This window comes from Opisthocomus hoazin, chromosome 7 (assembly GCF_030867145.1).
Source record: "Opisthocomus hoazin isolate bOpiHoa1 chromosome 7, bOpiHoa1.hap1, whole genome shotgun sequence".
In the NCBI taxonomy this organism is placed as follows: Eukaryota; Metazoa; Chordata; class Aves; order Opisthocomiformes; family Opisthocomidae; genus Opisthocomus; species Opisthocomus hoazin.
Window position 1 is genome coordinate 47,746,568 of NC_134420.1, and position 127,398 is coordinate 47,873,965.

The following is a 127,398-nucleotide window of genomic DNA, read 5'->3' on the forward strand; positions in this document are numbered from 1 at the left end:
GACTTTACATCTGGGTTCTGTAGCGGCAACAGATGACTTGATTAGGATTGGTGGTGGAGCTCCAGGGCTGGTTGGACTGTCTTGCAGCCCTGAAAACTGATCCTCAGCCAATTTCAGAAAGTTATGTTCTGTGTCCGTGGGCATCTTCTCACTCACTCATTCCCATTGTACAGAGGCATCTTCTCATTCACTGATTTCCGTTGCACATGGACATCTTCTCACTAACTGATTTCCCATGTACATTGGTGAAACAGTCTTAATAGGCAAAGCAGTTCATCAAGTAGGACACAACATCTTCTCAAAGCCATTTCTGATCAAAGCCATTGCCTTTCCAAAAGCAGGATTACCCTGAACCCTTGGGAATCCCCTGATGCTGTGAAAATGTATATGACCACGTTGGTCTTTACTGCACTGATTCCCAGCTGGCTCTGCAGTGCAGGAGGCAGGGGGGTGTTTCTTCACCTGCCTTCCTGATTCTGCCTCTACCCCCAGTGCAGGAGCCATCCCTTCCTGAGACCACTCCCTCGGGGCGTTCAGAAGCATTACCTGTATCTCCTTTCCAATGCACAGTTTGCACCAAACCCAGTACTTCTTGACCAGCCACCACAGTAACTGAAGAAGCAGTCCCTTCTCTGTGCTCCCACTAGGGAACACTGATGTTTGTTGTTTCCTCTTTGCTTTTTGCCGTCAGAGATTTGCACACCTCACTGCCCCAGCCCAGCAGTTCATCAATGCCGTGATAGGTTTGTGAGGCCCATCAAAGCCGTGGGATTAGAGCCTTCACAAGCCACCAGTTTTCTACTGAATGCTCCCCCAACTTTGCCGACAAGTCTGCAGCAGCAATGACCCAGTTTCGCCTCTCTCCACCACTCAACCTTAGACAAGAGTATGGGACTTATTATGCTGGGACTTGTTCTCCTAAGCATGAGGACGTTGCTGTTATCAGCAGTTGACAGACCATCAAGAAAATGCTGCTGTCAAAGTGACAAGCCAGTGGTTAGCATTTCCCCAAAACCATGTTTGTCTGTAAACAGCAGGAGGGGTGCTCCTGCTCACAAAAACGGGCTCTCTGGGGCCTGAGGGGAATTGTCTCCCCATGCCCGATGGGTTCCAGCCCCCCAGCATTGCTGCCAGTGAATGAGCAGTTTCTGAGATGGCTGCTGGGCACTGCTGCAGGCAGGAAGAAGCCCTGGCCGCCTCGCCGAAGACTTTTGGCTGGTGAGGGGTGAAGATAGTCAGTGTGATGTGGCTGTCCACCACATCTGGACCCTTTTTTTTGGAAGAACATGTATTAGACTTGAATAAACTCTAAGCATGGTGGGAGAGGACTCGGCATGGAGCATCAGGCCCATGGGCTCCCTAATCTGGCCATTACGTAGGAGTGTCTGCTAACCAGAGCTCATCTCCTTTTTTTTTTTTTTATTAAAGCAAATTCTTTCCAATTAAACCTTGTTTTTTAAAATTTAGGACCAAAATTCTCAGCATCCCATTTTCCCCGACAATGCAGATGCTCTTACACCATGGCCCCGATTCCTTCAGATGAGGAAGCCCCTGCCGGCAGCAGCCGAGGGGCCATCAGACCCGCGGTGCTGCCAGGCTGACAAATGGGAGGTCACCTGCAGTTATTTTGTGAAGCAACCCACATGCATTATTTAGAGCGAAGCCCAGAGTGACACCTCCCTTGTGTGCTCTTGAGCCGGGCTGGTCTAAAATGCAATTGTTTGAAATGTCACGCCAGGAGGACCTTTACCAGCAAGCGCTGTGTGCAAAAAAGAGATGTTTTGGAAGCATGTGTTTTAGCTCTTTAGCGTTTGGTCTCTTGGGGGAATAGGCTGTCTCCATCATTTAGTACCTGTTTTCCATGAGCCAAGCCTGATCATGGCTGTTTGGTGACTTTTGGTAATGTATACAGGGTTTCTGTTTGAAATGAAGCCTGTGGACAGGATATTTCCCTTAGCATTTAGAGTGCTCTCCCACCAGAGGACTGGCCTGAGGTTTCAAGGTATTGAATCACTCCCTTTCATTCGCAGGTGGTTTTGCTCTAAAAATGTGTCACAAAGTAGTGAAAAAAAAAAAAACAGGGGAAAAAAATGCTGAAGTCCATCTCTTGACTCAGATAGCCATGGCCAGATATTAAAGACAGGTATTAGCACCTCCTTCCTTCCTCCCAGAAAATCCGTCCTCCTTGTGAGGTGCTTTGGTGAAGTGCCCAGAGGTATTAAAGGACAAGGGATTCTGCATGACTCTGGGTCCAAATGAGCCCCCCAGGATGGAATTTGGTCACAGAAAACAAGGAGCTGCCTATTCCCTAAAACTTGATTTTTCTACAGCCTGTCATTTCCATGCAGGCAGTGTCGGCTGCGTTAGGCAGGACACGGCGTAAGCTTGTCTCAGGCATAGGTGGGCAGAGGGTGAGCAGGAGCCTGCCTCTTTAATGGGGAAGGAAACCCAATTAATCCCATTCAGACTCAAAGCCTACCACCAGAGAAACGCTGAGAGGTCAACGGAGAACTGTTCTACATAGCTACATTTTTATTGTACTAATTTCCCTGCTGCTCAGTCAGAGGATTCAAGAGAAAATCCATTTTGCAGCTAGCATTTAAGTAGAAAAAACCTTTTAGAAAATGGTGGGAACCACCTCGGAGAAAGTCTGCATTGCCCAGCTTTGCTTTTCCCAGGAACAAGGCTGCCTTTCCAGGGGGTCTGCTAGTGCTCGCGTGCCTGGTCCCTGAGCACACCAGCTTTTTAATCGAGATTTCCCTGCTGGGGCTGGCTCAGGGTAAGTGCCGAGCATCCCGCCAGAGCTGCTGGTCCAGGGCAGAGTTCCTACCCTCCTGTCTTACGTCAGAGAGGAAAGATGCTGGGTTTCCCCCAAAACCTTCCACACAGCCTCAGAAAGGAAAGACTCCATATTTCACTCAAAGTCAGGAATTCAGAAGATTAGAGAAAAAAACTGTCGATTACTATTTCTATCAATTAAATACAGATCTCCTTTTTCTGCCCTAAATGAACAGGCTGCTCTTTCTTTCCCTGATAATGCCAAAGCTTGCAAATCCCTCCCTGAAAATGGTTTCCCACTTAACTGGTGACTGTATGCTCGTTAACTGCTGAAGTGCGTTGAATTATTTTGCACTTTTTATTGGCATTATTAAAAGGTTGGGGAAAAAAAGAAACCCTTATAGGTGTCATCTCGTGAAGCTGAGGCTTGCCTTCTATGTTGCCAGTGTTGTGGCTGTTCTCAAGGCAACTGCACAGACCCTGCGAAGGCGGCAGAGAGCCCAGTGGCTTGGCAAGGGGAGCAGAGCTAGCAGGGGCTGTTTCCCTCACTCCATCTGAACATCCTTTTTCTGCCACTGGTGTGCGAAGGTGCTCACCATAGGAGCTGCTGTCACAGAATCACAGAATGGTAGGGGTTGGAAGGGACCTCTGTGGTCATCTAGTCCAACCCTCCTGCCGAAGCAGGGTCATCTACAGCAGGCTGCAGAGGACCTTGTCCAGGTGGGTCTTGAATATCTCCAGAGAAGGAGACTCCACAACCTCCCTGGGCAGCCTGTTCCAGTGCTCCGTCACCCTCAGAGGGAAGAAGTTCCTCCTCATGTTCAGACGGAACTTCCTGTGCTTCAGTTTGTGCCCATTGCCCCTTGTCCTGTCGCTGGACACCACTGAAAAGAGCTTGGCCCCATCCTCCTGACACCCACCCTTCAGATATTTATAAGTATATATTAGGTCCCCTCTCAGCCTTCTCTTCTTCAGGCTGAACAAGCCCAGCTCCCTCAGCCTCTCCTCATAGGAGAGATGTTCCAGTCCCCTCACCATCCTTGTAGCCCTCCGCTGGACTCTCTCCAGTAGCTCCTCATCTTTCTTGAACTGGGGAGCCCAGAACTGGACACAGTACTCCAGATGAGGCGTCACTAGGGCAGTGTAGAGGGGAAGGAGAACCTCCCTCGACCTGCTGGCCACACTCCTCCTAATGCATCCCAGAATGCCATTGGCCTTCTTGGCAGCCAGGGCACACTGCTGGCTCATGGTTAACCTGTCGTCCACCAGGACACCCAGGTCCCTCTCCGCAGAGCTGCTCTCCAGCAAGTCCGCCCCAAGCCTGTATTGATGCATGGGATTGTTCCTCCCCAGGTGCAGGACCCTGTACTTGCCCTTGTTGAACCTCTTCAGGTTCCTCTCTGCCCAACTCTCCAGCCTGTCCAGGTCACGCTGAATGGCAGCACAGCCTGCTGGTGTATCCACCACACCTCCCAGTTTGGTGTCATCAGCAAACTTGCTGAGGGTACACTCTAACTCTTCATCCAGGTCGCTGATGAAGAAGTTAAACAAGGCTGGGCCCAGTACTGGCCCCTGAGGGACACCACTAGTTACCAGCCTCCAACTAGACTCAGTGCCACTGATGACAACCCTCTGAGTTCTGCCATTCAGCCAGTTCTCAATCCACCTCACCGACCACTCATCCAGCCCATACTTCCTGAGCTTCCCTAGGAGGATAAGGGATGTCTCTGGTTTCCAGCCTGCTGCAGCCTCCACCACCACCTGCTTGGAAACACAGTTTAGCAGCGAAAGTCGTAGCTGGTTCCTGCTCCCCCCTCCCACAAGAGAAGGGCTTCGGTCCCCATTTGAACCATTTGGGTCCAGCGAGGTGCTGGGAAGGATCCAGGAGACTGCAGGGAGGGCTGGCACCCTCCACCCGTTGCCTGAGGCATGCGGGGCACTGCACAGCTACCATCGGGCCACTGCACGGCTCACCATCCCTGCAGGGTGACCCCATAAGGGCTAGAGGAGCTGGGGCCCAGGGCCCAGGAGTGACTTTGGCAGAGCCACTGGGACAGGGGAGCCCTGGCTGGGGGCATGGGGGGAGTGATGCAGGGGATTTGGTGGAACAGGGGGATGCTGGGGCAACATGGCAGCGAGTGAGCAATGAGGTGCGAGAGGAAGGGAAGCAAAAACTAGCTGGGGCTGCTCTGAGCACCCAAGGAGCACCCAAGGAGCACCCAAGTCCCTAGTGGCTTATGGTGCTGTCCCCGACCCTGTGGGGTCCTCCCACCACTGTGGGAGCCCAAGCTGCTGGTCCCCTCCTGGGCAGCTTGCTCAGCCCGCAGCTTGCTCAGCCACAGGACTCCTGTGTCCCTTCTCCTGCCTTCTGGTCCTGCCTTTCTTCCTTCTCCTCTGCCACCTCCCTTGCCTCTGTGCCCCCACCCCTGTCTGGAGCTTCCAGATGCCCACACATCAGTGCTGCATGTGGCCAGGCCAGCTTTTCTGATCCTCCCTCACACTTACCCACACCATCACTGACTTCCAAGGGGCACGGAAGAAGAGAGGTGGACAGTCGTTTTGCTGGGAATGGAGAAATGCTGGAGCTGGGTGATACAGGTATTGGATGCTGTTGGACCGGGCTCAGTTCTGACCCAGGATGGGAAAGCTGCTTCGTTGCCATTGGGTTTTGCTGTCTCTGTTGCGTTGGGTCCCGTGCTCTCGGCTGAGTGCTAACTAGAGGTGGTTCCCAGGCTCTGGGGCTGAGCACAGGTTCCCCCTTAGATGTCAGTGGGTCTCCTCTGGATATGTCTTCAAGGACAGCTCTGCTGGACTTAAAGACAGACCGATGTTTGATGGAGAACCTGTTACCTCTGCTTTGCGAGTGCGGAGCAGAGCATCCGCAGCCTGCAGTGCCCTCACTCTGGGCCAAAGAGGGGGACAGCTCTGCGGCCACGTGTGGAGGATTCCTGGACACGACCTTGGTGGGCAGCAAGCTGCAAAGATCCTGCTTGCCTGCCTGACCCCCACAGCACCCCACCCCAGTCCTCTTTCTGGGTCATGCCATCCAGGAGACGTCTGCTGGGGCTCCCCTGTTTTTGTCTTGTCCTGTGCGGGGTGCTGAGGAGGGACGTCTGCTGGGGCAGGGCTCCCCTGCCACCAGCACACTGCTGACTGCGTGAGTTCCCGCAGCCGCCCCTGCCAGCCCCCTCACTCACACGTATTGGAAGAAATAATTGGATGGATTGAAGTGCAGCACCGTTTTACTTAACAGATAAGAAATTTCATATCTGCCCTGATTAGGGGCCAAGAGATATGAGCTCACTCCAGAGCCAGCAACGGAGGCAATTTCATTTCAATTCTGCTGACGGGGGAAGAAGCTTGAGGGGCTGAGTACCACTGCGGTTCGCTGCATTGATGTCACTGCAGAGAGGACCTGCCTGCTGCCGGCAGGCGCAGGGGTGTTCTAAGCACCTTGGCCAGGGAGGTGTCCCCAGAGAGCCCTGTGCAGCCCCTAAGCACAGCTGGCTGGCATCTGGCGGTGAGCACAGCGTGGGGGCTCAGGGCACGCGAGATGCTCATCCTCCCGCTCAGCACCTGGAGGGCAGGGGCATCCCGAGCCCTTGCTCCCTGTGCCGGTGGTACCCGGCACATCACCACCTCTGCTCCTTTATCACAAGTGCAATATACCCAGACTGGTAAAGCAAATCAGAGTCAAGCTGAAGCCATCATGGCACATGGGTCTGTTTAAGCTGGCAACAGCTTGACTGTCACCCTGTGTCAGGTGTAGCGCAGATGTGATGTCTTTGGTGCCTCATCTCAGCATGACAAAAGGTCTTCAGCAGAGGTATTATTTCTTAAATCCCTCGGGACCGAGGTCCCCACCGGTCCCCCTGCTTTCTGGCTGTCTTGCCGCCACAGAGCCATGTGAAACAGGCTGTGTCACAGCACAGCCAACTCTTGCAGATGGGTCAGGACACAAACCCATATCATGGCAGGCACACGTGTGTTTGAGCATCTCTGTCCTCAGCGGTGGTTGGAGGTAACCAGTAAGTCCGTGTACCCACTGAGGTAGGCCGGATGTCCCTCACCTCCCAAAGAGGCGGGCTGGCGAGGAGAGAAGTCACCCTGGCAGTCCTGGCAGCTGCCAGGGCAAAGCTCAAAAGGAGAAAATTTGGGCAGCTCTCCAACTCTGCAACCAAAGCTGGAGCCGTTGAGTCTACAGGTGTGAAAAGGAGGCATGAAGAGGAGGACCTTTACCTGTGCTTATACTGAAACCAGTAAAGACATTAATTGCCACCAGCATGATGAGCCAGAGCAGGATGCTATGCTGTGCCAAGGGAAATGGTATCTGAGGTTGAGGCAGCAAAGTCAGGAGGAGATACAAATGACAGCGGGTATAAAGTTGCTCTTTGAACACAGGGTCCTCAGTGTGCAAAAAAACAAGTGACAGAGCAGCACGAGACATGTTGTGCACCAAGGACTGGGTCATTGGTTCACTGACGGCACGAACACTCGGCACACAGACAGTGCTGTCAGCCCTCACAACTTCACTCCTAAGCTCACGGCGTTTGACACCCGTCCTTGGGGCCCAGTGTCTACAGGCATGTTTCTATAAGCTGCAAATAAAAATATTTTTCATACGTTTTCATGTATTTGTCAACATTATCAAAATAAAAATAATTTCCAGCCCGCTGGAGCGTAAGCTGGGACTGTGCATCTGGGGAGCATGGGCAGTGCTGCATCCTGCATGATGGGCCATCCTTGTGAAGGAAAGGGCAGTGGTTTGGCTAAGGTGGCACGTCCTTGGGATCCAGGAGCATTTTCAGCACAGCCAGCAGTCAGCAGAGAAGAGCAGCAGGTTCAAGTGATGCTGTTTTTAGGCAAGTGAAATGCCTAAAAACACCACAAGTCCCTAATGCATCCACGAAATGGGAGAGATTGAGCATCATCCACATACTGAGAGGCTTCTGGGGAGTGGAGTGCCCCCTCACACAACCCTGCACGAGGCACAGGGCAGAGATGAACCGGGGATGGAGGCCGGTGCGGTGACAAACGTCCTCCTGCCATCAGCCAGGACCAGGCGCTGGTGTTCATAGGAGGAAGCTGGGGAGGCTTCCCCTCTCTTACAAAACTGATGCTGAGTTTTCAAATCAATAGCTTCACCTTCTAAAATGTTCCAGAAGAGCCTGTAACGATTTTTAATCTATTCTAAATGTCAGAACAAACAGTGTTTTCTTCCGAAAGGCTTTGCAGGCAGCAGTGCTGGGAGCCAGGCGGGCAGTGAGCGCAGCTGCTCTGCCTCTCCATCCCTTTGTTCTCGGTTACGCAGCTGCCATGGTGGCCACCTCATACCCATCTGTGGTCTTGGGCTGCTCCAAGGAGCCTTGGCCCGGGCAGGAGCCAGCTTTATTTCTTGGGCTATTTTCTATGAAAGCAGGGATAACTACAGAAAGAAGACCTGCGCCTCAGGGTGAAGCTTTATCACTACCTCTTGCTGCTATGTATGGCTTAGTTTGGAGCAGCCAGGGCCTGGGGAACATTTCAGTTCCCCAGAAGGGAAGGATGTTTACCCTGAAGCCTGCTTTGACTTTAGGAAAAAGTCCCTGGCAGCTGTCAGGGCTGAGAGGTCCTCAGGGCATGTGTTGCACTCCCACTGCCTTCCCGCAGCAACTGGTTTGAGAGCGCTGGTGTCAAGCCTGTTGCAGAGAGACGAGGCATTCCCGGGAGCGAGCGGCTTCAGAGGAGACACTTTCAGCAGTCCTTCGGTCCCTCCGAGGATTTGCAGATGGCTCGAGTCACATCTGCTGCTTGCTTTTTTCTCTCTTACCTTTGCAGATGCATTTTCCTCACACTTCCTCCACCAAGCCCCTCCTTCCCTCCTCCGGGCTGCGGGAGCAGAAGTGGTAAAGATGGAAAAAAATCTGAATGCATGGAAATAGGTCAGAGACTCTCAGGTCTCCCAGTGTGCCAGAACAGGCTATTGAGATGGGCAAGCATTAAGCTATTTAAGCAATTAAATGACGCAGAGGGTCCTGCCTGGCACCAGCTTTGGCCACCCTTGCTTCTCAGGGGCGTACCTTGTACTGGTCTGCTTTACTGAGCTTGAAGCAGCCCAGACAGCCCAGTCCTGCCTGGTGTGGGCAAATGTGAAATCCCCCCTGATACATGCCCTTAGCCTCTCTAACCTGCCAGGGGCCTGGGGTGGAAGCGGGGAGTGGGGTGTGGGTGGCCAAAGCTGTCCGGAAGCTGGTACCTGGCACAGAGGTGCTGTGTGAGACTGGAGGTCTCGGCGGACAACCGCACGCTGCGTTGTAAATGGAAATTTCCTCTTGACATCTAATCTCGCTGCTGAAAAGCATGTATGCTTGTCAATAGGCCAGGCAGGGATATGGTATTCTATGCCGGTGCTGGCTCCTCTCTCTCTGATCAGGAAATCCTCCAAACATGCTCTCCAAGAAAGAGAGAGCCTTTCTGGCTTAGCCCAGAAGGCCAACCGCATCCTGGGCTGCATCAAAAGCAGTGTGGTCAGCAGGTCGAGGGAGGTGATTCTGCCCCTCTGCTCTGGTGAGACCCCACCAGGAGGTCTGCGTCCAGCTCTGGAGCCCCCAGCACAGGAAAGACATGGACCTGGTGGAGCGGGTCCAGAGGAGGGCCATAAAAATGATCAGAGGGATGGAACACCTCTCCAACAAGAAAAGGCTGAGAGAGTTGGGATTGTTCAGCCCGGAGAAGAGAAGGCTCCGGGGAGACCTTGTAACTACCTTCCAGTACTTAAAGGAGGCTTATAAGGAAGATGGGGACAAACTTTCTAGCAGGGCCTGTTGTGATAGGACAAGGGGTAATGGTTTTAAATCAAATGAGGGTAGGTTTAGACTAGATATAAGGAAGAAATCTCCTGAAATGAGGGTGGTGAAACACTGGAACAGGTTGCCCAGAGAGGTGGTAGATGCCCCATCCCTGGAAACTTTCAAGGTCAGGCTGGACAGGGCTCTGAGCAACCTGATCTAGCTGAAGGTGTCCCTGCTTGCTGCAGGGGACTTGGGCTAGATGACCTTTAAAGGTCTCTTCCAACCCAAACTATTCTATGATTCTATGACTCTATAAGCATCCCCTTTCAGGAACAGAATTATGCCAGAAACCTCTGTGTTTCTCTTGCCCACACTGCAGGAGCTCTTGAAGGATGGCTCTGGCTTATTTATAGTTCCTTTCCCCACCATCATACGCTAAAAATGATCAGGCTCCCAGTTTTCACCCTTGCAGCAGAGCTGTGGCTTGAGCCAAAGACAGGAGCAGGCACATCAATCCGTGGGTACCTGTGCCATCCTTCCCACCGTGGGCAGAGAGGTGCTGGCAGGAGATGGGTCGGGGTGAAACCCTAAGTGATCCATGCAGAGCTGCTCTGGGCTCAGCCGGGTCCTGCCCAGCCTGCGGTGAGCATCTCTGGGCAGCTCTGCTCCCCAGGCAGCTCTCCGGGCTCTGCCCGACACTGCCGCACTTCGGAGCGTTGGCTTGTGCCCAGGAGTGTATGAAACACGTTTGGCACGTGTCAAGCTTGCCTCAAAGTGCAGTTTTCAGGACGCCAAACTTTTCAGTCACATTTGTTAGCAAGTTTTGTCTGAAAATGTATGGGATAATTTTTTCCTGAAAATGTCAAAACATTTTGTTTAGACGTTTTCTAAATGAAGTAGCTTGGCTTTCTTTCAACACGACAGTTCCACCTCAAAGCTGACCTATCTTTGAAATTTTTTTTTGTAAATGCTAAAGAATATGAAACATTTGGGGTTTGAATTGACACTTTTATTTTCTGAAAGTCCCCCCCAAGTTTTCCATGTGGCTCGAACGGGTAGGTCTCCCCCTTCCTCCTATCTGTGTGAGGAGGGGTGGGGATGGTTAGCGGGTGATGAAATCCACTCTCCCCATGGTGCTGAGGGTACAGGGAGCTCTCCCAGGCCTCTCCTTCTCTTCTTGCTGGGGCACTGCCTTGGATACCTGTACTCCACCACCTGAGCCCTCTCTCCCTCCCTAGGGTCTTACTCCAGTGCCCTGTTCCCCCATCCTGGGAATAAAACTGCTGCTTTCAAAGCTGCCTGTGCCTCTCTGGCCCCTACACCAAAGACAAAGATTAATGTCTGACTTCATTGACTGACAATGCATCAAGGGGGGGAAAATGTAGCAGGCTGTGGTGGAAAGAGATGGAGGCTGCAGGAGGAGAGGACACAAAGTCAGGGGTGGCAACTGTTTGGTAGTGGTTGCCCCCGAGGGTGTCCTGGAAGAGGAGGGCATGAGTGGGGCTGGCTCTGGGGTGCATGCAGTCCCCCAAAACCTGCCCTGCAGAGCCCTTGGGGACTGCACGCTCCCATCACACCCTTGTGCCCTGGACTGGCTGGGGGGGAACTGGGGCAACCCAGCTGCCGCTACCTCCATCAGGAGCATCAGAAGCATCAGGAGGCTCCTCTTCTCCTCCCACCCCACCGCTGGCCCGCGATGGGGAGAAACCTTTGTTTCCCTTCACTGGCTTCCCTATGCGGCTGACACCACCGATTGCTATGGAAACCCAGGGGATGTGGAGCAGGGGGATGCTGCCTGGCTGGGGGGCTCCCGCAGCGGGAGGGGGTCCCACAGGAGAGGTGATGTGGCAAGGCTGGACACCTTTGCTGGGGTGAGCCCCTGCACGGAGGCAGAGGACAAGCGCTGGCTCGTCCTCCCCATCCCACTGACACCCCAGCAGGTTTGAGGTGCTAGTTATTGCCTACAGAAGATCCTGTGCCTTTCCTCTCTCTGTCTCTGCATCAGTCGTGGCAGGGGCTCGCAGCAGAAAAGCACCTCCCTTATCAGCTGGGGACTGTTGCCAGATTTCGGCTCCGCCAGCCTTTCTTCCCGCAGCGATGTACAGAGGTTTTTCTTATATGTGCAGCTCAAAGGCTCTTCTGTTTCAGTTTCTTGTGAGGACTATCAAAGTGCTTGCAGATTTTTTTTTTTTCCTTTTTTTTAATGTTTAGCAGCTTTTAAGAAGGGTCCCAGCACAGGCGAGAGCCTCTCATCAGGCGCGGGTTCTGCCTCCCCCTCCGAGCAGCAGAGAGAGAAAGTCTTTTAATTAGCGAGCCGGCAGACCCCTTCCTTTCTGTCCCCGCCCAAGCCCCAGCAAAAGGCCAGGAGCAACCATCTGGGGCATCAAAATCAGCTTCTGATGACTGCACCTCCCTTGGCTAGGCACACACATGTCCTGGCAGTCCTGTGAAACTTTAAGGAAAACACGTAACAACTTTCTTCTGCAAAGAGATCAAATTGGCTTTATCTGCCCTAGGTATGTTCTTAGCCCTCTTTCCTCTTAGTATCTCTTAGTCGTTAATGCAGGCGGACTCCTGCTGCAGCAAGCGCTCTTATCTCGGTATTATAGGCCATGAAGTGACATGAGCAAAGGCTGTGAGCAAGCCGGCGATGTTAAGACGAGGTTATCTGCGTAAGCAGTGTCTGAAGCAGGGCAACAGCATGGCCTGTACTGGGATCATCAGACAGAAACATACAGGAGAGGCACACGCATAGGGAGTATCCGGCTTTTAAGGACGTCCCGGTTATGCTTCCTCCCTCTCTTCCCCCACTCTCTTTCCCCCTGGGGTAAATTCATACAGAGAAAATCCTTTCCAGTGCTGCTGGCTCTGCCCGTGATGCACACGTGAGGCTGCTTGTGACCGAAATATACAGCTCTGTGGTGACTCTGATAATAAGATGGACCCCTGGAGAACCTGCCATCCTGAGGCACTGGCCGACCTGCACAGACCTGAGCCAGGGAGAGGAGGCTGGTGCTCAGATCAGACCAGAGAGGCTTTAGTAAGGCAGCAGATGACTCACTGTGCTGCCTGAAGCAGGAAGAAAGCGGGAGCAAGCCCAAGGGACAGAGAAGAGCTGCCTGCAGCCCTTGCCGGGGAGCGGGACCATGCCCCTCGCAGCAGCCTGGGAGAGGAGGGAGCCAGAAAGGGAGCTGATTCCTGGCACTCAGTATCCCATTTTTATTCAAAAAGGTGGGTGTCGTTTTGACGCGTCCCCGAATCCTGGCTTTGATGTGACAGCCTGTGCAAGGAGGTACAAAAGAAGGAAGGGAGATCTAGAAAATGCTTCTTGCCTGAGCCAGGGTTTAGGTAGACTCCTATAATTAACGACTGCGGCTCTCCTAAGAAAGATCCCAGCTGCTTTGCTCTGCAGCCTGCACTATCAATTTTTCTCTCATGCAACCAACACGCACCAAAACTCATTCCTGTGAGGAAAGGAATGCGTATGTATAAATCAAATGCCTCTGGAAAACATGAGCAGGAGGGGAGGGGGCAAAGCGAGCACAGACTCCAAAGCAAGTGACACAAATCAGGATCCCTGGGAGGATGTGATCAGGTTCCCCCAGGCCACAAGAAGCTTGTGGGGTTAAATGTAGCGGGACCTTCACAGCTAAGCATTAGGTGAGGAGCTCAGGCAGTAAGTGAGACCTCTCCGTGCCCAGTGTAGTATACACTGTGCAAGGTGAGCCCTCATTTTGTCTTGAGATAAACAAGCCTCTCAATAAGCTGTCCTGCTGAACTACTTTGTGTTTGGACCAGTCCCAGGAGGGCTAGGACCTCCCCTATCCCCCCCAAGCCCCAATCTTTAGGTAAAGCCCTCCCAACCTGACACTTCCAGTGGTCTCATCTGCCCTGTAGAATTATCACATCCAGCACAGATCAAGAGGACATCAAACCGCAATGCCCAGCATATTGTAGAAGAGGGCATCCTCAAGCAGCAAGTCTGTTCCTCAACTCCTTACAACAGGAGCCTCTACTCATTTGGAGGGTCCTAATCACGCAACATGTTGACCGAGGCTCTGTGCACCCCTGCTTTTCAGATCTTCAGCCTTTTCTCCAGGCCAGTGGGGCCCAGTCCTTGAAAGGCAGGTAGTTTCCCAGTCCTTTGGCAGGTCTGGTTTTCACCTCTGAAACTTTGGCACTTTCTGTTTGCTGAGGGTCCTTTCCTGCAGGCTGTCACCATCCAAAGTTTAGCCAGCAGAAAGCAGAGTGGGTCAGCGGCTTCACGGTTCTGGCACCCCCACGGGTGTACCTCAGGGGGACGGCCACCCAGCGGGCATGGCCATGGGCACGTACTCTGCTCAGGCCCTGCACCCCCTCGGACTGGCTGCCCACTCCCTGTTCCTCCATCCCGTTCGTTTTCTCTAAATGACCTACAGGCCATCCCTTCACTGATTCTTGTCTTCTCAGTGGCTCCCAGGTCTCACCAGGTTCTTCTGCCTGTTACAATACCTCCAGTTGCCTTCCACCCTTGAGCTTCTCTGGGCTATTCCCTCTTCTCCCATACCCGCCCGTCTTGTCTTTGCTCTCTCACAGTGCTGGAGCTCCATTTGATTTGCAGACATGATTTTCTCTCATGTAATTCAGCTCTGCCCTGTGAGTTGGCTCTTCACTGATACATTTTTGCTCAGCTCAAAGAGGATTAAGTAACTTCTTTCACCATGGCAGTCCTATTTCTGGCCTGTGACTGTTATCTGCGAACATAGGACAGCAGCAGCAGCAGGGGGAAGCGTTTTATCAAGAGGCCAAGGGATCTGCCATGCAGTCCCACTGCTTCCCTGCTCCCCACTAAGCTCCTGCAGGCGCTGGTAGATAAAGTTCTGCTAACAATAGCATCGCCCCGTTATTTCTGCCTTTGTCACCAAAGGCATCTACTGAATTCTCTTTTTGAAACACTATTAGCTCTTCCCTGAAAAGTTTCTACATTTAACATGAATCTCCCAGGTCTGAAGCTTGCGGCAAGTGTGCGTGGGTAGGCAGGGAGGCGATGGAATGCAGCCTGCCGGACACACCAGCCGGAGCACAGCCACCCTTGCCCAGGCGCAGCGCAGGGTGCCAGCAAGCAGAACTGACCCCGTGTACCCAGGGGAAGTTGAAGGAGGGGCTGTGTCGCTCCCTCTCTCAATCCTGCCCAGCCGCTACGGACAGGAGGGGGAGAGCCTAAAGCCATCCCAGCTGTGCAGCTCTGCCAGCCACGGCAGCAGGGCTATGACCGAGCCCGCAGGCAACCCTCCTGATGGTTCTAGCTCACGGCACAAGCCTGCCAGCCCGCAGTGGTCCTCAGCAGGAGGAGCCCGGGCTGCCCCTGCTCTCAGGCTGCCGGGCAGCAGGTCGGCGGGGCATGCTGCTCCCCACAGCAGCTGAAGGGCAGCCACCGCTTCACACACGGGGTGCGTACAGCAAGCCTTCCTCCGCAGCCTCTGCCATGGCACCAGATGGAGCCAAGCCAGCCTGGTCCAGCACCGGCAGCACATCCTCCAGCAAACTTCTGCCCATGCAAACCATGCAGTTTGTCCCAGTGCTCAGCATATCAGCTCAGGAGGCAGGTCCCCACGTTTCAGAGACTACTCTCAGTGTCTTCCAAGCAATAGCTCCCAACCAAACCCTGGTAATATATCCAGGCAGTAATTCTTCCAGGGTGAAATCCTGCAAGCTCAGCAATGTATGGCGCTCTCTGGTCTTTATTCTCCGCTTGATGAGACAACAGGAACCCAGGTTGACTGTGACAGCTCTGTCATGTGCAATCAGCGCTGTGGTAGACTACAGCAAGGAAAAGAGTTGTGCTTGAGCAGCACCTGCCTCACCTGGCTGGCCTGCTCTGAAGACCACATCTGCCTCCACGCTAACTCCCCAGCAGACCGAGCTGTATCATTCTCCACTTCAGCACTGGTGAAAGACTAGTGGGGCAGATGTGAAAGGAGAGCTCTACCACATCCTCTCCATGGATGACTCTATTGAATCAGGCTAGAACAGTGCAAGACACCAGCTTTTTCCCTCAGCAGCCAAGATTAGACCATGAATAAGAGGAATTAGCTAAAGGTCAAGCCAGCTAAAACAAGAATAATGAACACAGGCTTAAGGAACAGCTGTGTGCAATTGCTCAAAGTACAGCAGATTCTGTCCTTTTTTTGAGTCAGTGGCTGGTGGGGGGTAGAGATGTTAGCAGTGGACAACTGCACTTCTGGCCAGGGGGCTGTAAGACCCATCACACTGCAAACATCTCATTCTGTGCCCTCCATCCCCTGAGTCGCACACAACACAGATAAACGTTGCCTTTGATCCCTAACTCTCTGATGGTTACGACCTCCTGGAGCAGTCCATGCTGCCCCCATTGCAAGCAGGTCCCTCCTTCCCAAGGTTAATGTGATGTGCCCTGCTGCCTCCAGTCCCAGCAGACAAAGGCTTCTCCTCCAAGTCTTAGACCCCATAATTAACACTTGGCCCCTCGGACCAAAAGGAGCTGGGACACGTCAACCTTCGGAACCTGTTGGAAAGTTCGATTAACTTCAACGGCCTTTTCTGGGAGCATTAGCTGAGGAAACAAAGACCTCAGAGAAGTGCTGGAACATTGTCATCAAATTGTTCTGAACGTCTCCATTTTTAGAAGAGTGAAGGAGCTGAAGGCAATACCTCGGAGCCCCAGTGCACGGGATGGCAGCAGTAGCCGTGGGCCTCTCTTGGCCCTAAGCCTGAGCCAGAGGAGGAAAGGGGGTGGTGATGATGGTGGTGGTAGCATCTCTCTTGTCCTTTGTTTTTTTAAGAAAAATTATTTTTTTGAGAGATGAAGTTCCATTTTCACTACCCCACCCCCATGGTCAGAAAATGAGACCCACAGATAGAGCTGAAGATAATGGCAGGTTGCCATGGAAATGTGCATTTAGTCTCACTGTTTCCATGGCAACTGAAAGACATACCATTCTGTTCATCTGAAGGATGCCAAAGGTAAATGAGCACTGATTAAAACAGGGGCACAAACTTGGGCTCTAATCAACCACAAAGACTAGGGCCATAAACTCTTATTGCTCAAGCAGGAAATATTAAGAGCCATGCAAGTGTTGGGAAGGCCAAAGGCAGGAAGCACTGTGCACAAACTGCTCCCCACAGGGCGAGGAATCACAGCCTTAGAGTAATGGCCCATCTCACTGTCATGAACAGCTTCGTTTCTGTCCACGGCTGGATGCTAAACCCACCCCAAGTTCATGATCTACAGAGCTGTTTCCTGAGCAGATATCTGCCAGTTGCAGCCTAACCCTGGAAACCATGCTGAGCAAACATATTCCTCAGAAATAAGCAAGATCCAAACTGCACCATTAATCCTACACCTAGCCCTTAAAAAAAAAGGCAAGAAAGAGATGACCCAAATGGAGGAGTTTGATATAATACAGACGGCTGCAGTTTATTCCCACCAATGCTCTGACTCCTTGAATGGGGGTTCTTTTTCCTGGCTGGCTGACAGTCATAACAAATACACCACTACGCGAGGGTACCCTCTTCTCTGCTGCCAGTCTCTCCGGCAGCTACGGCCCGTTCCAGAGGAGCATGGTGAATGCTGGGAGAGCACTTCAGCCGGGGTGCATGAAAACAGGCAAAAAGAACGAAGCATCAAAATGGTGCATGTCCCATCACACCCTCTGCTGATGAACCTGACTGCTGTGTTTGCTTGTGGAGAGAGCATGCAGTTTGGTCCTCAAGCACGTGCTGTAGCAGCTCACCCTGAAAATACAGCACGCTTGCTCTGAACTCAATACTCATCTGGCCACCCCCAGCTAAGGGTGTGCATAGTGGGGCTTATATCACTCTGGTTTTTACTTCCAGCTGCTAGTCGATGTTCAAAATGCTTGCAAGGCTGAAGACAGTCGTGATATAAAACCATTTGCCTTCACAGTGTGGGGGACAGAAGAGAAGCCTTCTTTCATGCACTTCTGCTTTCCTGCTACCGCCTCCTCCACTGCTCAGTGGTTCCTCCCCCAGGTGCTGGATTCAGGCAAGCCCCAAGAAGGCAGCAAACCACACCACTGTGCGTATGCAGCAGAAGCCCCAGTGGATGCCATCCAGGGGCTACTATCTCCTCACCCCTAGCTGTCTTCCTGGCTCACCCAACAGCTCTGTACAGACACAGAATTTCACAAGGGAGAGGACTGAGCTTAGCAAAATTTTGCAGATGAAAATTTTGGGGTGAGAGGGCCAGTTGTTCCTCTAACATCCACCCTAGGCTGGTCCTCAGCCTTACAGGAGCCACTCACCCCCAAACGCTCTTTGTAGCAAGTTAACACCAGACAGAAGCCCACCAAGATGAGCACAGTACTCCTGTGCATAAACCATGAGAAAAGGAGCATGACAAAAATCTGCCATTTCTCTACCACTGCCTGGCTTGAAGCTTGGAAGAAGGACCCACAGTTAACAGGCAATGGCAGATACCTAATCCAAAGAACAGAGCCAGAGTCACAGGCTGAGGGTGTGCTGGTCGTCTGCTAACAAGTCCCTGCAGAGCTCCAACAAACCCTCACCAAAGTGAGGATTTCTATTCCATCCTTTTCTACCCGCCTGTCAGTGACACTAATGATTGTGCCCTTTTCCCTTAAAGTTTCATCTTAACCTAGGTTTCCATAAATATCTTTCTTGATCATTCATTCCTTGTCAGGTGGGTGAACTGAGAGAATCCTCCTTTTTCACGTGGGAGCAGAGAAAGATTTTTCCACTGCAGTCTCTCATTTGCAATGGAGCAAAGGCAGCACCTCCAGCTCCGCACTCCCGCTTTTTCTCAGTGGTTCAGTGCAAGGGCTCCCATCTATTCCCACACTGTAGGCATCTCACAGGCGTGCCTTGGCAGTCCCTCATAGCCCAGGCAGAACTGCATCCCCTGCACCTTTCTCTTGGCACCGCTGGTCTTGCCCCACAGCTGACTGTGTGATGCCATCTTTGCCCCCTACGGCTATTCAGTGTACAAACCTTGACAAGTCGGGTTTTCGCTTCCATAGGAGCCAGGTTCTCGCCTTTTCTGCCTACACAGCCAAAATTCACGAAGGTCACCTTTACCCTCCCCACTAACATGACGCCCTTCACTGATTTCCTAGACATGGACAGAAGTTTTCGATTTGTGATGTACTGACAGACTTTTTTTAAGAGTCAGGAGGACTCTGTAGGTGGCAGACAGCGCTTTGCACCCATTCCCCACTGGGAGCTGGAAGACTAGCAGCTTTGGCCAGCAGATTACAGCTGCTCCCAGAAAGCAGAACCAGGAGACCAAGAGCAACGTGTTGTACAGCTGGAACCTCTCCAGCTCCTAGCAGTTTCTCTGATGCGGAGACCACACTGCTACAATACCAGACGAACTCAGCTCCAGCCTGCCTCCAAAGCAGGCAGCTGCAAAGAAACTTCCGCTCTTGCCCAGGTCCTGCAGGGACCAGACCCAGGCCCACCCCAGACAGAAGCCAAAATGCTGGTGCATGTCCAGTGCAGCTATTCCCAAGGAGTGAGGGGTCCATCTAGTGTGGTCGGAGCAGTACTGCCAGAACCATGGGCAGAGCAGCCACGTACGCTTCCCCTGCGGCACCCGTGGGGACCCAAAGCCTCATCCCTGGGAGGGAGGAGGCACATGCTCGATTGCCTGATTCACTTCACCAGTGCAGAGTGAGTGAAGGCAGGTGGAACCTGGCTAGGCTGAACAGACACGGCACATTTACATGTGGTAAGAAGAGTAAGCCAAGACGAAGGCTACATGCTTACAGGGCCTGAAGGCAGGTTTTAGGGAAAACAGCCTTGGTGGCTGCTGGTTTGCTACCTCCCCAGGACTACTGCTGCGCTTTTACTTCCCTTAACAGATCCCAAGAGACTTGACCAAGGTCAGACTGTGCGAAATGGATCAAGGATCGATCCGTACTTCCTGGTTCAGAGAGCGATTCCTCCTGACAACTTTCACTGCTCAGTTATCCCAGCTGAAAGAAATTGAGTTTATCTAATGTCTTCTACCTACACAAGCTTTTAGGTCTTACACTTTTCAAAGATAGTTCTGTCCAACATCACATTCAAGACCTGGGAGCATAAGGGTAGGGCCAAAACATCTTGCAGGAGTTTAGACAAGTCTTATAATCACATCCTTTTACTCCCTTTTACAAAAACGGGACAGTGCTACATCCAGCTCCCTCCGATAGCAACATAACAAGGTAGAACTTGTTAACTGCAGGAAACAGAAACGGAAAGGGCTAAACCAAAAGAGCTGCTACTCTGAATCCTGCCCATATTCCCCATGTGACAATTCCAGAGCAGATCACTTACAAACTCCTCTAACAGCTACGGATGAAACTGAAACTAGGTGGCTACCAACTCTGAGTGCCAGAAATCAGTAGGCAAATCAGTGCTGTACGTCTGCTCTGCTCATTAGTTTAGAAAGACATCTGGGAAGCTTCACGACAAAACTGCCTGTGGCACAGAGTCTTAAAAAGCTCAGGGTTTGCCATAAGCCGTTTCCTCGAGATCAAAGTCATGCAGTGCTCCCACGCTCACGTGAAAGACTCGAGTCTTAAACAATTTGGTTATGATCAGATAAAACACAAGAAAGGGAACAAAAATATCTTCCCCATCTCTCCTTTCACCCAGAAGCAGGTGAATCACTTTGATTTAAAAGACATCTAGTGGCAGATAAACTACAGAAAACAACTAATCAAAAGGACGTTATTCTGGAAACTTCTAGATTTCCCATTCCATGGGAGTTTCAGAAGGGAAAGGAGCTACTTCCTTCTTCCATCAGACCAGGCATAAGTTAGACAGATTTAACAGTGAAGCAAGTTATAGAAAAAACTCTCAGACGACTAAGTCAAAAGGACGTGAGGACCCTTCAATAGTGCTCCAGATCCTCCTCTGCCTGTGTCACCTAAGCCTTCCTTCCTGCTGGCAAGGGAAGGCAGCAGAGACACCATGAAACCCGAGAGTTTGTATGACCTAAAATTCCAAGTCAGGTTTAGGAACAGCCTAAAATAGCACTGGGGGATGGAGGGCTGTGTATTTTATTTTTTCATACATACAAGCTTTTTCTTTTTTTAAATAAAAGAAATAAACTATTAATTCTGCCTACCTCAATTTTTCAGCTTCAGTTACTCTGACCAAGTAAAAACTTTCATCCCAGGGACTGACAGCAAAACCACCGCAGGTTGCTGGGACAGAGAGAAGCCCACTGAGCAAGAGAACAGCGAAGTGTCTGGCAAAGCCCATGGTGAGCTGGGGAGTGCAGAGCCAGCAACAGTGGGATGTGTATGGCAGAGAGACTCTGATCCCGTTCAGCTGGAAGACAAGCAATAAGCAACAGCAACCTGAAAGAACACAGATTCCACCCATGTGGAAACGCACAAGCAATACCAATCAACCTCAAAGACTTTTAGTAAGAACTTTCAGTAAACACACACAAGCATATATACAGCCATCTCCTGCAGAGACAAGCAGTTAGGTGGTTCCACACTCGGAACAGGGTAGGCGAGTCAGCACCACCAGGCTGGTGGCTCACAAGGCGCTGAAGATGCTCCCGTGTGCGTGCTCACAGCTACTTCATGTTTCTGGAGGGAAGCGTAGGACACCAGACTTCTCGGTGCCAAATACAGAAATCACTCTAAGTCAGCAAGGAGCAGCAGGGCTGACTTGAGCAACGTGCTTAGCTTGCAGGTTGTTTATCTTGTAAGACTTGTTACTTATCTTGCAAAACTGATATAACAGGTTGTGATCTAGCGCTTAAATTGGCTGGGTGACATCTGGGGCGAGGTGAAGGTCTTGCAGCCTGACGTTGCTTCAGCAAAACTAGAGACCCACGTACATCTGTACTGAATTCCCCACTCCCATGCTGAACCACTGACCCCCACCAAACTTCCATAATTAGCAACACTTGCTAAGAGTCAACCAGCACATGGTAATTGACTTAGTCCCACCTCACCAGGAATATAAACGTGGCATTTAGAATCTTCTATTTTGAGAATGAGAACTCCAACTAACTGGATGGGTCTGGACCTCCCTCCTCCGCAAGCAGTGATGTCTCTTTGGTAAGATTCGTGCCTCTATGTCAGGTCATACCTGAGGAAATTGTTAATATTGCTTAATTAATTAATTACTGGCTAGCCTTAAGACTAGTGCTAAATGCAGCAAATGAATTTATCAATGGCAATTCTGAATTTGTTCTATCTGCTGCCTTAATAAATCACTTCTGTTCAACTTTGCAAACCTGGCTCAGTAAAAGTCCTTGAAAGGGCTCTGACAGGCAAACGTTGACTCTGATAAGTGGCTACACACGCACTTCTTTAGGTGTAAACCGCTGACCAAGTCTGGGACTAAGACTAGATCCAGCCACACCCAGATGCCTCTCTGAGAAGGAGTTCAGAAAGCAAAGGGGTCCTTTCTGAACCTCAGGACTCAATGGGAGGGCCTTCGACCCCCCTGCCCAGCCACACATCAGACTCATATTTCTAATGTGACAGGAAGGCCAACAGGTCTTGGAGATAGGCTCAGCGCAGACACACACACTGCTGCAGTCATGTGTAACAGCCATGTTATAGGGTAAGGGAGATGAGAGGAGCAGCTGGCAATGAGAAGTAGCAAAAATGCTCTGAAGACTGTGCGAAAGTGCCTGAAGACAGTGTCCATCCATGGGAAGTCCGGTCAGAATTTGACAGAGAAGGAAGTCCCACAGGAGCAACCCTTCTCTGCCTGGGGGTTGCTCACCACCTGGAAGGAGCTGCGAATCAGCTCCTGGCTGAAGTCCACCATAGAACCTTTCACGAAGGCCAGGCTGTCCACATCCACCACCACACGGGCACCACCTTGTTCAAACACCCTGCAGAAAAGCACCATGTTTAACCATTAACCATGCTGCAGACTCGACAGAGAAGCACAACCTGAGCACTTTCCTCATCTCACAGGCTTGCTCCCTTCAATTCAACGTACTATCATGTCATGCACGCCCTCCTCGTCACCTTTGCAAACAACAGTCACACCCGACCACCACTACACCCCTTTGTCCTTGCCTGTCATCAGGACCGATAACCGTGTCCAAGGAAAACTTGTACTGGAATCCAGAGCAGCCACCCCCTTCCACCTGCAGCCTAAGAAACTCTGAGCCTTCTGTGATCTCCAGCAGCCTCTGCAAGGAAAAAGAAGAGGAGGATTAAGAGGCCCGCTGAACAAACCGGCGGCCGCTCAGAGGCTTTCCCGGCGTTCTCAGGGCAGGCCCGGCAGTTCAGAATCCCTCCCGGGATACCCGAGCTGCCTCCCGGGGTCCCACCTTCACGCAGCTCTCGCTGAGGAAGACCTGTTCCTCGCTGCGGTCGCTCTCTGTCGGGCCCGGCTGGGAGAAGGACGATGCCCACCGCGGCGGGCGACCAACCGCAGAGGCAGAACCCGCCGGGGGCCCCGGCAGCGCTCGTCCTCGGCACAGCAGAGCGGGACGCCACCTGCCTCGGCGAGAGGGAAGGAGAGGGGGAGCCTCAGCGTGGTCCGCGGCCCGGCCAGCAGGCCCGGCCCCTGCAGCCGCCACCCCCTGCCGCAGAGCGGCGACGCACGGGGATACTCGAGGCCCCCGACAGGCCGAGGGGAGCGAGTGAGCCCGCCGCCGCGGAGCGGTACCTCATCCGGCCGCCCAGCGCCAGCCTCCACCAGAGCCTCAGCGCCCCCGGCGCCGCCATGATGCCCCCGCGACCGCCCGCCCTCCCGGCCGCTCATTGGCTGCCCGCCGCCGCCGCTTCCGTCCAGGGCCGCCATGGCGCCCGCCGAGGCGGAAGCGCTGTGCCGTCGGGGGTTGCTAGGCAACGCGCGGCCAGGTGGGCGGTGTCGCCTGCACCGTGCGGCCTAGCCCGGCGGCCCGGCCCGGTGTCCCTCCGCGGGGACAGGGAAGCCGCTGGCTCGGTGAAGGCAGCAAAGCCGCCGGAGCTTGGCACAAAGGTGCGAAGCCACCGTTCGCCCTTCACAGAATCACAGAATGTTCGGGGCTGGAAGGGACCTCTGTGGTCATCTAGTCCAACCCTCCTGCCGAAGCAGGGTCACCTACAGCAGGCTGCAGAGGACCTTGTCCAGGCGGGTCTTGAATATCTCCAGAGAAGGAGACTCCACCACCTCCCTGGGCAGCCTGTTCCAGTGCTCCGTCACCCTCAGAGGGAAGAAGTTCCTCCTCATGTTCAGACGGAACTTCCTGTGCTTCAGTTTGTGCCCATTGCCCCTTGTCCTGTCGCTGGGCACCACTGAAAAGAGCTTGGCCCCATCCTCCTGACACCCACCCTTCAGATATTTATAGGCATTTATAAGGTCCCCTCTCAGCCTTCTCTTCTTCAGGCTGAACAAGCCCAGCTTCCTCAGCCTTTCCTCGTAGGAGAGATGCTCCAGTCCCCTCATCATCCTCGTAGCCCTCCGCTGGACTCTCTCCAGTAGCTCCTCATCTTTCTTGAACTGGGGAGCCCAGAACTGGACACAGTACTCCAGATGAGGCGTCACCAGGGCAGTGTAGAGGGGAAGGAGAACCTCCCTCGACCTGCTGGCCACACTCCTCTCAACGCACCCCAGGGTACCACAGGCCTTCTTGGCAACCAGGGCACAGTGCTGGCTCATGGTCAACTTGTCGTCCACCAGGGTGGACGCCCTTGGGGGTGTTTGGTTTACAAGCGGCGATGGAAATAAACAGCAGTAAAACAATAAAAAGTAATAAAATAAATAACGCAGTGCTGTCCAGCAGAGTGTGCTTGCCCCGGAGTTAGCTGTGAGGGTTGTTTGCCCCGAGCAGAACCCGGAGACCCCAGGAGCGACGGCGGTGCCATCAGAGGCCAGTTTTCCCTCGCATTGGGCAGGTGTTCGTGGCCCTGATGCCGTGGACGCGAGCTCGACCTCCCCTGTGCCTCCACCATCCCCCTCCGCTCTTCACCCGCTGCAGCAGGGCCCACGGCACCGGGCAGGCCCGGCAGCCTGCCCCGCGGCCGCCCGAAGCACGTTTCCCTCTGTGGTTTCATCTCCCAACCGTCTGCCGTGTGACAGCGGCCTGGCCAGTTGCTCGCGGACACACCGGTGGTTAGAAGAGCCTTTATCTCTTTCTTCCTCATCCAAGTTCGGGGGAGGAATCCTATTTCTCAGCCCCGGCCAGGCTTGTGGAAAGTCACATGGCGGGATGGCGGAGGAAAACCAGTCGTCCCAGCAGGATGGGGTGATTCAGCACCAGGCGACCTCGGGACCCAGTGGTGGTTTGCTTTCTCACCGCCCTGCTCCAAGCACGGCGATGGTTTTGCAACCACGTGCTTTTGCTTGTTTGTCCCACCCTGAGCATGCAAATAAAGACTGGTTTGAGCTGTTTGGTTTTGTTTGCTCTTGGCTTAACTCTAACGATGTTAGGATCAAGTCAGCACAGCATCCCAGGCAGCATCCCAGGGGAGATGGTGTTCATGCAGCTACCTGCAACGGCTGAGGAATCCTCAAATCAGGCATATTGCGACACTTCATATTTTTAAAAAGATATGGGGGTATTTCTCCAGTTATCATCAACATGGTGTCCCAAAAGCAGACAACTTTGGAGGAGCAAATCCAGAACTGCCGGGAGAACAGGAGGGGGGATCGTGCCTGCTCCCCGCATCGCAGCGGCTTTCCTGCTCTCTCCTGCAGGCTGTGTTAGGCTGATCCCGCTGCTTGTCCCCCTGTTGTGGCTGCACTCACCTGCAGGCACCTTTCGGGGAATGGGTGTAGCCCCCACAACCAGGCGCTCTCACTGTGCCTGACAACTGATGTTGCTCGGATCGTCACCGCGGGCTGAAAGGAAGAGGTCAGCTGGCCTCAGCCAGAATTAATTTAATCTAATTAATAATCCACTTGGGTGCTGGGGGCAAATTTCCAGAGTGGCTAGGACAGGGGGCTGTAACTACAGAAAACAGCTACTTCTTTGCACCTCCTTCTTAGCACTGGCTGTTTTCTCCTTCTGCCAGCTGTGTGGTCTGGTGGTGCTTTTTGCCCACCCAGAGTTATGGCCTAGGTTTTTTTCCTTTCTGGGCTGTGATTTTTGTTGGCCACCTTGTTCCCGATAGCTTGATGTAATCTGTTTTTAGGTTTCGTTGCCCTTTGTTTTCCCCTTTCTTATTTTTGTCTGTGGCATCTGGGTTTGGGGAGTTCCCTTAGCTCTCTTGAAACGCGCTCTATCGAAGAGGTTTGTCTGTGAGTTGAATTCTCTAGACGTTTTGCTCTGTTCTCCTCTGTGATTTTGTATGCTTAAATCATCTGTTTTGGTGGAAAACTGAGCTTGTTTCAGTGACTCTGAAAGCGGTGATAATAAAACCTCTGGTGTGGAAGTGAACGTGAGAGCGGCTTGCGATGCATTTCAGTGTGAATTCTGATGATCTATAGCGAAAGGAGCACGTTCTGGCCGAAAGAACAGTGAAATTGATTAGTCTCTCTATGCGGATTTCCCTGAGAACCTGAATTCTGTATTCACTGCTGCTGTAGTGCCTGCAGGTGCATCTGTGTACCGAGCTGCCAGCACCACGCTGTCAGAGGGATTTGGATGCAGTGGGCGTAGCTAACGCATAAAGCGGAACGTTAGGCTTTTTCCTCATATAATTGAGTTGGTTGGATTACAGAAATGAAGAACTCGAGTATCAGTCTTGCTGGAAACAAACCATTAGTTGGCTTTCTCAGCCTTTTCTCCTGGCGCTTCTGCACTGTAGCACAAGCTCCCTGTGATGCTGGTCATCTGGGAGGGGCCCTGTCTGCAACGTAAAGGGGCCAGCCAAAAGCTGAATTGAGTCATTCTGAAGCATTTTGGTGAACTGTTGGGCTCCAAGGTGACCTGGAGGCCCACATCTTGTATCAGATGTCGAAAGGGTCATGTGCCTAAAAGCAAGGTCTGTTTGGCCTACAGTGCTTATGCCGCCCCAGGGAATCTAAGCTTTAGTGCTGTTATTGCAAAACTGGCACGATGATGATGTGTGATACCAGCTAAAAACCTTGGGCAGAAGGTTTCTGCTTCTGTCTGGTGTAAAAGCCTTGGCTGTCGTTTCACAAACTTACACTTATTGGGCTTTTTATTAATTCATTTCTAGGGGAGGGAAGAGACATACGTTAATTCTGATCCTAGATTCACTGATTTTTAGTTCAAAGCCTTTGAAATACATGTAGACTCGTACGCATGAAGTCACTGCCACTGTGCAAACGTGTCTGCAAAGCAAAGATCTCTGGGGAGCTGTTTCACCGGGAGGCATCCCGATGTAACGCATCATGGAATTTGCTCCCGAGTGTGACGCTGCTTATCCTGTGAATGTGTGACAGCAGTTTATGGTGTTGCTCTGACCCAACTGCACTTCTGTTCCCGGCAGTCAGATAGGCAGCTGTGTTTACCATCTGCGAGACCTGAGGGATGGTGTGATGGTGCAGCCCCCCCTTCCCCCCCCACCTGGCAACCCCAGAACCAGCCAACACTGTATTCTTGATTGCACTGCAGGGACAGTTAGCGGGTGTGCAGTGAATCCGGATGACTTGGCACTCTCCTTGTCTTCGTACAAGGGCAGCGAGTTGGGCCCATCGGGTGCTCCCTGACCGCCCCTGGAACTCCTGATGCCTGGAGTCGCACCCGCCTGGTAACGTCAGAACTGTACAGTCTGGGTAGTGCTAGAATTGTACAGTTTCTGGCTAAATATCAGGATTGCATCATGTGGATTGTGACCGGGATGGAAAATTACTGATGCTGAAAGTCAATCATCTCAAGACCCTACAAACGGTGGTACCAAGGAAGGCCCTTTGAACTCTTCTGGTCTGCAGCGGGCTGCGCCCAGTAACTCCCTCTGCATGGGGCCCTTCTCAGAGTAACTCGCAAACTACCTGGGCTGGTCTCCTTGAGACTCAGCCTTCAACCGTTGAGAAATCATTTGATCTGAAGTGAGTATTTCACTGAACTCCAGGGGAATTTTTATGATTGCATGTGTGTTTGTGAATCGATTCAAAACATAATATTCTATTACTGTGATTGTAATAGCAAATTCTTTCTAACCACTCTGTCAATGTTCAGTTAACCAATGATTAATAGCTGCTAAATGCCTGCGATTCTCTCTCGATGTAAACTGTGTACACACCCTGAACTGCTGCTAAACAGATTCCTTAGACATAAACCGTAGTGGTTCAAGGCCAGTTCTGCACCCAGCCGCACCTAGGCTCCTCTCGGAGAAGGAATTTAGCAAGCAAGGATGTCCAGTCCGAACCTTGTGACTCAACAGGAGGGTCTCCCTACCCCCTTACACTTTTCTTCCACTCTGTAGAAATAATTTTCCACCCAAAACCTCCTTTGATTTTGTATTCCATTCGATATGTAACAGAGTGAACCTTGCCAATGAACTTTGTAAGATCACGTTTTCTAAATTTTCAGTAAAATCTTTTCTTGCAAAGCCTTTGAGTGATCATTTAAGTGACCTAACCACTCATTCGCGATAGATGGGGAGAGGGAAAGATTTTCCAAGGGCTGGAGTTCCCATGCGCAAGGAGAAGACTTTACCTGGGTCGGTTACGAAGTGTGCTAGCTCAGCTTAAATATACGGCTTAGTCTCAGCAGGGTCTTTTGGGTTTGGGTTTTTTTTTTTGGCAGGGCTGCTGTAAGCAGCCCGGTCTGCTTGCCTGAGGCCTCTGCAAACCAAATGCTTATTCAGAACCCTAAAAAAAAAGAGACGCCTCTGATGTGATGGCCTCTGTGGAAAGCCTGAGCACAGCGTGAGGGTTTCCCCTCCAAGTCACTGGGCAGCGGGGCTGATGACACCGCACAGGGACAGAGGTCTGCAGGGGGGAAGTGGTGCCGGCTCTGCTGCCTTCCTCCCAAATAGCCGCTCCTGTGCCTTTCCCTCTGCCGTGACCGGTACCAGGCGAAGCTGGTGCCCTGGCTGCCAAGAAGGCCAATGGGATCCCGGGATGCATTAGGAGGAGTGTGGGCAGCAGGTCGAGGGAGGTTCTCCTTCCCCTCTACACTGCCCTAGTGACGCCTCATCTGGAGTACTCTGTCCAGTTCTGGGCTCCCCACCTCAAGAAAGATGAGGAGCTACTGGAGGGAGTCCAGCGGAGGGCTACAAAGATGGTTTGGGGACTGGAACATCTCTCCTATGAGGAAAGGCTGAGGAAGCTGGGCTTGTTCAGCCTGAAGAAGAGAAGGCTGAGAGAGGACCCTATAAATGCTTACAAATATCTCAAGGGTGGGTGTCAGGAGGATGGGGACAAGCTCTTTTCAGTAGTGCCCAGCGACAGGACAAGGGGCAATGGGCACAAACTGAGGCACAGGAAGTTCCGTCTGAACATGAGGAAGAACTTCTTCCCTCTGAGGGTGACGGAGCCCTGGAACAGGCTGCCCAGGGAGGTGGTGGAGTCTCCTTCTCTGGAGATATTCAAGACCCACCTGGACAAGGTCCTCTGCAGCCTGCTGTAGGTGACCCTGCTTCGGCAGGAGGGTTGGACTAGATGACCCACAGAGGTCCCTTCCAACCCCTACCATTCTGTGATTCTGTGAACGCTGCGAACTTCGGCTTGGGCCAAATGCCTGCTGAAGCGTCCTCATCGCCCTCCGGTTTGTCCCAGCCCCCACAGCGCAGACCCGGGAGGCCCTGGCGCTCCCCAAGCCTGCGAAGCGCGAATAACTTGCACGTGCTCCGCGGGAGCAGTGACCTCGTCGGTGTCACCCCGGTACGCGGGTCGCCCGGCCGGCTTTCGCCACGCGGAACACGCGGTTCGGTAGCCCGCGAGCCTGGCCCCAGCCCGGGCTGCGGTGCAGGGTTTTGCTCCCCCCCTCCCAGCAGGGGCGGCGGGAGACGCCCCCGGCCCCGCCGCCCCGTCGGGCGCTGCGCGGCGGGGCGGGGCCGGCCGAGACCCCGCCCCCGGCGCGGCCCCGCGGGCGGAGCCGCCGCGCTCATGTGACGCCGCGGAGGAGCCGCTGCCGCTGTTGTCGTTGCCGCCGCCATGGTTCCGCCGCCGCTCGCCCTGGTCCTGGCGCTGGCCGCCACCGCCCTGGCCGAGCCCCTCCGCTTCCTCGACTGCGGTGAGCGGCTCGGGGCGGCGGGGGGGGGCGGGGGTGTGCGGTCAGCAGGCGGAGGAGGCCCGGTAAGCCCGGCTGTGCCTTGCAGGTTCCATAGACGGCAGCATCCAGGAGGTGAACGTGAGCCCCTGCCCCACGCAGCCCTGCCTGCTGCACAAGGGCACGTCCTACAGCATCAACGTCACCTTCGCCAGCAGTGAGCAGGGGGGCCGGGGGGGTGGTCTCTGTGTTCCGCTGCTGGGGGGGGAAGGGTGGGGGTGGCCGGAGGGGGGTCCCGGTGGGAAGAAGCGGCCGGGGACGAGGAGCGTCCCGTAGCTGTGTTCTTGCAGCCTCCGGGAGGGGGGAGGTGGAAAGGTGTTCCCTGCTCCGGTGCCGCGCTCGCGCTTCTCCCGTTCCGCAGAGATCGAGAGCCAGGGCAGCAAAGCGAGGGTGTACGGCGAGATGCTGCACGTGGACATACCCTTTCCCATTCCCGAGCCTGACGGGTGCAAGTCCGGGATCCAGTGCCCCATTCAGAAGGGCCGTTCCTACAGCTACCTGAACAAACTCCCCGTGAAGAGCGAGTACCCCAGCGTAAGTAAGCGGGGAGCTGGGCTGCTCCTCGGAGCCACTGCCCTTCCTGGGGCAGCCCCACCTGCCTTCGAGGAGGGACACCGTGTCCTGCGGTGGCGGGGAGAGGTCAGAAGACTCCTCAGACCATCTGTTGGCAGTTCTGCTGCGAGCGTGACTCTTGTTACACAAGTTCCTGCTTTGGGACAGACCCCACAGAGGAAGCAGCCTGCCACCAGCTGCTGAAAAGTGGCTTCAGCTGCCCAGTGTCCTCCAGTACTGTGCCTCCCTGCAGAGCCGGCTGCACCCAGCTCCCAGACTGGGGGTGCTGGGCCCCACAGTGTGGTTCAGCTGGGAGGCTGCAGGGCATTTCTACTCTGCTTACTCCTAAAGTGGGGATCTGAGTGCAGCATGTGGAGGCCTGCTGTGTCGTGCAGCAGAACCCTCCACCCGTGTAAGATGATCCAGGTGTCTCCGTATGAGCATGGCCCACCTGCTGCAGTGGAGGCAATGCCCCAGCTCTGTCCTCTGCGCAGAGCTCCCGGGACCTCCTTGCTCCACACAAGTGATAATTCCCCTCCCCGTGTCCTTGCCTTGAGGTTTCCTGAACATTCTCATTTCCCTGTGCTTTCTTTCAGATTAAACTGGTTGTGAAGTGGGAGCTGGTGGATGACCAGGACCAGATGTTGTTCTGCTGGAAGATACCCGTGCAGATCACCAGCTGAGGAGCCCTGCCATTAGCAGGGCTTGGGAAGGGGAGAAACAGAAGATGACACAGGCCAAATTCTTTTATATAATGACCATTTCTTACTGCTTCCTTCAGAGCTGTGCAGCCTCCAAGCAGCCAGTACTGTGTTCCTGTGAGGCCAGCCGTGGGCAGAGGGCTCTTGCCTAGTTTAGAGCCCCTCAGGGTGTTCTCGCAGCAGCTTGAGGGGAGCAGTGTCTGCTGCAGCAGTGACTGAGCATCATCCTCCAGCTGCTCTGTGGAGGCTCTTTAGCTATTTGGAATGGAGCTGTCTGGCCTTGCAAAGGAATTTCTCTGAATGAACCTGGTTAGTGTCTGAGCTGCTACCTGGTAACCCTTCAGTGCCTTTTCTAAAATGCCAGCTGCATCCACCTCCTGCGCTTCTGCTGCTCCATCGTGACCGGGATGCCCCTGGGACCTGCATTTGCCATCCATGCAGCTGAAGGAGAGGAGACTTTCCCTGGGCTGGCGGCCTGCTCTGTCCTGGTCCTCTGCTTGAGCTGGCAGGACTGCAGCTGGGAAAACTTCCTTTTTGTGGATGCAGAGCCAGATGGTGTTGGATATCTCTGCAGGGATGATTCTTTCTCTAACCAATGGTTTGTACTACTACTAACTCGGAGCTGCTGGGAGCTCCTGAACCTCTTTTTATAACTTTCCTTTTAATAAAGGCCAGATAAAATCTGCTTATGTTGTCTTCTGTGGAGAGGAGCAGGAGGAAAAGCAGAGTGACTGGGCGTCTTCTGGTCTTAACTTCTCAGCTGAAGGCAGGGATGGAGGTGGTGCGCTGGCCTGAGTGTGGCTGACATGAGCAGCCACGCATCTCTGCTCCTGGTTGCCAAGCTGTCCACCTGGCAATGTCTAGCTGGTCCTGTGCTGGCCTGAAATTGTGCAAAGGCTTCCTGAGGAGGTGGTGGTGTAGAACATGGTCTTGCTTGCTGCAGCATAGGTAAAGGCCTTTCTGGTGAGGTCTCTGGGGCTGGAAAAGCAGCTCCCACCCCTGCTCAAGGGCTCTTGCCAACTGCAGAAACCTGCAGGCTCTCACGCTTAAACTGCAGCCCCCTCCTGTGAGAACAAGACAGGGTGTGAGCAGCCACAACTGTGCCGTCTGGAGTTGGCTCCTGCAGCTGGCACTGGGCTGGGGAGATAAGCAAGTGTGTAGCCTGGCACAGGTCTCTGCTCTGGCTCAGGAGCAGGAGGTGGCTGAGTGCCAGTGTGAGAGGGGTAGGACTTGTCACAGGAGAATGGGGTGGCCTTGCCAGGCTGGACCCACAGGGAGGGCGTGGCTCTGGTACCCCTTGGCAGAGGCAAGACAAGCACGGTTCTGACTGGCCCCAGTGTCTTGAGCCACAGGGGCCCAAAATAAATGTTTTATTTAACAACATGAGAGAAGTTTCCAGCAGACTCGGTTAAAAAAAAAAAAAAAAAAGACACCAACAACTTTACAGAAAGGAAGCTGGACCTGCCCTCCCCTCCCCGTCCAGCCAGCGCGAGGCACGAAGGCAAAGTGCGGGGCACGAAGGCAAAGTGCGGGATGAAGGGATGCGCCTGGGCTGGCCGCAGGGAGAGCTGGCCCTGGGGTCCCTCCAGCCTCTCCGCCATGCCCCTACGTTAGCCAGCAGCTCTAGAAAGCTGGGGTTGACTCCCCCTCCAAAGCTCTGGGCTGGGGGCTGGATGCGGGGTCGGCACCCGGGGCATGGGTGAGGCTTGTCGCTAGGTCAGTGCAGCAGTGGCAGGGAGATGGACCCCCTTTCTCGGCAGGGAGAGGGGGAAGGCTGGGGCTGCGTGGCAGCGGAAGGCAACCCGTGAGCCTCCATGGCACGGGCCGATGCGACGGGTGCTGGCGGGGCCAGGGTGGGCTCCGCTGTGGCAGGAGCCAGGGCTGGCAGGGCGGAGGGAGTGCAGAGGCTGGGACCTCAGCCCTGGTCTGTGGAGAGAGGTGGCGGGGACATTGTGCTCTTCGGAGGCGAAGGAGCGGAGAGCCTCGGAGCACCCGCAGCCCCTGGGGCCTTTCTCCACGCTCCCAGGTGCCAGAGTTGCGCGTTGGAGGGGAGCACCCTCACCCCCGCTCCCTGTGAACTATGCTGCTGCTGGGCTCTGGGCTGTCTGGGGCACACAGTGGTGGGGCTGGGCCAGGGCCACATAGCCCGGCGAGCAGTGGCAGCGGTAGGAGCCCTCCGTGTTCTCGCAGGTGCCGCCCCGGCACAGGGGCTCAGGGGCACCCACCTCCTCGCACTCGTTGATGTCTGCAAGGAGGAGAAGGACGGGTGTGAGCTGGTGGCACAGCGAGCAATCTCGGACCGCAGGCACCATCTCCTTGTGCCCCTGCCAGTGCCCCTGCCAGTCCCCCAGCCACCCCTCCCCAGCTGCCCCATGCACCCCCTAGCACCTCCAGGATGCCCACCGAGACCCCACCAGCCTCCCACACTCCTTGGCACTTCCGCAGAGCCCCCTCTGTGCCCGACGGTGACACCCCCGGCATTTGGCATCATCCAGCAGAGGAGGTAGCCCTCCCCCCAGCAATGCACGCCAGATAAGGGTCCTCCCAGTGCTCTGCAGCTGGAGACACTACCAGGTTAGCGGCTTCCTGCTAAAAAGTTGTGCTAGCATAAGATCTGGGAGAAAGGCTGCTTCCAGCCTTGGAGAACACCCTTTCCTGATCCAACAAGGCCAAGGAGGCAGATGATGGTGGCCCTGACAGACTGATTATCACCTCCAGGACCAGAACACAGAGGGACCTCACGCTGCACAAACAAGGGCTTGTTTTATTAACCTGCAAACTGTGCCAAAGGGCTCACCCGGCTGGCTCGCCGCTGGGCTAGAGCATGCGCGCAAGCCCTACAGCAGCTGCCCCGCTGCGACAGGTCTGCTCTGCTAAATGCCCTTCCCTGGACACCCTGCCCGAGCTACCCCAACTCGTGGTGAGGCCACCAGCTGGGCAGAGCATCCCTCTGCACCCCAGAGCCCTTGTTTGCACCCACAGGACCTCCAGAACCTAAATCTGCACCCGCCAAGGCAGGTCTGAGCCCTCTGACCACCAACTCCAGCCTCACCCCCTGCAGATCACCAGGGAGTGGGAGTGGGGGGAGAAGCTGATGGGTTCAGTTGGCCACCCAAGGGAGGGCAAAGGCCCCGGCAGTGACCAGTGAACCCTGGGAGGACTGAAGAGCTCTGGACCCCTGGGACCTCGGTTTATGCCCAGCACAGGTGGAGGGGGCTGTCTGGCAAAGAAAGGGAAGCGCAACCCTAGGGAGGGAGGCTGGAAGTAAAACCTCCAGATGCAGTGGGAGGAAGCACAGCAGTCATAGGAGGAAGGAGGAGGAGAGGAGAAACGTGAGAGCTTGAGGAACAAGGCAGTCTTCATAATGCAGCCAAAGCAATGGCTGAATGGGCACTGTGGACTTGGGCTAACCCTCAGGACCAGAACATCTCCATGGATGGGATGGGCTTGCTCAGAAGCCCACAGGGACAGCCCGTCAAGGCAGAGCAGTCCCCCAAGGCGCTCCGCAGCTGGGAAGCTGGGGGAGGCTGCCTTGCTGGGGGCTCCAGGCAAAGGTGCAAGGGGGAAGAGCAGGCAGGCTGGGCTGGCTGTGGACCACCAAACCAGGAAGAAGCGCAAACCAAGACTACGTTAGTCTGGAGGCACCTGCAAGCCAGAAGCAGTAAGCTAGCAGTGTGCTAGCAGCATGCACCAGTGTGCACCAAGCTACCGAGCCTGCCTGCTCAGACAGGGCTGGGGGCCGTCAGCCCGTCCCGCCATCCCCAAGGGGAAGCGCTGCAGCAGCCGCAGGAGTGAAGCCAGGCCTGAAGTCAGCAAGGGAAAAACATGTGGATGACTAAGCACCGCGTAGAACTGAAGGGGAAAAAAAAACAAACGAGACAGGCTCCAGTGTAAAATGAGTGCTAGTTAGTCCAGGACACGAAAGGCAACAAGCAAAGTCTCCATAAATATGTTAGCAGGAAACAATGGGGAATGTCGGTCTAGTCCTTATCGGCAGAAGAAACAAAAGGCAGCCAACGCCGAGCTGGCTGGAACAGCAAATGCGGGCTTTGTTCCAACAATCATAAAAATGCTCGTGGTGACCAGACAGGGCACGGATCATGTTTGAAGTGTTTAAAGGAGGGTGCAGGAGCACAGGGAGGGAAAGGCGATAGTGTGATGGAGAGGTTCGACGATCAGATAGATAAAACAGTTACATCCGTATTGCTAAAGGCCTGCTGCAACTCATCTTCACATACCTAATGTTCCTGCAATCTCTGAAAAATTTGCAGTTCCCTCCAAAATGGAAGATAAAGGTGGTCTCAGAGACCCGAGGAAGGGTAAATCCTCTGACTATCTTCAAAACAGAGAAGGGAGAATCCAGAACTGCAGACTACGCACCCCCATTCCCTTAAACAGACCAGGTTTATGAGTGATGAGGTCAAAACCCTCTAAAGGATATCAGGGTCATTAAATAGCCGGTGCAGATCTGTTAAGGCCTGATTACATTAAGGCAATCTGGTTCCCTTTGCTGCTCCAATAACTGGTCAGTCAGATAAGGGAGAAGCGGTGGATACGCTGTGCCTTGGCCATGTGCAGGATTTCAACACGCTCTCACATGACACACTCAAGCAGACGGAGAAAATGTGGTCTAGGTGAAACCAATTGCACAATGGGCTGCACAGCTGCACTCCAAAGATAATTAGCAATACTTGGCTGTTGTTACAATAAAAGCCACTTAAAGCATAGCCTGCAGGGGTCTGTCCGGATCCCTACTCCATCCAATGTTGTCATTAAGGTGGACGAAGGAAGAATCCTCATGCCTGCACAATGTCTGTGCGTGATGCCAGGCTGCAAACACTTTGCAGGGTTCAGACTCCTTCTGCTCAAGCAGAGAAGCCGTCCAAAACCAACCAGACAAAATTCATTGAAGGCAAGTGCAAAGCAGTGCGGCTAAGGAAAGAGGGAAAGAGAGTGCACAAATGCAGAAGAAGGAGTAACAGGTCAGACAGCTGTTCTGCCCACCAGCATTTGGGGAGGCAGAGGCCGTGATTTCTGTATGAAGAAGCTGCATGACTCTGTTGTGCAATAAGGACACTGGGAGCTGGAGTAAGTGCCGTGCCTGAGGAAAAAGAGGGTCTTCATGTGCTCCGTTGAGAGCCTGGGCCCTCAGCTGGCTTGGGGACCTGCACTGTGAGAAGGATGGAGACACGGCGTAGGGATGTAGAAGATGTGCAGAGAGAAGGTTTAGACACTGTGTCTTGAAAGGCAGGGTGGAAAGTGAGGAACTTCATATGGCAGTGGTGAGTGTAGAGGAAAGCAAGCAGGGACAGAGTAACAGTGGCCGATGACATACCAAAGCATTATGCGAGGAAGGGAGTGACTGGCTGCTCCCGGCGATGCCCTGAAGTGCCCTGATCTAGCTGCCCACAGAAAGCGGCCGGCTGAACCTCCAGGACAACCCTCCCAGCTCTGTGGGATGGGAGCACCAGGGAGAGTGGGGACTCCCCCGGCAGCAGTCCCAGCCAGCAGCGGAGAACGCCAGCTGCCAAGGGACGCCGGGCCAGGCTGCCCACACAGCCCCAGCCCCAGCCGCTGCGCCCGCAGCCCCCGGGCCAGCCCAGCCGCACTCACCCACGCAGGCCATGCGGGTCATGTCCAGCTGGAAGCCGTCGAAGCAGTCGCAGGTGTAGCCTTCCCGGACGCGCACGCAGCGCCCGTTCTCGCAGCCGTTGAGGATCCCGCACTCCTCAGCCTGCAGCCCCTCGAAGCCCTCGTAGAGGCCTGGAAGGTGGCAAGGCGGTGTCAGAGCAGGGTGACCCTCCGTTCAGCCACGAAGTGGACATAGGGCACATGGCAAGATGGTGCTGGTGGGGCCAGGACCGACTCAGAGCAGCCAGGAGCATCCTGGCCAGAGTGGGAGCTGCCAGGCAGTCCCCATGGACACAGGCTGGGTGGAAGGCACCACTCTGTGTCTCCCAGTACTCACCAGTTTGGCTAGGCAGGTAGTGGGGTGGGGATCGCCTTGGGCTGAGGTGGAGAGGGCCGCCACGAAACTCGCTGTTGGGTTCCCTCCGAGGGAAACCAGCATCAGGGTTCCCATACTCAGATTCCAGGTAGTTGTAGTAGGGGCCCATATCTGGGCTGGGAAGGCCATAGTGGGGGTCTTCCAAGCCCGGTCCGTACTCATACCTAGGTCTTTCTCGGAGCTCAGCCCCTCTCTCGCTGTCTTCACTGGCCCCATTACAGAGGAAAGCAAAATCAGCTGCCAGTGAGGAGAGAAAAGGACAGGTCAGTGCAGCCTGGCTCAAGACAGCTAGGTCACTACGGCTGGAGCGGGTGCGTCCACACTGGGCCAGCAGACCCAGGCCTGCGGTCAATGGCCTCCAAAGCTGCCACGCTATAGTTTGCTGACAAGACGTTGTCTTTGAGAAGACCAGCTCCTGTCCGGGGCCAGCAAGTCCTTGAGCCATGAGAACCCCAATTCCCAGTGTGCTCCCATCCTGCGCTGCCACTGCCTCACCTCTCCCAAGCTAAACAGGAGCAGTGGGATGCACAGAGCAACTCTCCCTTCAGACACCTTGCACTCGCTGCAAACCAGTTTCAGGTACGTCCTACCCACTGGTGCACCTCAGCCCCGGAGAGGCAGGGGGTTCACCCGCTCCTTGGGCTGGCTTCGGCAACGCGGACGGCAAGCGGAGCCCTCGCTGCAGCCATACGTGGCTGACGCTGCATGGCACAGCCGGCAGCGGCTCAGCCCATCCCGATTCTGCCAGGGGATGCTTGCCCATGCCACCCCACTCACCAGAGGACCTGTGTGGGCAGAGTGCGCAGTTCTGGCCCCAGGCTTCGCCGAGCCGGCAGCAGCACTCGGTGTACGTGGTCTGCTCGCCGTGCAGCAGGTCTTGGCAGATGTAGTCAGCGACGGTCTGCCAGCAGACGTCCAGGTGGATTTCGTACTCCTCCAAGGCATCTGTGAGTGTCACAAGCAAAGGATGCCATGAAAATCCTCCAGAAGAGTGCCACCCTCCTTGTCCTGAGAGGGATGATGACCCAGGGCTCCAGCTCCTGCCACCCCTGCTCTGGCTGCACACTGTGCTGGCACCGGCACCCCTCAGCTCGGCACCCACCCACTGCTCCCCCCCCTCAGGAGACCCAGCCATGGGGTGGGATGTGCGGGGCGCAGGCATGCTGCGGCAGGGTCTCGGGCTCACCTGCCCTGCCGGAGAGGTTCACACACCGGTTGCCGGTGGCATCCAGCACGAGAGGGAGACTGCAGAAGCAGTGGTAGGAGCCGTCTGTGTTCAGACACTCGCCGTTGATGCAGTACACTTCGTTTTGACACTCATCCTGGTCTGCCCACACACAAGGACAGAGTAACATTTTAGGCTGGCAGACACGGGCAATGCAACCCTTTCCCTCCCCAAACAGGGACCTCAGGGGCTCCTGCCACCTCCTCTCTCGTTCCCCAGGAGGGTCTCAGGAAGCCTGTCACCCAGACCCAGCCCTGCAGCACAGGCAGCAAGGACAACTCTGGGTGCAGCAGCACAGCTGTCCCTCCCTGTGCGGCGGGGTGCCCGCTACTCTTTGAGGTCATCTTACCAACGCACTCAAGCCTGCTGGAGTCATAGTAATAGCCTGTACGGCAGAAGCACTTGTAGCCTGGCACCGTGTTCAAACACTGTCCGTTGCGGCAGAACTCAGAGCCAAATATCTCACACTCGTCCATGTCTGAGAGAGGGATGGAGAGAGGGAGAGAGCGTCTCAGGGAGCAGAGCCATGGAAGCAAGGCGGGCTGGGTGCTGTACCCGCAAAATGCCGGCATGGCACCTTGGCCTGGATCACTGACAGGTCCCTGAGTGAGTTCCCCGCCTCTCCGATCAGCCCCATGCCTGGGAGCAGAGGAGGAAGCACCCACAGGCACAGCAGGAGGAGGGATGATGAGGAACAAGATACAAAGAGGAAATTCATGTGTGTTTCTGGAAGGTTGAGAATACAACCCACTGGAGGTGAAGTGCCAAGGATTGAGCCAGCCAGCCCCTGGGAACTCTGATCAGTAACTGGAAGGGTTGTGTCTTATTGGACCCACCCCTGGTTCAAAATGGTTATGGGACATTTGTACCAAGAAGGCATCACTGCCAACAGTGAGGCAGGACTGAGGGAAGGGACACTTCCAGCTCAGTGATACTGACAATCTGAGATTTCTCTGGATGGGGGAAAGCAGCAGCAGGATGTTAGCATTCCCCACCACAGCCCCAGGGAGATATTGCTGTGGATGCATCTCTATGGAGGGCTTTGCACAGTGCCTTCCCTCCTCCCCGTGGAAGACATGAGAGAAAGTGGTGCTAGTACCTGTGAAAGAGACTTTTCCTGAGAGCAGGTCTTCCCGGGGAACGTAACCCTTCCCAAGAGGGCAGATCTCTTGGTACTCCACTGGCCAGGAGGCAGATGCCGCGGGGAGATGGGAAGAAAAGAAGTAGCTCGTTAGTGCAACCAAGATGGAGCTGGTGAGCAGAGCGCTGGCTTTGCCTGGTGTGGTGGGGCCACAGTCCTACCTGTGCCTGGGATGGGGCAAGGGTAAGTCTCACAGTTGTCACCCCAGGCTGCCCCCACAGTACAGCAGCACTCCTCCTTGGTGATGTTCTTGGCCAGGACACTGTCACACAGGCGAACATCGCTGATGTGGTAGTAGCACTGCTTGCGCTCTGCGCTGTCAGAGAGGTGGTCTGCATGTGTCTCAGGGCCCTCTAGAAGACAGCAGAGCAGGGACAGGATGGGGTCCTCGGCACCCCAACGCAGCATCCCACACCTAGGAGGTCCCAGAGCACACCCATCACTGGCAGCGTAGCCTTCCCACGTCCCCACTTTCAGGCTCCTCAGCTCTCCCCAGGCAAAAGCTTGCCCATGCCTGCGTGGGCTTGTACAGCCCTGGTAGCCCCCCAGCTTTACCTCACCCCAGCCAGGGCTACCATGCTCCTGCTCTAGCTGCCACCCATGCTTCTGTCCTAGCTGCCTACTCACCCATGGCTGCTCGGGGCTGGCACTGCCCTGCCTCTGTGTCGTACTCCTCGTGGTCGCTGGGGCAGAGGCAGAGGAAGGATCCCTCCACGTTCTCGCAGAGCGCAGTCCCGCACACGGCGACCATCAGCTCGCACTCATTCACATCTGCAAAGCAAGCGGCAGAGGTGGCAGCTGGAGCCCTGCCTCTGCACGGGCAGCCTGTGCTGCATGACCTACAGTATGGGGTCACCCTTCAGCAGGGAGATGGAAGCTGCTAGAGATGAGCAGAGAGCTCTGCTCACACCGTGGCTCAACACAAATCTGGCAAGAGCTTCCTGCCCTGCTCTCAATGGATTCAAGGAGCCTGAACTCCAGCTTGCAGTGAGCCATTGGATCACAGGATCATCCAGGTCTGAAGGGACTGCTGGAGGTCTCTAGTTCAACTCCCTGCTCAAAGCAGGGTCACTTATGGGATCCCATCAGTCTGTTCAGGGCTTTGTCTTGTTGGGTCTTTAAAACCTCCAAGGATAGCAACTGCACAGCCATCTTGGGCATCTGTTCCATTGCCTGCCTGTCTTCATGTCTTCATGGTGAAAACACTTTTTATTGTATTACATCCTGCCTGTTCTCTCCAGGCACCCATTATAGTACCTCTCTAGCACCTTCAGTGCCTCCAGCCCCCAAGCACCTCCTTTCCACCTGCACAGAGAAGGGCTTCACATCCACTGGGAGCCGCTCGCTTTTTCACAGAGCCCTACTCCTTTGCAGCCCCAAGGATCTGCTGTGCTAAGTGGAAGGTTTTTGCCTCCATGAGCTGTCCTGTCCATGTCTGGGGTTCTCCATGTGGATGCAGCCCCTGCCCGTGCCCCAGGAGCCATCACACAGCAGGGACGCCAGCCTGGCATCCACCGATGGCTGTCCCTCACTGACTGGCAGAGAGATCGCAGGAGACTCACCAACGCAGTAGTGCCCGGAGGGTGAGCTCTCGTAGCCACGGTCACAGAGGCAGCGGAAGGAGCCGTCTGAGTTCTCACAGAAGCCGTGGCTCCCGCACAGCGTCTCGTTGGCGCACTCATCTATGTCTGCAGCAGAGCGGAGAGCAGGAATTGCCCCAGACCTCACCGCTCGCAGTGGATCCCCCCAGCCCAAGCCCTTCTGTTCTGACCCCAAGACCTGGGGATTGGGACAGGCATTCCCTCGACATGAGGGACTGAGTCTGGCTGCTCCACTCACTCCCCTCACTTCCCCTGGAAGTGTTCAAGGCCAGGTTGGATGGAGCTCTGAGCAACCTAGTCTAGTGGAAGATGTCCCTGCTTATGGGAGGGGGGTTGGAACTAGATGATCTTTAAAGTCCCTTCCAACCCTTACCGTTCTATGATTCTATGATCCATTCTATCATTCTGTGAGTGTGCATGTTAAGTAAAGCATCCTGCAACGTCCAGAGCTGTAGAGAGGCTACGTTGATAGAGCGACAGGAGCAGGGTGGGAATGGGAAATGGATGGGAAGCTCAGGAAGTGGCTGGCAGGGGCTACTGAGGGTAGTGCAGGTCCCTGCAGAGCCGAAAAGGGACACACAGCCTACAGACTCATGTCAGCAGGAGGTACAAGGGTGCAACTGAAGCGCGTGAGGCAAGTGCGGACATAACTAGGTTGATACCCTCCTGCCCCATTCTTCTTGACCTGATCCTTCTCCAAGTGCTATAGTGTCAGGGAGTAATCTCTGCCTTGCCCCAGCCCGGTGGGGTTGGACAGTCACAACTGGGTCCTCCGCCTGCAGAGGGCAGATTCACAGCCCTGCATCCTGCTCCCCTCCTACCACTGCACAGGGAAGATTTCCCTGGAGCAGGCAGAGCAGCCGCGTGTCCACAGCCCACCGCTCCCAAGGCCAGGAGCAGCTCCACATGCAAAGTCTGAGCCCTGGCAGCTGCTGCAGCCTTCCCTGAGCTGGAGGGGAGCCTCAAAAACTGCAGAAACCCCTCTTTCCTAGAGCATGAACTCCAAACCCAGACTCCCCAGCCTAGCACACAGTGGTACCAGCAGCTTTTCCCCCCACCCAGCCCTGCCAGGCAGGTGACTGGCACAGGCAGTAGCCCCCGCAAGCACAGCTTACAGGGAGCTGCAGTCCAGCCTGAAGCCTGGAATGGTTGTAACCTGCCCAGGACTCTCCCTGAGCGGAAAGCAGCACAATGCGGTGTCTGTTCCAGATGCCAGGAAGAGAGAAGTCTAGACACAAGCAGGCAGCTCAGCCAAGAAAACAAATTCTCAGCATTATCTGCTTCTCCACCAGCCACACGCTTCCTCCTCCTCCTCCTTCTCCCCCACAGCCCTGGCAGAGATATCCCACAGCCACCCTGTCATTGCCAGGAGGAGGGACAGGGACACCCAGGGCTGTACTCACCGATGCAGTCACCCAGGGGGGTCCAGTGGAAGCCGGGCTGGCAGCCCATGATACAACGGTAGGACCCCAGGCTATTCTGGCACCGCCACGTGCCACAGATGGCATCCCCGTATTCTTTACACTCATCCACGTCTGCAGGGAGGAGGGCAAGGGGGTGAGGATGCTTAGAAGGGGACCCTGCTTGCTCACTGCAGCACCTGGGTCAAGTTCAGTTGGCCAGAGGCCCTGAGCCATTGATAGTCCTCCGTACAAGTCACCAGCAACTTTGGGTGCTGGGAGCAGAACTGCCCTCCCCCTCTGCACCAGCTGCATCCATCCCCCCAAGTCCCAGGGGGCTGATCTCCCCAGTGATGAGCTCTCACCCACGCAGTCATCAGTCTCCTGGGAGTGTTTGAACCCGTTTTCACACAGACACCTGTAGGAGCCTTCTGTGTTCAGGCACTGGCCTTGCGAGCACCGGGACTTGTCTGTGCATTCATCTACATCTGCAAAATCAGGCCAAAATAGTCAACCTGGATCTCACAGCAGGGGAGGGAGCAGAGGGCAGGACCTGTAGTGTGTCCCTGTCATCCTCCAGCTCACCTTGGCAGCTGACTCCGCCAGCCGTATTGGAGAAGCCAGGAGCACAAATGCAGAAGTAGGATCCGTGACTGTTGAGACACTCACCATTGGGGCTGCAGATCTCGCTGTTCAGGCACTCGTTCACGTCTGCAGAGGGAGAGAGTCAGGGCCACGCACCCAGCCCTGGGGGACATCCTTCACCAAAGCCAGACAGATTCCCTCTCCTCAGTGTCTGACAGGCAGCCCTCATAGGGCTTCTGGCCCCTCGTTTTCTCGCCAGGGAGACAGAGATCTTCCCTGTCCATGGTGATCCTGCATTTGGCTACAGTGTTATTAGAGTGCCATGCATGGTGGAATCACCCTCCTAGGCACTGGCATCCCCCTGCCAAGAAAGCAGGTGGATCCGTAGGGAAGGTGTATGTCCTGGACCCAGAGGGCTACAGGGATGGGGTTCGTACCCTTGCACATGGTGCCGTTGATGAGCTCGAAGCCGGCCTGGCAGTGGCACTCGTAGGAGCCCGGCGTGTTCCTGCATTCTCCCCCCAAGCACCGAACAGCAGGGTCCTCACACTCATCCATATCTGCCAAGCAGAAGAGCACAGCACAGAGTGAGTCTCCAGCTCTTGCTGCTGCTGGAGAAGATCCCCACCACCCAGAGAAGCTATCACCCAGCTGTTGGCGTGCAAGGTACGTTTGAGCTGCCCTCACAGACCATCCTGTCACAGTGAGATGAGGGCAGGGACTCCCTGTTACTGGGGCGTGAGGAGCCAGCCCAGACCCTTCATCCCCCTCCGTCACAGGGACCAGGATAAACTGGATTCCAGCACCAAGTCACTGGTGTCCAGTGGCAGGACCAGAGGCAATAAGCACAAACTGAAACACAGAAGGTCCCATCTGAACATCAGGAAACACTATTTTACTGTGAGAGTTACTGACCACTGGCACAGATTGCCCAAAGAGTCTGCCTCCTTGGAGATATTCAAAAGCCATTCGGACATTGTCTTGGGCAACCAGCTCTAGGTGGCCCTGCTTGAGCAGAGGGGTTGGACAAAATGATCTCCAGAGGTCCCTTCCAGCCTCAGCCATTCTGTGATTCTGTGAGCACAGGAGTACTGCTAACACCAGTGTCCACGTCCAGCAGAGCTCTGCACTGGGTACCACAACCACCAAGAGGGCAGTGCGGAGCCACAGTTGCTGACAAACCCTCTTTTCAGCCAACGGCACAAGAGCAAACATCAGGAAAGTAACCTAGCACCAGCCATGCCTTCTGCAGCTCTGCTCTCCTACCTGCCAGATTTGCCTACAACGTCCTCCTCCTGGCAAAGCTGGCTGGGGGCCTACATCAGCTCTTACCCAGCTGCAGACCTCCCCACAAACCCTCTCCCACCCAAGCCCCCTAGGCCTTAGCCAGAGCCTGCTGGTACTCTGAGGATTTTGCTCACAGCAGAGGAGAGAGGGGTGCCTTCTGTCTAACAGAGGGCTGCCAGATGCCAGCAGGCTGCCCTTGACTGCAGGTCCATGAGGTAGGGTGAAGCACTGGGGGATGCTGCTAATCAGAAGGATGGGCTGGTGTGCAGGCAACAGAAGACATGCTAGTGGAGAAGCTGCTGCTGTACTCTTCCCCCCTGACAGGAGCTAAAGCCCTGAGACTGGCAGCTCCTGAGGGCAGGGCAAGGACCTTCTCTTCCCCTTCCCAGAGCACTGAGCATGCCATAGGCAGAAAGGAGCATGGCTCCCTAGTGCCTCAGGGCAGGATTCCCAGCTGTTCAGTCTCAAAGGGTTGCAAGTAGCAATATTCTTGAATCCTTCTAGAGCTGAACCATAACCTAGTTTATTTATCACAAAACTATCACAAAACCCTTATCATTTTTCAAATATGAAACACAGATCCACAGACAAGGCCACCAGCCAAGGCAGGAAGGAACGTGCCATCCTGCCACCAGGTCAGCGTGACCCAAACAGTGGCGAACCCTGATAAGGTGCCCTTGTGACATGGCTGGGGCAAGGTGGCCGAGAAAGGAATTTTGGGAAAGGAGGAGGGCAGATGGAAGGGATCAAACTATGGTTCTTCCACTGCACCCAAAAATCAGATGGAAAACCAGCTCATTTCACACTGGTTTTCTTAGACACCAAAACAGAGGAGAATAGTGGGAGGAAAGCCTTCCTCTCCTCCCCTACTGGAGGCCCCCATGCAGGGGGGTCTTCTGAGAGTCACATCAAAGGCAAGATCTTCTGTTTGCCAGCTATGTGCAGGCTGCAGAGCTCTGCAGTGCTCCAGAGAGAAATTCACAGCACATGGCCAATCTTTAAACAAATACCTTTGACAGCTCTGCCCTCTCCCTTCCCTTGCCCCAAACAGGGAATTTGCATCAAGCCATCTCAAGCCTAGGATGTCCCCTGGGGGCAGCCATCAGGGAGGCAGTTTCCCTGCCTCTGCTGGGACAAGGCTAGGAAAAAGCGCTCTCACGTCGTGGCAATACGACCAACACAGATGGATGTTGGTGTTAACTCTCTGCCACATGCACCTGGCACAGCAGAGCCCTTGAACTAAGCCTTCCTTTTTAAACATGCCAAAGTTACATTAGGGGTTGGGGAAAAATGATGAAACCTGGGTGGCCACAGTCTCTCACTGGCTGCGGACCCGAGGTTTCTCCCTCTGTTGAGGACCTACATTTGGGGCACATGCTCCCAAGCCCACAGTGCTGAACTGAACCACACTCAACTCCTCTCTGCCCATATTCCAAGCCTCCTGTACTTCTCTGGCCTTTGTCAGCATCCCCTGTGTCATCATTAGTCCAGGAGTCTCATCGAGTCCTTCCCCCGCATCCCTTTCCTGCGTGAGGAAGATCACCTTCCTGCTGCTCTAGGTGACACCCCCTTGTAGCCCCCCATGCTCTCCACTGACCAGAGAGCTAAAGAGCTGCAGCAGGATCCTGAGGCTAAAGAAGTCCCCAGGCCCTGCGAATAACCCAGCTATGGCAATGTCTCTTCCCTCACTCCCTGCAGCACTCGCTTCTCTGCCCCTGGGAAAGAGATACCTTCACACGTGCGGCCATCTCTGGAGACGGCGTAGCCGGCGTCACAAGCCATGCAGGAGTAGGAGCCCTCGGTGTTGAGGCAGAGTCCGGAGGGACAGGCAGCCTGGGCTGTGCACTCATCGATGTCTGCATGAGCACACAAGGGAGGGGGGGATGAGTGGGAAAGATGCCGAGCAACCATGACCAGGGGCAGGTGCTTTGAGAGAACCAGCCAACATGGTGGCCAGGACTTGGACAGAGCCAAGTGAGCCCAGGGAAACCTCTGAACTGGGTGCATGACACTTCAGAGCATCTGGACTCACGGCTCCCTGGTACCTTGGCAGCTCTTCCCATCAGGTGCCACCTCATAGCCCCGGTAGCAGGAACAGCGGAAGGAGCCATCCAGGTTGACACACCATCCGTTAGCACAAGTCCCCTCCACAAGGCACTCGTCCACGTCTGCGTGACACAGCAGAGGGCAACGTGGCATGGGGGGGTGCTCGGGGCCATCCCTACCACCCAAGCCACGAGGGTGCTGTGTCCTGGCCACGCAGGCTGGCTGCCTGCAGGATAAGGGTGCTGCCTGTGCTCCTGCTCCTTATGAGGCCTGCAGGAAGCACTGCTGCGGCAGGCGAGGGTGCTGCCCAGAGACAGCCCGAGCTCCTCACCAATACATCTCCCGTTCCTGGGCTGGTAGCCATCCCCACAGCTGACACACTTGTAGGATCCCAGTGTATTGACACACTTCCCACTGCGGCAAGGGCTGGGATCCACACACTCGTTGACATCTGCCAAGAAACACACTCCTTTCAGGCTCCCAAAGGTGAACAGTGCAGCCTTCTCCAGGATGCCCCCTCCAGCCAGATCCTCAGAGGCCCCTCCGGGGGACAGCTATGCCCAAGAGGAGGTGAGACAAGCCTACCACGGCTTGCGCAACACTTCTTATAGTCCCATTTATCACTCAAGATCCTACACCCACACCTGAGGGCTGACATAATCCAGCAGCAAAACTCACTGCCGCAGGATGCTGCCAAGGCCAGGAATGTTCATGGGCAGAGAAAGGGATCAGAGAACATCTGTGCAGGGCTTTTTCATCAGGGACTTTCATAACTATGATTAGGATGCAGCCTCCAGCTCAGGAAGTCCTTAAGGCACGGGCTTTCTGGAGGCCGTGCAGGGGGAGCAGCATTCTGTGCATGCCCCGTTTCCCGTACTGCCTCCTAAAATAGTCTCCCACTCTCTGTTGGAGATGAGCTACTGAGATAGGGGGATCTTTGATCAGGCACATCGTATGTTCACAAGGTCGAATACTCTGAAGGGGCCAGGTCGTGCCATGTAAGCGGGATGCTGTGGGGACAGGTGGCCTGAGTTTCTGCAGCCTGGTCTCCCTGCAGTCCGCTTGCCGGCACGAGGGTCTGGTGACAGAGTCAAGGTGGCATGAAAATGGACAGACATCTCCTCCCAGAATGGGAAGCTGGCGTGGGCTGGTCGTGGGGGATCTCCCTGGGGAGGTGGGAGAGGATCTTGGGAGCACACCTCTCTCTCTCTCTGCCCAGGAAAGCCTGTCCTCTCCTGCAGAGGAGAGGACACACAACCCTCCATGGGGGGGAGGAGCACAAGGCAGACAAACTTGGGGGGGGTCCTTCCTCCCTTCCAGGAGAAGACACGGAGTGGTGAGGAAAGGTGTTCAGCCCTGCACAGGGTGGGTTGGAGGGGCAGGGGAACAGGGAGCAGCAAGCTTCACCTTCACACTGTCCTCTGGGGCCCATGGCAAAGCCCTCGTTGCACTCGCAGCGGTAGGAGCCAGGGGTGTTGATGCATCGCTGTCCTCGGCACGTCGAGGGCTGCTCACATTCATCTCGATCTGGCAGCGGACAGGGAGACAGTCCTGAAGTCTTCCCCCTCCAGCATGGGGAAGGCTGGGTGCAGGAGAGGAGCTGCCAGGGGGACCCGTGCCAGGCCTCTCCTCCATCACCCATCTGTCTTTGCACCCCCCTTGCCACGAAGCAGTCATCAGGGCTGGCATCACAGGCTCCTGCCCAGGTCACCACAGGCAAGGTCCTGTCCCTGAGCGAGCAGGAGAGGGTGGTCCCCATGGATCAGGCTGCTTGCGGGCAGGCCTGCAGGGAGGGAGGGTGGACAGGCGTGCACATGTGCGTGCACTCTATGCGCACTGTGTGCATGAACCCATGTGTGTGTGCATGTGCATGGGAGAGTGCGAGGGTGGGAGACGGGTGACCCTGGGGAGGGGGCAGCCCTGTGCCAGGCAGACACCACCTACCCTCACAGCTCTGCTTGCCCTCGGAGACAGCCAGGGTGTACCCAGAGTAGCAGAGGCACAAATAGGAGCCCACGCTGTTGATGCAGCGACCTCTTCCAGCACAAGGGTCTTTCAGGCACTCATCTTCATCTGTGCCCAGGCAAGGAAGGAGACAGTCAGCACCCGCAGCTGCCTGCCAGCCCCCTGCCAGCCCCACGGTGCCACAGGCAGGCAGGGGCTCAGCAGAGCTGCCAGAAAACCTTACCCCAGAGCCTGAAGGGCTGAACGGTCTGTCAAGGCCCAGCAGGCAGAAGAGATGCCAACCTACCAATGCAGCGGAGGCGGCTGGGGTCCAACGTGTAGCCAGGGTGGCACAAGCAGCTGTATCCCTCAGAGGTGAGCACGCAAGCACCAGCTCCGCAGGAGAAGGGTGAAGAAGCACAGGTGCTGACACCTGGGAGGAGAGAGCAGGGGGTTGGGGGCAGCACTGAAAGGGTGTCCGGTGTCCAGCATCGGCCTTGTGTCCCCCGCACCATGCCTGGGGAGGCTGCTCTTTCCCTTGCAGCCTGCACCCATATGGCTGCAGGGAGGACGCAGCAGACCCTGCCACCTCCTCTGGCATGAGCCCAGCCAGGATGCCCCAGCCCCCTGCACTGCCCACCTGCGTCCTGGTCCCACAGGAGGGTGGTGAGGAAGCCTGCCAGTCCCATGCCTTGGAGGAGGGCTGGCAGCAGAGCCTGGCACCTGTGAGTGGGCTCCTTTTGGGGTGACAGCAGGGCTCCCCCCCCACCATGGGGTGCAGGCAGGAGTGGGGGGGCAGCGGGGCACCACACACCCCTCGGCACTGAGCCAGCCGGGGGGGGGCCAGCCCAACCCCACACAAAAGGCTATTGAGGAACACGCATTCCTCAGCAAGGTGCCTCCGCCAGGCCTGCTCCCCAAGGTGCTCCAGCCCCCGGCGGAGGGCAGGGGCCGCGCTCCCAGACACTTCAGCAAGCCTGGAACAAGAGGGCCCTTGTTTCCGTCGCAGTAAACAAGCTGCCCCGGGAGCCACATGCCTCCCCCCGCTCCCCCTTCCCGATGAGTCAGCCCACGCCGCGGGGGGAACGGGGCCAAAGCCACTGGAGCGGGCTCGTGATCCCCCTCGCCCAGCAGCCACCGCTGCACTGTCCAAGCGAGACCCAGAGAGCCAAACACTTTGCTCCATGTACGGGACCGGTCTCGTGCCTTGCCACAGCCGGCCGGCTTTCCCTGGCTGGCGGCACCTGGGATCAGGTTGGGACAACACCCCAGGGTGGTAAGGCAGGGACTTGTCTTTGGAAAGCCAAGTGGGGCATGTGAGAAGACAAGGTGGCTGCGGAAGGAAGAGAGCCCCTGGGCAGAGCTTAGGGGACAATTCCCCCACAGTGGCAGGCAGAGAAAGGAGAGCAATCCCTGAGAGCGGTGGACACACACCCGAGCCCTGCGCTGGCATCTGTGTTGGAGAAGCAGCATCCCAGATGGTGGTGGGGCCAGGCTGGGGAGGCCCACGCCAGGACTCCTCTTCCTCTGCTGAGGAAGAAGAAGAGAGGTGAGATCCAGCCCCTGAAATCAAGCAAGACATGTCTGCCCAAGACATGTCTACCCATGCTGGGTGTCCCCGCATCCACAGCCCCGAGAGAGCACACGGGAAGGGGCCACAGGGAGGCTGCAACAACCTCATCATCTTGTTCTTTAACACAGTCTCCTCCACCTCGCTGGAGATCCACCACCTCCTCGCATGCCTACAGCCCCACACCAGCCACTGCAGTGTGGCGGGGGTCCCCCATGCTGCCCCGCAGCCAGCCCAGCCAGGAGCCTGTCCTGCCCAGCATCGGAGGCACAGCTCACAGCCTCCCAGCCCTCCTCCCTCCTCGCTGCCCCACCCTCCTCCTCACGACCGCCCTGCACTCCCACCAGCCAGGCACTCACCTCTGTGCGTGGCGGGCTCTGCGGTGGCATCAGCAGTGCCCTGAGGGACAGAAACACAGGACTGCCTCCATCCACGTTCATGTAGCTGGGACGCAGCATCCCTGAGACATTTTCCCACCCACCTCCTGGATCCTCTTGCTCCTCAAGACACCATCCTGGGAGAAGAAGCTGCCACAGCTGGGTGCAGCTGGTAGGGCCACTCTCTCCTGAGCATCATCCTAAGTAAAACAGCTCCTGGCCATGTCCAGGGGCTGCCCACAGAGCGTCCGTGCCAGCATGCCATGCAGGTGAGACCCAGGGTACTGCTACTGGGCAGGCATCTCCACATGGTGCCCGGGAAGGGCATCTGGGTGTGGTAAAAACTGCCACTGTCACTGACGGCTCTGGAGGGCTGAGGACAGCCACTCCTTCGACCTGCCTCAACAGTGCTGCCTACTAGAAGGGTGCTTGGTGCTAGATGCTCTTTCTCAGCATCCCCTCCTGACAAACTCATGGCTGCCAGAGGAGATGCTGGAGCGCAGCCTGGGTCTCTGCTCCAAGGACCTATCTGCAATGGATGAAGAAAACAGGCAGCTGAGCAACAAAAGTCCCACACTAGCCCTGCTTCAAATCTGGAAGCTTTGGTTCAATTTTCTGCCCTGTCCTGAGATTTCTCATGCGTCCTTGGGCAAGTCACTTCATGTCTATGAAGCAGTGATGATGGCAGTGCTGTCCCCTCTCTCAGAGGTGCAACAAGTACTTTCTGAAGACTGGGCTGCTATAGCAAGGAGGGGCACAGAGATCATCAGGACAGATATGGCCCAACTTCTAGTGACAGCAGAGATCAAGAGACACACATTTTTCAAGTGAGACTCATAATAAGGAAACTCAGCCCCATGAGAGTCTGGCAGAGAATCAGTCCCCAGGCTGCTCCCGTCAGACAGGGTGAATTCACCCAGCCAGTGTGGGAGACCCCTGCCCCGACTGCTCCAGTGGCATTTCCACTGTGCCCACGCCAACACAGGGAGACCTGTCTGTGAGCTGGGCTTAAACATGACAGCGGGCTGTGCAAGAGGAGTGCTCCACAAGCTGTCTGCAGCAGTTCCCCTTCCCCTGGCACCCTCCCAGCCCCGCAGCCAGGCCAGGCTGACAGCAGCCTGGGCTCCTACCCCAGCTCCAGCGAATGCCAGCTGGAGTCAACACTGACCACGCACTAGTGCAGCAGAGCTCCCAGCTCCTGTTGCTTTGAGCTAATGGCCTCTTAGCAAGGGCTGAGCAGGCACATGGCACAGTGCCTACAGCCACGGCAACTCAGCCAGGGTGGTAGGCTTTGTAGTTCCTACTCTGTTTCCTCCAGCAGCAGCTGATTGCTCTCTTTATTGCTCTCTCTGATATTTCACAACTCCCTGTCACCTATTAGTATGACATCCCCCTTCCTGCCCATCAAGCTACCATGGATGCACCCAGATGCAGCAAGACGAACCTTACTCACCTGTGCAGCAGGAGAAACTTCACCTGCAAAGTGAAAGAGTGTATGGTGAGTAGAGACAAGGCAGGAAGGCATCCTCCTCAAACCCTGGCTGCCCTAACTTCACCCCACCTCTAAGACACTGCCTCTCAGTCCCTCATGCTCCTCCACAACAGCTTGTTCCCAAAGCCAACACACCTGGACTCCTCTCCTGGCACTGCACAGACCCCAGGAGCTTCCGCCTCACCAGGTGCTGGCATGAACAGTTGGTCATGCTTCCCTCCAGCTGGGCTGGACAAAAGCCCAACGACTGCAGTGCCAGGGCTGCCACACAGACCTGAGGTCCCCATGGAGGCAACCTGGCTAGCCAGCACCAACTGCAAAAATGCGGTTGCAGGAGCCTGAAACACTCAGCCTCCTCTCCTAAGGCTTGCAGACATGGTGTCTCATGCCTCAGAGACATCAATAGGGCTGAAGAACACCTTGGATATTCATACAGATGTAGAAAGCCCTTATCTGATAGAAGTCCATCCATGGGGGCATGGCAAGACCTGGGAATGTGCCCACCCTTGCTAGGGGCCCAGATGGAGCAGCTTGAAGCAGTACACCCCACGCTACCCTCTCCTGCTGAGGTGCCAGGGTGGGGGAATGCCTCCAGTACACCTCCACGGAGGCTGTCCTGCAGTTGCTGTCTCCTTGCTGCCCAGTTCAGTGTCCAGTTGCTGCTCTCCCCTTGCTCTTCCAAGCTGAGGGGCAGCTCTTCTGCCTCTGCCTTCCTCATTGACAGGCGGATATCAGAGCTGGAGTAGGTGTAGCCATGTCCTGCTGGGCAAATCTCCTTGAATGCTTCTGCGAGGGAAAATCAAATCAAAGCTTCAGAGGGCAAAGGTTGGAAGCAAGAGGCTGGTGCAGGGATCACCTGGCTTATCACACCCAGGCATGATGGTGGGACAAGTGGAATAAAGGAGTGAAGATGGACAGGCATGTACAATTTCTTCCCATCCTACAATTTTCTGCAGATTTGTAAGAGTTAAATCCTTACAGAAACACATCTGGGCTACAGTGGGTGGATGCTTTGAGCAGAAGGAATCTGCTCACAGGGCAGGGTGGGTTTCTAACAGGACTGGCTGGCACCCCTAGACACCAAAAACTAAATTCCCCCCCTTGGTCAGTACTGCCAGGAAGGGTTCATACCACAGGAAGGTACAAGCTGAGCAAGGGAACAGAGAAAAGCAAACCCCAGGTACCTGGGCACTGAGCACTTTGCGTATCACTCAGGATGCTCTGCACAAACCACACCAAGATTTTTCCCAGCCCTGAGGATTTAGGTGCTTTCCCCTCCATCCTGCCCCACGCAGAGATATACCAAACTCATCCTCACCTGGCTCTCACCCCAGCAGAAGATGTATGAGAGACAAAAGGGCTGTCAAGCAAAGCCAGGCACAGACACGGCTGTGCTTTCCCTCTGATACAGAGTGGTTTCCCATCAGGGATTTTTCTGTCTTCCCAGTACTATCTAGGCCTGCTTCCTGGGCTGTTGTACCCATCTCGCAGGCCAGCATTTGCACTGCTCAGCTCTGCGTCCTGCAGCCGACTGCGTGACAGCAAGTTCAGGCAAGCCCAAACCCCAGTCTAACCAGAGCAGGCAAAGCTGAAGCGGGCACGTCTCACCTGAGCCAGGCATGGGGCACTCCTCACAGTTCTTCCCCCAGCCCTTGCCGACGCGGCTGCAGCAGCAGATCTGCTGGGTGATGCGGTGGGAGAGGGGGAAGGAGCACACACCTCCAGCTGCCGAGCGGTAACACAGCCCCTGTTCCATTGACACCGCTTTGTCCGCTGAAACACAATGGCAGGGTCAGTGCCAGAGGTCAAGCTCTATGCTCTGCAGAGAGAGACGCTCCGTCTCTCCCCCTCACGCCTTTCTCTGCCCATGTCTGCCAGTCTGTCCTGAGGGCTGCCCCATCCTCTCCTCAGAACAGTCCCTGGCCTTCACCCATCAGACCATCCTCCCAGCAGCACCAGCCCCAGGCAAATCCAGCTCTTGTGGGAGCTCTCAACCCAGGAAGCTGTGTCCTCTGCTGCTGCACCACAGGCACGTCCCCGCCAGGCTCCGCAGAGGCCATGAGACGTCAATGGGGAAGAACAATGCATGAAGGGGGCCCGAGGCATGGGGATCCCTCCTGCACACAAGTGCAGGACAGCATAACTCAACCGGACTTGCAAGAGACGCAAAGCATGCTGCAGCCTCCACTCAGCCGTAGGGCCCTGCTCAGACCTCTTCCCAAACTGAGGGGTTCCCCGGAGCACTCACAGATGCAGTGGCTACGGGAGGGGTCCAGCATGGTACCAGGCTTGCAGGTGCAGCGGAAGCTGCCACGAGCGTTCACACACTCGGCATCTTTGCACAGGCCCTGCATCAAGCACTCGTTGATATCTGTGGACAGGAGACAGCCTGGTGAGATGTGAGGAAGCTGAGGGTGAACTGAAGCCCCTACCCAGCGCCTCCCACTGAGGCGCCATGGACCAAGGGTGTCTCAGCCGGGCTGGTGTCCGAGGCAGCCTCTGCACGACGGAACAGCAGTAATAACAATGAGTCAGTAAACGATAAGATTACAATGCCTGTTTCTCCATCTGTACAGTAATTTTATGTCCTCCGCGGCGACAGCAGTCCCACATCTGTGGTGCAGAGCTCGCTCGCTGCAGCTGCAGGGATGGCTTGTGAATGACTGCGAAGCTTCATGGTCCTTGTGGAAAACACATGTGGCCCCTACGGTGAGCCACCCCGGTGGGGTCACTCTTGCGGCCACCACGGCTGTCGTTTGCAAGCCTACACTGGTGAGTCTTGTCCTTTCACCCGATCCCCAGTCCTGGTCGTATGGAGCCATCATCCATGGAGAATCCTTGCTGAGAAACTCAGTGCCAGCAGGCAGGGAGGGCAGTGACGGATCCCATCCAGAGGCAGAGAGATGGTGGCCCAGGCTGTGGCTCACCACTGTAGTGTCTTCTTCCAGCAAGAGGTCGAGTAAGTGGGAAGTCATCAAGCTCAAGCCCTGCCTCAAGCTCTGCCTCTGCCCCTGACTCAGCATGCATCAGGCACAGTCTTCGGGAAGGGAGCTGGGCTTCTCGCAGGGAAACACCATCAGGCTCACCCATTTGACCTGTAATAAAGCCTTTCCTACAGCACCATGTAGGAATGTAAAAGCTAAGCCAGAGAAGACAGGGATTGGCAAAATGTGCATAAAGGGGAGCTGAAGGCAGTGAGCCCTTCTCATGGATTGATGTAGCTTTTTATCTTTACTAGAGAGCCTGGCCCAGAAAAGTCAGTGTGCTGAAGAAATGTGCTCTGTCAGGAGGCACAAGCAGTGCAGGAAGAGCTGGCTGGGAGCACAGAGTGGCAGGAGTGGGATGAACCTCAGCACCACCCCGGGACAAATCACAGGAACATATACTACAAACCAAGAGGTGGGAGCAGGCAGTGAGAGGGGCTTGGACACATCCACTGCTCATAGGACAGCCACAAGTTGCCAAGACCAAGAAATGCCAATGTGATGCTAGGCAGCGTCATGCCAGACACTTTCCAAACACACAGGGCAGTCTCAATGCCAGTGTACCAGCTTCTGGTGAGACCTCAGGTGCCCTGCGAGCACCCAGCAGAGTTCTAGAGACTATCTCAAGGTGGAAGGGGTGCAGAGGCGGGCTGCTGGGAGACTCGGGAGAATGGAGACTCTGGAAGAGCCTGACTGAGAGCAGCTAGGCTCAGGAATGGCTTCCCCAGCACTACCTCATTCCCAGGAGCCGAAGCATCATTGCTTGGAGGAAGTGGGGGTGTCACACAGCCAGCTATGACAGCTGGAGTTCAGACTTAATGACCTGAGAGGTCCAGTGCTGTGCTCTTAAAACTCCCCCATTCACCCCACCGGCTGCCCCATACATGTCTGAGACACATAGGGACCATCAAGACCACGCCATGATGTTCAGTCAGTTGGAAGTACCAACGCTACAGGGATGCGCAGCAGGCCAGGGAGGAGCAGGATTTGGCTGTATAATGTAATGGTTTCCTGCTCCATACCAAGCACAGGACAGAGCTCATGAGAACAACCAGCGGCCAGACTCCAAATGTGCCAGGAACCCCACTCAGAGAAGAGGCTTGGGCTCTCCAGAGGAGCCTCAGGGTTCATCGCTGTCACTCCCCGGCACGGTTGGAGCACCATGTCGTTTCGACACACCAACTGGATGAAGTGTTTGGCTTCCATATAAGCAAAGGGATTGAAGGGATTAGAGTAATGAGAGCACAAAACAAACAAGCACCAAGGACTGGGCTTTAAGAGCTTAATTTAAAACAGGGCCACGTCCCGGCCTCAGTCCAATCCCCTCTGTTCCACTGGCAGCAGATGACCTACCTGCAGTGAAAATCCCCACAGGAAACAGAATTAGGCAGGCACGTTTGGGGCCATGAGCTCCTACCCCCTGCAGCATGCCGCGGACAGGGCTAGCCCACAAGAAGCAGCCTCAGGGACCAAAAACCAAGATCTGTATGCTGTCTTAGCTGCTTCTTCCCACCCCACAAAAGCCTGACGGCAATCCTCAGAAACAGCCACGCTGGGTCAGGCAGCCTGCAGTGGAAAGGTGCAGGCTGATTTACCCTGGTGCTTGGTGAGCAGAAATGACCTGAGTCATCAACAGGCACCAAGTATATACAGACACCAAGGATATATGCACACCAAGGTGCCGGTGTGTGTCCCGTCCAGTGACCGCTGTGCACGCACACCTCCCTACCACCGAGCCTCCAAGACAGTCTTTGCCTCATGTCTAGCAAACACACTATCCCTTCCAGTGCCATCCTTCTTGCTGGTCCCACTTGGGTGGTCCCACTTGGCTTCCTTCCCACAGGAAGGGAAGGGAAGGGAAGGGAAGGGAAGGGAAGGGAAGGGAAGGGAAGGGAAGGGAAGGGAAGGGAAGGGAAGGGAAGGGAAGGAAAGGAAAGGAAAGGAAAGGAAAGGAAAGGAAAGGAAAGGAAAGGAAAGGAAAGGAAAGGAAAGGAAAGGAAAGGAAAGGAAAGGAAAGGAAAGGAAAGGAAAGGAAAGGAAAGGAAAGGAAAGGAAAGGAAAGGAAAGGAAAGGAAAGGAAAGGAAAGGAAAGGAAAGGAAAGGAAAGGAAAGGAAAGGAAAGGAAAGGAAAGGAAAGGAAAGGAAAGGAAAGGAAAGGAAAGGAAAGGAAAGGAAAGGAAAGGAATCCCTCTGCTCCTCTGAGCCTCCCTCTGCTCCAGAGGGGACACATCCAGAGCAGGCATTGCAGGTCTCTGCTCACTGACACGAGTCCCTCCAGCTGCCCTGCTCCACCGACTCCTATTCGATGTCTCTGGGTAGCTCCTCATACCCGTAGCACTGTCTGTGGCTGCATAAGGAATGAGATCTGAGCACGGAGGAGAATAGAAGCCATTGCGTTGTTGAAAGTTCTCCCCCAGGACAACGTGGGGAGGTTGATTCATTAATTAAGGATGGTGGAAAGTCCCAGCTAAAAGAGATGAGTCATTAGATTGTCAGCCCCGGGTTTGCAAGGCCAGGGCCCAGGCTCCCTGCTGCTTCTTCGAGATGACACCTCTCAGCTTATCATGAATCACGAGAAGGAACCATAAAATTCCACTTCAGTCAGAGCATGTAAACCGCAAGCACTGTGGGTCCAAGAGATGACAAATAAACACGAATCAGAAAGAAAAGCGGAGAGATGCCGCCTTCCTCCTATGGAGCTGAAGGACAGAGTGAGAAATGGACAGACCCCAGCAGCGTTGCGCAGGGAGGACAGCCGGGCAGCATGGCCAAATGACACACTCGGACCAGAAGAAATCATTTTTATGGCACTCTCTCACTTGTAAATGAACAACTGAACAGGCCGACAACCTTCCCAAATGTTTTCAGGCAACAGCATTTCTACTGCTTCAGACTATGGGAGAAGTGCTTTTACACTCACACTTAGCAGAGCAGCAACATAGGTCCTTACTGAGTCAGTAGGACCTAACAGGTGAGTTTTCTCGTGCTGGCCCAACTATGCGCTGACTATGTTTATCAGCTGAGTCATGTTACCAGTGTTACCTGGTTTTCTTTGATTTTTGATGAAAGCAGAGAGATTTTTGTAAGTTGCATTCTTCGCCGATCTATATCAGGGAGTTAGATAATAGCATTTTACTTGTGTAGATAATTACAACTTTGACATTGGATGTGGGAAGGAGAGAGAGATATGAAAGCAGCATCCTTACCTTGGCAGTGGCTCCGGTTCAGCCTCTTGTATCCCTGGGGACACTCCACCTGCCCATTCTCAATCACAGGGTGTGCTGGGAAGAAAGCAAACAGTGTGGGACATCGGCAGCCACCAGCGTCCTATCTTCTCTCTGCCCTCCTTGCGGGAGGGAGAGGGGTCCCTAGCTCTGCCTTGGACAAGCCTCTGATGACTCCCAGGGCAGAGGGAAAGGTGGGAGCAGCTACATTTCCCAAACAGTGTCTTCTGCTGTTTGGAAGGTGCCAAAATAGTGACTCTGTGCTTCATATCTATCACCGTGTCAGCTCGGCTCGTCCCAGGCCAGTTTGGATAGCCAGGCAGCACATGACAAGAGGGATCGGAGTGAAAGGAATGACAGAGGTCCTTGACAAGATGCTAAAATAATAGCCCAGGGCCCATTTATTACATTTTCCTCCTTTTTTATTGCATGTGATTTCCTGCCCCAATCACTCTCATCAAAGAAAATTTCAAATTGCTGCTTAAAATAGTTTTGTGGGTTTCAAAACGGCCTATAATGTGCACAATTACATCTCTCCAAATTTTTTAAAGGCAAATAAAATGTGGCTCATAAATTCCAAGGAGGTCAAATTTAGGCACCATATTTTGGACCAAGGGAAAGGGAATCCAGGGGGTGACAGGCTGGGCAGTGAGTAAGCACAGGGTGGGGTAGGAAGAAGGGTGCTTTGCCTAAGGACGGGATTTTCCTAGGGTGGGGTTTCTTTTTAACTTTCTGGACCGTATGCTTGGAAACAAGAAGTGCGTGTAACAGCTCAATGACTGTCCAGCCGTATTCCCACCACTCAAATTCCTCCTGCCTGGTAACAGTAGCTCACACGCTGCTGTCATACACGGAAAGGCCTCCATGGCAATAGCCATTTCAAGGAGCTGGCAGATTCCTAACGCATTGCAGCTTTCGAGAACCAGGGAGAAACTGCGCCCAGCCTTGCGGCAGGAGATGGTCAGAAAGAACCTGCAAAGGTTAAGAACACAAACATTGTGCTGGGGGCAGAGAACAGGCATGTCCGTAACTCTGTCCTGGACACTTTGATCCTATAATGCAGTTTAAAGCCATTCCAGGACACTTTGAACTGCAAAGGTAGGGACAGCCTCATAGGGTAAAGGCACTTGTGAAACAAAAGACAGGAGGACAACAAGCTGTTCACCAGCCTGTATCAGGAAGGAGAATAACAAGCCTGATTTCCCCAGGTATATTAAATGAAGCTACAGGGTTTTCCAGATGCAGAGAGATCCTCAGCGGCTGGATGAATGACTAAGAAGAAAAATCTGTTCTCCCTCTTCAACAGGTCAGTCATGAATTGTAAGCCAGAGGTGCTTACAAATATCTGGATGTTAGGGGCGAGAGAGTTGCTGGTGATACTGGGACTCACTGGGTACATTTCCAACCTTCTGAGAATGGATAAACAGCCTCTGGCTCACGGGCTCCAGGCTTAGGGCCCCAGTGGGATTCCAGGTCCTCCCACACCACAGCCTGTGGGCTTGGGGCTGCCGACAGGCATTAACTGTGCTTGAAAGCATCTGTCAGCCTCAGCACGATGTGATAACAGATGCTCAAACGAAGCAGCATCGTTATGTGCGAGCCCTCCGATGGGGAGCCAAGCGTGCCAGAGATCAAACAGCGATGACGTGTGTCAGAGCCCCACTCCCTCTCCAAAAAGCCTTTGCGGAGAAACAGATTCGGCAGCATCCCTCCGCCAGATGCTGCTGAGGAGAGGGCAAGGCAGAAAATACCAGTGATGGGGGAGTGAGCGTGCAGGTCTCATGCCACCTCAGTGCTTGTACAACTCCGGTCTGCAGAAACCTGTGGCTCATTACTGCAGCAAATCACTCATGAGGCTGCGGACAAATGTCTTGATTTTGCAAAGAAACCCGCTTTCCCTGGAAAGAATAACTGTAATGTAATGTGAGCAGATCTCTCTGTACCAAGGGGAACCAAGACAGTTTCTGAAGTACTGGATGGAGGCTGCTCTCTTTCTGCCAGGACCTGGCCGCAAAGGAAGACAGCGTGTGGCTGCAAGAGGATGTAAGCTATTAACTCGCAGCTTTGTACTTAGTTACTTGAGCAGAGGACCGTTTCCTTCCATGACCTCTGATGTTGCCGAACTACAGCAGAGATGGCCAAAAACCCCTGAAAAAACAGCTTAGGACACCTGAGTTTCCTGCAAAGGAGATCAGCATCCACCCCTCTCCCATACAGCTGGTAGGAGTGGGAGGGCATTCCTCTGGAACCTAGCAAAGGGCAGTGCCTGGGAAAAAGCCGATCTGATAAACGGAGAGGGCAGAAATCTGTCAGCACACATAGCCAGAGTGGTCCAGGCCTCCTGTGTCTGTCTGTCTGTCTACACTCTCTCCAGGCAGGGGTGCTCCCGGAGCCTGAGGCTGGGGACAGAGCAGCTGAGCTGCATCTGTCAGGCAGAGGGATTTCAGGCTTGCTGAGGGTGTGATTTTGGGGCCTCACCTCCCTGGCACTGCAACCGCGCAAGCGCTGCACTGAAGCGATGGGCCTGCAAACCAAGACTCCCCCTCGGCTCTCCTCATCGCTCCCTCCAGCTCTGCTTCATCTCACTGCCCGGTGCTGCTTTCTGCAAGCTCTGAAGGCACCGGGCATCCCCGGTGAGGCTGGGCTCTCACACGGGAGCATGCATGCTACAAGCTCACAGATCCAGAAAGGAGGAGGTGAGCACAAAGCAGCCACAGCCCAGGACTCCCACCAGCACCTTTGTCCCCAGCTAGAACAATACTCGAGCACAGAACGAGAAAGGAAATGAATGCACAGAAGTCAAGCAGAGGGGTTTTGTAGCCTAGCGGGATGATCTTTAAGTTGTCCATCACTTCCCAGGAGAAGTGGCTTTACCCAAGGGGCCTGGCTCTCCAAATGCTGTCTGAAGATGGGATGAAGAAGCTCAGGCTGATGGTGAAGTGGAAAGAAACCACTTCTAGTGGTGGTAGCCACAAGGGCCTGAGTGAGGCAAGGTTTGTAGGGTGAGATAATACATTGCCTTAGGCCAGCCAACATCACTCTGTTAAAAAGGGAAGAGGCTAGCCTGTGGTCAGATGAGAAGTGAGGAAATGCTTGGCTGCTGAAAGCTAGCCCATTTCTTTCAACTCTTTTCATTTATCACACAACAAGCATTATCTCTCTGAGAAACCTTGCCTTCCTGCCATTTTCAGGACTCAGACATTTCTGGAGACCCTAGAGCAGCTCCACAGAAGAACCCCAGCCCCAGCTGGACCCTGGGCATCTCCCCATGCCCACAGTGGGCACAGAGTGTGCAGTCGTGAGGGTTGCTGTGGTGCCTCTTTTTACACTGGGTTTTCCAGCATGTAGGAGATGAAAGGAGCCAGAGTGCACGGTCTTGTGGCATCTGGAGTGGTGAGGGTGGCGGACTCAGTCAAATGTCAGTTTGGTTTAGCGTGAAGCAGAGAAGACCTCACTCCACTGCAGAGAGGACCTCAGCTGCTGAACTCGCTGGCAGAAGAGCTGAGCAGCTCTGACCCCACAGCAGCCTCCAGAGAGAAAATGCATTGGAGATGCCAGACCAAGAAGTAGGCAGGGCTATGGCTGTGGGGATAAGCTGAGTTCCCAGGCAGAATGGACAAGAGGGAAAGGACATGAATCCTTCAGTCCAGATCTGTCATGATGATTCTCCTCTCCTCCAGGTGGTCTGTGGTAGGCAGGCTCCTGCAAGACTTTCTCCAGTGCCCCAACAAAGGCCGCAATAGCACAGGTGAGGAGGGCATGCACCAGTGCTGATTTCCATATGAAACTAAGCCCTCTGCTCTACTCACAGTCAATAAAGATCTCCAAGGTGAAAAACATGCTTGAACGAAAAAAAGACTCTGGTGATTACTGCTGGCTTTTGGGATTGTTTCAACAGGGAGAACCTCATTCTGCTCCCACAGTGGCTTCCAGCTGGCACAAGGTACCTCCGTACCTAAAAAAACCTGCTTTTGCAACACTGTGCTGCTGTGTGCTGAGACCACGATGCTGCACATGAATGATGGGCAAAACAAGCACTCTGCAGAACAAGGCAGTCCTGAAAACGCTGCGCTTCCCCAGGTTCATCATCGCTCTCTCTGGTACTGCCACAACTTTGCAAAGGTTTCAGCTTCTTGCCCCATCTGCAGTCCTTCTTTACTGTCCCAGACAGAATCCCTGTGGCACACGGTGTAGTGGTGGCAGAACCAGCCCCCTCCGTAGTCTCCTTCCCATATTTGCACGTTTTTTTTCTTGTATCTTCCCCAATCTGATCGCAACAAGAGCAGACCAGGTGGTTGATTTTCAAGGGGCTTCCTGTGGCTGTTTCAATGCCTGCAGGCACAGCGCAGGGGAGCGGGTGGCTTGCAGAGCCGCTCAGTGTTTCTGATGATGACGGCTCCATGGGTGAGCTGCCACCCCTCTCGCGGTGGGAGGTCTGTTTGGCGAGTGCTGCGGACGCCAAGCCAGACATTATGAGTTCCAACTTTCCAGTGAAATTCAGACTTTTCTCTAGGACAAAAAACTTGAAAAAACACAGGGAGTGGGAATAAAAACAAAACAATAGCCTTCAAAGACTTGTTTCTGAATGCAGTTAAAACCCATCAGCAGGAGGAGAGAAAGCAGCCCAGGGAGATCTGCAGCGAGGACAGCCGGTAGGTGCGCAGCCCAGCCCATGCTCAGGCTGACTGCAGCCTGAAATAAGGGACCGGGGGCACTGAAAAACCAGGACCTGAAAGACACAGGTTTACTACTGCAGCCAGGAAGTTCCCCAAGCCCCTGCAGAAAGGTGAGACTTGTAGCTCCTGCGCAGCAGGGGAGAGGGTGTCTACCACTGGTGTGGGCTTCTCCTGGAATGCTGCTGGTCACAGAGCTGTGTGGTCTCAGGGACAGGGAGGAGGTAGCAGAGGAGGGCTGTGACCCTCCCCTCCCCAGGCAGATTGGCTCACTTCACCTTCATAAAAAACTCTCTGCTACCAGTTTCCTTTATCCTGAGGAAGGCCAAGGCTTCAGGGAACCAAGTGTCCAAATCCACACCCTCCCTGGAGTCTGTGTCAACCTGTAGCTTGGGTCTTGTTAGTTTTAGTTTCCACAGACCATCTCTTGACCTTGTTCTAGCATGTTCTTCTCCACAGACCACTGTATATCCCAAAACAGTATATGGTCTGGCAGCTAAACAGGAGTAGCTCTGCCCAGCAGTGTGCCTGCTACTAGCCCCCGCATCCTGAGCTTGCCATGGGACAGGACATTGCTTCAGTGCAGCTTCCTCACCAGCACTGCTAAAATACCCTTCTGGTTCTTGGGCTTCCTCCCAGCCACATCCAAGTGTCTCTACATAGCTTCTGATTCCCTTTTTCCTCTATCGGTCTTCTCCGCGTTTTACCTTCCAGCTCCCATATACTCCTGCTTCTCTGTTCTAGCCTTTCAGTGTGTGGTCCAGCACCTTCTCCAAGTACTAAAGACCCAGGATGGTCACTGGATGTTTCCATCTGATTTATCCTATCTCACAGCGCAGCACATTTCACCCAGCCATCTCCAGACGGAGCTGAAGGACTGCAGCTGCACAACAGCATGCAGGCGTCCTCCCACTCTCCAGGGCCTGGCTCTGGCTCATCTCTTTCTTTCGTGGGTTGGGTGACAGCCTTTGCCCCAACAGCTCATGGAGTAAGGTCTCAGCTCCTTCCTTTCTCCCAGGGCCATCTCTGACATCTGCTGAGGATCCCAACTTCAGTTCACACTTACATAAGCAACAGCAAACTTCCAGCGACTTCTGCTACAGACTGCTCGAATACCCGTCTCTGTGCCCACTTCTCTGAATGGGCCTAACAATATACACCCTCTCAGCAGCAAACCAGACAGCCAAAAGCTTGAGTAGAGCCTAAGGAAACCTCTGAGATTAATGTAACACCCGCTACAGAGAGTCCTGGCCAGGTCAGCCCCACCCCTACCTTAATTCTAAACTCAGCTTTTAACACAGTCTCCTTAGGATGCAGACAAAGCATTGAAGTGCCTTGGCTTTTCTGATGCTGGGCAAAACACAAAAAATAGCGGGGATTAGTCATGGCAGGTTCGGACAGATGCCTGCCTCTGATTCTTCTTCTTCTCTGATGTTTTTCTGCACACAAACACGTACCAAACATGAAAGCTGCAGTCGACAGAGACATCCGGACATATCCAGACTCTACTAACAATCAGTGTCTCGGGCAGACAGTCAATCCAAACAAGTTCTCCATTTGTCTAGCGCTTGCCTGGCTGCACTTCTGTACATTTGTAAGTGTTTACACTGAACTAGCTTCTGCCATTTCTGTCTCTAGTTGCTGGAATTAAATTCCCAGTGCTGTCAAGTCTGCTCTGATGCACACCTCCCCGGGACATACAAGCGCAAGGAGAAGTTCTGTCTGAAGGCCACAGTGCCAAGAAGAAAGCTGGAAACATCCACTGGACATGTTATCTCTGTGCACGAGACACCAGGTCACTGAACTACAGCCCAGTGACTTTGAGCAAGCACAACATAGGCCAGCAAGACCAGAGACAGAAGAAATGTGAGTGTGGGATGCGGTCTACAGGCAGGAACGATGCAGAATGATGCCTTCAAACTGGAGAGGCATGGACCTGGGAGCCCTGGCAGAGGAGGCATGGGGCAATGAGAGGTCACAATGCTCAAGGGCTTCGCTAGAGCAGTAACATCATGGACAAAGCACTGTTTCCCTGGCTCCACTCTGGGGCAAGATCTCTTGTCTGCGAAGCCAGCACGCCAGAGAAAAGCATGCCAGCCATCTGGGCTTCTCACTCTACAACAGCCGGGCTCTCTTAGGCTGCCTCTACAGAGTGTCTGCCTTAAAGCTTCCTTCACTTGCACTGTGTGGTCTCCTGCATGTGGGGCTGGTTACGGGGCAGTCAATCAGAGGTAGCCAAAGGAGGAAGACACTTGCACGCGATTAAAGAGGATGAAAACGGCCCCTTCAACTAGCCTGAAGTCCTGCCAAAATCAACAAGAGCCGTTTGGTCTCCAAGGGCGAACTTTTATCGCCCAAAGCCAGAGGGACTGAGAATGGGATTTTCTTGGGGCACAGGAAGACGGAAGACCCACAGGGATACATTTTTCATATCCCCATGGAATTAATCTGAAAAAAAGCCAGACAAGCATCTGCCCACTCAATGAAGACCAGCAGTAACAAACTCCCTTGAGTGTCAGCTGCTGCTGGGACACAGGGCATGAGCTAAGCCATGGAAGTGAGACCCACTGGCAGCTAGGAGACATTTCTTAAGTGCATTTGCTCTACTGGCTGCCTGACTGCAAGGAGTACACGGGGGTATTTCATGCCTGTTCTCAATTCTTGGAAGCCTGTGATAGAGACACATTTTAAAGTCTGAAGATCTAAGTCCAGCAGAGCAAATCGCTGCTGCAGCTCTGGCTGCTGAGCGATTACCTGCACCCTGGCATGGTGAAAGAGAAAGGAGGTGCAGAGATTTTGCAGCCACCTGCAGCCTAACTGCAGTGGCCCCCCTGCTTCCTAATGGGGGGATCACAGAGAGACAGGGTGAGAAACAGAGATAGTGCTGTGAGACAGGGAGGAGGAAGCCGTGACTGGGGATGCAAAGGCCAGGGACAAAGAGAAGCGGTCTGAGGCCTGTGTGGGGCATTTCCTTGTTTGTGCTGAACCTGGAGACCCCGTGGTCACCCCCATACCACGTGTGCCCAAGGCTCCCTTGGGGCCGGCACACGGATGAGGGCAGGCAAGTAGCAGCATGGCCCGGGGCCACAGTAGAGCCATGCAGAGCAGGAAGATGACAGCAGTCAGGGCTCCCCAGATCTGCGCTGGGTTCCAGGATGCTGACAACCTCGTCTGTGATTGCAAGGAATTTGGCTCCAGCTGGCCCTAGCCCTGGCTGAGGAGGAACTGAATCGAGGGAGGACAACAGGACGCAAACAGCTCTTGGGAGCATGCATGCGAGCAAGCGGGAGAGCCTCTGGGCAGAGCTAGAAGGCACCTACACCACACTTGCTTGCACAAAACCTGCCACCTCCACTTTCCTTGGGGGTCAAAGTCTCCTGGACCATGGGGTCTGTTTAGTCCTTTAAATGCAAAGAAGGCATGTGATGATCCAGCAGCCAGGCAGTGATGAACAGGGGCAGGCAGGCAGGCAGGGGAGAGGCGAGCAGCTCCCTGCCCACACTGCGTTGGACATGTCCACCTTGCCCTACATCAGACCTGGCCAGCACCAGCTGCCGGAGCCACTGTGCCCGCGGGGCTGCCTCCCCCCAGCCAGCAGTCCTTCAGCACAGCCTCTCCACCACAGCACGGGATGGGGCCACAGAGCGAGGGGCCATGCCCATCACCGAGCACCCCAAGCGAAGCGACTGAGGAATCCCCGTCTCCCGCTGCATCAGTCCGTCCGGCTCCCCAGCGCAGCAGAAACAGAGCTGGACGCCCGTGCCCCTGGAACGGACCCCGGCTGCGCTCCTGCCAATTGTTTGATGTAGTGTTATTTCCAGAGCCCCTGCCAAGCTCGTGTCGGGCCCAGAGCAAGCCCGTAACTCTATAGGGCCGAGTCTGCAGCCTCCTCCACCGATCGAGCATCGCACCTCCTCAACCCACGTCTGCTCTCTTCCCGGTTCTCCCTTGGAGCAGCGCTAGCATGGCGGGAACCACCGCCCACACTGGGGCAGTGCAGGGAGAAAGCGCTGCGCCTGGGGCCGGTGCCCAAACCAGAGCGCTCCTCGGGGCAGCAGCGGAGCAGGCTGGCCCTGTGTGCCACCCTGGACATGCTGCCCGTCCCCAAGGACGCTGGGCGAAGGAGAGCCACACGGCAGGGGACCCGCGGCTCTGCTGCACGCCCCCTCGGCCGCGCAAGGCAGCCTGGCCATCTTGGCTTGCTGAGGGTGCAGCCGCCCCTCGCGCCATCCCTGGCAGTGGCAGCACTCACCTGGCCGAGGCGGGCAGGCCAGGCACCGGTCTGTGCCCCAGAAGAGCCCCACGCTGCCGCAGCAGTCCTCCAGCCTGGTCAGCCCTGGCAGGGGGTTGGTGCACTGCGGAGAGAGGACCAGAGGATCAGGCTTTGGCGGGACGGGGACGGGACGCACGCCTGTCCACCACGGCTGGCTGGGGACAATAGCCTGGGGTCAGAGGCTGGCACAGCCCTCCCGGCACAGCTCTCCGCTGGGACACGGCAGGACCAGCGACGCTGTTTCAGACAGCAAACAGTTGTGCAGACAGAAAAACACACGACTGCCTCGACTGCACCCCTCGGAGGGGAAGGGGACATCAAACAGAGCAGACGAACCAGAGATGATATCACCCGGCAAAGCCCTGAGATCAGCCCCACGCCGGGCCGATCAGCCAGCAAAACGGGTGCACCGCTCCCGCCCGGCGGGGAGCCTGCAGTCAGGCACTTTCCTCTGCAAAACGAGTGTCCCTCGCGCCCCGCTTGCCCCCCCAGCAAGGCCCTCTGGATTACAAGGCTTCCCCATCCGAGCGGAGCCGCTGTGGCCCGCAGGCCAGCGATGGCCCCAGTCCAGGCACGCGTGGCCGCCTGCCCAGCGCTCGCATACCGATCCGATCTGCTCGGCTGCGGCGGAGCGGGGAGAGGCGAGCGCTCCCCGACGCGCTCCTCACCCTCTCCCAGGCACGGCATCGCCCCGGCTGGGTGAGGTGCGAGCACAGCCAGGGTACGCCCCACCGCCCCCCACGCCCTCCCCGAGCACTCCCGCAGCCTCTCCAGGCATCCGCGAGCATCTCTGTGCATTGTCATCCGCTCCCAGAGCTGCCATCTCCCCACGGAGGAGCAGGGCTTTTCCAGCCCCAGGGTCTGATCTCATTTATTCCTGCACTAGGGAATGGCTGAGAACGTATCCCACTAGAAATGGCTTGGATGGGAGCAACTGAAGGATGGGATGGGAATGGGGAGCAGCCCCCCAGAAAGGGCTGGGGAGCAGTGGGGAGGGGGCCAAGGCCCAGGCTGCCCAGCCAGGGGGTCTTGCTGAGCACGAGCTGCTCCAGGGGAGCTCACAGGTGTTCCTGTGGGTGCCAAAAACCTCCGATGCTTTTCCAGTGACGAAAGAGAAACATATGGGGAAAGACAAAATAAGAAATTACGATGACCGCGGGACAGGGGTGAGAAAGCCCCTCACGTGCCTTCGTTTCCCAAGCCCCGATCAAGCTGCCCAGGAAGGCGTCGTTCCATGGAAATCAGACTTTCATTTATCGCCTGAGAGGGAAAGGAATTTTCCTATGTTTTATACGTTTCCTACAATAATCGCAGAGTGTGGCTGTAAATGTTGCTATAAATAGGGCACCCTTTTTTAACGAGACTGTGTGTGAAAGCCATCAAGTCTGGGCTGTGCTGCCCCAGGGCACAGCCCGGTCAGGGCAAGGCAGCAAGCTCTCCCTGTTGGGCCAAAACAAGGGATTTTCTTCCCAAGTACTAACACGTTGCTGCCCGTGCCCACAGCACCTGGGTGATGCCCACGCTGATGCTAAAGAGCTTCACGCTATGAAAGGCCACCCTCCGTGCCCCGTAAGCCAATGCACCCGTACCCCAGAACAAGAAACGTATCTCCACACCCACGCTCCAACACTTGATGGGTGACCCCTTACCTGCCCATGAAGAGCCTCCCGAAAGCACCTCCCCAGCAGCCCCGGGGCTCTCCGCTGCTGCTGGCCGCTCTCGGTGCCAATGCTGTTGCCGTTCCCGTGGGCATAGGTGTACCAAGGCATGGCGGCCAGCTGAGGCACCAGGACTGCCTCCACACTGTTCTCCTCCGACACCTCTGCGTCACCCCGCACCCTGGCCACCTGGTGAATCTGCACGGTCGCCTCTGGAGGGTGGTTGATGTGGACATTCACCAGCGAAGGGTTTAGGGAAGCTGGAAGATGAGTTTATAGCACAGTTGTGACAAACTGGCAACAATCTGGCACCCGAAGAGCATCTTGTCATCAACAAAGTCACAAGGGAGAAGCAGACTGACTCCACCAGGTAATCTAGAAGAAGACTGCACCTAAGAGAAAATACTTCTCTGGCCCAAAGCCAGGACAAACCTACCAAAAACTTTCCCCACAAGCTGAGCCCTTCAGAAATTAGGGGAAACACTTTTCTAACAGTCTGTCCTGAAAAGGCAACTATAAGGAGGTAGTAACCTCCCCGGGCTTGTTAAAGAACATCTGAGGAGCACTCAAGTAGGAGGAAAACGGAAGGTCTGAGGCCACTGGCCACGCTCACCCAGCTGATTGGACAAGGGCAGGGTGTAGGTGGAGTGCTTCATGGAGCCGCTGGCCAGGGTCTTTGGGGCTCTCCCTCCTTGCTTCTTTTCCACAGAGGGAGCTGGCAGGTGGCAAAACTTCCCTGTGGAGTTGGAGGGGCACCAGCATTCGTCCCGGCCCACGCAGCGCCCTCCGTTCAGGCAGGGGATCTGGCAGAAGTCTGGAAGGCAAAGAGAGGTCTGCTCAGCAGCGAAACTGAGACGCTGCCTCTAGCCAAGGGGCGGCGGGGGAGGCCAGGCAGCTGGATCTGGGCCAGCACTAGCCCCACGGTGCTCAAGGAGCAGGCCCAGCACTGGGCTGGGGTCAGCACTTGCAGCCTCGAGGCAGCCTGGGGTCCCTGCTCTGCACCACCATATTCCCCAAGCTCTGCGCGGGACTGGAGTCACGGGCTGAAGACGATGAGCCCTCCATTGGGCTCTGAGGCTGCAGCCAGCCTGGGGAACCCATGCCCCGTGGGGCAGCCCCCCAGGCATTGCTGGCACAGCAGGACCCCTCGGAGTGGGGCAGGAGCTTCAGCAGCTGCATGCAGCCGAGTCAGCACAATTCCTTCTCTTCTGCATCGCCCCCTCCCCACTTGGCAGGGTTTTTACTCCCAGCCTAGAAGGGAACTCGGTGGGGATGGGAGAGGCAGAAGGAGAGAACGGGCAGCGAGCCACATCCTCAGAGCCTGTCTCCTGGCCAGCCCTGGCCCTGCCAGCAGCTCAAGTGGGAGAAGTGTGGAGTGGGACAAAAGAACCTGGAGCAGTTCATCTGCACAGGCTCGGAAAAAGCATCCGCAGATGAAACTGAAGTCACGTCTTTCCTGGCCTCATCAGATGCTTGGAGCAACACCGAGCGTCTCTCAGTGTGAGCGACTCAGACAAGGCATGGGATTCCCTGATAGATCCTCCTGACTCATTTCAGTGTGAGATGAGATGCTGCTGCTGCACATGGCTGGATGGCTTGTCAGGTTCATACCAGGGGATGAGCTCCCACCCTGCTCTGAGTTCATTTGCTCAAGCCCAGCAACCAGTTTTGGGGGGAGGAGACACATCTTTGGACTGGGTTATAGGTAGAAATTCCTGTCAATCTCATATCAGTCGGTGTCCACAACAGCCAGACTGCACTCTCTCAGTGTTAAAAGAATTTGAGAGTTACAGAGGCTTTCAGAGGACGAGTCCTGCCAGGTCCTGTGGGCTGCTCCCACCAACTGGCTCCAAGAGGATGTGCCCAACCCACATCTGGGTAACCCAGTGACCTGATGAGCAATCCCAGCAACTCCGCAAGGCGAGCAGAGGTTTCATCAACCCTGTTTATAAGAACAGCTTGAAACCTGCAGCCAGCTCTCCTGGCTGCCACGTGAGTGAAAGGAGAGAACAGGAGGAAATTAGGTGATGAAAGTCAGCCCCAAGACTGGATGCCAACGAAAGCAGTGAGCTGGCTCTGAGAAGGAGGGGGCGGTGAAGCTTGGCTGCGGGCCTGACTCAAACACGTGCGTCCCCTCTACCTGGGGTGGGATGGAAACACTAGTTGCTTGCCCAGTAAAGAGAGCAATGAGGCAAAGTCTATCTTCCTCCCCCAGAGACAGAGATGGAGTAAGCCCCAAAGACCCCAGGAGACATCTTCCAAGGCACTGAGAGAGGCCATCTCCTCCTGCCCCTACAGCAGCCCACGCCCTCAGTCTGCAGAGGCAGGAAAGGTAGAAGGAGGAGAGTGGGGCAGCAGGCGAGAAGGTGGGCTGGGGGCCTTAGGGTGCTCACAGATGCGGAAGCCAGACTTGGGATCATGGTCGTGCCCCCCTTGGCTATATAGAGTGGTGGTGTCTCCTTTCTCGCAGCTGTTGTAGCAGCGCCCGCTCCGGCACGTCTGTTTGCAGATGGTGGGCGTGAAGACGATTTTTATCTTCCTAATCTTCTCTGTCAGGTTGGCCCCTGTGAAAAAAAAGGACAGTGCTAAGTGGAAACAGCACCTCCAGGCCAGGGGGCTGGTAATTCCCAGCTCAAGCTCCAAAGCATTCCCAGAGCAAGGCAGGCTCTGTATCCCTCCCCAGGGCAGTGTCTCTCCCTGCCCCTTGCTCACTCCAGCTTGTCCTCTGCTCCAGCATCAGTAAGGGTTTGTCAGCACATGAAAAATGGCAAGCAGTATGCTCTGCCTGCCCAGCTGGACTGGCATAACTCCCTGTGAAGGGACACACATGCACTAACTCCAGTATAAAGGGTGTTTCTCTGCTTTAGACAATATTCTTTCTCCAGCCACATCATTACGCAGGAGACTGGCTGCCCTTAAACCACTGGAAGGATTCCCACATGAACAGCCACACTGGTATCCATCAAAGAGAGCATCAGGGCTTGAGGAAACCAATGTCTCCCTACAAGCGTCCCCTGACCTCCTGCAGTTACCTGTGGTCCCCTCCTGATCCCTCACCATTCTGAGATTAGATACAGCGGGAAATCGCACTCAGAGCTCTTGGGGGCTAGTGGAAAATGGACAACAGGCAGAACTGTTGTGTAACCCTGAACCAGCTGGCTCAACACCAGAGCCCTCCAGCCCTGCCCACCAAGCAAGCTGTTTCCGTGGGTGGCCTCCTTGCTGTGCTCAACCTCCATTCTCCCCATTTCAATCTCCACTTTCAGATTACAGCTCTGGTCAGATTCACGGCCCTCCTCGTAAGAGCTGAGATGCCACATGGTGCTTCCTTGGGGAATCACGGCTTCAGGGGGAGCTAAGCTGCTGAAGACAACTTGCATCTGTCCTATCTGGGGAGGCGCTGAGGCTCAGCAACTGCACGTCCCAGCAGCCTGGCCTGATCCCTGCTCATGTCATAAGGCACCAAGGGGGCAGCCAAAGGGAAGAACTAGATGCTGGTTGCACAATCTGACCTCGAGGGCTGCTCAGACCAAGGAGGAAGCTGGGAGACACCGTTCCTGCAGAAAGAGGCAATTTCTCTTCGGGGCAGCATGCTGGGGTGATATTCAACATCACTGGGAGGCATCTGTCACATCCCCCTGGCTTCTCTCCCCTGCTGTCAGCATTTTTCTCCCCTGATCTGTCCTCCTTCGGTAGGGTCTTCTTCCTCGCCAAGCCCAGCAATGCCCATGCTAACCTTCCCTTTCCATCCCACCCAGCGGCACAGTCCTGGGAAGTCCAGGGTTTCTTGGGGATCATCAGTCACAGCATTGCCCTTCCCCATGACACCCCAACAAGAAAGCCCAAAAGAGTGACAGCCCTGGAGGCCTTACCCCTTGCAGACAAGGTGTGCTCCTGGGAAACTGCGTGTGGCCCAGAGCTACTCTGGTCATGTCCATTCCCATTGGGCAGTGCATTAGAGGTGAGTTGGCCATTGTCCGCTGGGTAGCGCCGGACAGTCCGTGATGGCCCTGTGTGCTGGGAGGAGACAGGAGAGCCAATTCTGCTCTGAGTCCTGTGGAAGAGAAAAAATGAACCGATACTCCTCACAAGTAACTGTGCTGACCCACCGTACCTGTCCACCAGGACACCCTGCAGCAACCTTCACTGCCAAGCTGCCTGAGCCATCACCTGGACACAGAGCTCTGCCTACCTGAGCAGGCTCCCACTCCTCACCTGCTTTCAGTCATCATGATGGCACCATTTCACCCTAGCGACCACGCTGCATGCCCTGAGCCTGGCAGCTATGGTACTCACCAGGATACCCTCCCCATACTGTCACATCAGGCTGCCCCACCACAGGGATGCCCCAGCTCCCTTGAAGAACCCCTGCCTGCTCATCACGCTCAAGGGCTGCTGTTTGCCCTGCTAATCCCTTCTCCAGTAAACACAAGCAACTCCAAATACACTTGTTCTTACAGTGAAAGCTTTCTCAGGACCTGCCTTCCCAGCCCCAAATGAGCACCGAAAAACCAGTGAGGCGGTTAGAAGAGAAGTCAGGCCAAGCAAATAAACAAAACTTGGCCCATGAGAGTCACAAACTAGAGAGAATGACCAAGAACTCAAGCCTGTAAGTGCAGTTACAACTTTCTGCAGTAACTCCATTTATGGCTTTTATTGTTTTCTGGGGACTAAGCACAGAGAAGCCATCCAGCTCACAAGGTCACACTTCTTACACTCTTTTATAAACCCATGTAGACTGCTAGGCAGAGTTTTTTGCATCTTGCCAGCAAAAAAGCACTTCTTGCTCTACTGCACTTGCTCCCATTCCTTTTTACTGACTGGCAGCACCAAGCCTCCAAGAGGGTGCCCTGTGCTTACCGGCAAATGTCTCCCTCACTCTCACCTGCACCACCTGCACAGAAAAAGGCTTTAGTACACCAGCGGCTAAAAAAGGTTGACTGCCCATATGTCCCTTGAGTTTCTTTGAAAGTCCCAGCCTTGGATTCCTCTGCAACTGAACTTCAGCATCAACAGGTCTTCTGCATGCCCTATCCAACACCTCCATCTCTGACCAAACAGCTGGGGCAAAGAGCCTACCTCTGTCCCACCGAAGTGCCCAGAAAGGCTCGTCCCATTTTATGTTTTTTTCCATCTTGCTTGTCACATTCAGCACAGGGGAGGTGTTACAGTGTCTATGGGCAACACAGATTTCTAAACCCAACAGGACTGGATGATCCAATAAGAGCTGGCTGACAGCGTCTCTGGCTCACTGACATTGCTGGCTTGGACAGCTTGGAACAACGGTAAGGTCTGGGGAGATGGAAAGGGAGCTAATGCTGTGCAGGTATTCAAACAGGTCAAGCGCAATATACAAAGTGACTGTCAGCCAGCGAGCCCGAAATCAGCCCTGAAAAACAGAATGGAAAAGATGATGCACAGGTCAATTAACTGGGAACTAAAGAAAAGGAATATAGAAGTGAGGTCAAGCCAATGGGGTCTATGGAGAACCACTCTTGTCAAAGGAGTGCGTTTTCATAATTCGACAGAATTACATACATGCATACCGACAGGCTGAGAGCCCATGCTATTCTGATAAAAAAATAAACAGGGCAGTACGATGTCAATCAGGCACATGTGAAATCAATAACAAACTGGCTGTGTGACAGAACACAAGAAGCAGTTGTCACTGGGGAGGGAATTAGATGGGTTCCAGAGTGATCAGTATGAGGCCTGGCACGATTCAAGGATTTCATCTGGAAATAAATATTTTTATTTCGAAATAAACATATGATCGACACTGATAATGTGTGCTGCTGACACAAAAAATTGCAATGTGGTGTATCGTGATGAGAACAGAGCAATCACACAGAGCAGTTTGGATCACGGTGGAGGGCAAATCCATCCAAGCAATATGGGATTTTAATAGAGCCAAATGCAGAATTACACTTCTAGGAAGAAGGAATGCAGGCAGCAGCTGCAGATGGAAGGAGATGATCCTGGAAAACAGCAATTCTGAAAAGATTTCAGGGGTAATGACAAGCAATTAAATATGAACTGTCAGTTCAATGCCCCGACATCAGGGCAGTGAAACACAGCAGGAACAGAGAGGTATTTTTGCCTCCCTACACATCATCATCACAGCAGGGTGTCTATATGCTAAAATATCACATCTAGCTCTGATGTGAAGTATGTCACATCTTCTAAGGGATGTTGAAAAACTGGAGAGGATACGAGAGAAAACATGACAAAAGTAATTTGAGGGCTGGTGAAAATGTCCTTCTGTAAGAAACAAAGTATTCAATCTCTTCAATTTAGCAAAAAGAAGATGAAGAGGTGCTCTGATTACAGGGCACATATTTCTCTACAGGAACAAAATGCCAGGTGTAAAGAGCCTTGTAATCTAACTAAGAAAGGCAAACTATGAAACAGTAACATCTGCAAAGAGAAGCCAAATGACTCCCCACTAGAAATCACTCCCACAGGCAGCAGTATAGCTGTTTTTCTTATGCAAAAAACACTTCAGTAGTGGACTCCCCAGCTCCCAGTACCATCGCTTCAGGAGAGGAAAGTGTGCTTCTGGGAGATGAGATATCACTAGAGAAGTGCAAATATAACCAAATAAAGACGGGCAATCTGTGCTGTCCTGGAGGCAATTTTAGATTATTTATTGATCTATTGATCATTTCTGGCCTTGAGCTGTAGGAATCCAAGAACGAACAGTTTTATCCCAGAAACAGAAGTCCCCAGTCCAGATACTCATTAGCTAATTATTTCTAACACAGGAAAATCTTGAAAATGAGTGGCTGAGCAGCTGGGAGGAGGCATGAACAGGAGTCCTGAGAAGAAGCAATGCAGGTAACCAGTGCTGCTGGGCAGACACCCAGCTTTGCAGGCTGAAGGTTCATACGCTGTTTGGAGCGGAGTCTGGCTACAGGTCATTTAGGCAGGGAGACAGAGCAAGTGGGATTGTCAACGAGCACAGATGGATGACGAAATTATTACTTGCTCATAAAAATATCTGTTGTCTTGTTAAAATCAAGATCTAAACTGAGATGAAGACAGCAAATAGTGCCTGTTTTTCAATAATCCGGAAGGCTAACCAGAATAATTGCAGAGAAGTGAACTTTATTTCAGTCCCACCTCAGTCCCTACCAGCCTGTTTCAGAAGCTCTCCTGAGATTCTGCAGAGTGCCACCTGATGACCATGGGGGTCAGGCATGACCTGCCCATGCATTTCTCAGCTACTAATTCAGCCCTGCTGCCAGCGAAGGAAATTCTGGTGCCTGTTACCTACTGCTTTGTTACCTGGTGGGCTACTGCTGGTTTTGTTAGTGACAAAGGAACAGCGGTTAGGAGCTCTAGGAGGCTAGGGGAGAGCTACCAAGCCTTGGAAGCTCAGGCACATTTGTTTTCTGATCTCTGGTGAGAGACCCCAGGCATAGTCCTCTGGATGAACATGGTTTGGGTTCCAAGGTCTTTTACTGCACAGATGGAAGGACTCCAAGGAAAAGAAATGAGTTCCCCAGCCCAGCAACACTCACTGTCCTAGTGCTGGTCACTTCAGGGCAACTTCAGCCCTGAGTGCTGAAGAGTTGCTGGGTGAAGGTGACCAGTGGCAGAAGACAGGGAAATATCAGCTCTTGTGCTTGAAAATGCTCACCTTGTATCTATCCTTGAGGAAGGGAGCATGCTACTTGCAAGTAGCAGTGCTTAGCTGGGCGCTACCCATTGCCTGCCTGAAGGAATTCCACGCCTTGGCTTTAGAGACAATCCTTGCCATTTCCAGGATCACCAGATTTTGTAAAAAAAACAAATAAACTAAAAACAACATATGAAAGGCTTTAAATAAAATAATCATTAGCACTTCAGTTACAAAGAAAAGTGGATTATATGCACCTACTGCGAGGGGCACTGCCAACTTCACAAAGGAAAAACAGAGGAGGAACATTACTCCATGGCTTGCAACACTTCAGGAAAACCATCCTACTGGGATCCTGTTGGCAATGCATTCCAGTGTGTGTCGCAGCTGGGGGAGGCAGATTTGCTTTGAATTAATTTGTTTATTTGGTTCTATTCTAGGCAGATGAGCTCTGGGATTTGTGGACTGGGTTGAGTAACACCATCCTACCCCAGGCCACAGAAATCAACGACTAAGGGCATCTTTCCATGTCAGTTTGTCAGTCCCAATCCACTCCCAAGTCACGCCAAATGGCTGGCTCATGGTCAGGGAATACAAAACAGAGCTTTTCCCCTCCAGACCTTCAGAGTCAGTCCACACTGGGCAGATGGGGACCGGCTTGTTTGCAGGGTCTCGGGAAATGAACCTGAGCTCACCACATCTGTACAGACCGAGGTGGAAGACACTAGCAACCCCTAACCTTTTGGTGGATCTTAATATACGGCCAGAGCTTGTCCATTTCCCAGGGATCTGCATTGCCACAAGTTGTCTCGCCTAGGGCTAAGAGCAAGGATGGAAAACAGATCGGTCTGCTCCAAATCAGCAGAGTGGGGAGCTTGTGCTACCACACTGCACACCTCCATCTGCTCAGGGAAGAGGCACTGAAGAGGCAGAGGACGTTGACACCTCAAGCACTATCTTCTGGGACACTTCAAGTCCCAGGGCTTCACATTTATTCAGCCTCACAGCCTCCCTCAGCACAGTATTACCCACTTCCACTCTTCCAGCCAGGCACATGGCCAGCACAGATCTCTACAAAGAGGCAGTGGTCCCTTCCTTTACAGGCGACCGCCTGCCAAGCAGCTGGTTTCCCTGCTCTTCATCCGTCAGAGCTGCTGACAGCTTTCTCTGTGTCAGGCACAGCCGGCAGGGCAGAAACAGCATGCAGACTCCTAGGACACCTCTCCTTCTGGGCTGTCCTGGGGTGCCCAGCTCTGCGGGGTCCGGCTAACAGCAGCAGTGGTCCAGGGGAAAACACAGGTCAAGGAAGGAAGGTAGAGTGTTCTCCTTCCAGGAGCACGGATGTGCATGCTCCTGCTGATCTCTACCAGGCTGACTGCTGAAAGGTCACTGGCTGAGAGACCTCAGTCACCAGCACATGGAAAGTTTCACTCCTATAGATATTCGATGCTAAGCAAAATTAAAAGAGATTTGGGATGGGAGGGAGCAGTGCAGATAGACTGACCCACATCTGCAACAGTTCAAAACTACCCAACAAGCACTTGTAGCTGCCCTCTTCTGAGGGCAAGTCAAGGACCTAGACTCCCCACAAGCCCCTGAGGACACATGCCAGAAGTCAGGAGAACCGAGGGCACTTACATTCTAGTGCTACACATCCCTGCAGGATCCAAACGACACCAGTATGACACCCAGCAAGGGACCTGCACACCTGCCACTACACCTTTGTCTGTGTATAAATGCTTTATTTTAAATAGGTTTGGTTACCGGCTACACTCTGCTCTATGTTTACTTTAGAGACAGCAGGCTAGAGAAGGTACAATAATGTTGTATTCCTCGATACCAAGGCTCCCCTGCCCAGTCCCAGATGAACCTGCAAGGTGCCTGTTCCCTGCCCAGAGTTTGTGAGTGGTGTCTCTCACCCTGCTGAGGACAGCAAGCAGAAGACTGAGCTGGCAGGTTTCCAGCAACCACACCAATGAACATTAGGACCACTGTTTTCTGAACCAACTGCAGTTTGGTTATTATTTTTTAAAAGCCTGCAATTTCAAGACTCGGTATACAGAATCATAATAACCAAGTCTAAATCACCGAGACCACAGGGTCCAGAAAACAATACTGTTCTTCTAACCCACTGTATACAGAAAGCGTTTTTCAAATATCACTTTTGATGATCATGGTTCTCTGGGTAAGCAAAAGCCACGGTGAATCCAGGTGGGTATACAGCTGTGGCTTCTCTTAGTGACTTAAGGCCAGGCATCCTCCTTGCGGCTGGAGGCAAAGGTGGCAAACTCTTCAAAGCACTTCCCTCTTCCCAGCAGCAACACCTCAGTCTTTCCTGGATTTAGCTTCTGTCGGCCGCTCTTCATCCAGCTGTTGACTTTGGCCAGATGACTAGTGAGCTGGGAAATGGTGGTTTTTGCGTCTTGCGTAAAGGAAATGCAGAGCCAAGTGCCACAGGAGTATTACTGGTTTTTCATCCAGCCTGCCTCGCCCTGTCCCCAGCCAAAGCCTGACTGACCATAGCAGGGTGGATGGCCCAAGGCACTGTGGAGAGAATGAATCCTGGACAGTGTGGTCAGCGGGGAGGGGTGCTGACCTCAGACAAGGCAAGAGCTGGCCAGATGAGGACTGGAAGGTCACTCTTCCAGCCGGAAACAAATGTGCACCCTGCTGAGCATCAGGAAGAGATAACAGAGACTCTACAGACCTAAGGAGCCGTTCCCAGGAGGGCAACAACAGAGTGGGACAGCCCACCCCAGCTGCCCCAGCCCGCAGCCAGCATGCCGCTCGAAGGCAAGAGCGCTCTAGCCAGGACGGGGGCTGAGTCATGCTCAGCCCGTGATAACCTGCCAGGACAACAGGCGGGTTCTCCCCTTGTTTTTAAACGCCAAACAATATACTCGGTGTCTGTCTTGTCCATCCGCCTGTCACTTTGGCCAGATGCCCTCCCCACTTGGGGCCACAGGGACCAAAATCAGTGATTCACTTCCCTCTTTGTAATGCTCGGCAGTTGCTGATTTTCCACTAAAGCATCGCAGAAGAATGGGCAGCCTCAACACCAGCGTCTGTGTCTACAGGGGAAGAGAGAAGCAGCCAGCCTTGGAAAGCAGCAAATTGACCACAGACCAGAAACTTCCCCTTTCTTGGACTCTGAACAGGTTCCTCAGCAGGCAGACAGGATTCATGGCTCAGGCTCTGGGCCCTGGAGCACAGGGGAGGCATTGCTTAGAGAGCACTCGAGTCTATTGTCAGTTAGCTCACAAGAATGCTGAGAAGGAAGACAGCTCTGTTAGGACTCGGGGAGGAGAGGGGAAACCACATCATACAAGGCATCTGACTTCAAGCCCACCCACATGACATCCCTAAATTCTGGCTCAGTTTATTATCCCCATTAGCAGCAGAGATAGCTCCGAAACCTGCCTGCTTCAGGCTCCCCACTGTCCCTCCTGCGGCTGTCTTCAGCCCTGGTACCCCCCATGCAAGTGAAGGAGACATTGAAGCCTGAATCCTCCTGCTCCCCAGGTTTTGGAGGAAGGCAAGTTCTCCTGGACAGCAGATGCAGCCACCAGCCTCCCCCAGGCAGGAGACCTTCCTGGCTGAGCCAAGCAGGACCTGTGTACCACGAAGGCCACAGAAATGCCCATCCAGGTGTCCCCTCCTACGTTCACCTGCCACCTTGTAGTGCCACAGGCACAGCTCATACACAGTCACGTCACTGGGCAAGCAGGGAGGGAGTCAACCAAATCCTTCCTCTGCTGCGACACCTCGAGAGCTCCTGTGGGCAGAGGGCTGACAACACGCTCTGCCTGGGGCACGACGAGCATGGCCAAAGCAGGACTGCACAGGCAGGAACAAGGGTCAGGCTCCCTGCTCCACACGCATGCTCAATGTGCTGGCACATGCCCAGGAGTCACATCAGTCCAGCACCCAGGTGCCACATCAGTCCAGCACCCAGGTGCCACCACTATCCCTCACCACGGCTAGCAAGGGGCTGTCACAGAGACCACGTGGCTCTCATTTTCAGCCCCTTCCTGTGCCACCTTGCAGTGGTAACTCCAGATCCCTGGTTTGCTTGACATATGTGCCAGTGGCTGGCTGAGATTTCTCTGGATCTCTCACTACAAACCACAGCAACATATGTGCAAGTCCATGGGACAGCAAAAGGACCAGGCGTCTGCCCCATGCCACCAAGCTCAGTCCCTCCACCACCCAGGCATCTTCCCTCCTCTGGCCCCCAAAGCAGTGCCGGTGCTGTAGGGCCACTTGAGCTGGCTCCTAGTCCGCCATGTAGAGCATGAGAACAAAGAGGGAGAAGGACATGTGAACACTATTTTTATCTGCTCAGGAGTTGCCAGACACCACATAAGTGAACCTCTATAAGCACTCAGACAGTGAACAGGTTCTCTTTAACCATTCTCTGGGGGTCTAATTTGCTCCTTAGCCAAAGTGGCTGCCCACACGTCTCCGCACAGCTCTCTGCTGACATTAAATGCCCTTCCCTTGCCACACATGCCACCTGCCACTCTGCGAGTGCTCTTCTTTGCTCTCGCTTATTAGGGAGTGAGTAACTGACTCCCTGGAGGCAGTCCAGCTCTCCAAGCCTGGGAATAGCACCTGCTTGGCCCAGCGAGGTTGCAGAAACATGCCCTGCACAAGAGCTCGGCACTGGGCTGTCACCCGAATCATGCTCCTGGTTGGATCCATCAGACCTTAGTGAAACCATAAAGCAGCCAGAACCATGATTTCCAAACGCCAAGCGTGATGAAGAGCTGTTTGCAATCCGCTTGTCTCCAGAGCTGAAGTGCGGCCCAATGCCTCCCAGACAAATCAAAATGCAGCCTGCAACCGCTCTGAGCTTCAAGTGGAGCCAGCAGAGGAACCAGGCCAGGCTACTCGATTACAAATGCCACATCTGGGCCAAAGCTTGCACACTCCATAGACTAAAACAGGGATCTAGAGGGACAAGGAGGCCAGGCGAGCTAGCAGCCCACTGGCAGACCTGCCCAGGCCGCATGCTCCTTCGGGCTGAAGTGGTGAGAAAGCTGCTCCAGTTGGCTCCCCTGCCTGCATGCAGGGCCTGGTGTGTTACCACAAGCTGTTCAGTAGCATGATCAACAGGCACGGCACTGCTACCAGACACAGTCGCACAGCCACTCTCACGCCTTGGTGAGAAGTGACCTATCCAAAAGTGTCCTAACAGCTGCCACCACGTGAAAGTCTCCACCAGGGCCACCACCTTGGTGAAGACATCACCCCATGACCACAGTTTTTGCACCATTACAAAACCAGGCACAAGATGCTGGTACAGTTGGAGAGCTGGGTTGTCCTCCATGAAACGTGACCACCTCACAGTGGGTTTGGCCACCATTGCTGGCCACTGCCCCCCTCCTCCTCCTTGTGCCCCCCAGTACAGTGAGCAGCAGGGTCCTGTATGGCAGAGGAAAGACCTGTGTTTAGAGCAGAAGCATGCAAGAGGAGAGGACAACATAGCAACCTGCCCTTGTGCCCACAAGCACGCTGAGGTCTCCTGCCCGAAGGGCCCAATGACTCCACAAGACGCAATAACTGCGCGCTGTGGACCTGGCCCCCGTCTAACGAAGCCTGTTGCAGATGCGTTCATCAGAGAAAAGCCCACTGCCAGCCATGGGGTGAGCACTCGTCTCCCCCGTACAGCAGGGAGAAAACAAGCACTCTTGAGTTTCATTTCCATCTTGTTGACTAGCAACACTCACCCCCTCCACTGGGCTGCCAACTTCAAAGCCCTGCAAAAACACTTTAGCCTATTCATCCTCGCACCCACACACACCTCGGGGAGTGGGGGGAGCCAGCTCCCCGGGACATGGAGGGGGCAGGCAAAGCCTCTCTCATCCCAGGCACGAGTGGGGTGAAGAGCTTGCAGCTGCGCACACACACAGAGGGCATGAGAGAAACAGGGTGGAGAGGAGATGTGTGTAGTCCTCTCATCTGGAGAAGGGGAGGCTTTTCATCTACAGCAGGAGGAGCTGGGAAGCCTCCCACTCATCCCGGGAACGTCATGGATCTAAGACATATTTTAATCTAAAATAATGGTTGAACACCCAGCAGGACGCCTTGGCCTTTGGATCTACTAGCTCAATGTAGTTAGGTCCCTCACATCTCTTTGTCCTCTGCCACATATAAGATTCCCTCACCTGCAGCACTCAAACCATGAGAGCTGTGTTGGGGTGTGACACTTTGCTGCCCACTCCCAAAGTCTCGGCCCTGCCAGGGATCGGGGAACAAGCATCCCGGCCATTTTTATTCTGTACTGTTCTGCACTGGCTCCATCCCTCCAGTTGCTCAGCAGCCAGAAGACTAGAGCCTGGCTGGGGACCAGGAGCACTCATGATCATGTATGCATGATGCCTGGTGGCAAAGCCAGTGCTTCCACGGGTACCATGACCACAAATCTGCTCTCACAGCTCTCCCACGTGGCCCTCAGTATCCACACCAAGGACCAGCAAGGGAGGAGCAGGTTTCACGGCATCCCCTGGTGGGAAGGGGTCCAGAGCAAGCAGAAAGGCTGCGCCTGCCTTGGCAGCGCCTGGGCTCTGGCTCCTCAGCAGTGCAGCTCCAAAGCGATGGAGAAGGCAGAGCTCCAGTGTCGTTATCAACCTGTCATTACAGCCCTGGAAGAGTTTGGCACTCTGCTGTTGTAGAAAGCCTCGTAGCTGAAAAATTAGCATGGCCACATTGCCAAGGCTACAGGCAATCTAATACACCCTGTCTGCCCCCTCCAGACAGCCTCAGCCTCTGAGTATGCTCCCCAACCTCCAAGTCCAGCTTTTGGCTCAGTTTTGCAGATGCGGGTCTGTTAACCATTCCGCTCAGCTCCCTCCCTGCTTTTGTAGTTCTCAGAATTCCTTCCAATTTGTCAAGAACTTTTCTGGCAATAAAGAATACCTTGACTCAGTGCAGGACCCCAGGGTGTGCAGGAAAAAAGTCCATGCGACTAGGGTCTTTTGCCTCCAAAGTCCTAAGTACCAGCGGTCTCTCATACGCAGCCACACTGTATTACTCTCTGCTGCCTCATTTGCTGTTCACTCCTACTCTGCAAAATATCAGACTCTCCTTCTTCCAAGTTTCTTCCTCCCATGGAGGATTTTTTTCCTTCAGCTATAACAGATGATGTTTTTCCAGCTTGAATCTCTTCTTAGTTCCTGCCTATATGTTTAGTTTCTGCATGTCCCTGAAGAGAGCCTCCACGCAACTGAGACAAAAATGGGTTGGTGTGGAGAGCTGGATACCAATCCCATCCAGCATCAGGCACTCAGGGCAGCACTTCTCAGGGTGCTTCTGAAGAAAGGAGAAAAGAATGAGTATATTTTATATGGAGACCTCTACATCTCCATTTCAACTACTCCTTGTACCAAATCAGCTTCAATTCGTCCCTTGTGTCCTGCCAGCACTTGGTGATATATGGAAAACACTCGAAACCAAAGAGAACAGCTTTGATTTTGCTTAAGTATCAGCTTAGACCAAATAAGGCAGCAGGTGATCAGGTATGAGAAACTGCAGCATAATCCATATGCACAAGGGAGCTGAAAGCAAGCTGGACGACAAGCCTAATTCACTCGTTATTGAAAAACTCTGCAGCGTTTGATCATGTGGCCTTAGCACTCTTCTAACATCTTTCTTTTCTATACAACTGCTGTATAAATTGTATTGTCATAAATGTCCCAAATGATGTATGTATAGTACGTAAAACAGGCTATAAATTGGATTTTCTGTACTGCTTCACCTACCACATGTACAATGCATTTGCCCTGCACCCTGCTTTCTTGCATGTAGTCTCAGACTGAGCTGACAGTAGCAGCATTTTTCTTTCAGTCAGAAGTAAAAGTGCATTTGAACTTTTTCTCCCAAAGCCTAGAGGCTGAATTAAGCTACAGGAATGGCTCCCAAGGAGGTGCAGCAGAACCAGGCCTAATATAAAGACCATATTTGGAGTTTTAAAGGAGCCTGTAAAGCCAGCTATCCTCCTGCTGCTCTGAAGCGTATGCAACCCCCTAGAAAGTAAATATATAAAACACATAAACCAGAATGGTGCTGACAGCTTTAAAACACTAGAAAGTAGAGCAGCTGTATCTGGTGCCAGGCTAGAGAAGGTATATCATGTAATTTAAAAACAGAAGTATTTTTATATAAGAAAAATGACATTTATGCTCCTCTTGGGTAGCTTGAGTTTTTCCTTTAGGCTTCCCAGCCACCTTGCCCAGGGCTTTCAACTATGTCAAAGCAGGAGAGCGGCTGAGATGTGGAGCTTATGGAGATCTCATTGCCCCGAGTGGAATCTCTTTACATATATTCTCACAGGGACTGGCACTGGCTTTTTAGTTTCAATTTTTTAACAAGGTCTCAGATATCTACTAAAGTTGGCTCTGGATCAAGGAACATAAATGCTCGGACACTTTGTGAAAGTTATATTGCCAAAGGGAAGCTTCTTAGAAAGATGCAATTAGGGCTTATCTGTACTGGGAAAATATGCATAAACATGCTGCAGTGGCAGAAGGCAAGGCTGGCACCAGTGTTTCACCCCAGGAATTCAACGTCATGCACTATGGATCTTCTGGGCTGGTCTCATCCCACGCAAAGTAGGAAACCTGCCATAGCCCATGCCATGGGAATGCACTCACATAGAGGGCCTTCTCAGCCAGGGTCAGCTTTTATTTTATCAGCTATTTAGGTATTAATAAATTTTAACCCTCGTAAAAGTAAAGCAAGTGACAGTCATAAGTGAGCAGAAGAGCAGGAGATGTGATCGGTAGATGCATGGCTAGTACAGACCTCCTCCTAGCACTAGATGTATCGTGGACAAACATTTTCTGTATCATGGACAAACAGTCCTGGAAGCTGGGTAACAACCCAAGTAAGGCAGTAAGAAAGCTCCCCTTGTCCTCATGAACGTTCAAAGTTCAAAGGCAGTAAGACAGGAGGCTCCAGATTCTGCTTTAATGAGTAAGACAAACCTGTCTCTGTTTGGAGCAGCATCTTTAAAAAGCAAGTGATCTTGCAATGAACGTCCGATTTATCTGCTAGTCCTCAATGACCATAAGCTAATCAAGCTGATATTGCCAAGCCATGGTTGTCAATGTCATGTTTTGAATGGCCACCCTAGGGTGGAGAGCTTTATGTCCACCCGTGGGCTCCACTCTCCTCTGCAAAGGGCCATGCTAGACATTTGACTGCCACCAGAATGGGAGCTGGTTTCAGTCAGCTTTCAGAAGGGAGGAAATATACTTTCTCCATCCAGCCACCTTTGCCACACACCTAAGATACTGTCTTCTGCTTGCTCCCGGCTGTTCTCATCCTTTGCTTCCAGGAGAGAGAACAGAGATTTTGGCAGAGCCTCACCTGGCATCGGGTTCTCAGTGTCCCCAGGCAAGAAGCGCTTGTCACAACGCCTCAAGCGCTGCATGTAGTTCTTCCTCTCGTCAGGAAGGGAGGAGATGTCTCCTCCAGGGTGCTGGCGAGGAGGCTCTCAGATCAGGAGTCAGTGGGGAGGGCATGTCGCAACTCAGCCTTCTTCCTTTTCCATCCTGAAAACACCAGGCAACTCCCAGCAACTGCCTTGCCTAAACAGAGCCCTCAGAGGAAGCTCCCTGCCCTCAAGAGCTTAGCTGCATTAAGCTGTCTGCACAGTCTCTCCGCACCTTATACCACAGCTATGTCCTTTTCCCTTGCCTGGGTTGCTGGGAAACACTTTACAGGTCCCAGTCATCCCTTGTTTTCTGTGAAGAGGAAGGATGCCTTGCTTCCCAGGCAGCCCTCATCCAGCACACACACCCCATCTGAGCAGCAAAGCTCCCTCGGGTAGATGCTGGTTACAGACTTATGGCCGGCACTCCCACAGCAGGGACCTTCTCAAGTGGCAGTGGCAGGACCCTCCTTGCACGCTGCCCGGAGTCAGAGGCAACTGGCCATCCATCTTGACAGCAAGGGGCAGGGGCGCAAGCCCTTTCCACTCCCTGCTAAATAAACAGGAATTCAGCTGATACTCCAGACTTAGCAAAACAAAGCTGTTTCCATTTAGCTCGGCTTCTGGGCTGAGGTGCGGCTCCACCCGCACAATCATCCGTCGAGGCTTTGCTTCTCCGGGCAGAGATTCAGGCTGAGATCAAGAAGAGGGAGGATTTGCAGCTAGTCCATGCTGCGAGGGCCTCTAACACCCCCAGGATTTTGCTCTCCAGAGCACTCCCTGTTCCAAGCAGCACAGTGCCAGGGCCGCCCAGCTTCTGCAGCAGCGAACAAGTCCCCGCAAGCTCCCTCAGACGCCCGGCTCTAAACCTCTACTGAGCCACAGCCTGCTGGGGGCACTTGGGAAGTGGTACTCATTGCTCAGCCTCTATTTTAAGGGATGAAAGCTTGAGCATCACCAGCTCTGGTGTCAGCAAAGTAAACACAGAGCTGCCCTTCGCTTAGCCCTGTCTTTCCCTGGGCAAGTGCTGAGCTCAGATAAGGCTGGGTACGTCGTCTTCTACAGTCCCAGGAAGAAGTAACTTGCACGGTATGGGCAAGCCAAGGACACAGTGAGTCTTCCCCAGCACTCCTCCAAACAGAGGCACCCATGGCTACATGTAACATGGCAGCACTGACACCTGTGCTCCGCACAACGCTCAGGATGATGTCCACATCCCGTTCTTCCCAGGACTGCCAGCACACCCAGATATGGATCTATGACAGCTACACTGGCAATGCCCACAGATCCATTTGCGAACAAATACAAACCAATCTGTACCACCAGTTGTGTATGACCAGTACAACACTGCTGGTGAAGGAGCTGCTACTTCTCACCAAGCCTGAGGGCAGAACACTGACAGTAACTTATCTCCTGCTGTCACAGTTGGGCTTTGTGGGCTCTCCTGGCAGGGAAGCCACAGCAGGCATCGCTGCTTCTGCTTCCAGGCAGGAACCTGGAGAGCCTGAGCACATTGGCCAGAAAAAGGGCCATGAAAACAGGCAGGTGCCTTGTCATGCTTTTCACGAAGGCTTTAACAGCTACTCCAGACTCCCAAAGACTTCCTACCTCCAGACCAGCCTACCCTCCACAGTGAAGTGCCAGTCATCATAAGCAGTAAGTCCAACTAGTTGAGATTCGGAAATCATTTTAAAGGAGCCCCACCACTCAGGCAAGCAGGGAACATTTCAGCCCAGGCAGTTCCTGAAGAACCCAGGAGGCTGTTTTTCTAACTCTCTCTGAAAACACATTTCAGAACACACTGAAACCAAAACCAACCCCATCTCTGCTTAGCAAGCAGGTCTCTGGGGAGGATTCATGGGTTTTGTTGCATGTTTATACGGCATCTAATACAGCATTGTTTTAGTGCATGACTTCAGAGCTTCTGATTACTACCTCCGTACAAACAAACACAAATGAAGCCAATATACACACAAATAAACTAAAGGAGAAAGCAAATTCACTCATGTGAGGATTGATTTCCTGTCTTGGCACAGCAAGATGAGGCTCAGAGGTCTACAAGCTCCTACTCTTGTGCAAGTCCTCCTTGTTAGCAATGAGAACATGCAGGGAGGTTGGGGACTGGTCGTTTGTCCTGGATCTCATAGTCTTCTCACAACCACTGACCTGGAACCACCAGTGTCCTTTGTCCACTGAGCCACCCAAGAGCTTCTTCCACCACTTCCTTAATGATAAATCAGCCAAGCAAGCCAGCTGCTGTGGGATCATGGCAGGCTCACTACAAAAAGTCAGTGTCCTACCAGTACAACCCATCCTTATCCAGCAGGAGACCAAGGACTGGAAAACCCAAACTGTTCCTCTTAGACTTGACAGTGAACTGAACTTCAGTGAAGGCGACCCTGAGTTTGCAGTGCCTAAGAACTGATCCTCGGACTTGCAAATCTGAGTAAGATCTACATAGTTCTGCGAAGGCCAATATGCTTCTTGCTTTTGTTGCTATGGCCCAACCATAGGGAGAAAGCCTGACACAGAAGCACAGAAAGTACTTTATTGGTAGCACAGAAGTAGATAATGTAACCACAAGGAGCAGTCTCCAAGTTCAGACAAGTCTGAAAGCACAGTTTCATGAGACAAATGACCAACCTAATAAGTGGCTTCCCACAAAAGGGGAGTCCACCTCTTTCGTCCCCCAAATGCTAGCCTTGCAATTCCATCCAATACTTCTCGTCCTCATGTAATCTTTCAGTAAGTCAATTTAGTCCACTGAAGTGGCTAAAATTATCCTTAGATAATTAGAAATATTCCGTAGAAAACTATCCTTAATTTTGCTGTGTTAGTTATTTGCTGGTTTATTGAACTGAGTCAACTCACCCAGGGGCATATGAGCACCAACGTCCGTGCAAGGGAAGCAGTGGGAGAGCACGGCTGGGTGCAACGCCAGCAGGAGCAAGCCTTCGGCTGCAAACACTGACACTTACAGTGCTCCACAGCTAGCCCAGAAGTTGGTAGGCAGAAGGGGACACCAAAAAATACTTGTAAAACAACCCATCTAACAGCAGCAAGACTTCTAGGTCATGCCAGTTGTATGCTGTATGTTATGTGGTCCACAGACAAAATCCAAGCAACTGAATTCATGGGGAAACGCCCAGGGACTGAAGTGAGGTGTCTCAATGCAGATCAGCACCAGCCCACGTCTGCCTGCACAGCACGGCTACGCATTGCCTGGGTAGGCAAGGCACAACCCTGAGGATGGCTCCAGCACGCAGCCAGTGGTGGCCGTGTCCAGGAGTGCTACATGCAGCCATCACAAAGCACGAATGCCAAATGCTCTTGCTGAATCCTGTTGGATAAGGCGATGTCCTATGGCCTCTGCAGGGAGGGAAGGAGCAAAGGCATGGCACGGTCCCTAATGGAGTCCTGTTTTCTTGGGAGAGTGCCAGAGGATTTAAGGTATGGCAGGCAGCTGGGCATTCAGCAATCCCAGCTCAGCGATCGCTAGACGCTGTGTCTGACTGCCGGGACAGGAATGCTCTGCCAGTGCCTGCACAGCCCCTGTCCTCTGCACAGAGCCTGAGGTCATGTTCCTTACTGGGAAAGCCTTCAACAGGTGCTGTATCTCCAAGGGCACCGCTCTCCCTCCCCTCCAGTGCTTGCACACAGAGCGGTGGCACAGAGGGGAAGGAGGAGGTCATCGCTGCAGGGAAACTCGTCAGCAATGACCAGGATTGCAGGCACGTGCGAGGGCTGTGTGCTGGCTCGGACACCGAGCCACTCTCGGGGCAGCGATGACAGGGACTTGGCCACCTCTCCCTGCCAGCATCACCTCTGCCTTGCCTGAATTTGGTTCCCATCAGATAGTCTTTCATTTGGGCACCAAGATATGCCAGCTTCAGTGAACAACTTCATGTCAGCCAATTCCTCGTCAGTCATTTGAGCCCCTCCAAAACTGCAGATGGCCAAGAGTAAGTGTCTAGAAATGTCTCCAGCCCATGTGTTGCCTCTGATTCAAAAGGGACAGAAAGGCAACAACAGCTACTTTAAGTGCAACAAACACTTTAAAAACAACCTGCAGAAATACAGTAGAACAAAGGCCAAATTCCCCTCTCCTTGGGCAGTTCTAACTGATTCTGACAGAGAAAGTCAAAACACCTCAGAGAAGAAAAGGAGACACTGAAGTTACCTCCCAGTTAGGCACCTGTAATTTGCTGTAATGTCTTCTTGACTATGACGGAGGGACTTCTGCTGGAAGCCACGAGCAAATTATCTCCTGTGGTGGCTACCAACAAAACCAGTCCTTCCGGCCCAGCAACTGAGTGAGTAGCAGCACGAATGACATGGGTCTTTAGGGGTGGTGCAGCCTTGCATTTTGGTCCCATGCCCATGGACTCTTACAGAAAAGCAGAGGTGATTTTTTAAAAAAGAAAAAAAAACCAACACATGTGGGTGGTTGTATAGCAGCAGGCACCGTTCCCACCTCTCCATCCCCACGAAGCTGCCAGCTCAGCAGTGGTGCTTGTCAGGGAAAGACACCTTTCTCACCTCTACTGCCTCCTTCAGGAGAAAACCCACAGCTCCAGCCAGACTTCACAAAACACAAAGTGTGGAGGAGTTGCAGCTCGGGTATGAAAGCACCTCAGAACTGACCTGAGGATGGTAGGCTGAAGCCATAAGCTCTTTCTCACTCAAAAGGACCAGATGATGCCACAGTTGTCACCCTGTGCTTAACACGCTCCTCACAGAGTCCCTCTTGCACAGACTTCTGTGAGCTCCAACAGCTGCATCTTTGCTTTTGCACCCAATATGCAGGCTCCTTCCTGGGTACCAAAATGACCCACACCACGGCAGGGTGACACAAAAATACAGCATAGCTGGCTCAATAACAGCTAGAGTCTGCCGGGAGACACCTCCGAGTACCATCACTTCACACATACTGGCTTTTAACAGCACTCCTCAGCTCTATACACCTCCGGTGGGAACCACCCGGACACACTGCCCTAAACACAGCCTCTTGGGAAAGAGATTTAACCCCCACTCCTCCATCCACCCTGCTGCTATTGCAAAGGCTGCTCACCAACTGGACAAGGGCAAACTGCGGAGCTTCATGGTACTCCTTCCCTGTGGGACCACCACTAGTGTGTTCCACTCCTGCGTGTGCTTGGGGACCACGACACAGTGCTGGGGACAAACCAAGTCCATTGGAGGGACAGCAGGGCCCGACCCTTCCATCAGCTCCCACATGCTGGGAAGGAGCCTCTACTGGGAGCCAAGGTGCCCGCTCTCATGAAGCAGAAGCTGTGGCCTGACCCAGCACGCCATTAGCTGCCTGTGGGTTTGGGGGACCGTCCCGCCAGGAACCAGGTTTGACTTACACAGCCAGGGTGTGCCGCAGGACGGGTGCCTGAGCCCCTCGCGGGAAGGCATCCTGTCCTGCCATGCTGGTCCTCCTCCGGAGGGAGCTTGCAGGGGGCTGGAAGGCGGCGGCGGCACCAGGCGGGTGGTACTCCTGCTCAGGAACGACTTCTTCACACCGCGAGCCCTGGAAGCCCGAGCGACAGGTACAGACGTGGGGGCGGCTGCAGGAGCCCTTATTCTGGCACGGCGGGTTGCAGACAGCTGGGGAGACACAGAAAGGCGGTTAGTGGACACGGGCCTCCCGGCAGCGTGCTCAGCTCCACCGTGGTGGCACACAGCTGGGGCAGCACAACCGGGGTGGCCCCAACTCTCCCCTGCAGGCAGGTGGCATTTAAAGTCTCAGTGTTACTGCTGCTGTGGGTCCCTAACACAAGGTTGCTGCCATCAGAGACTGGTTTCCGCTTCTCCGCACTGGTCTCTGCAGAGCTCTTCTCCAGCAACGCTCACTTCAGAAAGCTCAAAAATGAGCAGCACGGTCTGCAAAGAACATACACCCTCCAGCACTGCTCATAGCTCTCCAAGCAGGAGTAGGACCTCGGTCCCAGAGGAAGGGAAGGCAACGACCATCAGACGAGAAGACAGACGACCATGCACTATCGCAGCCTCTTGGGAGTAGTTTGCATGTTACCTTCCTGCTTTAGCCCATTTTGGGGTCTGACTTGCACTGCTTCCCCGGCTGCCCCCTCCAGAGCTTTCCAGCTCTCCCTCTGCAGCTGATTTTGGAGTCACTGTGCTCAAATTCCTCTGCAGCTACGGGGACTTACAGTTCATTAACTTCATGCCCAAATCACCCTCCAAGCCTGTGTGTGTTCCTAATTACAGCACATCAGCTTCAGTTTTCACCCCAGGAGGATAGTGCTATTAATTATATGCCAGACCCTAACACTTCCCAAGTCAACAGATGCCAAATCGGGTTTATAGCCCAGCCAGCGAGAGCCAGGAAAACCCAGCTCACTCAAGGAGGACCGAGCTCGTTGTTCTGATCAAGAGTAATTGCAAAGGCACTGGAAAACAGTGTCTTCCCTCAAAGAGGGAAAGGGCCGGCTGGCCAAAGGGCACAGAAGCCTTGCCGGACAAAGGTGATTACACATTAACACAAACCCCCAGCTGCATGGGAACCCTGTGGAGGGGTTGACACACGCAGCCACCGCTTCTGCTGAGGGCCCCTTCCCCAGGACTGTCCCAGGGAGGCTGCAGGAGCACCTGACATCCCACCACCTTTGCATGCAGCCGCTGGGCATTCACAAGCATATCCCTCCCTCTCTGGCTGTGCTCTTCATCACCAATAGATCCTAACACACCTGCAAGAAACAGTGCTTCTGAGCAGCAAACACACAGACTGCTCTAGCCCCATGGGCCATCCACACACCATCCTGCTGTTGCCAAGTGGGGGAAGTCCTTGTGGAGGCACCAAGGTGCCTTCACAGCAGTATAGCCCCACAACCCTTCCCTCACCCCAGAACTGGACTGCTTTTCCTACGCTGGTTGGAAACCTTCATTTGACCTTTATTACCATGTCAATGCTCAGGAAGAGAGGGAGATCTCAAGTAATGGGAGAACCCAAGTCACGCTGGGCTGTATGGTTTAAAAGCCAGAGGTTTTGATGAAATCCCCCCGTAAAATTAACCAGCCACCACTGCAGACTCTGAAACAGAGACAGCGCCCTAGTCAGGCAGGCATTACCTATCTCTGGGAAGTCTGGCACTCCAAAATGTTATTTATAATACTTCAGCTGTGATTTAAATAGGCTGCAAGTCCCTACCCTTATCTCTCCGTAAACGCCTGTTTTCACTAATGCCACCAAAGCAGGAAGCCTGCCATTGAAAACAACCACTTCACGTGCTGAAATACTGCAGAGCCGCGACGCCGGGACCTGGGATCACAGCCATTCTCACAACCTCTCCCACTAACAATGTTCACAGTCACGTGAGACTGTGCCCTTCAGCAAGAAAGCAGCGATAAGCGGCCAGGCACTCCAAGAAGTCCCTAGGGCAGCTGATACAGAGTAGAGGAAGAACGGAATGGGATCAGTCTTCTGGCCCCTTCATGCAGGATGGGTGGGGAGCTGCCCTAGCTGAAATACTCCAGCTCTAGGATTAATCCCCTTCCTGGTTTCCTTTTCAGACTCAGGAGGAACTTGAAAGCTTTAAAAAGTCACTGGTTTTCACTCAGTCCACCTATATGGGATGTAGGGAGAGCAGATCATTCAGCAGAAGTACTGCCAATTCCAAGCGTGTGAAAATCACAGGTCAGGCTCCCAAAACTGTAACACTGACAGAAGAAACAAGACGGTTAAATACATATATATACACATATATATATGTGCATATATATATATATGGAATCTTTCTCTTTGCTTTCTTGTTTCTGAGATGGCTCTCCCCAGCTACAGGGCTACAAACACTTTCTGTCAAGATGACAGCCACTCATTTCTTCTCACTGTAGTCTCATGTAATCACCTGCTGCAGGAGCCGGGGCTTTAAGGAAAGCAAAAAAAGTTATCTCAAACCTCTTAATAAAAGGGTGAGATTTTGGGCACTGCTGCTATGCTAATCTGTTCACGAGCATCTAGCAGTGGTCTTGCAGAGCAAGTCTGGTGCTGTCTGGTCTTCAGTGCATGAAGTAAGTGCTCCCTGCAAGGTCACACTGCATGGATGACTGCGACGTGACTCTGACCACCCACTTAGGCCAGGCAGGCAGGACCATCAGAGGGGAAGGCCACCAAATCCAACCTCCCATCGCTTTGCAGGCATGCCCAGCCCATGACTGAGCAATGACATTGCAATTAATTACTGTGTCCCTGCTGCTCTGCGTGTGCCCTAGGTCTAGGAGAGTGGATTAAGTCTTTACTGTAAGCTCTCTGAGCTGCTCTCCTGCTCAGTCCCATTTAAATGTGGGAGAACCTGCCCATCCAGCTAGGCATCCACAGGAAAACTGGGAAGGTGCTGAAGGACTCGTACCACTCTGGTGCTTTAATCCACTTTCTCATGGAAAAGTTTGCTTATTGATGCAAAGCAGCGTGTAATCTCATTTCTAACCTAAAGCTCTGACTGTGTTAGCAAAACCAGAAGGGATGGACAATTTAACACAATTGAGATATTTGTCCAGGCTGACAGGCAGGTAGATCAACAGCCAAGCAGGAATAACAGAGAGGGAAAACAGAACGTCAATGAAAAACACTCTGGGCTCAAAAAACCCCCTCCAGCCACTGCACAGAAGAGAGACAAAAGGAGAGAGCATGTGAATGTCATCTCCAGTTTGCAGATGTGGAAAAGCCCCAGGTGCTAATGCAACTGTCTGAAGACACACTGTGAGACCAAAGCAGAGCTAGCGACTCATCTTGGAATCCCTGTGTCTTCATCCAGTATCTTAACCTCAAGACCATCTGTACGAGATTAGAAAGTTCATGAATTTATTTGGTCCTTCTCAACATGCTGATTAAAAATGTTTCTTTTAAACTTTAAAATATCCACGCCAGAAAAAAGCTCATCCTGCATTACCAGCCCAGCCCCAGCTGCTATCTTGGGAATCGGCAGAGAACCATAGTAAATAATACTGATGAAAGTGGAGGTTGATGAACTAACATTGGGAGGCTGAGCAAGAGGATTCCCTTGCTCTTAAGCAGAGGGGAAGGATGATGAGCTAACAGGCAGCAGCTAAGCTATTGACAAGTGCACACTGCTGCCCCTGAAATACGGGCAGTGCAAGGGCGCTTCTGGCCAGCTTGTGTGTATGGGTTTCTTCTCCACCAAACCCAGTACATAACGGTCTGAGTCTCACCCCAGGATGAAGGTAAACAGGCAGGAGGTTGGGGGAACTCCTCAGGCCCAAGTTCAGATGTAGCTCATTACAGAATCATAGAATCACAGAATGGTAAGGGTTGGAAGGGACCTTAAAGATCATCTGGTTCCAACCCCCCTCCCATGAGCAGGGACATCTTCCACTAGACCAGGTTGCTCAGAGCTCCATCCAGCCTGGTTTTGAACACTTCCAGGGAGGGGGCAGCCACAGCTTCTCTGGGAAACCTGTTCCAGTGCCTCACCATCCTCATGGTGAAGAATTTCTTCCTTATATCTAATCTGCCCTCTTTTAGTTTACAGCCATTCCCCCTTGTCCTATCACTACACACCCTTGTGAAAAGTCCCTTTCCACCCTTCCTGTAGGCCCCCTTCAGGTACTGGAAAGCTGCTATAAGGTCACCCCGGAGCCTTCTCTTCTCCAGGCTGAACAGCCCCAACTCCCTCAGCCTGTCCTCGTAGGAGAGGTACTCCAGCTCTCTGATCATCTTTGTGGCTCTCCTCTGGACCTGCTCCAACACATCCATTTATCCCTAATGTCTCCCCCATGGGAAGACCTCTGGAGCCCCACAGGATGCCCTGTATGCAGACTGGTGTGGTGACCTGGCTGCATGTGGGTGGAAACCAAGCCCATTGGAAGCGGGCGAGATCTTGCTCCTAAACTCCCTTAGCCTACTTCCACTTTTGCAGGAAACGTCAGTGTCCCGAAGGGAGAGATTTCTCTTTTTCATCTTCCCAGTCATTGACTCTCTGAAAACTCACCGAGTCCTCACTGCACTTTGGTCCTCAAAACTGGAACAAACCAATAGGCTAGAGAAACCTGTCCATGGCTTGAGTTCAGTCATATGCAGAAATGTTGCAAGAGGAAAGTTCTCAGAAAATCATGGGTGGAGAAGGAAGAAATCGCCATGCTCAGAAGGTGATACGAAGTAGGTTATGGCAACAATTTGGCCTATCCTCTCTTCTGTACCCAGGCTCAGATCCACGAAAACCAAGGTCCTGCCCAATACCCGAATGCCAACTTCTTCCCTGCTTCATCACGCTAAGAGGTTCCCTCTGGCTGCATTTCTACCCCACTAACTTCCCTGGCACGCCCCATATCGAAGTCCATGGGATCACATGTCAAACAGTGTTATGGTGCAGAAACTAACTGGGATGGGCTGTCCAGCTTGCCCTGGCAGCTTTAAATACAGAAAAATGTCTACAGCAGCTTGAACTCCAGCAGAAAAGCCCAGTGAGGGAGGTAGCTGGGAACGAAACGATGTTTACACATCACCAGTCTTCACCTAAGTCCTGCCTGAGATTCACCATCCCCAGCCGAGGGGATGCTGGGACAAGGGCCCAGCACCTGAGTGACCACTAGACAGCCTGTGTGGCTGCGAGCCCAGCTCTGCTGCTCCGACGCAAACCCCTAATGAGAGAAAGATGCTGCCATGGCTGGCCCCACGCTCTGTTTACAGACGCTGTCTGGCAGCACAGCACGCTCTCTACCGTTTGGCTTCTGTCGGCGGGGGGAGAGGGACAGGGGAGGTGAGTCAGCCCTTGGCCCCTCGCTCCCGAACAGCGATCGCTAATGCAATTATCCCAGTGCGGCCGAAGCGCCGTGAGATCCCGCGGCAAACAAAGCCGAGCCTCTTTCCCGGCTAAACATCTGGGCAGCTGCTGCCACTCGAGCGCAGGCAGATGGTCTCGGCTATTCTGGGCAGGGCGTTCCCATCCAGCAAGCCTGCCGGGTGCCTGTGTGCTCCCTGCCCGGGGGCTGCGGGCAGCCCCTCGCCTCCTTGGGACCAGGCAGGGGCGCGGGGCAGGTGGGGAAGGCCCACGGCAGGGTTGGGGGGTGCAACCCCGTTGTTCAGGGACAGGGATCACGGCAGGGGCTGGGCCGTGGTTGTGGAGCTGATGGAGACGACAGTGCAGCTGCCTCTGGCGTGCGTCGAGCTGGTGCCTGCCCAAACTCCTTCCCTTCCAGTGCTGTGTCAGGGAGCCCAAAATGATCTCAGTGCCCAGGGCTGTCACAGGGCTGTCAGGGGGAGCAGAGCCCTTATTCACCCCGCTGTGGGGGCAGTTTCTGTGCTGCAGGAGCGTCCTGCAGGCCCCCCACATTTCACACATCCCACATGCTGCACCATGCTCTGGCCCCACCCACCCCAGCCGTTGTGCCAACTCCATTAATTGCTTTCCTTAATAGCACTCAGTTAATTTGCAGCCCTGATTTCCCCCTCAGCATCAGCAACGCTCACCCACGTGAGCACAGCTGGTTCCCACCTGCTGGGACTTTCACAGACCTGCCTTTCGTTCCAGGCAGGATGATGAGAGCCCAGGGCTTCAAACTTGCCCTTCAACGTGCTGTTGCGATGCCCTGCCCCTGCAAGACCCTGCCTGGGGTGGACACTAATAATGATAATAAAGTAAAGCCATAACTATTCGGCATGCTCAGACTTTGCCAGCAGGTGGGGAGAGCTGACCCACAGCCCATCAGCCCCACGAGGAGGCTGCAGCTGCCTCCGTGGACCGCTCCATGGACCCCACGATCCACCTCCCGCCCCGGCACGGCACAGGGGATGCGTGCGGGGTCACAGCAGTACTCGAGAGCTTTTTAAGGGTGCGTTGTGACACCTGCACCGACTGAGGCCGTCATACTCACGTTTGATGCAGTGGTTTGTGCCAGGAGCCGTGGTCCATCCTGGGCAACACTGCCTGCCGCAGACATTTGGCCTAAGCAGAGAGACAAAGCGGCGTGGTTAGGAAAAGGGGAAGCTGAGGTCTCTCTGCAGCCAGCACCTCTGAGTCACCCGTAAAATTATTTCCTGCAGCATTTGATATTTCCTTCCAGATGGACCAGCAGCTGAGATCAAAACCAATGGGACAAGGGCCGAGTTGTTTAAGTGCTTGGAAAAGAAACCCCCAAGGACTATGTGAATGCTGCAGCGTGAGAGATCCCTCAGGGAGTATCTCCCTTTCGAATGGGCATTATGTTGGGTTCTTGGCACCGTGCTCAGAGGAACCACCTTCCTCATGAGAGCAGTTGGAGGCCGTCAGCCTGCGATCATTAAAGATCTCACAACACTTCACGGTATTGGGGTGTAAATCAGGCCCGATTCCAACTTTGGTCATAGCGTCTCGCCTCCGCAAATGTCCCGAGCTGCTTCGGCCGAAGACAACGCTCCATTCTCCACCTAACTGCTGCCGCCTGTTGCTGTTCATTGCTCAGCCCTACCCTGGGAGGGACGGCACGCCAGGAGACGCACCGGCCGCTCCCCAGCTGGCTCTCCCTTTGCGAGCACCCCATCCTGCACTTGTCTGCCTCTGGCATAGCCACCCCAGGGGCTGGGGACTCCAGTGCTATGAAATTTGTGTCCACCTGACATGCACAGTGCTACACTAATTCCAGGATGCTCAAACCATTTCCATGGTTTTTAACCCCAGCACTTTGCTGCAACAACTTTTTGAGTGCCTTTACATAAATGTCATCCTGTCCATCTCTCCCTTATTATGTGTTTTCAGGTAGTGACCGCTGGCAGCATACAGCTATCGGAGACAGTGCTGTGCCTCCAAGATGTGCTATGCAGTGCCCAAGCAGGCAGCTAATCCTGCTTCCTTCGGTCACATCTCATATTTACACATCTATAATGAGAAGGAGTAACAAGTTGCAGGTTGCTCTCCAAGCGTATTTACTCATTACGGAGGGTACGTTTTGAGAATACGGAACTTTTCCATGTCTAGGTAGACGGGAGAGCATAGTCATCGAAAGATAAAAAGTTAGAAATAGGCAGCCTGAAAGCTCTGGAAAGCCTCTGGAAATGAAGTGGGGAGTATGGTTTATTTCTAATGCTGGACAAGGCAGTCAGAGCTGCTGACAGAATTTACAGGAACCACGGAAACATGCACATTTGTCTTCTTGATTGACTTTAACATGAACACAGCAGGGTCAGAAGATGATCCTGCTCCCAACCGGCATCCTTGTGACTCCTGCATCCACACGGCGTGAGATGAGACTCCAGAAGTGCCAGAGCACAAGCTGTGGGGCTCACGTTTCAGGAGAGCCAAAGACGGTGGGTAGATGGTGTGCCAAGGATTGTTCTGGTGCTCGTGAATGAAGCTGCATGTAGAGATACAATTGCTCCACATGGGAAGGGGAAGTGGTCTGAGAAGCCACATCACTTCTAAAGCGTAATCCAGCCCTTCAGGATCAACATTTTATTAACCTGGGTGGATTTTTATAGGGAGAAAACACTTAAGTTCCCTTGGTGTGACTTCCTGCAAACAGAACAAGCCAAAATAGTTCTTGCATCCACTCACATCTGCTCTGGCTGCGCTACTGCACTGATTCCAGCTTTTTGTCTGTCGATCCTAAGAGATCTATGGGTCTCTTCTTTAAGACATCCCCAGAAAGTACCCAAGGAAAGCAAGCTTTCTTTTACTTACTGCGTAAGAGCCCACAAAAAGCCTTAAACTTTTTAAAGATGTCCAGGCCAGTAAAGAGAGAAAACCATTTAGCTGGAGCAGGTCTTTTGGTAATCAAGGCCTGCTGAGGGATCCTGCTCCAAGCAGCAGCATAAGCATCTTTGTTTAGACTGTCACAGCTCCCATTCTTCCCTTGGCGCAGCTGAAACACACCTTGAAAGTCATATTGAGCCGGCCTGTTCAAAGAGCAAAGCCCTTGCCCTTTCCCATCTCAATTTGCTCACCTAATCAGAGGTTGTTTCTTGCAGGCAAAATAACTACCTTCTCCAGAGAAGCTGTTTTGGCCTTGAATCACACTATTAGTTCTTCAAGGGATTAAAACTCAAGTTTTATCTACATCTCTCACATGCATGCTGGAGGGAGCATCCTGCTAGCTGCTTTCAGTGCCAACAGTGAGCCAGAGGTTGTGGGCAGAAAGGTATGAGGCTAAAACAGAGAGGGGCCCAAGCCTGAGCAGACAAGATCATTCTTGAAGGCATGAAGCCCCTGCTGGGTTCAGCACAAACCTCTCATTAACAGAGTCACTCTGTGTCACTGCCAACTCCAGACATGAGCTGCCAACCCCAGGTGAGGGGAGATGCTAGCACCAGGGCAATGCTCCTCGAGGGAGGACAGCCCAGCACACGCAGAGGGAAGCAACCTGACAGGGCTGCCCTCCGAGGCAGGGCCAGAGGGAGTACCTGGACAAGAAAATCCCTTCCTTCCATGACCTCCTGGATGAGAGGATAGGCAGAGACAGACACAGGGAGGACCTCCAGGACTGGAAATGAGCACTTCAGGGGAGCAACAAGCAGGTAGTACTAGAGGGCAGAGAAGGACCACGACTATTTCCTGATGAAAGCCCAGTGAGTAGGACCTCACAGAGCATGGGACCCCAGGTAAGCAAGAGCATCAGCAGCGAGAAAATAGCTATGGGGGCTTTGCTGCACAGGACCCAGTCCTGAGCATGTCTGGTTCTGCTTTAAGCCTTTAGTTGATATTGGCATGGCTTGAACACCATGTGGTTTTCACTGCCTTACAAAGAATTCAGAATGAAACCCGGGAGGTTGAACGAGCATGGCATGTTTACAGCATGGAGGGACGGTGCTCAAGAGAGTGGCAGCCCCCAGCTGCATTTGTCCTGCTGCACATGCCATTGCCAATGCTTGGGCAAAGATGCAGCTCATGTGTGAGCCAACAGCGGGGTACGTCAAGCCCTGGGCCTCTCCATCCAGTGCTGCTTCTGGAGAAGAAAACAAGCGGCAGGGTCCCTTCAGGTCTGATGTCACCATCCCAGGAGTGGCTGCTGGGGAGCTACCTGTCCACACTGAGCAGCCCCTGACCACCCCCCATCACACAGGGGACAGGGACTTCCAAGGCAGCAGGTGGAGCTGCCTAGCAAGGGGACCTGCTGGGTGCCATGATGCACCAAGCCCCTGGCAGATCTAACAACGACGTGAGCTAAAGTCACGCTCATAACTTTGAAGCACTCAGCAGCCGCACAAGGCTGAGCACCCCAGGCTGCCTCCTGCTTACCCACCCCTTGAAACTGGAACAGCAGCAGGGAAAGGGGAGCAGAACTCCCACCCTCATCCTGGACAGCCTGGGGTGAAGAGGGACCAGAGGATGGGTGGGCACATGGAGGGGTCAGCAGCTCTCCCAGGTGGAAAGAAGCTCAACACAGCCCCAGATCAGAGTAGAAGACATGTCCTCACACAGGTCTCCCAGGCTGAAGTCCCACTGAACACTCACACTAGGTCATGCTGCACATGGATGCCCTGTTCCCAGCCCTGCTGCTGATGCCAAAATGTCTGTCTTTCCTATCTCTGTCTCCTTACCAGTAGGATAGGTTAATCAATGTATTTACCTCCCCAGGAGCCAGGTAAGCTAGCACATGTCTTTCTTAGGAAATGAAACATTGCTGGGGATGTTCCCAGGTGCTGGGACTTGATGGCCTGTAACACTGGACTGCCACAGGCCTCATGGGCCACTTAGCACCTTCCAAAATAGTTCCCAGCCCAGCTCAGACTGGAGCAGACAGAGACCGTTTCCAATAGCCAGCTTCCCCTTTTTGGACAGAAAGTGGGTTGGATAGCCCAGACAGCCGACTAGCCATAGAGCCAGAGAAAGCCCTAAGGTGTAGCTCACTAGTGCAGACATGGACCTTCGGGTCTGCCTTTCTGGCAAAATGCAGAGTGAGGCACAGGATCCACATCTCGGTCCCCATCCCAAGTGTCAGGTATGCCCTGAGGTCTCCAAGCAGCACAGGGAGCAGTAAGCACCTGCAAACCAAGCTCGCTCCTCACTCCGCAGCTAGCATGCACCATCCGTGCCCAGGTATAGTCCCTGGCACGTTGTGAGAGCTTGGTGCACAGGAGGTGTCAGGCACTACTTCCTTGGCCTGCTGCTTTTCTGGGGACAGACATCTCCCTGATACTCCTCACAGAGCTGAAGCCAGTGCCACGAAGCCTCCCTGCATCCAGAGGTACCATTCGTGGCCCTGACTGTATGCACTGGCACAACCTGCAACTTGGGCAAAGGAGCTGCAGCAAGCCAGTCCTTCGTCACCCACTTTGCTGCAACTACCAGAGGCTACCGTCAGGATCAGGCCCCCGCCCTGCAAACTGGTACGCAGGGTGAGAAAAGCGTGCAAGATCTCACAGCATTATCTGCAAGCAGAGCCAAGCCACAGTAACAAGCACTAGGGGGGGGGAAAACAAGAAAGCAGTAGCAAAATGACAGCCTCACACAGTTTCAGCATGTGCACAGCCTCAGCGATGATCACATACTGTTTCTGAAGCATTCAGTAGAACCATTTTTTTCATCATTTATTTTCACAGCAATCTATGCATCATCTTTCAACTTCATGTAGCACTCTGTCCTGCCAGATACGCTGACTCCATTCAGGTCATTTACAGCATCCTCACAGAAGGCCAGGGGGACCATTAGATCATCAGGTCTGCCTTTCTACTGCAAGACGGTGAACTTCATCCAACTGCATATGAAATACTTGCAGTCAGACCCAATGAAGAACATTAGCAAAAGGCTGCTGGCATCGATGAGCCACTGAAAATCCTCTGCCAAATCCACATCAGCATTAACCGCCTCTGCTCCTGACCAGTCCTATACACACACTGCAGTGAGAACCCATATCCCACAAAGCCTGGGCAAAGAAGGACTGTACAGCCACAGACAGTGTCTACAACAGCAATTAAACAAGAACTAGAGTGCAGAATACACCAAAAGAAAGTGGGAGGGAGAAGGACAGAGTGTGGGACTCCCAGCTTGTTACCTGGGGAGCCTCACATGCCCCTGAAAATTATCCAAGGAGATGCCAGAAGTAGAGGCTTTCCTGGACTACTCCCCTGTTACCCAGCTTCACCCGATTTTGTGTTCACCACCTGAGGATCATCACTGGGACCCACCCTCTAAGCCATGGGGCAGAGCAATGAGGGGAGTCACATACCTGGGGGGCACAGAGATGGAATGAGATGCCTGCAGTGTCCTCCCAGCCAGACTGGCCAGCCCAAATTAGGGAAGCATCCAGCACACAAGTACAGCCATAGCTGGCATGCTTCAGGGCTTGGGAGCTCCCTACTCCATGACACTCCGGAGGGGGGGAATCGTTCCAGTCAGGGGGGGCGGGCAGGCAAACAAGCAGGTTAAGCAGAGCACAGCAAAGCAGAGATGCTTTGGGGGCTGGATTGTTTTCCTCACTCAGTGTTAGAGGACAGTCATTTTCTGTGGTATTTGCTGTGGTGTCAAAAGCCACTGCACAAGGAGCCTCCAGGAGAAAACACTAAAACCCAGCTCCTGCAAGACGTGCGAGGCCCCTGGAGGTACCAGCAGAGAACTCTGACTGGGGAATCAGGAAAGGCAACCCACGCAGGAGTTGAGATTTTAAGCCAAAGTAACTGTATAAATAAATAGCGCCGAGGTCTAGCGCAGCCTGAAAAGATACCTGAGTAAGGGAAAATGAAGGCTGTCATACTAGAGAGTAGTAGGAGCTCAGAACAGAAAACATCCCACCTGGCAAAAAAATGAAACACCATGAAATGAAGTTTTTTAGGGGCCCTGAGTTTCCTGGATGGAAATGTGTCCAGTGGAGCAAGGAGCGTAAGAAGATGGATGAGGTGGAAGGACGGAGTCTCACCAAATGGCTGGAGGCAGCAGGAACTAGCTTTCCATGAGGAGTAACGCCATGCGGTTACTCACGGACAATTATTTCAGCTAGGCTTTCTCATAAGCTCCGAAGACAGCAGGTCATAGACAAGTTTAGAAAGTGCCGATCTAGACTCCAGAAGAGATGGAAAGCTACTGACGACAAGCCGTTACATGTACTTTCTAGAGTTCAAGTTCTTGGGGACCGAAGCAAGCCCCATATCCCCAGCCCTCGTCTTCCAGGGCAGGGCAGAGGCGGAGAGCGCAGCACAGCCTGTGTGGGGAACTCAGCACCAAGGCACAGCTCCTCCTCCCTCTAAGCCTGTAGGCAGCGGCACTCTCCGATACCCCGGGAAGCCAAACCTAGCTGATAACAGGTCAACAGCGTGCAGGTATTGGACCAACCATCCCTTGATTAAGAGATGAAAGAAAGCTACTTGCAAAGAGGTTCAGCACTCTTCTGAACGTAGCGCGAACCTTGGGGCTGCCTGTCTGCTTCTGACAGCAGCGAGGATCTTCTGTGGTCGCTGGAGGCAGCTGCAGCCCAAAAACCTGGTGGAGACTACTCAGGGTAGGCATTGAAAAGAAACTGGCTACATCTCAGGTGATTCAAATCCAACTGAACCACCACGTGATCCCAAGGCAATGCTGACAACGCTCTCACTGTCGAAAGGGTAAAACTTACCGAGCCCAAAAAAGCCCAAATCCGACTGAGCAGGACTGGATCTTCCCAAGACTCTCACTCTGGGGGGACTGACAAACCAAGGCTACACGGGCTGGGTAAGTCAAAATCTACTCAGGACCTACCTGCCATCGAACAGCTGTTGGTGTTCAATACTTTATGTGCCGAACATAACGGAAGAAGAGCAAGTTGGGTGCTTCTGCGGATTTGTTGAAGGAAAGTGCACGGAGTGGCACAAGGAACATCTCTGCCTTGAAATTTTGGAAGGAGGTGAGTACGGGAGAGAGAAACCTCAGAGGCTGAGCTGCCTTCTGCATTCCGGCAAAGCTCCCCACCCGACGCTAGCAGAAGACATTTCACTGCCGCACGGGTCGGTCACACCGCCAGCCCTTCCCAGCTGGCAGAGGAGCTCACAGCGAGGGGCATCACCCACGGGGGAGAGGAGAGCGAGCCGCAGAGGAGGGTGCTCGGGCCAAAGGGTACGCCAGAGGCCCCGCTCCGGGCTCCCCTCGCAGCGGAGCAGCTACCCTTGGCCGCTCGGTCTCCCCCCCCCCGCAGGGCTGCAGCCAGAGCTCGGGGCTGGCAGCGGCCCTGCGGGCGGCCCGCAGGAAGCCACCCCCGGCAGAGCCGGCCGAAGCCCTTACCGGGGGCCCGTGGCTGCGGGAAGGAGCCGAGAGCCCGGGTACCTGCAGCGAGCAGCCGCGCCCCGTCCCGCAGAGCCGAGCGAGCCCCTCCGGTCTCTCCCGCGACCCGCGCCCGACGGCCACGCCGCCTCCCCGACGGCAGCCCCCTTCCCCGCCCCGCGCGCATCCCGCACGGTGCCCGCGACTTACCCCGCCATCCTCCCTCTGCCGCTCGGCTCCCTCGCCCGGGACGCGACCCCGGCTTTCGGGCCGCTGCCCTGCCGCTGGCGGGGGGGCTCCCGGCCGCTACTCTGCGCCGGGCCGGGACCCAGCCCCGCGTCCCCCGCCCGGCCCCGGGGCGCGGGCGGCCGTCGGTCGGGACGCTGCCTCCGGCCGTCGCCGCCGCTCGGGCTCCCCGCGGCGGCCGCGAAGCCGCGGTCCACGTGGAGGGCGGCGGGGAGGGGCCGCGCCGGCGGGGGGGCTCCGGGCGCCGGGGACAGGCCGTGCGCCGCGCCCGCCGCCCCCAGCGCAGCCCCCCGGCCCCGCGGCCGCGCCGCCCCGCCGCTCCCCGGCTCCGGCCTGCCCGCGGGGTCCGGCCGGCCGTCGGCGAAGCCCAGCAGGACGGCAAAGGTGAGCGGGAGGAGGCTGGCGGCGGCCCGCATGCTGTCGGCGGGGGTGGGGGGGGGGCGCGGGGCGCTCAGCGCCCGGCTGGCATCCTCCGGCGGGGACCACCGGCTCTCCGCCCCGCCGCTCACCGCCCCATCCCGCGCCGGGGCTCCGCCGGGACCTGCCGCCCGCCGGGGCCGGGGGCGCGGGCTGGCGAGCGGCCCCTGCGGCAGGGGCGAGACGAAGAGGAGGAGGAGGGAAGAGGAAGGCGGCCGGCCCCGCTCGCCAGGCTGCCAGCGAGCTCCCGCGCTCCGCAGGCAGCTCCGAGCACCTTCGCGCCTGCCTCTGGCACTGGCAGCGCCTGGAGGGGATGGAGGGTTTTATTTTTGGAAACCTCCCCCTTTTGTGTCTTTTTGATGCTGACATCCCCCCTCTCCAGAGGACACGGCTCGGCCCCCCTCCTTGGGAGAGGAGACATTCCAGCAACACCCACTTTGGCAAATGGAAACAAACTACAACGGAGAAGCCTTAACCCCTGCCTGGCCGGGGAGACCCGGCCGCCGCCTGCCCGGCAGCCGCCGCCCGGACCCCGGAGCCCGGCCCGAGCTCCCCCCGGAGCCCGGCCCGCAGCGAGCCGCCGGCCCCGCCGCAGCGGGAAGCGCTCGGGGAAGGTGCGGCAGCCCCGGGCGCGTGGGGCGCGGAACAGGAGGGAGGGAGGAGGCCGGAGGAATACACCGCCGACCCCCCCTGCATCTGGGACTTCTGGAGCTGCATCAGACCGCCAGCCCACTTGCTGCTCTTGACCGCATCTCACCGGAGAAAGGCACGGCGACGGGGAGAGCCCCGTTCACCAACCCTCCTTGGCTACAGAGCTCTCAGATCCCGTCAAACCCGGCTCAGGGCTTTAAACTCCTTCCCACCTAAAAGCTCCGGGTCCTTCAGCTAAGAGAGATCTTCCAGGAGACATAACCCACCATGTTAGAGTAGATGTCCATCCCTCCCCCTGACTGGCTCTGTGTGGGCACCTGGAGGTCGAGGAATGACTTGAAATGACTGCTTTCTGTGCAAAGACTGAGGGAAGAGGAGGAGGAGGGGGAAAGGGGGGCAGAAATCCCGTTTCAGCCACACACGTCAGCTTGCCCTTGTCCTCTGCCACATCTCTGCTGTCCTTGGCCGTCTCGGGCAGGGAGCGAATCCTCCCAGAGGAGTGCAGGCTCTGGCCCAGCCCAGGAGCACGGTGTATTTGGGGTGGGCTCATTCCGGCCCACAGCAACGTCTGTGAGCTTGGTAAGTGGCTAAAGACCTCTCACCGCATCTCTGTGTGCAAGGAAGCAGAGCAGGGCACCACGGGTGCTGGCGGAAGGAGATGCTGGTTGGCGTGTGTCCCTGCAGCGGGTTCTGTGGCCAGTAGCACTTACCGACCCGTTTCCATCATGCCGAGCTCAGGCAGATGAAAGGTGCACCTCACTTGACATCCCGATCCCGAGCGCTGTGTCTGGATGCCTGTGGGAGAACACGAGAAGCTCTGCGTGCCACAGAGCGGTCCTTCGGGTGTACCGTCGTGGCTTCCAGCAGCCCGCGGGGTAGGGGCTCCTTCAGCCAGATGCTGCGGCTCAGCCGCTGGGTTTAAAAGGCAAGTTGTCATATCAGCTCCTGAATTTATCTAATTTCTTTTGTCCCTTTTGATGTGTGGGGTGGCTGCAACATAGAGCACTGGCTCTCCTCCTGTGCCTGCTGCTCCCCCAGCCCCTTACAGCACCCCATCCCACTGACGCTCCTCTCCCTCCAGCCTCTCCCACTGCAGGTGCCACCTCCCCTGGCCCTCACCGAGCCGTCCGCTTCCCAAAAGCTTCATGGCAGAGGGGTCCAGCTCCCCAGCAGCTGTGTTCCTAAAGCCTCTCCCACTTGAAACCAGAGGCTGCAGCTCCCTTCTTCCCACTGCACCTTGACTTACAGGCCCGCTTGGACCACAGCTGTCCCGTCCTTGGGATGGGAGCACTGCTGCCTGCCCTCCGGGGTGTGGAGAAGCCGGGAAAGGAGCAGAAGCACAGGGAATGAATCCCCTGAAAGCACGCTGGGTCTGGAGCAGGGCAGAACCCCAGCACATCACCTCCGGCTGGGGTCCTGCAAGCGAGGGAGAGGGGAGGTCACTTGGCAGGTGAACAAGTGCGATGGGAGCAACGGGGCTGAGAGGGTTCGGGCTTTGACCTTGGCGCTGGCAGCTGGCTTACAGGGCAGGAGCATCGGAGGAAATGCCAGCGGGTGCTGTGGCACTTCGTGGGATGCCATCAGCTCGCCTGCCCGCCCCGCCGGGGCAGAGCCACCACTTGGGCAGGAGCTTGCGTGGCCCTGGACGCCGAGCAGTGCCCGATAACAACTGTGGTTCATTTCTTTGTTCTGAGGAAGAGGAATGTCCTTTCCATCCTCACCTAATTACTTTCTTATGCAGCAGTGGAAAGAATGTTTGTGCCTAAACCTGACACGAGAAAATTATCAACACCATAAACAAAGCCATAAACAAAGCAGCTGAGAGCCGGGCAGTGCTCAGAGCCAGGGCAGGCAACCCCGGAGCAGGCTCACTCAGGGTGCAAGCGGGTTCCTCCTCCCTGGAGGCGCCAGGTCACCCCAGGGGAGGAGACTCAGGGCATGCCCAGGGGACCGCACCTCCACAGGAGCCTGCACACAGGGCCCCTATGGCAGTGCAGCTGCAAGAGCCTGTGCCTCCCTAACCGGGCTGGGGAACGAGCTGTGCAAACCCAATGGAGCCATCGACAGCCCTCCGGTACCTCTCGCAGCCTCCCCTGGCTGTGGTGGAGGCCGCCCCAGGGAGCTGGCATCCTTTCGCAAATCAGCTTCGCTCCGTGTTTACAGTAACCCCCCCGGAGCTGGACACCGAGCTCTTTCCAGCCTCACACATGCAACCGATCCTTTGCTTTCGCAGGGGCCTGCCGGTGCTGTTTGATCCCACATAAGCGCTGCGGCAGAGCGGGGGTCTGCCCAGGGCAGCAAGCCCCAGCCCCACCGCCCTGGGGCTGCCCTGGCACAGGCCCAGGCACCTGGGGAGGGGAGCGACAGCATCCCCGGTGCAGGTGGGTGATGCGCAGGTGCTCGGGCATGGGCACGCTGCCTCCCCGCCCCATGGCTCGTTTTGTATTTGGCCATCCCTGAAAGCAAGCCCGTCGGAAAAAGGGAAGCGTGGGGAATCACAGCGCAGGTTGGGCTGCAGCGTGCCGCTCAGTGGGGGCTCAGCAAGCAAACATGAAATACCTCTTTTCTCAGGAACTCACACAGACAGAGCATGGACCGTCGGGCTGCTCGCCATCAAGATCAAACCCGTGCCTGGGAAGAGACATCAGCAGTGGAGAGAGGATGGGGCAGCAAGCCGGCAAGCGGGGTCCAAGAGCCCAGCCCCCATCAGCAGGGAGCACAGGGCTCCTTGGGAGGGTAGTGGGGTGTGAGCTGCAGGTGGGCAGCTCAAAATGCTCTTTGCTGCCTTCACCTCACCTTAATTCACCACATGAGCTTCTAGGCAGCAGGGATGGCACCAGAGGAGAGGTTGAGGACAGATGCAGCTGCAGCACCTCTCCAAGTCCATACTTTCCAGGGCCAGGGCACCAAGGTGAATGAGGCAGACCTGGGAGCCAGCACAGAAAGCAAGGGGCTCGTAGACCCTGCAGGGGAGAGGAGCAAGGGTAGACTGTGCTGATGGCATGGCCCTTCTCATCTGCCACTGCTATGGCAGAGAAGAAGAGGTGCTTGGGCCGCTGAGGGTTGAAGCCATGGGGCCAGAGGCACAGGGGTCAAGGTGGGCTGTGCCCTGGAGAGATGGTCACGGTTCACATCTCCTTGAGACCTCTCAAAGGACAGGGAGAAGGGGCTCTTCAGGACTGCGCTGATGGGGGGTCCCTCTGCGCCAGGACCCTTCACACCCTCATTCCTCTACCCGTTGGGTCCACACCAGCCCTGCATGACCCACTCGGGGCAGAGGGGGGAGTAGCACCTGGGAGACATGCTTCCAGGGCCAGTTGGCCCCCAGATGTGACTCCTGGCACTGTATCCCTTAGATTAATTAGCCCCTTTTCTTCCTCTTCAGAAGGGTTCACAACCCACATGTGCTTCTTCCTCCACTGTGAGCAGACCCCTAACACGCTGCAGATGGGACACATTCCACAGATTCAGGAGCTGCCTGCAGCTCCCGCAGAGGAAGAAGGAGCACTCCCCCCTGCTCAGGGCTGCAGGGTAGGGGAAGGTTGGCCAGCCCCACAGGCTTAAAAATCAGGGTGTGGAGGCAGCGTTTTAGAGGTACAAGTCACAGCATCTCTAAAAAGAGCCATCTCACAACAGGAAGGAGGATATGGCAGTCCTGGGGAGCTGGATGGAGAAGCAGCTTCAAGGCAGGAGTGCAGACACCTCTGGAGAGGACCTCTGTAACCATGGGCATCAGAGAGGCAAGAAAGCAGCTTCTGAATTTACAAGCACAGCCAGCAAACCCTCCATGAACAGCGTTCCCACTGCTCGCCTTTGCCATGAGATACACGCAGCTCAGCACACTCATGCTGATGGCACTCATAGAAGGAGACGTTCCCACCGGACAGAGGAGCCGCTCCAGCCAGACACACAGCCTGGCCCTCCATCCCCCTCCACCCACTCTCGGTGCATCGCTCAGACCCTTGGGGTACATCCTGGCCTCTCCCTGTGAGGAGAATGCCAGCAGGCAGCCAAGAGGCATATAAGTGACAGTTTGTTGTCAGAAAACAGAAGAGAAACTGTCCAGCACCTCCTAGTCGAAAGCCAAGGTTTGCTGGTTTTATTGTTCCTTCTGCTTTCATTTAACCAGGACCATCTCTGAGATGGAGGAGGGAGGCACAGACCTGCCAAGTGAGTGTCCCACAACTGGACTCTTTGGTCGTGCCGTTGTCTGAACATGCATCCGTGCTTTACCAAGGGCTGAGACCACACGCTGGAAAAGAGGTTACAATGGGAGACGAAAACATGCTGCTAGGAAGAGGAAACGTGGAGAGCAGGACCAGATGGCAGAACCCAAGGGATGGGAGTGCAGAGTGAGGCAGAGAGGAGGTTGCTGTGGGTTGCTGCTGCAGAAAGGCTCTGGTGGGGCTGGCTGCAGAGCACAGATGGTTCCTTATTTATCCATCACACTATTTCAAGCCCCTTCAGCAACTCTTCAGGAGAAGAAAATAAAAACCCTCAGCTAGAATGTGATTCATGCAGAGCTACAGCAGCTCAGGGGAACCTGTCCATTTATAATTAATGAAGTCCTGTTTGCAATGATATCTCCCCTCTTCCCAGGAGGCTGGTCTGGCCTCTCCACTTCTTCAATGCCTGCGGCTGGAACTGCACATGGCAGGGAAAGGGGCCTGGAAACCAGGAAAGCCTGAGCATCCCTGAGGAGCGTGGAGGCTGCCCTGACCAGGAAACCCATTCCATCACGTGTTCCCTGCAGGAGCAAGCCTGCTCAGGACGTCAACCTGACGGGGGGCTTCAACCGAGTGTTCATTAGTCATCTGTCCTCACTAGGGGAGGAAAGGAAAAGAGAAAGGAAGCAGAACCTCTTGCCATTTTTAAGGGCTGTGACCCACAAAGAGGGAACATCCCCCACGTGGTCAGGCAGTGTTGAGAGGAGTGTGGAAAGGGCCCCAATAGTGTGAATTTCTATAACCTTCTCTTCCCCTTTTCACTGGGGTCTTAACGCCAGGAGGCTTTTCCTGAGGTGGCCATCGAACATCAGGCTGTCACAGACTGTAAGGGAACAAGGAAGCAGGAATAACAGCTCGAGGATACGCAGGGAGCGTGGTGCGCTCTCCTCAGTGGAAAAGTCCCTTCCTGGTGTCTGCTACCACTTCACAGGCAGCCCTTCCCAAGGAGCCCACAACCTGGGGAAGAGAAGAGAGAGATCCAAGCAAGACAGCCCAACAGCGAGGACAGAAGAAACCAGGCAATCCCCAGACTGTGCTGAGGAAGCTCTTCCTGAGAAATTCCTCCCAGACCGAACTTCTCTCAAAAGCACTGCATTTCCTTTGCATTATCTCAAACAACAATAAGACCAGAAAAAACAAACCTGAATCAAATTTTGAATTCTCCCGAGTGTTTGGGATTAGAGTCGTTTCATTCCTCCTTCTGATTCCAAAGCAGTCTTCCTAAAAAGCAACGACTCATTTCCTTCAAGTTCCTGTTCCTTCCTTAAGACCCTCACCTTGACTGCCCAGGGCATGAGGAGCTTGGGCTGGAAGTCCTTCAGCCCATCAGCTTTGCATACCAGAGGAAAACTGATGATGGTCACGTAGATCCTGAAATGAGAATGATCAGTGGGACTGGCGTTCTATCTGTATTTTAGTTTGGATTACTCTGCCGTCCTGAAATTGCAGGCCTGCTCCCCATCGCAGGACTTTAGGTGCTTTCCTGTCAATCTGGGCACTGGAAGGGCTGCATGAGCAGTGATCTCAGCTCATTACAATGCAGTGATTTCAAGTGGATGTTTAATAGCTTATTAATAGGTGAATCTTGGGGAACTGCAAAAAGTGGCAATTATTAGGTGGCGTGTGTTAGAGCTAAAGTAGTCAGTCATTAAGCAATAGACTAGTTCATTGACACTTTACAGTCCCATTGGGTAATTATTGGGATTAGGCTGAGTACCCAATTTCCCAGCTATGACTTCATAGGCTGGGAATCCAGCTCTCTGGTGACACCACACGCCAGAGGTCTCCCTCACCAATTGCAATGCTGACTCTGCTGTCACCCACTCTACACATAGGTGTGGCACACAGCCTTAAGAAAGGGCCAAGGCTCTTACAGGAAATAAGAATAACAAGGAATGAGAGTTTAACAAGGAAATAAACACAGGACAACTTCAGAGAACATGAGCAAAGCCCCTTTCCACACCACAGCACATCAGGTCATCATCTTCTGAGACGAGCAAGGCGCTTGGGATGGGGAAGCATCCACTTCCCACCCAGACAGGGGCCACGCCAGGTGCAGAACAAAATCCACAACAGGATTACCAAGATGGCTTTCATGGTTTTCCTGCCTCTCCCACAACTGGATTTGGAGCTCAGGGCAGAAGCAGGAACAACATAAGCCTGTACGCTCTGCTGATGACTACCTTTGCCTCTGTGCTGAGCTCTGGCATGCACTTTCAGGCCATGCCTCTGCCTCCCCTCCCTCTTCCCGTCCCCTCTCTCTCAGTCCAGCTGAGCAGGCAAGGCACAGCAGTGCCAACAGCCCGGGTGGCCACCTGCGCTCCCCTGAGGCTGGCAAGCCCTGATGGCAGGGGTGGCAGCCGAGAAGGCAGCTGGCACCGTGGAGGTGGGAGAGAAGCTCTCCAGGAAATGAAAGGCTGAGGGAGCTGGGCTTGTTTAGCCTGAAGAAGAGAAGGCTGAGACGGGACCTTATAAATGCCTATAAGTATCTCCAGGGTGGGTGTCAGGAGGATGGGGCCAGACTCTTTTCAATGGTGCCCAGCAACAGGACAAGGGGCAACGGGCACGAACTGAAACGTAGGAGGTTCCATCTGAACATGAGGAAGAACTTCTTCCCTCTGAGGGTGACGGAGCCCTGGAACAGGCTGCCCAGGGAGGTTGTGGAGTCTCCTTCTCTGGAGATATTCAAGACCTGCCTGGACAAGGTCCTGTGCAGCCTGCTGTAGGTGACCCTGCTTTGGCAGGGGGTTTGGACTAGATGATACCCAGAGGTCCCTTCCAACCCCGAACATTCTGTGATTCTGTAATTCCTCCCTCCCGAAGCCTGGCCCTGTGCATCCCCGAGCCATGGGAAGCGTGTCCTGGAGGGTGACAGGGCTGAAGGAGGTGGGGAGCTCCCAGTGTCCTCAGGGAGCATCCTTGCAGCAGCAGGCCAGAACTGCCTGCTCCAAGGCTGTGCAAGCTAGGCTGGTCTACAGGCAGCTCCTGCCACAGATGAGCAGGGGGAAGGCAGGCAGGCAGGGATACGGAGCAGGAAAGCTACTTACACAAGCCAGGAGCACAATCTGAGAGCAGATCAGAATGAAGCAACAGCACCAGCTTGCCATATGCCCACCAGAAGAGATGAGGAGATGCAGAAGGCTCCTGGCTGGGCACACAGCATGGCCACGGCCACCCCAGGTGCAGGAGAAAGTGCTGTCTGTGGGGGCCCCTCTGAATGCCACTTTGGTCTCTTGTTCCATAAGGAGACGGGACTGATACAACCCTTGGCTTTCCTCAGCGCTCCCCCTGGCCTCAGTTACCCCCACCTTGCTGCCCACTTTCAGCGAAGGCAGTTGCCCCCACAACCCATGCTGCCTGCCTTGTTGCTCTCAGTCAGGCACTGCTTCCCTGCAAGCTTGGCCATCGCTGTGAGGGCTCTGCAGGGTATGAACATCATTGACAAAACCTTTAGGCTACACAAATCGCCCAGGGATACCAGTGGACCTAAAATCCTATGTGAGAGCAAGTTTGGGGATTTAGGGAACAGGGGTTTAGGCCATCAGCGTGGCTCTCCCTCTGAGCCTGCAGGCACCACGCATAGCTAAGGCAGTGTGGTATCAGCACCTTGTGCCCTGCTTCATCCCCATCATCCACAGGCCTTCTGCCAGCCTGGATCCACGGCTGGCCATCATCCCTACACCAGACAGCTGGTGCCCCCCTCTGTGGCAGCCAACTGCTGCTGCCAGTCCTCTCACTGGCACCGTGCTTCTCCCCAGCACAGTTTTTGGGAGCCAGATGCAGGCCCAGCAGCAGGACACCTTCCCAGCCCGGGGGGATGCCTGCTTTTCAGGCCAAAGGCACACGTGAAGTTTGGCCCACGGAAGCAGCTGCTCCATTTCAGTTCCCGTGGCAATGCTGGCGGAGAGCTGCTGTGACCTGCAGTGCCCTCCAGACCACAGAGCTGCTGGAGAGACCACAGACTATACCAGAGAGGCCGGTGGCCAGCTCTAGCTCTGTGCTTCCTCACCAGGACACATCCAACCAAGGCTGATGCACCCCACAGATGCATCCAAGTTGCCCATGCAACTAGGGCCGCCTCTTCTGAGACAGCTCTGGTACTGCTGAGCAGAGGCTGGGGGCTGAAGGGTGTTCTGGCATGCCCCTTTCTTCGCTCACAGTCTGACTCCGGGTTGCGGTGAACTATGGCTGACCTACAGCTCTCTGCCTCACCTGTCCCTGCCCCGGTATCCGTATCCTATATGGCACCAGCCCCTTGGCCCCGGCTCAGTTCAAGCCTCCAGCTGGCTTTGGAGCCACTGCTAGAAGCATTATAGCACACCTGTTCTTCAGATGAGGGTTTTACAGCCAAGGCTAGCACATCTGGATTGTAAAATAGACATTTGGAAGTTTATCAACATGTTTCCAAACGGTCTGGGTATGGCAGAGACTCTGTCTCGATGCTTTAGTGGAGGAAGCAGCTGGGCTGGAAGGATGGTTCAGTGCCCTTCTCACGCCCCACGCAGGCTGGGCCGAACCCCCCCCCCCTCAGCCCTCACACCCCAGAAACTGAACTGCCTCTTCCTGACACCAGCGCTCCAGGAAGCCATGTCAGAAAGGCTGTAGGAGGGAAATGGGGAAGCAAAATCCAGTGCCCTTCCCACCCCAGAACCTGCTGACGCAGCTGCACTGAGCCTAGGCTTGAGCCAAACATCTCCCAGAAACACCACCCGCTCACAAAATTGGTTGGGAATCTGCACCACGTGCACTGGGGATGGGGAATAACTGACTCCATCAGCTTGGTCCTGTGCAAAGCTCGGCTGCCAACAGCCTCCAGGGCTTTTGCTCTCAGCAAAGTCCTGATCAGCAGCAGCATCAAGCTGCCACTAATGGGTTTGTCAGCACCAAGCAGATCTGAAGGAGGAACGTGGCCCGCTGCCCCAAGCTGTTTCACGTGCACAGCCCTTCTCATTGTAGTAGTTTCTCAGATGTGCAGCTCACACACCCATGCTAACAACAGACCTCCCACGCAAGTGTTCAGTAATATATCCTGATTTTGGTCTCTTCCCAGCCGTCCCTCGCCAACAGAAGCACAGCTGATACTTCGGGGTGTGAGCGACATAGAGGCAAGAGACGCAGAAGACCTGTAAAGCTGATGGAGCAGGAGGCAGCTCTGCCCACAGCATGCTGGAGAGCTTTGGTAATGTGGTGATGGTTACTTCCCACAAGATCTTCAGATGGCCTAAGCTCATAGCAGCTGATTAACAATCCTTCTACTGATAGTAAAGCAAACCAATGCTAGATACAGATGTGCTCTCCAAAACTGCTCCTCCCCTCATTCTCTCCCCGCAACAGTCTGGCTGGCAGCTGGCAGAGTCTCCCCTCATCTCCTTCCATTTTGCCGGTTCACCTGCAGGTGAAGGCATCGTCCCTGTCCTGCAGTACTGCCTGCCATGCTATGCTCTCATCACCCCTGAAGGAGAGAGAGACCACTCTGCTAATCCAGTGGCTGAGAACTGCACAAATATCTACAGGAACTGGCAAAGGTGGCACAAAAGGAGACACTTCTTTCAAGCTGGATCAGTCTCTTCACTTCTCAGCAATGCAGTGGACTATGAATGTTTTTATACCTATTTTGCAGCCCTTTGGAGGCTTGGGCAGACCTGGATTCTTTCATCGGTGAATCTCTTCCCTCTCTAACCCACGTGCTCTCAGTAATATTGAGCTGCCTCTTCAGAGGCACTGATTCAAAGCGATTCCAAGCTCAGAGCACTTCAGAGGAGGAGGCTGGGGAGAGACGAGGGTGTGACGGTCAGGGGTAACACCAAACCTTCCAACACTGTACCTGCAGCGATGCAGATGCAAATGTGTTTCTGTCATGCTTTGCGCTTGGCCAGGTTCTTTGTCCTTACATACCTGCTTCAAAAGCCTGGTGCTGAGGCTGTAGAGCTCCCAAAATATCCTGGAAATAAGAGCAATCTGACTTAGGTGAACACATGGAAGAGCATCAGCAGACCTGACAACTGCTAAACAGAGCCCATGACAACAGGGCTGGGGCACTGCCCCACCATGATGATGCTGGGACCTGAGTTCAGTCCTGGCTCTGACGCAAGCTTCTTCTGTGATCTCAGGTGAACCATCTAGCTTCAGCCCTCAGGTACAAAGTGGAAAAGAGACCACCCCACACACCCATGCTGTGTTTGTCCATATCCCTCGCTGGGCCCTCTGGCACTGGAGTGAGCCACGTTATGTAGAGCAAAGAGCGTACTGTAGGAGAAAATGTCTGAGTTAATGTGCGAGCTGTACACTCGCCACTGCTTAGGGAAATCAAGCATGTTTAGCTGCACCTACCACTGAGCACATATAACGCTGTCTGATGCCCATGCCAGGGCCAAGTTCGCTACTGGACACTTCTTCCACGAGACCTGGAGAACCTGCAAAGATGGTAGCAGCAATCCAGAGTGAGAGGCACTGCGAGACATGACAGAGGAGAAGAGGTTGGAAGATAAGGAAAGCGGATTCAAAACATGATTTGGATCTCAAATTGCTCAATCAAGCAAATTCCACTCTTGCATGTGGATGTGTCAGTGGGCCCATCTGCCCAGACCATCACAGACGGTGTGTTTTTACCAACAGAGGAGGCAACGTAGCTCTGCATTTCTCCGTATATTGGACTGGTCACCTCTAACCTTCCAGGTCACTGGGTTTGCTGTCCCTTCCCTCCCCCAGAGCACAAATCCGACCCCTGCCCCAGCCCCCCCTCCCCGCGGCAGGCAGGTCCTTCTCATGACAGCCAGCACTTTGTTCGGCAGCTGAGCCAACACTTCCTCCCACGGGAGAGCACAACTCCGCAGAGGTCAAGTGTGGTCTTCCCAAAGCCAAGGATTTGCCTTTGCTGCTTAATCCAGGCTGAGATCCCACAGGCGGCACAGAGCTTCTCCCGAGGCTGGCAGCGCAGCCTTTGCAGGCAGAGGAAGGAGCGTGCCTGGGTCACAGCTACAAGGGGAGAGACCGAACACCTGCCCTTCACCTTCAGGCCACCAGCAAGGAGGAGCTAGAAAAACAACCCTCCACCAGATACTTCACTGCTATTTTGTGAAATAGCCCTGTCCCTGCTCCCACTGGTTCAGGCCTAATGCTGAGGACAGCCGAGTGGCTGTTGGTGCCCAACTTCCACATTGCTTTACAGCCCTGCCTCCTTCAGGGAGGAGTGGAAACAAGCCAGCTTCACCACTGGAGCGCCCGGCACAGCAGCTCAGATGGCTTCCAACAGGTCTCTGCTGCGCCCAGGAGCACTCCTGCTCTGCAGGGCTCTGCAAGGAGCAGCGTGGGAAGGGGAATGGTGAAGGACCCCATCACTCTGGTTTCACAGGGGAGGCAAGGAAGAAACAGGCTCCTACTGTCCTTGCCTCAGCCAGCCACGAGCCTTCCGGCCATGGGCAAGCAAGCAGGTGGTCCTGGCAGTGGAGAGCATCCCCTAGTGCTCTCCCACACAACCACAGACTGGTTGAGGTGGGATGGGACCTCTGGAGATGGTCCCGTCCAGCCCCCTATTCAGACCAGAATGCTCAGGGCCGTGTCTGGTTGGGTTTTTGAACCCCTCCAAGGATGGAGGCTTCATAGCGTCCCTGGGTAGCTGCTCCAGTGTTGTTCACTCTGGTCTGAGCTCTAACAAAAGTGGCCGTCGGCCACCTCTGCTGCAATGGGTTTGATCACCACCAGAGGAGCTGGGGGTGCCTCTCTCGGGGATGTGACACCCATGGACCCACACAACGCTCTTGGCTGCACCTCCTGGCTCTAGTCCCCAAGGGGCTCCCTCAACCCCCAAATTACAGGGCTGTGCTCAAGAGGCTAAACCCGGAGCAAAAGGAGCGTGTTCCCCTCACTCGCACTGACCACGCAAACACAGCGGGAATGGGTCTGGTTCCCTCCATTTCTTACTTTCTGTTCAAGGCAACTGAAGAAGCATGGGTAGGTGGGCAAGGGACATCATTTGGCAGGAAGACTTTCTTGTTTCAGAGTCAATGGCCACCAGGATTGAGGAGGTTTAACCCTACAGCCCCTCCATAAACACCAGATTCCTCCATGGCTGCCCCCCCACAGGCTCCGCAGTCAGCGCAGATCCACAAGGATACTGGGTCCATCAGCTTGTTTTCACCAGTCTGTGCCATTTTACCTCCTAGTGCTTTTCTGGTTCTCATTATCTCTGCAGAGCTGATGACATTTAGACATTTCATCTCCTTAGAGGCTTTTTATGATGCTTTAATTCTGATTTATGCAATGCAGCCATGGCCATCCTCATCACCCACGCTCACCTCTGGCTTGTTAACACCCTGCCTGGCCAAGAACCCTTCCCCTTGCACCGGCAGATTCAAACTGGGCTGAAGCTCTGCACGCACCGGAGTTAAAGCCTTGGCAGCTTTCTCCTCCTATGCCTTTCCCTCTCATTCATCGCTGGTCACTAATCACAGCAGCTTCTTTCCATGGGGGACCTGCCTGCACAGACCTAGACCTGCCCCTGCAGCTGCCAGGGGAAATCCCAGGGGCAGGCACTGAACAAGGGCAAACCCAATTAGCAGTTGTCAGGTAATGCTACCAATAACCTTAGCCTGGTCATTAACCCCAGCAGCTCAGAGGGCATCACCAGCTAGGGGTCTTTCCCCAGCCCACTGGGATGCTTCTGGTGGGGAAAGCAGCCTCTTCCGCAGCCTCATGTCTTCTGCTCTTGCTAGAAACCAGTTCAGAAACACAACAGTCTGGGATCTAAACAGTTCTTAACACTTATCACTGCCTGTCCCCAGAGGCAAATCTAAATCCAAAGTACAGCTACAACACATGTATATCTGTTTGCAACACCTCTTTGGAGGAATTAGAGAGTGACAATGATACTGTACTCCGGACACAATGTCAACTGCTTCCATCTAGCCAAACAAGACCGGGGCCAAGGCTGGTCCAGCCTACTAAATGGTGCTAGAGCTTCGGGCTGGGCATGGTACCAAACGTTACAGTGGAGCCCCTCTACATGGCCCCTAGACATCTTTGCATTTGCAGGCCTGGCGATCTTTCCAAGCTTCTCTCCACCATTCTGATATTCCTGTTCAGGCTGCTCCTTGCTTCTTGTCCGCACTGCCTGCACAAGGTATTTTGCAGGAGGAAGGGTCGTCTCTCACAAGCTGTCTGCATCGTACCTGATGTAAAGCAGGGTGAACCACCTCTGCAAGGCAAACCTCGCCCCTCTGTGCTGTACTAGGAGGTGTCTGTCTCGCTTGTGTCATGGGAAGGGCCTGTCCTCTGTCCAAGTCAACCACCGCTGTCACCTGGAGAGGAAGGGCAACAGCATCATAACCTGGATACTCCGTACGTTCCTCCCGAGACCTTTGCAGCACTCACATCCAGCTGGACCTGCCGGGGAGGAGGATTGAACGAGGGCAGCTGGACAGGAGCCCTGCAACCCAGCCAGGCCTCCACGTACCGGCCACAGAATTCTCTTCCGAAGCCGCTAACAAATGAGGTGAAGGAAAAGTCTGGAACGGGGACCAAGTCTGGTCGCGGTTGGAGTCCTGACTCCAGAGCAGCTGGTGCAGCCTGGCAGGCGATGCAGGGCTTGGCTGTCCCAAACACCCTTGCTGAGCTGAAACTTCCTCCAGCCTGGGCCAAGCCCGCCCTTCTGCCTCCTTGAATTCCTGCAGCCTGGTAAGATTACAGGTAAGGAAAGGACCCTCTGCCCCCTCCCAAAGCAGACTTTACGCATCCAGGGTGCAAGGGGGAGTGGAGTCAAGACAGCACCTGCCCAAAGTGGTTTGCAGTCATTCACTGCAACTGAGCACCCCACCTCCCCCCACCCTCATAGGCTCCAAGACCCCATCAACAAACACGTCATCTGGAGCACAAGCGTTCCTCAGCTCAGTATTGTGAGCTCCCCTCGTAACGGAGGTGCCCCTTCCTACTCTGCTCACAGAGCTGGGGCAGGCTTTCTTCCAGCTGGATGCCATCCAGAGCCTCCACCAAAGTCCGGAGAAGGGAGCAGGACGATCTCAGAGCAGTGGGAGAAGGGACACGGAGGCTGAGGCTCAGGTTAGGTAGCACTGTAAGAACCCAACACCTGTGGGTGCTGGGGTGAGAGGTACTGTGGGGTCGGACCTTTCTATTGCTGCAGCTTTGGAGATTTCCCTCTTTCCATCTGCTTTCCGCCATCTGCTGAGGCGACTGCAGGGGAGAGGAGGTTTTCAAGGGTCACTCCTGGGCCAAAGCAGATGGAAAGGACCTGCTGCGAGCATTTTACTAGAGATGGGCCAGACAGCTGCAACGTGCCCCCGGGCTCCCCAGCCCTGTCGACAGCGCACTGGATCATCCCGCACATGGAGGGTACCAGGGCTGAAGAAGCTGGCTCATGACTGCACACACCGCCCGGGAGGCTCGCTTGCAGTGATGAAGGGGCTGCAGCTGGGCAAAGGAGTGGATTAACAAGCTGTTTAAATCCTCCATCAGGGGCCTGAACAAACAGACACTGCCAGGAGCGGGTCTCTCACCCCCCTGGAGACCGTCCATCTGGTCAGAGATGGTTTTTCACAGCGCTCCCTGAGGGGCAGAACCAGCAGCACCTTTGCTGGCTACGCAGAGCTAACGGGGCCTTCTCCTCCCCCCTGCGCCTTTGAACCTGCTCCAGACATCTCAGCCCTGCAGGTCTCCAAACCCAGCCTGCTGTGGACCTAATTAACTCCCTTGTTCATTTATGGTCTTTTGTCACTAAAGCAAATAATTGGCGAACAGAAGCTGCCTCGTGTGTGCTCACATGGATACGACTGCTCCCTTTGCTCTGCTGGGGAAGCCCTCTCCTGCTCTCCAAGGCTGCCCATAGTCCCTCTCTGCGGCCAGCCGCTCCAGGATCAGCGAAGGAGAGCACGCTGCCTCCCTCCTTCCAGCAAGCTCCCTCAGTACCTTTGCAGCCATCAGAGGACACCAGAGTCTTCTCAGGCCATGGCAACTTTGAATTCAAGCAAGAAAGTTTGCCTGGACCATGGAGCACACCCTAAACCCTTGGGGTTTCTCATCACTCCCTTTGGTTTACATGTTTGCTCACGCACACGCGTGCGCTCAGAAGGCTCCAGCCCGGGCAGCAGCGCAGACGCCAGCCTGGCAGGGGTGCTGCCACACCAGTTTCTCCCTCCATTGGTACCCACTCGGGTCTGCACACAGCCGGATGGATTTAAGAGGAATGTGACCTCACTGCTCTTTTACCCACCCCCCCACCGTGTTCCCTCTTACCCACTGGCACCACAAGGATGGAGAGTGGCAGGGCCCTTTTACAGGGGGATGCCTGGGCAGGATTATCTCAGGGCTCCTGGACCAAGCAGGCACCTCCTCAGCCTCTGGAAGCCTCCCTCAGCTTTGTTCCTTGGCCTTCTAGGGTTGGGGGAAGGGATCCCAATGAACATGTTTGTGCTGTTCCTCCTTAATAGGGTGTTGTGTAACACAGAGGGAAGTGACTACACTGGGGACCCCAGCCGAGAACAGACACTTTAATCCTGCTGCCCAGGGAAAACTTGGAAAAAATACCTACATCTGTTCCGTTGCATTAGGCTCATGGCTCAGAGGCTGACAGCTGACCCTGGCTGTTCATGATGCCAAGGTATGGCCCCTGCCAAACAGTGCCAGGGTAAATTACCATGACTGATTAGAAAGGCAAAAGGAAGCCAGAGAACATGGGGGAGGGAGCTCTCCCTGTGCAGGTTTCTGGAGAAGGCCAAGCCAGCGTGCATCAAGGCACTTTGTCTTCTCCCCTGCCACACTGGCAAACAGAGCAGAGAAGGAGCAATAGTGGAAGGGAACAGGGCAGGGGATGAGATGCAGGAAGAGGGCTGAAGGTGAGGAGGCAGAGAAGAAACCACAGCCACATCCGTCTCTCCATGAGGCTCAACAAGGACGGGCTTCAGGAGACAACCGTCCTCCTCCTCCTCCTCATCGAACCTGCACTAGGCTGAGGCCACGGAAGAAAAAAGGTGCTCTTTTATCTACAGGATAAAAGTTCATGGCTTGAGAAGGGTACGGGGCAGATGTTGGCCTCGCAGAGCAGTGCACACTCTCCCTGCTGTGTGTCTGCCAGCTCTAGGACACGTCAGAACACAGCTGTTGTTACATGGAGCTGGGGCTCCCTGACCCAGCACCGCAACACAGCTCCCTTCCAGGCTCAGGCTTTGTCATCACCTCACATCTATCCAACAGCTCAGAGAGGAGTACAAAGGAAATTAGCTGTCCAGGGAGCAGAACAGCACTACTGAAATTTGGCTAACAGCAGACACCTAGATGCTCTGGAAACACATCAAAGAATTCTCACTGTATTTGGTGGGACTCTACATTGATACACCCACTGGGAACGTGGTAGGTGCTGCACTGGGACCACCACGGTGCACGAGGGAGAGCCCCTTCTCTGTGCAGCCCCTCTTATGGGCACAGCAGGATGCTGAGGGTGGCCTTCCCCTAGACGGGAGAGGATTTCTGGAAAGCTCTTAACAGCCAGTTCTGTGAAGGATCTGCCTCTTCCTTATTCAAGTATCAAATTGGCTCAACCCTAATTAGCATGACATCTATGATGGGATTAAAGCAGATTCTGCCTTCCTCTTCCTGCCTAGGGCCACCAGCTGCCAAACACTCCTCCAGGTCAGCATCCTGCACAGGTCAGTGGCTAGCTTCAAGAGAAACAGAAAGAAAGCTCCTTTCTAACTCCTGTCCGTCAGAGACCGGCTTTGGCCCTGAAGCAGGAAGGTTTGTTTGCTTTAAATCTTATTTAACCATGATATTTGAATTATCCAGATCGATGTCACACTCTTATCTGCCCTTAGGAGGACAGGGAGGAAAGCTCTTGCTTTCCTCAGCCCATCTGTGGAGCAGACAGCTTTGGTTAGCCACATGCTTGTTGCCTTTCAATCCCTGCTGGCTGCCGCTTTGACCTTGTTCAACAAGACAAAGGGATCAGGAGGAGCTGTGCGTTTCCTCTGCACCTTTTGTAAACTTTTACTCCAACAACACAACCTCGCATCAGACTCTGGTCCTCTATCCGTCTCCACGGCCTCCCTCTTCACACAATCCTAAACCTGCAGTGCTGAACTGAGCACCTGAGGATCAGGGATCCTGCTGAGAAATGCAGCCAGAGAGATGCTTTCTGGTCCGTGAGCATTTCCGCACTAGAATCTAAAGATGCCTCTTGGGTCCAACACCACCAGTCCCATGACTCTCTACCACCTTCCTCCCCTCTGCTGTTGCTGTTTGACCTGGTGCCTTTCCCTCTGCTCCTCACACTGCTGGGGAGCAGTTCCATCAAGGTCAGAGCCTCAGGCCTGAGCTGGCTTGGCAGCACCAAGTGCATTACACCTCACTAATGTGTTTGGTATGCAGCTCCTCTGAAACCCTGCCACTTTGCACTTACATCGCAGCTCAGCCCTGCTCAGGAGGAGGAACCAGAGGGGCTGAGGCACAGCAGAGCTAACTCATAGACAGACATTCCCAGAGCACCTTCCGAGGCCACTTCCAACAGGCTACTGACACCACTAACCGCAAAGTGCAAGGTTGGCTGGGCCAAGCCACCTCCACTCGAAAACAACCTGATGCGGCGAGTGTCCAAGGCAGGCACTGCCTGTGCAGGGACCACTTCAGGACAGCTGGCCCCCGAGGGTGGTAACAGCGTCCTTTTTCCCTCCTGCCCCTGCAGCTGCTGCACTGCTCCAATCATCTACTGCAACTCATCCAAGCTCTTGTCAACTTTCACTCCCCCAGGCTCTCTGGAAAGCTTAGTGGTGCCTGCAGTTAATAAAAACAGACCATTTAGCCCTAAATAGAGAGTATCAGCTGTCTCTGTGCATAAACTCAATTCTGCTTGTCTGGTCCATGCGTTGAAACTCCCTCACCCCTGGCAAACCGATGACAAATCTGTATCTCAAACCTTGAGGCAACACATCTAATCTGGTTAGCGTTACTGCTGTTTGTTCATATTAAGCACATTATTTTTACTAAGCTATTTGTCCTGAGCCTCCAGAGAGACACTGCTGCAGGTTAATCATACATATGTAAATCCAAGCTCCTTTCATGCATTTTAAATATGTTGCCTGTTGGAAAACAAAAGCGCAAGGGGGAGCGGTGTGACCGGGAATTGTGCCAAACTGGGCGATGCTCCCTAGATGCTTACTTCTCATATGCTGCAGTTTAGGGGGTAGGAGCACAGCAAGAGAATCTGCCAGCCAACTCGTTTGCTAGACTAAGAGGTCTGCTGAACAAAAACAAAACCCAGACAACAGTAACTGTTGGGTTTCCAGAGAGTTGAAGTTGACCACTCTTAAAGCTGACCAGCTCAAGTCGACTATCGGTCCCCCTCTGGTGGCCAGCCAGCCCCGGCCACCTTCTGTCGGCAGAACAGGGCTGCCACATTGCACCCCGGCACCTTGAGCACCCCGAGCCCTGCATCACCTCCAGCATCCCCGAGGCCGGGGCAGCACGGCTCTGCTCGGAGGAATGCCAGGCAGCAGACTTCAGGGCTGAGTCCGGGAGCGTCACAGACCCGGGGCACCAGGGCGGATGTCATGAAAGTCTGCTGAAAAGGAAAAGATCTATTACCAGAACAGCCAGCATCTGCCCAGTCCCTCCAACTTGACAGCCTCAGGGCTATCTACAGCTAGGCCCTCGATTCTTAATAGCAATACTGTGCCGCACGAGGAGCCCCCAGCGTGAAACAGGGCTCCATGGTGCAAGGACCTATGCAACATCCAGACACAGAGAGACTGCACATTGGGATGGGGAACAAGATGGAGAGAAAGGACAGAAGACAAATGGGAAGAGAGCGAGCAGAAGGAAATGAGGTGACACTGGTCAACATAAGAGGCAGCGGCTCAGTGACCTGCTCGCAAAGGGTGAGGACACGCAGCACAAAGACAGTAGTTCAATCTCTTACCAGAATACACCAAGGCGACGTTTTTGTACTGTAATTTTTAGTTTCAACAATGACTACCATTGCTACCAGTGTATTACATGTTGTTCCCAACATACAAGGGCCTGGGAGAGGGAAGGCTGCATACCGCTGCTCACTGCTCTAGTCACAGGCGAGGACAAGGGGCTGCCCGTTTTCCCTAAGCAGGAGTCTGAGTCTGTTCCACACCAGCAATAAAAGCCTCTGCAAATCTGAGCTAGCCTCCACGCAGAAAACTCTGAATACTCCAAATCTGAACCCCCTGGAGCTGGTTTCATCATCCTCCAAGAGGACTGCAGAGAATTGTATTTCCTTGTGTTCTTCACCCACTGCCGTAAGCAGCACTATCTTGAGGCAACCTCACACTTCAGCTACTGAAGCACAAGGGAGCCCCAAGCAGCTGTTCCTGCTGGTAAGAGATGAGATTTCGAAGATTACTTGGAAAATTGCATGAGTTTACAGGCCTTCAGTATTAAGTTAGCATAAATCCCTAAATTAAGGGGTGGGTATGGGCCAACACACTTCTCGCAGCTTATCAGAGAATTGCCTCAAGAGGGAGAGAAGAATTTGGTTCTGGCTGCTGCAGAGTCTCTCCCCCAAAAACCACCCAAACTCACTCCGGCCTTCACATGCCTCAGAGAAAACTCTGGAGCAGCCCTAGGCCAACTCCAGTTTCTCCATCCCTCACAGAGTGCAAGAGATCCGCTTCCTTCATCAATATTCACTGCAGCTTTATACTCACTCCTCACATCCAGCCCCGTGTGCAATTGCCCATGCCTCAAGATGCTTTGCAGCACGCCATCCCTGCAGAAGGGTGGCTGGAAAAGACTGATTGGGAATTTTGGGTGAACTTCAGCTACAGCTGTTTCGTTTTACTGCAAAAAAAGTTATAGCAAATTATGTCTAAAAAAGAACAAATTCATGCAGTAACACCTCCCTCCTACAATCAAGTTTCATGCTCTGGAGAGCAGAGACTAGGGTTTCTCATGCATTCAATTAAAAAAAAAACAAAACAAACACAGAAAGAGTTTAAGAGGAAGATCCTAAAATCTCAGATTCTGCACCTACAGCTGATGCCAAGACAGGCTGAGATTCTGGTGGACTTTGCTGTTTCCCGTAAGTGTTTTCCTTTTATAGTTCCCATAATCACATGTTCAAACTTTCTGCTGTTGTGTGCCAGGTCAGTCAGCCACAAGATGGTAGCAGAACAGCCACAACCATCCAAAACACAGTAATTCATTATGGGAACGAGGAGTTACCGCCTGGTTCAACTGACCAACTTACCCATAACACTGTGAAAGCAAGAAGAGATCTTATCCAAATCAAGCACCATTTCCCCATTTTCTCATTCAGGTATCTGAAGAAATTCCTTCTCTGTAGTTTTACAATTGAGGCAAACAGAAAGCTGAGCAGAGGAACTGAATGCACAAAAATCCAGTTTCCCAAGGAACACATCTTGACATGCCTCACGTCAAGTGGCCGTGTATGGACTCAATAATCCTAAGACACCAGGCAACTCCTTGCTATTGCTGGAGACACAAGCTGGGGCATGGCAGATTCCAGCATGAAGTGCATGGGCACGATTGCTCTCGCAGCCCCAATACCATGCCAAGTGCCAGGACAAATAGAAGCTGTAGAGTCTGCAACAGGTCCCTGTCACCACTCCCTCTCCAAGACATCACAAGAAACTGGCGATCAGGATGTACAATATGGGCAGACAGATGGTATCATGCATCCTGCAAAGAGGGGCAGAAACTTTAGAACCTACTTCACGCTGAAGTAATCCAGCATGCTGAACTCTCCTTCGCACCCAAACAGATAGTGTTTCTGAAAACTCCAGCCTCGACTTGGCCCCCTTCCCATGAGTAATACTGGTTATGGCATGTAAAGACATGTCCACGTTTGCTGTGTATCATCTTGCCCATGCCACGTTCGCAGAAAAAGTCACCCTCCTTTTAATTCCCTGACCCCAACTCCAGCAGCTCAACTCACCATCTCTGCCATTTCCAGGGGACACTGGAACTTCAGTTTCTGGATTCTGCATAATGCTCACCTCTGCTTTACCTAACTTCTGTCTTCTCAGAGTCCAGTGTAAGACAACTTTGTTCCCATAAGAAGCTTCTAAGTAACACCACAACCCAGCAGTGCTACAGAGGCAACTGCTGAGACCCACGCGTGCTGCTCACTCTCTTCTGTAGCTAGTTCTCATGGCCTGAAAGCCAGAATCAAGGCTAGATGCTGGTTTCATGTGAGAACGTGTGCCTGGTTATATGGCGGAATACAAGCAGCCAGCCAATGCTATGCTGGCTGAAGATGGGCTAAATCTTTGTACAGCCCAGGAAACAGTGTCTTCATAGTTTTACAGGCAGCAATGCTAATAGACACA

The 127,398-nt window shown here is 54.2% G+C and overlaps 3 protein-coding genes across 4 annotated transcripts; 1 reads left to right on the forward strand and 2 right to left on the reverse strand.

The window, feature by feature from the left end:
• Window positions 1–10,535: 10,535 nt before the first annotated feature.
• ISCA2 (iron-sulfur cluster assembly 2) lies at window positions 10,536–23,267 on the reverse strand. The gene is made up of 4 exons (XM_075425590.1): window positions 23,187–23,267; window positions 22,846–23,014; window positions 22,589–22,704; window positions 10,536–22,398 (listed from the first exon to the last, which is right to left on the reverse strand). The coding sequence occupies exons 1-4, from the start codon at window positions 23,243–23,245 to the stop codon at window positions 22,224–22,226; spliced, it is 519 nt and encodes a 172-aa protein (XP_075281705.1). The 5' UTR covers window positions 23,246–23,267; the 3' UTR covers window positions 10,536–22,223.
• A 6,174-nt stretch (window positions 23,268–29,441) lies between these two features.
• NPC2 (NPC intracellular cholesterol transporter 2) lies at window positions 29,442–31,563 on the forward strand. The gene is made up of 4 exons (XM_075425943.1): window positions 29,442–29,589; window positions 29,675–29,782; window positions 29,987–30,159; window positions 30,774–31,563. The coding sequence occupies exons 1-4, from the start codon at window positions 29,511–29,513 to the stop codon at window positions 30,858–30,860; spliced, it is 447 nt and encodes a 148-aa protein (XP_075282058.1). The 5' UTR covers window positions 29,442–29,510; the 3' UTR covers window positions 30,861–31,563.
• Window positions 31,564–32,239: 676 nt separating this feature from the next.
• Window positions 32,240–105,246, reverse strand: LTBP2 (latent transforming growth factor beta binding protein 2). Of its 2 annotated transcripts, none has more exons than XM_075425547.1 (35): window positions 104,751–105,246; window positions 97,276–97,346; window positions 90,792–91,035; window positions 72,238–72,419; window positions 70,759–70,929; window positions 68,979–69,179; window positions 68,357–68,625; window positions 66,687–66,789; window positions 57,744–57,818; window positions 53,802–53,924; window positions 53,162–53,326; window positions 52,109–52,339; window positions 51,515–51,537; window positions 50,044–50,083; window positions 49,549–49,641; window positions 48,422–48,547; window positions 48,115–48,243; window positions 47,578–47,697; window positions 46,502–46,621; window positions 46,170–46,292; window positions 45,855–45,980; window positions 43,275–43,397; window positions 42,838–42,963; window positions 42,618–42,740; window positions 42,256–42,387; window positions 40,814–40,939; window positions 39,879–40,022; window positions 39,413–39,604; window positions 39,210–39,290; window positions 38,460–38,588; window positions 38,072–38,212; window positions 37,663–37,830; window positions 36,847–37,122; window positions 36,492–36,641; window positions 32,240–33,123 (listed from the first exon to the last, which is right to left on the reverse strand). In XM_075425547.1, the coding sequence occupies exons 1-35, from the start codon at window positions 105,200–105,202 to the stop codon at window positions 32,957–32,959; spliced, it is 5,265 nt and encodes a 1,754-aa protein (XP_075281662.1). In that variant the 5' UTR covers window positions 105,203–105,246; the 3' UTR covers window positions 32,240–32,956. The 2 variants fall into 2 exon arrangements, with proteins under 2 accessions (XP_075281662.1, XP_075281661.1); XM_075425546.1 differs by having other exon boundaries at window positions 49,549–49,644.
• Window positions 105,247–127,398: the final 22,152 nt, after the last annotated feature.

Coding starts and splice junctions, on each gene's coding strand:
- LTBP2 (XM_075425546.1), bottom strand. CDS start 105,202: ATGCGGGCCGCCGCCAGCCTCCTCCCGCTCACCTTTGCCGTCCTGCTG. Junction 42,964..43,274: donor CAACGGCACCATGTGCAAGG/GTACGAACCCCA, acceptor CTCCCTCTGCAG/ACGTGAACGAGTGCCTGAAC. Junction 42,741..42,837: donor TGGCGGAGTCAGCTGCCAAG/GTGAGCTGGAGG, acceptor CTGATTTTGCAG/ATGTAGATGAATGCACAGAC.
- ISCA2 (XM_075425590.1), bottom strand. CDS start 23,245: ATGGCGGCGCCGGGGGCGCTGAGGCTCTGGTGGAGGCTGGCGCTGGGC. Junction 23,015..23,186: donor GCGCTGGGCGGCCGGATGAG/GTACCGCTCCGC, acceptor TCGCCGAGGCAG/GTGGCGTCCCGCTCTGCTGT. Junction 22,399..22,588: donor GTTATCGGTCCTGATGACAG/GCAAGGACAAAG, acceptor GCTTTTCTGCAG/GGTGTTTGAACAAGGTGGTG.
- NPC2 (XM_075425943.1), top strand. CDS start 29,511: ATGGTTCCGCCGCCGCTCGCCCTGGTCCTGGCGCTGGCCGCCACCGCC. Junction 29,783..29,986: donor CAACGTCACCTTCGCCAGCA/GTGAGCAGGGGG, acceptor CCCGTTCCGCAG/AGATCGAGAGCCAGGGCAGC. Junction 30,160..30,773: donor TGAAGAGCGAGTACCCCAGC/GTAAGTAAGCGG, acceptor GCTTTCTTTCAG/ATTAAACTGGTTGTGAAGTG.